Genomic DNA, 106,497 nt, shown 5'->3' on the forward strand with positions numbered 1-106,497 from the left:
ATACAAAAATCTCTATACGCATAATGCCTTTAAGATTTGAGGAGTTCCCTCGATTCTTCGTGGATCCCATCATCAGAACTCGAGCTTCACAAAAATGTGGCTTAAAAACTTAAGTTGCTTAACAAACATAACGAAGAGGACAAATCGCCAAACGTGAACTATGCTTCGTTGAAGAGTTCCGTTCTGATCATCATCAGCAGTTCCACTTCATCAAATGTCACTTTTTTGAATGTATATGCTTGATTTGTTGATAAAACACATAAATCACTATATGTATGCCTTTAAGATTTGAGGAGTTCCCTCGATTCCTCATGGATCCCATCATCAGAACTGGGTTTTGACAACTTTAAAAAAAAAAGAAAACCGACTTCAAAAAGGACAAAATAAAATATTATGCGTTTTTAAGTATATGCGTTACCAACTGATATGTTTGAAGTCGATGCCAAGACAAATTTGAAGGTTACCAATGATTTTCTTTGGCGTTGTTTAGCCGAAAAGGTGACAAAGACAAAGACAGACAGAATTACTTTCACCATTATAAATAATTTATAATATTAGTATAGTTGTAATATGATTTATAGACATAAAGCTGATTATTTTAGACCGGTATTATTAATATTTGTCTTGGCACCGACTTCAATCATATCAGTTGGTAACGCATATACTTAAAAACGGATAATATTTTATTTTATCCGTTTTGAAGTCGGTTTTCTTTTTTTTTTGTAAAAGTTTTTATTTTTCCATTTTTAGTTTTCAGGCATTGTTATAAGCTTATGAGTGACGCGTGCCGCATGAATGAAAATCATAATAATGCGTATCACTAAATTCGAAATCATTCCTGTCACTGCACAAACACAAAATCCATCCTCCGCCCCGTGAGTCTCCGTCACTGACTCAATCCCTCAACCCCCCGATCACTCAACCTCACAGCACATCAACCCCTGATCACGGAACCTCTTGACCCTGAAGTCTGAACCACCAACCCTTCAACCGCCATTTCCCGAGTCCTCAGTAGCCTTACCATAAGTCTAACACTGACATATTCGCTAGCGTGTACATAACTTACTTTCTATGCGTCGCGCTCGTACTGGCATCGTATTAGTGCGAGCGAGATGTATAGAAAGTAAGTTACGAAGACGTTAGCGAATATGTAGTGTCAAACTCGTGGTAAGGCTACAGTTGAACTTCATCAAATTGGTGATTTTCGGGAGGAAATGCTTGAGTTACTATAGAAAACAACGATGTCGCCATACTCGTGCCTTTAAAAATTGAGGAGTTCCTTCATTTCCTTATGAATTCCGTCATCAGATTAGAACCAACAATATTATGGGAACACCTTGGAGGTAACTTCGTTCAAACAAAAAAAGAATTACTAAAATCGGACCACGGGTTCTGGAGTAATCTACATTTATAAAATCATGTCCACTCCATCAAATTAGTGGTTTTCAGGAAATGCTTGATTTGCTTAAGACAATATCCAAATCACCATACATTTGCCTTTAAAAATTGAGGAGTTCCCTCAATTCTTCATGGATCCTATCATCAGAACAGCACCAGATTAATGTGGGACGTCCTTGGAGGCAGTTCCCTTCAAACAAATAAATTTGCTCAAATCGGACCACGGGTCTTGAAGCAATCGCTGAACGTCCTACATTTTAAGATATCGTCCTGATTATCATCAAAACAATCATCATCATCAGGTCAACTTCATCAAATTGGTGGTATTCGAGAGAAAATGCTCGAGTTGCTTAAGAAAACAGCCAAATTACCATACATGTGCATTTAAAAATTGAGGAGTTCCCTCAATTCCTCATGGATCCTATCATCAGAACAGCACCAGATTTATGTGGGACCACGTTGGAAGCACAAAAAAAGAATTAGTCAAATCGGCCCACGGGTCTCGGAGTAATCGGTGAACATACATAAAAAAAAACATAGCCACAACCGAATATAGAACCTCCTCCTTCTATGAAATTGAAGTCGGTTAAAAAGGAATCTATTGAGTATTGGTGTCCCCTTTTCTAGGTAGGTACTTAATACTTATTAAGTTTTAATAGATGTATGTTCGAGAGTGACGTATCTGTAGTGGAATACCATAATCTGTGCTTGAGGTGCATTTCCTGACGAAATAAAGGTTGATATTATTCTGCAATTTAATTAAGGTTTGTAACGAACCAGTGGAACATATTACGTAAGTAAATAAAAGTTACAATTACATTAATTCACAAATTTTCCCCTCTGTCAAAAATCACCAACTATCTCCGATAACCTAACGTGGAATTAGAGAATTTTAAGAAACCTTTAAGTACCTAATTACCTATGTAATGCTTGGTAATGCGATGGGGGCCAAGGTCCTCGTTCGAAGAAAAATCATGATAGCACGCGAGTCATGATGTTAGATATAACGTAATGTCAATTAAATACTACTCTTTGTGTCAATTACACGGCACAGAGTTACCTAGCACACCAAGTACCTATTATGTTTATGCTAAACATAAAATACGTATGTAGGTATGTGCTTACCTACAAAACAAAGCAAATAACCTTTTTGCCAGAAAAGTTGTATTTATTTGCGCAATTCAGAATTGGTACCTATTACACGAAACAGCACCATCTAGCGTGAAAATCCTAATTTAACAGAAAACGTTTATGCGTCTGGGGTCGTTATCCTAAGAAAAAAATCCTAGCGTGGTTATAGGTCTTTTAGTACGGTCAGCCAAGAAAGTGGTCTACCACTTTTCGACTCTATCAACCAGATGATAAAGTATAGACCACTTTCTTGGCTGACTGTACCTACACTTACACAGAACAGTGCCATCTACCTGATCTACCGGATAATCGGTAAATCAAATGTTTTTAAATCCCCCGAGGCCTATAAAAATTATGGAGGGTACGGAGAAAACTCTTTTATGGGAGAATATTTGCAAGTGTCCAGCTGTTAGCTATAAATAACAGTTCCAAATCTCTCCAGAGTAGCGCTAGAGTAGCTAAGAACGAGGCGTTATTGACGGACTGAAGTGCGCTGACAATGATTTGATTTTTTTTTTCATATATTCTAGCTATTGTAGCGCCACCTATTTAACCCTTAACATGGCAAGACATGAAATAATGTATCCACCTATCTCGTGGAATGTTTTTGGGGATAGTAATGAGTAAAAAATTACTATACTTACTTAAGAAAAAAAAAATTAAAAGCATTCTGAAAGTAGGGTTTTCAGGACGTCCGTTAAAACGGACATTGCCACGAACCTTATAGATTGATTGCTCCCAAGGTTGTCCTAACAAACGGACAACGCCGTTATACAGTTTAAGAATATAAAAATTATTAAAGAATTACAGGGCAAGAAATTTAAAATTATTTCAATAACACACTAGTAATTGTTTGGATTTTTTTTTTAATTAGAATATCAAGTAGAAAAAACTAATGAGAAACATAATAATACTATATTTACTTCTAGTTTCAATAACACACTAGTAATTGTTTGGAAAAAAAATTTAATTAGAATATCAAGAAGAAAAAACTTATGAGAAACATAATAATACTATATTTACTTCTAGTGTTGATGTGTAAATCGACCCACGTACAGATATATTAAACAAAAATATACATTTTAAAGCTACGTATACATGCAAAATAGGCTCATAAAGCTAGTTACACATTACAATTATTGTAAGTAATATTACTTTACTTAAATGACCACACCATTTAACACTATGGTCTCATAGTTCTATGTCTTACTTGTTTCCTTATTACCCGGACTATCTGGAACCTAAGCTGGTGGTAGAGAATAGCTGTAGTTCCTGTAAAAGTTTAGATATTTTTCAGTCTCAATGGCCTCTCGTAACATTCTGGAATATATGGCTCCTCCTTGGCGAGAACCAGAGTCTTATCCATGTCATGCTCCCAGACCGCAGACTTTAGTTGGCGGTGCTTGACATCAGCTACATGTTCTTGTACCCGAGTAGAAATGCTTTGCTTCGTCTGCCCCACATATGAAAGAGTAGATTCGAAATTAGCTATTTACTCTCCTGAATTTTGTAGAGATTACATTTTACAGGCCTCAGGAATTGTAACATCTTCTTCATCGACTTGAAATAGATTTTAACCGTAGGACATTTCAAGACGTGCCAATAATTTGGATACTGAAGCGAGTTATGCGTTTAATGGCGAGGTATTAAGTTTTGTAGATGGGGTACTAGAGGACAGGTCGTGTTTAGGTCATCAGGTCGAGTCATTATATTATTAACAACTTTTTGAAGTGAAAACTTCTTTAGCGGCGCTGAGCACTTTTTGAGGTGGGGAAAAAATTATAAATTCGATTCAGCGTAACGCGTAACGTAACGCTGTCGTCATGTGTCACGGACAATGTTATTCACCAAAGAACTTTAGTCATAACGTATCATAATCAGGTCAATTATTTAAAACTGGGCTTTTATATTAAGCAATAAAGCTCAATGTTCTAATCTTGTACGGGCTGAAATACGAGGATCTCACAGTTACATTCTAACTTTATATCACTCCAATATAATTAAATAAAGCTACATCTTGATGAAATCGCTAACAAAAGTGAACTCTAGTACTGGTGAATAAAACTCAAAATATCATTACCAAATATATTTAGATGCGAGGTCTGCAAGGTAACTTTACAATTTATATTCGAATTTTAAACAATTAACGCTACAAATTTAAGCTCACTGGCCAGCAATTTCGGAACTAAAGTTTTCCAATAGAAAGGAGGATGGGTCAATTATACATAGTGCTGCAGACATTTTGCACTAGTCATTGAGTTTTCACTTCTGCCGGCACTCCCGGAGTGCAACCCGTTGTTTTTTTCCCACAAGGACAACGTTAGACTTCGAAATTATATTTAAATACAGATAGTGCCATTCACGATGAGGCGCACTAAACTTTAATAGCATGACAATAAGAATAAAAGCACGCATGTTTGTAAATGAACCGATCTATATTTGTCCATCATATTTGACATCCTCGTAGAAAGTGACCTGGCTGAAAAAGAGTCAGATTGGGGCAAGACAGATGTACAATCTGTCTCTAGTAAAATGTCGTCATCGTCGTCTTTTTTGTTATCTCTCTCCTCTGAGTCAGATGGTGGAATCACCTGAAACTAAAATACAAAAAAATGTATACATATACTTATGTATAACATAACCCCAACGCAACAATAAAATGACGATAAATGAAAAAAAAGTATATACCCTAAGTATGGCAATGTCCGTTTTCTGTCACAATCTTGTCTCCGCACAATTCGGCACTGTCCGTTTTTAGGACGTAGGTACTATACCAGTACTATCGACAATGTCACAACAATGGGACAAGATTTATTTCGCAATTTTTGACTTAGAATTAATCTATGATTTAATGAGCTTTGTAGTATAAAATAACAATGTTTAACTCACCTAGTAATAATATCAACACAAAGAAAACACTTTGGCTATTTGCTTGACGTCAGGAACACACTCCGTCGCAAATTCAGCGAATTTCAAATTTCAACTGCCGCCTACGCATAAACCGAATTTTGTCTGATAATGCCTAGGAAAAAAAGTATAATTCTCGCACTTTCTTCAACGTACCTACTTCCTTTTCTAGCCCGCACTTAGTGTTTAAACTTGGCGCCACATTTAGTACCTGTACTAAAAAAGTGACAGAAACCTTTTAAGGGTTAAGGTTTTTTAAAGGACACTTTTTGATACAGGGAGATTTTTTTCCTTCCTTAATAAAAATATTAATAACTCTATGACATCGGTTACACGCTAATTCTGGCGTCAGTTCAGTCCATCAGTCCATTCGAGTTTTGACTGATGCCAGAATGATGGAAAATGGACACGGTTAGACGGCCAGTCCAGACTGACAACAGACTGATAAAATTACGACAATACAAATCGGTTACACGCTAAATCTGGCGTCAGTTCAGTCCATCATTCCATTGTTGCATGGACGGTGACTGACGCGAGAATGACACAAAGAGGTTACACGATCAGTCTCCTATCAGTTTTCTGTCATTCAAAACGGACTGATGAAATTTAACAAAAAAAAAAAAAATTCATCAGTCCAGACCATCAGTCCATCAGTCCGCGTGTTACACGATAATTCTCCCGTCAGTCTGACCAGACTGATGGACTGAACTGACGCCAGAATTAGCGTGTAACCGATGTCTATCAAGAAAAGAGCTAGTATAAAATGGGATTTTCATAGGGGCAGACGCAAAATAGCATTTAAATAGGCTTTTTTCGTTGAACGAAAAAAGCCTAAAGCATTTTGTATTTATTTAAATTATACCTACTCTGTCAAGCCATTTCCGTCAGTAGAAAAGAGCGTTAAAAGCGGCTAATTTAAAATATGTAGGCGTGAAGAGTTATCGTTCCACAGAAACAGAATTTGTATTACGCGCCTTTTTTCTACTGTCAAACTTGTTTGACCGGCTTATCATCATATATATAAAATTGAAAAACCAGAACGGGATAAAAAACAAGGGAAGAAGCGAGATGGCGCCTTACAAATTTCTAAAAAAGTTTTTGTCACGTTTCTCGAATACGACGCACGTATGATAAAAAAAAACTGTTCAAATCAATTATCTAAATATGGGAATAGAAGTAGAACGTAAAAACTACCGCTTTCGACGCGTATTTAATTTACAAAAAGGAAAAGAAATTTTCATAACAATCTTTATTGTCTGAACATCGGCTATTTCTCGGCAACTCTCGGTTCGTTTTGTTTCGGTGTAAAGTAATCTAAATTATGTTTGTCATGTTGGTATACAGTTATTCCTACGTGTTTTTATACGAAGTAATTTAAAAAGTGATGTCAACCTCAACCTTAGTGTACGCCCATACGAGTGACTTATGCCAAATATGACATCAATCAAATTAATATTATCATATTATTAATAATTTGTATTTTGTTTTAAATTTATTTTGAGTTATATTATTCGGAGTCAATTTGAATTCACAGTCAATCAAGTCAAAAAGAAATTCGACATCGGCAAACATTGCCATTCGTCCGGGGAACGGGCTGCCGAGATAGGCCAGAAATACAAAGTGGATACGTTAATATGAAGTCCATCAGTTCAAGGGATGACTTTAGAGATAGGTATACTTAATCAATTTGGAAACTGTTTTCTCGCGTAATACGACTCGACCAGGTAAGATTTTTCTTCTTGCTGAAAGTCACCATCAGATATATCGGAGTGGATGAGGTATTCACAAATATCTGAAGTCTGAACAATGTAAATTATAATGTAACTTTAAAGTGCATGTTCAGATATTTTTGAGCGACCTTGGTGGCTACGATATATATCTAATGGCAACTACACATTCATGAAGCCAATGTACAATCAGTATGAAATAGATCAGGCTAAAGTAGCCAAATATATCGTAATATAACTTTGTTGCCATAGAAATAAGGATGTGTTCCGATATATTTGGGTATTGGAGAGACCAAAGCGGCTTAGCTTCAGTGGCTCGGACACAGAGAGAATGGGAGAGGATCTTGCCGTGAAGAGAGCGTACTTGGGACAACGAAATGGGAGACACCCGATTGGACATCCTAGGTACCGCAGAAACGACGTCGTTGCTCAAGACCTGCTCAACCACGGCCATAGCGACTGACGAGAGCTATCGCAAGACCGAGAAACATGGCGTGATCTGGTATCGGAGCCCAGGCGGCTTAGCACGGTCGCGTTTTTATCCCTTGTCACCATGCCTGTCACGTTCTAACAAGTACGTAAGTGCGAAAGGGACGCGCATAGTGATAGACGGTAAAAATGGAACCGTGCTGCGCCCACAGGAGTCTTTTTGGATCGTTGCGTCACCGTAGTAAGTATTGTTATGTCCAGAAAGGAAAATGGGGACTACCTACGTTTGTATGAAAAGGCGATATATGGGCGGTGGTCGTCCGAATTCGTCTTAAGGCGGAAATTAATCTAATGAACATTTTTGCTGACTGGACTGGGCTTATAAAAATAAATAATAATTTTAAAAAATACAATCTTGCCATCATTTTATCTTATCAAATGACATCATTTATTGAGAAATTTGCGAATTAATTTATCCAAATAACGGTTACAAATAAGAAGTCCCTATCACAGAGTTATGAACACTGGCAGGGTACATAATAATGTCGGTAATTAACGAAACATAAGACAAACTCTTTATTTCATTTACGCGAGCGGAGCCGCGGGCCCGCCTAGTATAATATAATATTATATAATATTATTATTTATAGATGGTCAAGCAAATCTTGTCAGTAGAAAAAGGCGCGAAATTCAAATTTTCTATGAGAAGATATCCCTTTGCGCCTACTTTTTTCAAATTTGCCGCCTTTTTCTACTGACAAGATCTGCTTGACCAACTATATGTGTGTATTTATATGTCGTAGTATAGTCTGTAAGTTTTTATAAGATCAAGTACGCCCTGTACGCCATAGAAAATAAATCTACGATTATAAAAAAAATATGTTAAAACCTGACGTATGCTTAAAACGGAACGGTTTTTAGGCCTAGGTGTACAAATAGCCGCGGATAATTTCCAATCACAGCCAAGTATGTTACTGAATGAGCCATTCTGATTGGTTACTGGAGACCAAAGAAGAATACGGTAACCGATGACAGTACAGCGGCGTCGTCGTGACTTTGAAGAGAAGTGAGAGAACTCAATGTTTGACATTTGTAGTTTTGAGGAAAGTTGATTTGATTTGTTATCTTAACTATTTTATAATAATTTTATTAACATAATGTCTACTCCGACAGAGTTAAGTTTTGACGAAATATTAAAGTTCATGTTAGCACATAATGGAAAAGTGACAAATTATGAGTTGGTAAAACATTTTAAAGTGTTTCTTATGAATCCCGACATGAGAGGTACGTAAACAACTGAATACTATCCTGTATTGTCTTCATAGAACCAATAAAATATATGACTAATATTTGTAGATGAAGCGAGGAGCACTTTCAAGAAACACGTTAATGCGTTGGCTATTATAAAAAATCAGAACAATGAGAAATGGTTGATACTTAAAAAGAAGTACATGCCGAACAACAGTAAAAAAGAAGAGATGGCTGCTAATGACAGTGTATCAGAATCTGAAGGCAACACCCAGTCGGTGCCGTACCAGCCCCCGCCTCCATTACAACTTAATCAAGACTTTAGTATTTTAACAAATTTAATCCAGTCAAATAATGCTGTGCCAAGTACTGAAACTCCCTCCCCGCTGCATCAAAGTGAGTCTAGCATCAGCTTAACTCTGCCCAGTGACATTTCACCTGAGGATGTCCCACCCAAAGTACATCCAAGGCGAAAATCTGCTGACAAAGCAGCTGAAAAAAGAACCAGTATACCTGTAGCTGCCCTAGAACGGACATTGTCGACACCAAATGATGACAGCGAGGTGCCAAAAGCCGAGCCCTTGTCGTCTACTGCCATATCAAAAAGTGAAAGCACGCTGGTTGACAATGAACAGATGATCTCGGTGAAGGAGCGGAAGCAGATGTTTAATAGGATGGCATCAGAGGGAGACATGCTAAAACATCAAGTGAGCGGAAACTTGAGTGCACAGGTTAGTAATCAATATTCATTGTTAGTATAGAATGATTAAAATTATTTTTATTCGTAAGCCCACAGACAATAGACATACATAAAAAGAACTTAGTGAGAATAAAGTGTCACAAAATGGCCACATCTTAGCATGTTTCTGGCAACTTCCAGCGCTGATCTTCCAATGTATATAGGTGTACATATGGTGGACTGTTAGCAAACTTGAAATCAGATCTGGTTTGGCAGGGTACAGGGATCTCTAAGATAGGATATTCAAGTTTTTAAATATAGGCCAGTCGGTGAACTAAATTCTATGGAAGCCTTGCTACCGATACCCATGTTAAGGTTGGTTAACCATATGTGACACACTGCATTAAGTTCATTGATCATGAATTATATTTAGTATTAAAATTAAAATTGAGTCTTAACATAGACATGTGCTTAAAACAGATTTTTTTAAAGCAATTACTCTTCCTTTGAATACATTGCCCCTGAGCTATGCTATGTAAAGTATGCTAGCAATTTTGCTATTCCATACAAATTGTTGCCCTGCGCCGGGGTAGATTAGCGGACAATTTTAATTGCATATAGGTGCAAATTTATTTGACAGTATTGATTGCTTAAATAAAAAAATGTTTACACAGGGAGCAAGCTTTTGGGGAGTAGCACCCCCATGTACCTTAAGCGCTCCTGGGGTAATCTGTCACCTTAAGTTATTAGGTGGTACAGGGCCATCCAGAGTGAATTCGTTAGTGATGCATTCTGGTGGATGTGTAGATGATTTGTTCTATATAGAGGTAATCATTTAACACTACCTCTCATTGAGGATGTGCTCCCGGGACTGGCTTTCTTTTAAATTCAGTCCTAAAACCGGGAATTCACAGTTCTCACTGAAGAATTGGCTGAATCTTTTGACAGCAGTAACATCATATAGTTTTTCTTGGCCATGCCTTTTTATAATTATAAACACATTATTTATTTGCTGACACAGGGTTTATTAGCTATGATCAATGGTTCACAATATTCAGAAGTGTTATTTTTGTTTTAGATGACTTAATAGGGTTTGGCGGTTCACAAAACTATGTAGGTACATCATGTCGAGAATGTGGTGTTACGGGATGTAGGATGTTGTAATTTCATTAAAATATCTGTAAAACCTTTAAAAAACTTTGTTTAATAAGCAATTTAAAGTATTGTTTTCCTTCCAGGTGATATTTAACGAACATTTTTTTTTAATTATATCTATAATCTTGAAGTTTCAATGGGGAAACTAAGGATTTTTATGATATTCACACTAGTTAGTAAATATGTACTTATAATGCATTTCAAATCGTTTTACACGGCGTGTTCATAAAAGACGTACTTACCTAATTTCGGATTTAACTATAAGTATCTATAGGCCCCGTGCATGAACTATAGGGGGCAGCATAGGAGCCGTCAGATTTTTGCCGCGAGGCGTAAATGTGTCGTTTATGCTTCCGATGTAGCCCACAAGATGGCAGAACTTACTATGCACAAGGAAACTTACCGACGAGAACGGTAGATGGTAGCACTACCTTTGGCAATGTACATGTCCACATATGTTTCCGATTCAGGCCACAAGATGGCATACCCTCCAACGCGCACGGTCCCTATAAAACCTTCAACCTTATATTATACAATTTTACCAAGTGCACTATGGCATGTTCAAGACGTCGAGATAAATAAATAAGTGTTCGTCGGCGTAATCTCGTTTCGGTATAACCTTTTTGTTTCGTCTTCGTCGGGTAATAAAGCATTAGCACGTGCCAAACAGGCCAGTTAGGATACCCACTGGTTTTATTGTCCCGATCCTATTAACCTGTCTTAAAAGCAGCATTCCAACAGACTAGGTATTAATTAAATCTGGATTACTTATGGATGTGAACTGTCAGTGTCAAAGTGGACGTTTTTGGTTGAAGAAATGTCACTTTTCACACTGACAGATCATATCCATGACTAATCCAGTATCTAATTCATAACCTGTTATTAAAATCAGAATACGCCTGAGAGAATCAACTTAGGTAGGTACCTAGAGTTAGACCAAGAAAAGTCTGCAGCGATTTTGATAGCCCGCGCAGTGCAAGTGTTATTTTAAACGTCAAACGCCTATGAAATTATGACGTATAAATAACACCTGCACTGCGTGGGCTATCAAAACCGCTGCAGACTTTTCTTAGTCTAACCCTACCAACGCAGCTCTTTTTATATTTTTAAGAATGTTTTTGATATGTGCAACACTTTGATGTACCTAGATAGTGCAGCCCTTTAAATAAGGAAGCTAGTAAAAGTAATAGGGCTTTCTAATTAATGAAGCTGATCAAAAAACATTGATTAACAATTTCAAGTAAAAAAACAAACCTTCAATCATTTCTTTCTTGTTCTATCACTACTACAAAATCTAACTTAATTTTCACTGGTTGTCCTAATGTTTTTATCCACGTAACTGCATCGAACATAATCGTGTTTTAATTATGACCCTGGCTAGAGTATCATTTTGTCCTAAAAAGCCACCAATACTATTTACTTACATAATTATTGCTTTGAATGGGCTTAAATAATTACACAAATTTGAGGTCCGGCCGCCCGCGGCGACCATAGCACCTGTTTGGATGGACCCCATTATCCCCAATTTATTCCAAGAAAGCGTAAATGTGTTAAATTCTCATTCACTAACGACATTGTGGAATAAAAGCGTATTAACTAATATTTAGACCCCAACTACAGAGTACCTATTAAATGTCAACGATATATTAACATAAATTTTGTTATTTATCGTAGTTTAAGGGTCGGTTGCACCAAACCGTCTTTCACCGTTAAAGCGTTCGCAAAATTTTATTGTATGGAAAGTTTCATAGTGGACCGCCGCGGCGCGCCGGGTGATGTTGATCAGTCTGTCAAGTGCGGATGGTGCACTGGCACTAACTGATCCTACTCTAAAGAATGCAAAGCAAACCTAATAGCGAAGTGCACAAGTATACGGATTTTATGTTTTTACCAGGCATCAGTCAGTCTTTACAGATTTTATTTCTTCCGGACAACCTTAGTGAGTTGAAACTGGGAAAAAATAACATAGAGTAGGATAATGAGTAGGTTGTTGGCATTGTAGTCAAGCATTCAGGCGACCTACATTACTAAAACACGGAACGTCTCGAAGAGGGTTACTCTATTGATAATTATTATGATATGAATATAGAATGTTAATGCCGTCGACACCTGGCACTTCTAATTGAATTGTTTAGCCCTCGTCCGTCAAGCGGATGGTCAAATTGATTGTTATCTATAGTCTACTAACCAAGGGATAAAAGAGGTCGATTGTACCCGAGATATGCGGCCCTTCGAGCCCTTCCGTCAGAGTGTATTGGAGTTACAGAAAATTTGGAAATATAGTTAAAAGATCGTCATAAATTCTGGCACTGAAACCAAAACACTGGCCTAATAAAAAAAACCGACCAAGTGCGAGTCGGACTCGCGCACGATGGGTTCCGTACCATTACGCAAAAAACGGCAAAAATCACGTTTGTTGTATGGGCCCACTTAAATATTTATTTTATCCTGTTTTTAGTATTTGTTGTTATAGCGGCAACAGAAATACATCATCTGTGAACATTTCCTAGCTATCACGGTTCATGAGATACAGCCTGATGACAGACAGACGGACAGACAGACAGACAGCGGAGTCTTAGTAATAGGGTCCCGTTTTTACCCTTTGGGTACGAAACCCTAAAAACCTAAAATAGGCTATTCGCTAATTTGCTTTCAACGTAGAGTCAACTGCATAACTCTTGCATAATTTCTTTTAATTTAATAGGATGACAAATTGCAAAACACCATAATAAACATAATGCTAACCCATATCGGTATAATGCTACACTACACCCGAAGGACACATTTGAAATATAACCGGGGGGATGTTGTGAGTGAAATTTTTTAGAATAATAATTTCGAGTCATTCGGACTACCCCTACACGAGGGATGCGTAATTGAACGAAGTTTACAACGATGACACAGTTCAGTTTCGATCAGTACCTAGACTGAGCCATTAGGCATGGGAATATTTATTACAGACTTTACAGAGCAATCCGAATGGGTTAGAGTGGGAAATATAAAAAAGTTATGATGTATGAAGAAAAAAATGTTCCAATAGCCTACAATTTTGGATTTCAGATATAACCTGTAATTTTTTTGATGCTTGTATGATTAACCGACTGAACCAAGATATTTAAACCGTCATTCGGGTCATTCTATTCTATTCTATTCTCTCACTAGAATTGTAATTTCTTTAATGTAATGTCATTACTTGTGATAGTGTCTGGCCTGTATTAAACACACGTAAACTCGTCGCTGCTGCTTGTGTACAGCCAGCATCTATTAGTAGCGTATTATAACGCCCCAAAATCACTGCCAAATATGTATTGGAAATGTTTCCGAGTAGAGATTTTTCTCGACAGTTGGCGTTCAAAAGTATACCAATGCAACAGTTTAATTGATCTGTATATTTATAGAGACGTATCTCTTTTTGTTAAGCTATTAGATACGTTGCTTTTGATGCTGACTGTAGTTGTAGCGTAGTATTTCTAATGTCTGAAATCAAGTTACTGTCTTAATTTAGCTGTGATTCCGGAAACAAAAGCTTCTAACGACAATATTAGTCTACATAACGCCTCACGCCAAATGGACTTTACGATTGCTTTATACTGCCGTACACACCTCGTTGAGTGTTGTTAGGTCAACGGCGTGCTTTAAACCTTTCTTCTGTGTTTCTTTAAAATATATAGGTATGTATTATCGTTGTGAATTTGCCTTTTTACTTAAGCTACAGATGGTTTAAGTAGATACTTAGAGTTGTGTTTTAATTAAGGCGCAAAATGTGTATAACTCTATTTTCTATATTTGCATTGTTCAAATCTGTAGCACTAAAACAAATTTATCGTTTAATACTTACTTACTTACGAACAGATACATACTTCATCTTATGCGCGTTTATGTACTAGTAATAGACAATCTAGGACAAAACCATTTATGAAATCGTTTCTACCAAATATGTTCCGTAACCTATGTCGCTTGTACTACTTACGTCGACACTGAAATAGATGACGAGATACATCCGCTCGTCAGCGTAGTTTTTTAAAACTAAATTAAATTAAACCCAACCTATAAAAAGTGCGCCAGAATACGAGTGGAGCTTTACCATTTAGTTCCTATCCATAGATACATCATTAAATTTGATAGATGATTTCGATTAGAAATTAACGGTTTACATGTAAGTTTCCGTCGCGTGCCAGATTTGTCATCTCTGCATGTGTTCCGAATTCCTACATGCTAATCGCAACGGATGAGACACGTGTTTTTAGGGATCCTTACGTGAAGGATGTCAACAGGAGTCTATGCTATGCCATCTGTTAGCGCCATACTCAAATGAAAGTTAAATATTGAAAACATCTTTATTTTCACCTTCGAGTACGACCATCAAACAAAAAAAAATTCTAAATCAAAAATGGTCTTTGGAATGGAGACTACTACATACTTACTCGTTGTATAAAGTTTCGTAATAGTCTATTTAATATGCTGTTTAACAGCGTTAAACTTACGCTTAAAGCGTCGCGTTCAGTGGGTCCTCCTTGAATATCCTAACATCGATATTCACAGTGCATACGATTGAACATTGGCTCGTGACTCGCGGTCGATTGTCGTCCAATAATTACCGTCGTGTGTCCGAGCCGCACGTGCCTACGTATAAAGACCTAAAAAAAGGTAATTCGTGCCCCAAGCACCACGCTGCGGGTTCAGCTTTATAATGCAATATGACTTGCCTACTAATTTCGTTCAGTGTTACTTCCCAGAAAACTGCATATCGGGGAGGTCCGTAAGTGAGCTGCCTTAATCATTGCTTAAGTATGTGCTAAACTTGAAATCCAATTCGTTTTTAGTGGCTAAGCTCCCTGTTAAACCTTTTTATTACACTAGTCGCCCCTTACGCGTTTAATTTTAGATTTCACGTGGACCATTTAGAGCCAGATTCCTACATTGACGGCTTCGCGGGAATCGTAGGAAGCCCTGATGCGAACTCGCAAATTAAATTGTGTAATCTATGCGCCATAAATCCTTCAAGAAGGTAGCGAAAATAAGCTTTGTTTTGAGTATATGCCATCAACGTTCAGTTTAAACGTATTCTAGTTGTTATACGCGATGCGGAGATAAGTTATCACGGTCTGCTGCGAGTTGGCAGGAAAATATGACCGATTTCATTGTTCCCTCTGCCATTCGGCCTGAGAATCACTCACCGGCATCAACGCGGATGCCACACTTAACGAGCCTTGTCGAATTGATGGAAAATAAGGACGGATGAATTAACACAGGCCTATTGAAAGATAAAAGTGGGTATTATATGCGTCAATACGGTAAACGTGAAGACAATTGAATGTTTCTTGCGGTACAGCAACGGGGAATGAGTTAACATGGGGCGATCTCGCGTTAGATCTACTTCGCGCATCTTTGTCTGCTGGTTTTAGTGAATGGAACTCGCAACAGTTTTTGTCTTTGCAATTCAGTACGAAAATGTCCCTTATTTTATAGGCTATATAGATTTCGTTATTTGTAGTTGTAGGACTTGTAATAAAGTTGTGCCTGTACAGGTGGATATCTAAAACTAAAGTAGGTTATGTCCATTATATACCTACTTTATGTGCAAAAAATAATTAAATTCTAATAATTAGTTTAGCGATAATAAGTGAACATGTGTACATAGGTTCATAAATACGTAGGTAGATAAACAATAATTAATTTTATATTAAGCAGTAACTTAAATGAGGAGTTCTCTACTAACTTTTCGTACAACTATATTATTCTACCATATTTATTCTAGCTGTAATGAACTATACTACGAAAGTTTACTACTATTTGATACTTATTATGTTAGTAATAAACCCAAGTCCAATGCCCTGTTACGTCGCCAAATAAAAAAAAGCTTCAGCCTTTGTTTCTCCGAATCTCCAAGGTTCGTAATAAAGTCAGTGATTCAGCCCGCCGAAGAGGCACATGTCTCTTACGGAGACCTGTTAAGATATGTCGTTTTGGTAGGAGGTTGTCGTTGGTCAGTTGTTTTATATAGCTGCCCCGTCGCCACCACAATGTGCCCGCGGAACACCCTGATGCGTAAAGGCGTCCTGGGGCGTCGCAGCACGAACCCGGAGCCACACGGCGCCTTCCCTCAACTCCCTTATGCTAGAATATCAATATCTTTTCAAAAGATTACATCAAATACTTAAATAACTTATGATTCATTTCTGCAACGGTTCTGGGACAAAAGTGCGTGCATTTTATTGAATTGTTGCTTATTGCGATCACGATCTCTGTCGCACGATATTTAAATAGGATAGTGGGTTGCAAAGTGCCTGGTTAACCTAGTTTTAACTGCTAATTCTAAGTCAAAACGATAGTATCTCAAACTAACTCGTCCATCTATAGTGATATTTCGAGCCTCTTCACAAATGTATCTACCCGTACACTATACCTACCATATACGCTGTCTTACGTCTCCCGTCTATGCCTAGTTGTAACATGTTTTATTGTAAAATGCGTTTGCCGTTGAGTCAGGTAACTTACTTACGCATTAAACAAGTTTTTTAGATAATCTTGAGTATCCTAATATAGTAATTTGATGGTCCTCTTTGATGGTTGACGGACGGATGGACGTGCCCGAATGAACAAACAACAGCACAGGTAACTGGTCATTGTTGGACCCTATCTAGTTGCATCAAGGTTTAACTATGACCGAAACTGTGTCGGGGAGCGCGGATGATACAGTCAACTGTAAAAATATGGGTGTACAAATCATCTCACAAATATGTCCCATAACTCTTATGTCAGTGAATTAAGAACTATGGGACATATTTTTGAGTTAGTTGTCTACACCCATATTTTTACATTTAACTGTACAGCAGTTGAAAGTCGAATAGTGTCAGATGTAACAAATAGCATCCTGTATAAAGACCTTTTTTCATATTATGTAAATTTGAGTAACTTTAGCCGAAGTTTTAGTAACTTTAGCAAGATCAAGTTACCTTACTACATTTTATTAAATTAAGGAACCAATCAAATAAAATAAGAATTAATTCATGACAAACTCAACTGTTCGGCTAATGCAATGAATTTTCTAAAATCAATAATATTTTGGTTAATAGAGCATTTCCATAAAGGTTGATTGTGTTAAAAAAGTCGCGTGATTAACAGTTGTTTCCATAGTTAAATTGTCGTTATCGCGGAACAACCCGGCAACGTACAAACTTAATCTTGTTATTAAATCAAACACATCACATTAAGGATGTTATCTTGTCAATATCGAAGTCCCTAACAGTGAGGCCTATAGTGTAGACATAAATATATAACGACAGGTGGTAAAGTGGCCATGCTGCGAAGCGCACGCCCTGCGATCCGTCGATGTAAATCTTAAATCACTAACTAAAGTACTCGAAAATGAACTGTATTAAATACTACTTACGTTTTTTAATTACATACACGTATTTATACCACATGCGTTATTGTCATCAAGGAATCAATCGCAACGCAGGTTTGAAGACGGGAGAATTCGAATTTATTGACCATTAATTCAAAATATTATTTTCACAATATAAGTACTCATTTATTAATTTTGAAATATTAGGTTCCGATTAATTTATATGTGTCGTTAAGATATTTATTATGTATGTAAATATGGTCTTTATTTATAAGCCTAACCTTTTGTTTTCAGTTGTCGAGTGCGGTGATGTACCTACTTTATTTAATAAATTGACTGTTCTGCTATGAATAAGTTATAATATTTATTAAACACTTAATAACCGCTAACGTTTCAATCGTGGCGCACTCTAAAACGCTGATAAATTTTGTGTCTAATTATGTCACACTAAAAGTAGTAGAATGCATTATTTATTATACCCAGTGTCATAAATATTAACGGTGGGTAGTATCAATGTGGGTACTAATATAAATTCTCTTATTAGTAAATCTAGAACGTTTGTGGAAAATATAATTTCAATGGATGTTTTTACGAAACGAAAAATGAAGTAAAACCGCAGCTGACAAAAATGGGTTTTCATAGGATTCCTTTAATTTACTCAAAGGCGTATAGATATAGTGGAATGAAAAGTCATCATTCTCCGTTTCTTTAACTTTTTAAGTTCTTACATTTGGATACAAAATCGTAAGGCCTAATGAAAAATTACAACCCATCTAAAAATCCCCTATTTTTTTATTGTTTTTGGTAATAAATATTTAAATCACAGTGTATTTTTGCCATACTTCCAATAAATAATAATAATGCCACTAGAAGAAAAAAATATAATATAAAAAAGAGTTTACAAATTTGTGATAAAAAAAAATCGTTTCGGGTAAATTTATCCATATCCAATCGCCCCGCTTTTTAGTGGTTTTAATCCTCGTACTATTCTACAATACATGGCAATATGCGTGACTTTGGTATACACGTGGATAGGTTTTAAATGAGTGTTTTAGGTAGGTAGTAGGTACATACTCGTAGACATTCGTGCACATCCTACGTTGGTCACGCAAACCGCTGGCGTGACGTAATAGACAGAACATTGTAGTTGTAGGCTGTAGAGGTGGTACTCGTACAGATTTAACGAAATGGCTTCCCAATTTTTCTGGTACTACTGTTTAATTTTAATGAATGAAAAGAGACAGGAATACTGCCTATCTGATAAAACAATTTATACAAGATTATACAAACAATAGGGAAACTTTATTGCACAGACCAATTAAAGAAAAAAGTGTACCTCATAAAGCTTAATGCTGGGGCAAACAAGTGGATATCATCCTAAAAAATAACCTACACCTAACAATCAGTTTAACACTTTTCTTCTTTTTAGTGTTCCGTACAAAACTTTGTTCACGGAACACTTATGGGATCACTTCGGTCTTGCAAATCAGTTAAATGCGTTTTTTTTTTAACATTGAAGTTACTCAACATTTTACATAACATTAAATTTCGTTGGTCTCTACTCTTGATATCTCATAAAGATATAAAACTTAAAGAATTCCCATACAAACTAATCCGTTTTCACTGGTGTTGACTGTATAACTTTATACCTAGGTTTATATTTATTTTTGTATTTTTTTTTGTTTTATTTTCAGAACATTGATGAGGAAGACAGGGTGTCAGTAAGTATCTGTCCTACTTTTTTCGATTACTCGATTTTAATATTGTGATTAAATTGTTTCTGTGCACTTCTCCGGAATCATTTATCATACTGTTGACCAAAATTATTAGTCGGTTTCGAGAACTTAATTGTTATGAAAATTGATATACAAGTATAAAAGTGTAGTGAAAATTAATTCATACCTTTTTGTACAGCTGGATCCGAAAAGCGAGACCGATCCCCTGGACTCCAAGCAGAAACAGTGGATCCTTAACGCCGCTAGGGGTGACTACCATGCCCTGGCTAAGATGTGTAAGGAAAACTCTAAGCTCGTTAAAACGAAGGTAAGTACTTACCCCCTTATTCATTAAAATTTACGGGCCTGATTTAGTTCGAGGCAGAGGTGTAGGGTTGGAGCCGGTACAGCTTTATTTGACGTTCATAAGCGCATTCTAATATGCCTACTTGAATAAACTATTTTTTTATCTTTTATCTTTAAATTATGTTTTATCCCTTTCTTACAAATATATAAGTCAAAATGACAGATAAAGACAAACGATTCATAGCTAATTCAGGCTTGTAATGCGTTTATGAATAACGCCATTAGAATCTATGTGTCTGTTAGTGCCGAGCAGTAAGAATTTCTACTGGACTAAAGTTCACTACCTAATGTAATGGTAGTGATGGTGTGTAATGGTGGTATATTGTATTTCCAAGCATTTTTTTAGAAAAGCGCTATACATATCCCGGCCGGAATAGTATTTGCCGGCCTTCTTTTCATAAAATGGCCTCGCTTCGCTCGACCCTTTACCTATATGTATTACACTCGGGCGGTAAGTGCCTATGTCCCGGCCTTTGTAGTAATGTATAATTACTTAATATCTTCTATTGTAAATTATTCATGAATATCTCTCTCCAACTCTCAAATTATTACATTTAACTATGTGAACTTGTTAATTATTTCTTATAATGCTAGGTTTATTACCGTTATTACCTTCTTTATTAGTATGTTAATATCGCATTTTCTAATGGAATTCTATTTATAGTATTCGTGCATTAGGTATGGTATTTTTATTAAGCATTGCTATAAAAAGTTCACATCAAAACGTATTTCTTATTAATTGAGAATGCATTAGCTGATTTATACAAACCGTTATAATTGGGTCGGTGATTGCTGAGAACATTAAATTTATATGTGTTTGCTTATGTTAAACACGTTAAGGCGGGGTGATATCCTCCACTAACTTTTCAATACATTGACACGACGGCGTCGGCGAGCAGGAAAACTAGGATTTAAGTAGTCTGTTTTAATAATAAAATCTCTGTTTTATTAATAACTTTCCCTAAAAAAGTAAACGTTCTCCTTACAACCTTTTATGATAAAATAATAGTGTAGCTTGATGGCTCGAAGGACCAGAAAATGTGGCGTAAAGCCAGTAGACTGTATTGGTGGTTGTGCTATACTAGACTAGCCCAAATAAAACTAACTTACCGATAGCTGCGGGTGTCTTGTCTTCTCGTGTTGGCTGAGGCAGAGGACCCATAGAGGCTGGTGGGGGCTTCTTCTTTTAGATAAATAACTAGGGAACACTTAATAACTCACATTTATAGACGGGTCTATCGCAAATTTATTTTATTAGGTACCTTTATTATACCGACGTTTCGACACAGGTTTCACTGGTCGTGGTCATATGTGTTCAAAACGCGAAAGTTTTAAATATTATTATAACACTTATGTAGGTAATAAGTTTGGTTTTTACTGAATATATTGGAATTTTTTTTCGCGATTTGGATGACACTGACGTATTTAGTTATTTTTTTCTAAAGACTCTTTCGTGTCTCCGGCCAGTAGCCGCGCTAGTACAAATGAGTTAGCATAGCATCTAATGGAATACTAAAAAGAAACACACTTCTACTTTTTTTGTTTCATAGTTATAGTCGGTCCGAAATGTTCGAGTTCGACCACAATAATCGCCTTTAAGAACGTGTGTCTTGACTGTCTTGGCACTTCCGGGCACTTTGACTGTCCTCGTGCGTTTTTGTGGTTCCTATTCCAAGAGGTCTCGCTAATTTAAAGGAAACCATTTAAAAAATGGCCATAGATAGACAACATTATCTCAAAATGCTGTCGTCAATATGAAATCTAACATTCTGAGAATAGATTTAAAGGAAGCTCTATACATGCTTAAGATTTTACGAAATAATATTTTCTTCTTTATTTATTAAAATGTCGTGCAAAATAATACTTAAATGCTCCATTTCCGCGATTCAGGTTAACGTGTAGTAAGTAAGAAAGTACTGTATCCACAGCTCTCGGCCATTATCACGAATTACATATTTAAAGAATATATGCTATTCTGAAAAAAAAAGCAGACGCAACGTTAAATGAACGTAAACACGGAGTGTTAAATATCTTGTACCGTTTTAATATTTTGTTACTAGTTTTTGCTTTATCTTCAAACATCTCAGTTATGCATTAAATCGTTACTTAAACGACTAACAGCTGAACCACAAAAACAAACAAAAAAAACTTATGCTATTTTTTTTTTAAATCAGGGATATGCAGGAATTTCACGAGCAAAAAAAATATGACAAACGATAACGGATGTGGTTGGCCCGCGTCCTTGCGTTTTTAGTTAGTTAGTTAGCGCCGAGTGAGAGCACATGTCCAAAAGGTGTGCTTCTAATTGGGCCCGATGCTCCGGCGCCGCGCCGCCCCCCCGCCGCATGCTATCTTGACATATCTCCGGACGTCCCTTGTTTTATTTTTACGAGCCATCTCTCAAGCCTGACTTTTTTCTACGCCATTGTATTTGTTCTGTTACTTACGCACTTGAAATATAGACGTCATATAAATCGAGAGTTCGCTAATTCCGTGCATTCCGCTGATTTATACGGACACAATTACCAAATTACACTAGTCCGGTCTAAGGGAGGACTATCTTTCTTAATTATCTTTTACGAATGCCTATTATCAGACGCTAAATTGATCTGCAGTTGAATTAAAATTACTCACATTCGTCATCCGTTTGATCGAGTCAAGACTTGAGATGTCATTACCGCGTATAATACATTACTTTTATTGAATACGTAATAAAAGAGTTAATGATAGCCGTCTCTTTTATTGATTTGTTGTAAATCAAGCGTCGCCGTAGTCGGATTTAAATTTTATTGGCATCCTCTCGCAGGTATGTTAACTGAAACTAATTAAGCATTATTTAAGGTTGGTCTTTTAGGGCGCCAGTCGGTGCGTAGCGTACTGACCTTCTGTAACTCCAATAATACCATTTCGTGGCAGGATAACTTTGTATGCATACTAGAGTTTGCTAGAGTATTCCTCAAAAACTTTTTTGTTACTGATGTTTATACCGAATTTTTGTATTCCAATAACACTTTCGTGAGCCGATAACGGATTGGGAAATACTCAAGTACCTATACGTAACTAATTCGGTACAATTTTCAGTAATAATTTCTGACTTTCTAGTTATCTTTTCGACAAATATTAAAATGCCTAGTCGATGCAGCTTCAATTTGTTAAAATGAATAGGCCTCAGTTGTTATATGGCACATAACATGTGCTTTAGAATGTAGAACACTGGTTATTTTCATTTTCTTCCATCCGCTTCGCGAGCTAATAAAGCAACAGTAAATTTTGTCAGACAATATGTAACACGTGTTTGCCACTGTGACTTGCCGGTTGACATTTGTCGCCTTTCCTCTAAAAAACACTTTGATGCTTATTTTCGTATTCGCCGGGCCCGATGATAGAATCATCGATTTGTAGAAATATCTTAGTGTGTGGGGTACTTATTTTTTTATACGCCTTGCTGCTCTTTGAAACGGGCCACTTAAATATGTCATCGTGGTTTCCTATTTAGATGAGAGCCGCTTTAATATTCATACATTAATAATGCTCCCTTGATGATAACTTGAAATAAATTAATAAGATTTTTTTAACACTTCATGACGTTTCCGTTGTCGAGTTGTTGATCATTTTAGGTGATTATTTTGATGTCGAAATTAGGATCAATCTTTTCATTTATTTTATGATGATTTCTTGTTGGCGGCTAGAGTAAAATGATTCGACATCTTATTTTTAATTTCTATTAGGTAGGATGTAGCAGGACTTTAGTGTTAAATATGTACAATGATTAAGAATATTGTTGAAGTTTTAAGTTTTACTTTTACCTCGATGGTGGCAAATAATCATATGGACGCTTGACTATCTACCTGCCTACCCATATAATAATAAAATAATAATTCAATAAACATTTAGGGACAATCTTACAATGCACATATCGACCTAGCCCCAAACTAAGCATAGCTTGTAGGGGAAGTCCGGGTATAGTGAACACCTTTACCTTTGACTTGACATAACATAAAAGTTTAACACGGAAGAAATTATAAAAGTGTCTGTAATGAGTCTTTATTTAATAATCTTATAATTTAAAAACAACATTAGCCTCCCATGTTTAACAATTTCTGTAATTTTTAACAAAACGTAAAAAAAGATTTTATTTGCTTTGCCCAGGATGCCGGGCAAAGTGAAACAGGCCCCCGGGCAAAGCAAATATCAATCGTAAAATCTTAGTAAACTCAATAACTGTGGGAATTTTAATCAACATAAGATCATTTCAATAATATTAATTAGAAAAAGTTATCACATGTGACTTGTGGTAGATTTTTCACTGATTTCATAAACATAAGTCTTATTATTATTATTATACAGGGTGATTCATGAGACGTGAGCAGGACTAATCCTGCACACTCAGTAACTGATAATTGATCGATCACCGTCGTATTTAGGTGAAACAATCACACTTTTTCGTATTTTTTACTTTTTGGCGAGGGCAAATTTAATTCTCTACAATCATGGTCACCCTACAAGACCTAATTAATAAACATAAAACCTCTTTAATGACAGCATTTTGATTACGAAGAAAATAAACTGTCATACTTGAGTGAGATACGAGTTTTCAAAAGTAACCAGACCGTGATGACATTCAATTTGCCACAGAATATCGGTAGTTTAGTATTCTAATTTTAGGGTGACCATGCATGTCGTAAATAAATTAATAACTTTTTTTTTTTCAACACGACTAGAATATTAACTTTAACCTAACTAATACTGATACGAAACAGTTGCTTATAGTTTACGAAAAGCGCAGTGTTAGTCCTGCTCACGTCTCCTGAATCATCCTGTACATATATAATAATATTATTATTGTCCCACTGCTGGGCAAAGGACTCCCCCCAATTTTTCCACAGATCTCTTTCCGATGCTGTGTCTGGCCACTCCTTCAAAAAGGAGTCTAGTTCATTCCGCCATCGCCGGCGGGGTCTGCCAACTCCCCGATTTGAGTTGGCATGTCTAAGGAAATTTTTCACAGCGAATCCACGTTCTGATAGCCATTTCCATGACGTCTGTTAGCCAGGAACCCTCATCGGCCTTTTTTTGATATTTATATACCATCTGTAACACAATATTATCATAAAAAAATTGACGTCATAAATTCAAAGTGTACACGCTATCCGCTTTGCCCTATCCACTTTGCCCAATCAGTCAGCTAAAAAAATAACCGTCGCTTTGTTTTAAAAGAAATGCATTGTAAAAGGAAGATACTTTAATAAGCAATAGGAGCATCTTGAATTAAAATTCGAGATCATTACTATGACAAAATAACAGGTAATGTACAGTCGCCATCAGATATTTCGGCGCGGTCGAGGTGCTCAGAAATATCTGAACATGCACTTAACGCCCTGACAATAGAGGCGTATTCAGATATTTGTGAGCACCTTGGCCGCTCCGATATATCTGATGGCGACTGTACTTACCTTTCAAAATCGAATATTTTACACTAAAAACACGTTTTGAATCGTCACCGCAGACGCTCGCAGCGGCCGCTTCTTATGACGCTTGCCGCTCACAGAGTGAAGTATCCTGAACATCGTATAGGCGCGTGGTGCGACAAAGACGAATAGTTTACGATTGGGAGCCCGAATCCGCTTTGCCTGGGGTGTTCGCTTTACCCGACCTTCCTCTACTATGGGTATAGGCGATATACATATGTATTAGATACAACATAACAGACTAAATAAACTAAACTAAACATCTAAATTCTTACTTACCGTCTCTTGAGACTTGCTCTGCCAACATTGACTTCATTGTCTAAATTGATTGTCACGTTGTCCAAAAGATGATGGCTCCGAATACGAACGAAACTATTATTAGTTATTACCCATAGTTATATTATAAAATCTTGTGTACAATAGTATACTTTGCTGATTAAGTGTCGCTTTAATTGCTATTTAAATCTATTTATATTTGTTTCCACCTGTATTTTCTTTGGAATTTTGTTAAATATGTATTGACTGAGACTGACATGGCAAAGGGACCAGAGAGGATCGTAAGGCCGGGCTAATCTAGAAATGGGTCGCAAGACTCGCAAGTTTGATGGACGAGAGTATTGCGTATCTTATTACACTTTTTGTCTCTGAATAGGTACCTATTACTTAATATAACACTTATTTGTAGGTGTACTCAGGTACCTGAAATGTAACATTCGAAAAAGAGTCCAGGTACCAAAATGGTATGCAAAAATTAAGTTTTTGAAGTTAAGATGAGCTATTGTAGCAATAAAGTTGTGTAGGCTGCAGTTGGGAGTGCTATCGCGAAAATAGCGAGTCTCTTTGGTGTCTGTCTCGGCGTCGAATACAGACTTCTTATCTGCAATATTTTTTGCTGACGGTTCGAGATGTTTTTAACTAAGTCGTTTCGATGTATACCGATGTTCTTAGATAACGCTGAATGGGATAACAATCGTTTTTACATGCATACTTCGTGTTTATGAGTCAACGCTTACAAAAAAACTGTAAAATATAATTTTGATGTTATACACACTGTCCAGATGCTATCACTATTAATGTCATTACTATTGACAATGTAAGGACTGGAACGCAAAAATGATGGTAATTAATGGTACGTGAGAAGTTTGTTGTTGTATATTTTGTATTGTGGTAGGGGAGCCCAGGAGGGGATTTTTGTGTTTACTCGAGCGCGTCAGATTAAGATATGAGTGATATCTTGGTACCCCGTGTAGTCTACCTTTACCCCTTTTAGCCATCTATGTTGAGCCCTTGGTTGGTCCCGGTTCAACAAAGTTTTAAGCAGATTGTGGATTTGGTCATATTAGTCCAAATTAACGCTTTAATTATGCTATTACTAAATCTGATAATTATTTGCACGCATTTCCTTAATCTGACGGTTACAATGTAAAAATTAGGCGTCAAACTTGTGTTCGTCAGATTAAGAAAATGCCTACAAATAAGTGTTATATTAAGTTATAGAAAAAATATAGCATTAACGTGGACAAAAACGACCACACCCACAAACTGCTTAAACGATTTTTTAACCCTCCACCAACGACCCGAAAAAAAAAATTTATGCTTTCCGGCTCGCTGGAAAAGAAACTTTATATAACTTTTTTTTCTTCTTATCATTAATATTTCGATTCCAATAGGTCTGTACGACGCTCGAGTAAATCTCGATTTAGCATCGTGGGCTCCCCTACTATTGATAGACTAGTAGTTACCTACGCAAGTGTTTTGAAAAATTCAACATCTGTTAAAGATCTATTATTATAACCAGCGGACCTTCTGTACGTTAGTAATATTAAGTATGAGTCGTATTAGACAGTCTCTCGTGTGTGGTAGTCTAGAATGGAGTTTAATATTTTAATTCGTTCCTAACGATCGTGTAATAGCGTTGATAAAGATTTGTTTACCCAATAAAACGGCCGGCATTATTACTGCTGATTTACGATCAACCGATTTCATTCTGGGAGGAGCATTCTGAATACAATTAAATCCAATTCTACCGATGTTGATTTCCCACACTGGTATTTATTTAATCTTTTATGATTATTGACTTAGGTCTTAGGGCGTTTATTATGCGAGTGCTTTGATGATATAGGAGCACTATGAATTATAATATTAATGCTAACTTTATTTTATTTTATCGGACTGGAATATGCCGTAGTAGTCTAAGACTACTTAGATAATCCATATTTATGGGTGATTGAGTAATAAGCTAGTAAGAGTTTCAGGGTTAGAAGGCGTCAAACTATCGTCTGACATGAGCATCCGAACAGCTCCCTTAATTATTAATTATTTCTGGTGACTAACGCGGTATAGGCTAATGATAGTAACGCGAACCAATCAGTAGTACCATTGTTATTTTAAGTTTTTTTTCGATGGTATCGCATAGTTTTCCAGCCGCTTGGTTGCGAGTTCCCTCGGGAATCTGACGCAATACTCGCACGGATTGACTATTACTGTTGCTCGAGGGGGCTTGTTGCCGCTGCTGTAGAGACGATTGTTTGGGTTTTGGGTATGTGTCATATATGTACTTTCAGCCCGTGAGTGGTAAATGTGCGCGAGGAGTTAGGGCAGTCATGGGGGCGCTGCGAATGGGTCGTTGCCTGCATTGAAATAATCTAAGTAGCAATAAACTTAAGTAAAAAGTACGGTCTTAAACTAAATTGAAATTGAGTACTATAGTAAATTAACAAAGACGACTTACAAAAAGAAATATTAGAAAAGGATATAAAAGGATTAAGATAATTGGCCTCTAATCTTGCAGGAACCTAGCACTTAGCACATTCATTGTATCTTTATCACAGAAATTCGGTAGTTATGTTACAGACATGAAACTGGCGTAGATATTAATTTTAATAACCATTTTCTGAGACTGACTGAAATAGCATAACATCGTTCGTGCGTTTCCGTAAAAGATTACTTGGTAACGATTCACTACATCTGTACCATACGTCTGTTTCTGTCCTTTGTCCTCGCATATATATGCCCTTTTCTCGAACATAGGTACGTATCAAAAATATATGATATAAATTACCAATTACATTTTTGATGATTGAATGACATTACTTTTTTCTAGTAAAAAAAAATAACTAGTTTAATTGACATCAAAACAAAAATTTACAACATGACATTGTTATTTCAAAGCATGCCCATACATTTTAGATTTTAAGTCCAATTGCACATATTTATAATATTAGGAAAACTCCAATCAATTTTTGTTAAGGTCTTATTCCCCGACAGAAGACTTCCCTACGTAAATAAAATTGACTTAATTAGCTTTAAGTCATTCATCTTAATTGACCGTTGTTTGCATATGATAACTCTTTTTGTGTTAATGATCATTCCGTTTCACAATATATTGACAAGGGCCGCTCTAATTGGTTCTAACCTGGGCGCAATTACAACCTTTTTTTTACATGGCGCCGGGTTCCTATTTCATAGTAAAAAGCGCTCCGGATCCGTAAGGTCGGATGTTTCGTTTAGAGAAGTGTCAGGTTCGACCTAATGATTTCGAGGTGGGAAAATATTTTTAAACAGACGTATAATATTTCGGTTGCGCGCTATTAACGCCAAGTCGACGATGGGAGTGTCGTTGCGGAAAGCAATTTAAATCTGATTTATATGGCCGTCGCGCCGTTGACATCTTTCACTCTTAACTATGACAGGAGTTTTCTTAATGATTTATTCCGGGCGTGATTCACGCGCGCTCATATTGACCATATAGTTAGGTATAACTTATATCTCGAGATTATAACATTTACAGATCGAGTAAGTGTAAACTATTTATTTTATGGGTTAATTATAAAACTGCTTAAGTTAATTATAATATTCAGAAATCATAGACGCAGTATGAGTAACGTATTAAGAGCGCTATTACATTTCGGCGTTGAGCGAGTTTAGGTATTTTACGCGCTGCGGCAGGCCGTGCGAGCTCAGTACGCCGATCCCTTCTACCACACTCGCACTACAATGATGGATTAAACATTCTTGATCCTTCGCGAAGCATATTGAAATCAACCATAACAACACTAACTGTACTTAACTTTTAAAGTTCTAAAACTGTTATTTGGTAAGTACGAAAATACTAAATGCAGTGCAAATGTACATAGGGGCTGTTCATAAATTACGTCATCTATTTTTGACGATTTTTGACCCCCCCACCCCTCAAATCATCCAAAAATCAAGCTTCGGATGAATCTGTTTCCTCCTACGTCATGTTAGCATCATCCGATGTCCAGACCCCCCCCCCCCACTCCTCCCATTTGAAACGACGTAATTTATGAATAGCCCCATACTCGTACTTATGAAGGTATATTACTCGAAAGAAATTATAGGTACCTACTCGCTTATTTACATGTTTCGTCATTGCATTTGGTACCTATAGGTTGTAAAGTTTGTATCAACGAGGGTTTAAAAACGAACTGGTACTGAGGGTCTGATGATGATTAAGGTGGTCACGGATACCAATCAACCATGTAGTAACATGATTAGGCTCGTTTGATTCGTCTCAACAAGATCTTTGACACTGAAGATACACAGGGTCTGATGATGGAGCTGGAAGGTGGCCACGGGTACCAGTCTATCATGTAACTAAACAACTTCGTGTTTGGGCTCGTTTGATTCGTCTCAACAAGATCTTTGACACAAGACAGTACTCAGGGTCTGATGATGGAGCTGGAAGGTACCATTACCAATCAACCATGCAACTAAACCACATCGTGTTTAGGATCGTTTGATTCGTCTCAACAAGATCTTTGACACTAGGTGATACTCAGAGTCTGATGATGGAGCTGGAAGGTGGTCACCGGTACCAATCAACCATGCAACTAAACCACTTCGTGTTTAGGCTCGTTTTATTCGTTTCAACAAGTACTTTGACACAAGATAGTACTCAGGATCTGATGTTGGAGCCGGGAGGTGGTCACCGGTACCAATCAACCATGCAACTAAACCATTTCGTGTTTAGGCACGTTTTATTCATCTCAACAAGATCTTTGACACAAGGTAGTACTCAGGGTCTGATGATGGAGCGCGAAGGTGGCGACGGGTACCTGTCTATCATCATCAGCTCCATCATCAGACCCTGAGTAGTATCTTGTGTCAAACATCTTATTGCGACGAATCAAACGAGCCCAAACACGAAGTGGTTCAGTTACATGGTAGACTGGTATCCGTGGCCACAGTCCAGCTCCATCATCAGACCCTGAGTACTAACTTGTGTCAAAGATCTTGTTGCGACGAATCGAACGAAGCCAAACACGAAGTGGTTTAGTTGCATGGTTGATTGGTACCGGTGACCACCTTCCGGATCCATCATCAGACCCTCAGTACTACCTTGTGTCAAAGATCTTGTTGCGACAAATCAAACGAGCCCAAACACGAAGTGGTTCAGTTACATGGTAGACTGGTACCCGTGGGTGGAGTCCAGCTCCATCATCAGACCCTGAGTACTAACTTGTGTCAAAGATCTTGTTGCGACGAATCGAACGAAGCCAAACACGAAGTGGTTTAGTTGCATGGTTGATTGGTACCGGTCACCACCTTCCGGATCCATCATCAGACCCTCAGTACTACCTTGTGTCAAAGATCTTGTTGCGACAAATCAAACGAGCCCAAACACGAAGTGGTTTAGTTGCATGGTTGATTGGTACCGGTGACCACCTTCCGGCTCCAACATCAGACCCTGAGTACTATCTTGTGTCAAAGATCTTATAGAAACGAATAAAACGAGCCTAAACACGAAGTGGTTTAGTGGCATGGTTGATTGGTACCGGTGACCACCTGCCGGCTCCATCATCAGACCCTGAGTACTATCTTGTGTCAAAGATCTTGTTGAGACGAATCAAACGAGCCTAAACACGAAGTGGTTTAGTTGCATGGTTGATTGGTACCGGTGACCACCTTCCGGCTCCATCATCAGACCCTGAGTACTATCTTAAGTCAAAGATCTTGTTGAGACGAATAAAACGAGCCTAAACACGAAGTGGTTTAGTTGCATGGTTGATTGGTACCGGTGACCACCTTCCGGCTCCATCATCAGACCCTGAGTACTATCTTGAGTCAAATAAATACATATAGAATGTCAGGTCGTTTCAAATATTTTTAATCCTGTCCGGTAGTTTATTAAACTGTACCATTATAAATTATAATACTATAAAAACAGTGCTAGGATCAAAGTCTCTCGTTGCGGTTTACACGCACACAGTATAGCGTTTTACACGGCGCCCGCCGCACACAATGATAAAAAACCTCGTCGTCGCCGTTGAAAATGTGCGGAGCCGACCGACACACGTCCTGCCTCTACAAGCTCTGCCGCGGCACTGAGCTGGCGCAGCGCGCGTCATCGGTAATATAGAGTAGTTTTCAAAAAATTGCCAAAAAATTATAGTAGAATTTCATAAACACTAATGGTATACATTAGTATAAGCAAACGTTGCAGATTGCTTGAGTATGAAAATGACTTCGATATTAAGTAGATTTTCGTAGGAATTGACACTTGTTTCGGAGAGAAAATCGAGTTCGTTTTACTTTGATTTTCTCTTTCTCAAAGGTATGTAGGAAAAATATAGTTTGATATGCCTAAAGTACAGGGTATTAGTAATACAAAATAGCCAGGTTTAGCAGAGTAAAATTCTCAACATTTCCAAATAAGAGCTCGCCATTCAGTGCTTCACGGGGTTTTTCGGAAACGACCATCAGAAAAAAAATCATTACTAATTTAATAAGTCCTTTTTCTAATATTTACAACGATATTTATAAAGATAAGAAGACGCTTTTACTGGAACAAGTACTCATTGTTTCTAATAATGAGCGCAAAGTCCTGAATTTCGTCGACTAGTATCATCAATTTTGCATTATTTCGACTTTTCTTGTAAGAGCGCTCTTAACCTTAAACACACTTACCGCCTCTGTTACGCCGTGGCGTGGGTAAAAAGGCGCTGCTTAAAACGCTTATGTTACTTATATCTAATGCACACATCACGTTTGACATTAACAATATCAGATGATAATGAGGTAATACATTCCCTTGTTTTATTTATTAACGTACTAGTTTTAGTTTATTTCAAGTTTGCATGTTCAAGTCGGCGTTAGAACAAAAGCGGTAATATTTAAGTGCAAACTACTTAGTTGTGACACATAACACGTTCAGAAATCGATTCTCAGGCGGCTCGTCGTTCCGCTCGCTTGTTACTTTGTGAGGTGATGCATATCCGACTTTCGTATTATATTTGTAGTCTTTTGACGTTTATAAGTATTATATTTATTACAATTATATAAATATGTACTTATTATTCTTTAAGTACCTAGGCAAAGTCGTTGCGGTTTCAACGTTTTACTGATATCGTATTCTTAATTGTTACCTACCTTTCCGATTTACATTGTGCTTAATGAGCTAGCTTATTCGAAATATTTTATTTTTTAAGGGCCTATTGATTTTAATACTACAAAGAATTGGTCCATGAATTCCCTCAGGGCAATAACTTACCGTTTTTAAGCTTGCTGACTGTTGGTAGCTATTTTTCTATACATTTTTCACAATACACTTGTAGTTCTTTCGTATCAAAAAGTTGGATTATTTTTAAAGATGATGGTCTACCTACTGTTTGTACTTCTTATTGCAGTGTCCCCGCCATTTCGAAATGAGTTAGCATAGTATTAGTTTTAAACAAGTACCTACTTGTTGTTGACATCAAAAAATTATTTCCAAGGTTTCTTTGTCGCTTATACTACACGTTCATGTTGTTAAAAGCACCATAGTAACGGGCTTAAAAATTTATTTAAGTGCCAGTTGGGTAAACTCACGGTACCTACTTCTCTATATGAAAAAGGAAACAGCGTACGCGCATAGTCTATACTGTCAAAAGATAAACCGATAGTGAATATTCATCGTTACCTAGTTCTCGTTTTATGTCGTCTGGGACATTTCCGACGAAAGCCGCCGGGTAGAGCTGACCTCTAAAATTCTAGCACCATGTCGTGTTAGGCTCAGAACACACGGAGGAGCGGCGCCGAGCACAGAGGCGAAGCGCTATCGAAACTTCGTATGAACTATAATGTTAACATACTTATACTTATGTTAATCGTGTGACTTTTTACTCGGTCGTCTTTTTACTCGGTGGCTCAGTCGATATTGTTATCGAGACATGTTATGTTGTTGTTTGACACGAATCTTTACAACGTCCTGCCAGATTTTTATGTCTACTTGCTACAATGTCTGTCTTGTATTAGTTTTACTTTCTTACATTTGTTTGTCCTTTCTAGGCTGTATCATATACCTACTTTTTATAAATGGTTTATGGTTTAAGAATTTATTTCTCCAAAAGAATATTACAATTCACTTATATAGAGAAATACAAACAATCGTTCAATATATACATTATTTATTTGCATGTAATAAATATAATAAATACTGTCTGTTATAAATTTCACTAGTAATGCTGTGTAATTTTATGAATCAATAAAATAGAATAAAATACAATAAGGGTTCTTAAAATATACTCTAATTTTAAGGAATACTTTTTCTATGACAGCCATTCACAGCAGTAAACATATATGTAGTACAGTCGAGACTTACAGAGTCTGTTACTGGGGAAATGGGATGTGGTTATTTTGCACATTAAGCGACACGGCTGTTTTGGTACACACTTTGGAACTGGTGGACGTTTGTTTAGTGCATTGATATTTTGAAGAGCATCTATTGTTTGCAACTTTGGAGTTGGGAGGACAGGACATGCGTATATACCTATGTATTGCCCGTGGGGTTGTTGTGGGCGGTCCGTTAGGATTTTTGACCCTATAAATGATTTTGAGTCTTTCATTTCGGTCTGTATAGAAGAATATCCAACATATTTCTTAAAATCCGTGGTGTCCGCTCCACCAACAGTGAATTAAGTTACTGAACTTCTTCTAAAATTCCATATTTACAAGTCTACACACTTTTGCATGGAGTTGGTTGTAGTCTAGTATAATTCGTCCATAATGTCCAGTAATGGTAAATGCACGGTTCATCATGTTTTTCCTATTAAACTACTATACAAGATCATTTATTTGTTTAATGGTATATTTTATAGCATTACAGACAATGCGCTGTACAATTAAAGAGTAATATGAAATAGATTATAAATAAAAATACATCTAACAAGGGTTTCGCGGAACCGTAATAGTATGGTGTTCATTTGTTGGGTTTAACCGTAGGTAAACCAAGGTTGGATTTATCATATTTTATGTTATGCAGTTCTTGCTTTCGGCGTGCTCCCATTGCTCCAAATATCACAGCACAGTACTTTTCAGCACGAAAAAATACAATTATATTATTATTTTAGCACAAAAAATAATACATATTCTGAAACATTTAGTCCATAAGAAAATTACACTAAATATATCCAAATAATCAATATATATAATAAAAGAAAGTGTACAATGTGCGTGCCGCTAAAACTCAGAAATGAGTCCCGATACGATCAGGGAAGCTATATGGGGTGGTAGCCCTCTATCTCCCGTCCATGAAGAAGTTTTCCGTTTTTACCTGAAGGGTGTGCTTTTCGAAGATATAAGGGCTGAAAGTTTCGCCCTCTGAGACCCAGAAGCAGTTGTTTTTGTTTTTGAATTTTGAACCTTAACTTAATAAAAGAAAGTTCAGAATAGATCGTGAAATATATACCTACAAAAATTTGTAAGGTCACTGTGGCGAAGTCCGGCATACTTTATTTTTTTTTTAGTTTGGAGTGATCTAGTTCCGTTAATTATTCACCTATGTTACTGCTTGTAATCGCATACGATGAAGAATTTAATAATTAATAGTTTAGCCTTAGTGACAGATCATTTCAAGCACAAATTAAGCAAAAACAATGGCATTTTTTAAAATTCGGCGAGTAGACGGACTTCCCGTGCAGTTTAAGGGAAGTCCGTCTAGTTATGATATCAGCCAATCTATGGGTGTGTATATGTTCGTAGTCAAATTCCTAAAAAGAACGGATCAAGACAATGAGAAATGTATTTTAAACTTGTTAATATACGGTTCAGATTCGAAATAAACACCATTTTTCTAAAACAAAGGCAAGTCCGGCATATACTACCAAAATGGGGTGGTAAACCTTTTTTGGCAAATAATTAAACATAATTATTTTTTTGATTTCCGAAATAAAAGTTCAATAGTAATTTTAAAATGAATTTTAATCGTTTCTTTTAATTTACTGAGATCAAAATTTAATTAAGTAACATCATGCGCAAAGTCAGGAGGATTTTTTGATACCTTATCAAATCGTTATAATATTAAAGTCGCACAAACAGTTGGTAATCTCTGATTTAACGAAAGTCCGGCATATGACGGACTTGCCTTGAACATAATAGACGGACTTTCCAACTTAGTCAAATTTTAATATGATAAATTGTGGAACGTATAATTACAAAACTAAGCTAATTTCTGATATTTTACAAATAGAATAAAGACAACTGTTTCTTATGCTACCTACCTAGTTACTTTTTGATGCACAATCTATTCAAAAACAATTTTTTTTTTTTTTCGAACGGCTGTCGCACTATGACTTCGAGTTCAAAACACGAAATGACTTGTTGAGGCGGATTGCTCTGAAGTTGGTTGTCACAGCGCCATCTGTTTTACAGTGACGGAACTAGCGCGAAGAACTGGTTAATCGACTGGACTCCAAAGTCGCATACGCCTTCAAATTCAAAAGTTACAACGTGTTGACGGACTTGCCTTGTAGACGGACTTACCCACAGTGACCTTACCTGGTGAGGTGTCTCGGGTCTTGGAGGCTTGATATTTCTAGAACAGTCCAGAACATTCGAGAGTATTTGAGAGCATTTCACAGCATATCAGAACATTCTGGAATGTTGGCGAATATTCGAGAACATTCTAGATCAATGTGAACATTCCAGAACACTTTCAAATGTGGAATATTCTGGACCATTCAAAGCCTTTTTTACAGGGTTGGAGCTACCTATTGGTAGGGGTATATATTTAAAGCAAGACAGTTGTGAGGTTCGAATGTTCGAGAACATTCCGGAATATTCTGGAATGTTATCAAATATTCGTAAATACCCTAGAATCCAGGATCCCAGATCATTGTGGAGTGTTCCAGAACACATTCAAATGTTGTGGAATATTCTAGAACATTGTGGACTATTTGAAGCCTTCATACTCTCAGGAGATTTTCGACAAACACTTCCAGTTATTCCTATTCCCTATTATATGCTTCTCTCACCGTCATCTACACGTAGGTTGTTCTCGAGATGGAAATAAAAAAAATGCACATCGAAGTAGGTAGAAAAAAGAATACCTAAATATATTTTAAAGTTTGTCCTTTTATTACAACCACCACACAATTCTCATGTCAGCTCTCTGAGTGAAGCCGGGTACCTCAGCTAGTTTAGAATAATTTAGAAAACAACTGAGGAGAATCAGACGCTTTAGTTGTAAATTATTTAATTTCAACAGGGTGGAAGGTTAATTTACACTTTTTAGCTTTGAAGCCCTCTGCCGTCCTTTGTGTTTATGGAACATGTTCATAAAAATTGGGGTTTAAAGAATGACTGCTAAGTTATTTTTTAGTTTGACTCCAAATACTCAATTCTTATCGGTAATTCGCCATAGCCTAGTTTCCGCGGGCACTAAGGCTCAAAATCTAGCACCTTGTAGTATTAACAGCACGTGTGCAAGCAGAAGTGATTTTTGATTGAGATAAAGTCAACTCGGGCGACTCGGGCGTGCAACTCGAGCCTGGCGCCAAGGCGGTACAAGCGCAACCCGAGTTGACGCGCCTCATTTGACCCATCCTTCGAGCCATTGTTTATGCCGTGTCGTACAAGCGAAGGGTCGACAACATCCTCCATTATTTTTTGTGGAGCCCGAGATAAAAATCTAAAGATTTAACTAATATTGGTCTACGATTTCGATAATGAATAAGCGCTGTTATCACTAGTGGCTAGTGATTACTGATGACTAGTGATTGTTTGCACAATCTTTTGGGATAAACTAAGAATGTGTCGCTTGACTTCTACACTCGGTATTCAAGACTATAAAAAAATGCAATGTGAGAGTTATCAATAATATGATCATTCTGAATTGATAAGTCTACACTGTCGTACTGTAGTAAAAATACTGATTCTTAAAATTAACTACGAAACATTAGGAACCGTCAACCGGGGTGAATAAGGACGGCTGGGGTGAAGGAACAAAAGTTATAATGTGGTTCAATTTGTGACAAATATGTTACCGTTTCGTTACAAAACACCATCAAACACATCGCTAGGTAATAAATTTGTTCAGGTAATCTTAAATAGACATTGTCTGTTAAACAAGCATAAATGTTAAAAAATTTGATGAAGGCCCGTTCACTTAAGTTTATCTGATCGTATGCGTCAAAACTTGCAATTGTATTGACCAAATTCGACCTTTACGAACAATAAGTTGATGATCCGGGGCTGTAACGGGGGGTCCGAACAGCGCTAGCGCCTAGCGCGGGCCGCATACCCCACTCAACGGAACCCGAATTATTTACAAGCTTTTGTTTTACTTGCCGTGTTAGTTGGGAACCAGTAAAGTTGAACCAAGATAACTCGCATAGATTTTGCAATTTTAGTATGTGGAAGTTTCATCATAAACGTAAAATGTATATGAATATATGACGTTTATCATGACCTTTCCACGTGAAAGTCCGTCCGATTTTGGAAACCATTGAGTTGAGGTTTATCATCTCTAATGATGAATTTAATAAATGACCGTTGAACGAAAACAACAGTTTGGTGATAAAATGTTCAAAATCTTGTATCAAAACTGAAATTATTTGTATTGTTTTAACTTGATGGTGGTAATATACTTTATCGTCTTTAATTTAATAAAATACAATAGTCAGTTGCCGACAAGGATGCTTACAAATTGAATCTTCATGTCAGTAGCTCGTTATTGGCTATTGGTATGTACTTAATCAAAGTATAATTAATTTGGCCGTGTCAAAGTTTTTGCTAATACTTCTTAAGCGGCATTGGAAATTGTATACTATTTTGAATTTAATGTAATTTGTCATTATTTGCAGTGTAGGTAGTGTAGGTACCGAAATCGAACGCCGCCCCAGATAATTTATAGGTCGTATAGCACATAATGGGAAGACTCATGCCCTGGTCCAACTCCCTCGTCAATTGGACTATCAGCATAAGGCACTTGCGTTTGAGTGTAGTGCAAGTCACTCCCACAATAAGTGATTTCTAACACGATGAGTCAGCGTTATTGTAATAGTTGTTTGTTTAGTTCTACCTTACTCGTGTATCGAGCTAATCATGTATGCCCATAGTTTTGTTTTTATACGGCCATTTCATTATAGACTTCATGGGCGTGTGATGTTGAACGCAATCAAATTTGAAAGACAGGATGGCATTCGTGCCGGTTTGGTAATTTGGTTCTGGCGCCAGGAGTGCTTCCTATTGGTACATCTGTGTTTGATCTGGACTACAGACTGTTACGATTCATAGTTAATTTAGGCTTGTAATGCATCAATAACGCCATATCTGTATAATTCATTATTGTGAAGGTTTTAACAAATACATATTATAACGGCTAATAATGGTTTTATGAAGAGTCGACAAAAACATTTTTTTATATGTGGCGTTCCATGCCTGAGCCTGTAGCGGTGGTGGCCGAGTGAATATGACGCCCGACTTTCAATCCGGAGGTCGTGGGTACAAATCCTGGCTCGTACCAATGAGTTTTTCGGAACTTATGTACGAAATATCATTTGATATTTACCACTAGCTTTTCGGTGAAGGAAAACATCGTGAGGAAACCTACATACATCTGCGAAAAAATTCAAAGGTGTATGTGAAGTCCCCAATCCGCATTGGGCTAGCGTGGGGACTATAGCCCAAGCCCTCTCGCGCATGAGGGGAGGCCTGTGCCCAGCAGTGGGACGTACGTATATAGGCTGAGCCTATATTTTTTTCCATGCCTGAACGACACATATTTTAACTAATAGCAATAGCATAAAGCAATTTAAGATTTTAAAAGTGAATCATACATTTGTTCTCGTAAATCTCTGAGACTGAAACGGCTGTCTGGAATCTCGATTTTTGTTTAAGTGTTGTTTTAATTTTAAAGTGAAGGAAGCGAAAGAGGTATGTCAGGATCGTAGCAAGTGGAAATCCGTGGTCTCTGCCTACCCCTCCGGGAAAGAGGCGTGATTATCATGTATGTATGTATGTATGTTATTTTAATTTTCTCTGACAGGCCGAGGAAGAGAAGTTAGAGCATGCCATATTTCCAGTAGAAACTGTACCACTTATATCGCACTGATAATGACATAAGTTCTTAGTAATAAGTTTACCTCACTGCCTTGCCTCGTTATGTCTCGTAATCTATTACGAGATCTATTGTTATAAATAGCCTATCAAACCCTCGAAAGCATATAGTCGCGCGCATATATAGGGCACATATTCACATGTGCCTTTGTTCAACCAAGAGTGCGAAATACCGATTGGCCCTGTATGCCAACCCGTCGCACACTGGAACCCGCCCATACATTGCTGTGCTCAAAACTACAATAAGTAAAATTAAGCAAAAAAAATACTATTCTACATTCGTAATGTCAAGTAGTGCTTATAATAATTATTATTTACATTATATTTATATTAAAAAATAAAATATTCCTATGATGACGTTACATATTCACCGATAAACATGTTGACAGCTTCCGGGTGAAATATTTTTGAATTAATAATTGGCAGAGGTCGTGTGCAGGTGATGATGGGATCAGAAGAAACCAAGAGCCTATTAAAAACATCTGTCATGTTGTCGAATCTACAAGTTTTACGACTAAATCTCTCTCGATAGTTTTTAAAATCCTTATTCCTCGCTTCCTGGGCCTCTTCACTTAAATTGCCTATTGGGATCAGGTGCTCAGATATTATTGCGACTCCTTGAATAAGGATTTTATGAACAGTAGGTGTCATGCGACACCACCGGTACAGTTTTACATATAACTTTGCTGTCTCTAGACAGTATTTTTTGAATTTACACGTATCGATCTTGTAGCCACTGGAAATTGTTTGTAAAATTATGTAAAAGCGACGTATGAGTTCTTCATCTATTTTAGTAATTTCGGCTGATATTTCGTAGTTTTGGAAAAATTTTCGAGCCACATTACCGTTATTAATATTGCCAAAACCTGGTTTTGGTTGATCTATTATTAAGGAAGTTATTAAGTTATTATTAAGTAAAATTGTATCACTTTTTTCATCTGAAACAGTCGAAATGCATAGAAATAACCTTAAGGTAAAATATTACGCACTAAAACATTGTTTTAGTGAGAAAAAGTTATATTTTCGCTAAAGTAAAAACGCCTGATCAAATAGTCGGAGCAAAAAATTTGGCCCATTTCGAAAACTGGACAACATCTTTTACTTTCGAATAAAGAATCTTAATAACGACAACTTTTTTAGCTATCATGCCTAAAAATTATCAAAAGATGTTGTCCATTATCGGAAATATGACCATTTTTATTAAATTACAATATATGTTACTATTTGTCGGAATACCACAAACCCAAAATTGTTTTAGAACATAAAATACGTAAAACATAATCTACATACCTTGCTCAAGAAAAGTCATTGCGGATTTTGAGTTATTCATACCAACTACAATTACTTGAAATAACTATTTTGTTAATCAATACAAATTACCACTGAGATGTGACATATAAAATCCTAGACCTTTGACATAATGCAACTATGTAATGACAACTGATAATGAAGGTATTTTTCTGCAGTGAGGTGCAATATCTCCCTGTTTATGCATATATTTCAATTTGAGTACAAAATACCCACAATTGCAAAGTTGAGTTTTGAGCACTGCAATGTATGGGCGGGTTCCAGTGTGCGTCGGCATTGTACTCACCAAGCGGGGTTCGGTCTGTTATTGCAAAACACGAAAGCATGCTAATTGAAATTCAGCATGAAAGGGATAATGAGGGTGGGCCCGTCTGCGATCCGTCAGACTGAAGATCACATGACAAACTATTACCTATCCGAGACGAGTGTGAATTCGTATTAGGTATTTGGTCGGAGTACTTGGAGAGAGAACTTTGATCTGCGCATCGGATTTGCCGATTGAGTTCAATTTGATTTGTTTTATGTAGGTACTTAGTTTTGAATGAAAATCCGTGTTTATATTATTGGTATTGTACTGCTTGAATTTATTGAATACCTACTTATATGTTAGAAATTGTCTAGTGTTATCTTTTTTACTCGATGGTGTTTATTTTACTGCGGATGGCTCCTATTTAAAAGTTTGTGATGCATTTTGTGATCTCTTCTTAAGTCTAGGCTTTCTTGGCTGATTATGAGCTATTTTGTTGGTAAGTACTTTGCTATTTTGTTAGTTAATATTAGACACATGGCCTTTCTTAGGAAACAGTTGGGAGCCTCATTAAAATCTCTATGTATTTTGGCATTAAACAACAGCGTAAACATCTCGTTTGCCAACAATATCTTCAAGCGTCGAATTTTAATTTGCCAGAATTGGGAGATGTACGTAGATGGTTGCGCAATTTACGAAGCCCGGCCGGGGCGAGGGAGGCCTCGCTACCATGGCACATTAATTAACTGGGGAATCTACATACGGCGCCACAACTACGTACTGGTGGTAAGAGAGTAGATTTACGAGTGGTTCGACCACCGTCTATCGGATGAACTAATTGCACAGCGGAGCTATTGTTTCTAAACGGCGGGCTGGGCCGTTTGTTCGGCGCAGGAATTATTTGATTGCGTATCGATGCTGGTGCTAGGATTTGCGTTGGCTCATTCAAGGATATATGTGACGTCCCACGGTCAAAGGTACCTTATGGCGGGTATGGAGTTATGCATACCCCAGTAATCTACAATAAATAAGCTATCGATAAGACAAAAGATCAACCTTCTAGGTTGCGTAGTTACAGAGATATGATTTTTTGAAAATAATGTTGTGAAATGAGCAACTTTACGATAGAGAAGTTTTAAGTTTAGCCGCCTAAAAAACTATGTTCCTGAAGTAAGTTACATAGTTGACTACAAATAATAATGCCTTATATATCTGAGATTAAAAAAATATTGCGACTTGTTCTGTAATGCAAATAGAAACTTTTGATATCGACTGATTTATGTGTATACTAACCAATCTCTTGAAAATAAAGTTTTATTTCATTTTCACGATTGATTGCAATGAGCTCTCAAGATTTAAATTTTATCTATTAGAAAACGACACTGACAGACAGTTTAAGCAAAAAACAATACCGATTTAGAGGTGAAAATGTATTTTCTGACTTTTTCATATAAAATCACAAAATTAAATATTTTTACTTTTAATGTGACACACAATCAATTTTTCTGAGCACATATGAAAGAAATTCTGTCATTCAAATGAAATAAATCCTAAAACCCCAACTAAATACTATATTTAACCCCTTATGCCACTTTAAACTTACATAATAATAACAGTATTTGCTCCATACATTTACGAAAAGGTACCTTATGGAAATAAATCTAATAATACATCACTACAAAATATCAATCATATTATAGTTTATCTTTTATGAATAGAAAATATTAATTTACATTAAACTGCCCCCAATTTAATTAGTTCTTCGTCATAATAATCTTAAAAAAGACCAATAATTTGTATGTAATGAAAAGGTACCTTGTGGTCAAGTTACATGATGAGGCATGATGATGATGGAACAGTTAGGATAAACTAATAATATTTTGGGGTTAAGATGGTATAAATCGTCTATTTCTTATCAATAATATATTTCGGTTGCTATTGAAGATAAGCGGCATTGAGGTTCAATGACCTCAGATATTCCATAAGGTAATGCGTCGGGTATTGGCATTTTTCAGCAAACCAATGGCTGATTTACTGCATGCGACCAAACCAAATGAAGATTATTCTAGTTAAGAAAGACTTGACGAGAGTAACTTTGGTATAATAGCAGTCTACTTGGATTTGTGATGTCGGTCTATGTACGGTTATAATATTTGCGAGGCGCCCCAACCAGAACTGAAATTATCAAATTAGTTTTGCAGAATGCTAATACAGTTCCCTACCAAACTTCTTTTCCCGTATTGACTAGTTTTTTTGGGAATTTTCAATCTTTTTTCCATAAGGTACCTTTTCTACTAAACTCTGAGACGACATTACTAGGCTTATAACTAACTTATAACAAAAATAAAAACAGGTAAACAAACGTTAGGCATTAAGGTTTCAGATCACACAATAAAAAAAAATTGAGCATTTTTTCACCTCTTTACAAAACATTTAATATCTCCGAAACTAGAAACCCTCATAAGGTACCTTTTCCCGTGGAACGTCACATATGTCGGCACGATGACGGTAAATTGAAACGGGTGAAGCTGGGAAAGATGGCGGATTCGGATTAAAGTTTTGTATGAATAACAAAACAGTTAACGGCTATAAATCGAATTCTTCTGCGTATGGGAGATGTGCAACGTTTTTGATATTCTGTCAAAACAGATTTTTACAGCCCTAGAAATTACATGTAAATTAGGTTCATCCTTCATAGCGCTTTTGTGAAAATTTATCTAATTACTTACAACTTTTGACTGAGATTTGCTGAGAATGCTGAGACTGACGGTGATCGCCGGATGGTGTATGTGTGGTATTTTAGGATAGGCACAGAATATACACATACTTAGTTGAGTTCTCCATGAAATGACATCCACTTTACGAGTATGTATAAATTAATTAAACAATCCAAAATATTGTGTTCGACTTAATCTTATGCAGCGTTTGCTCTACCTACATAATTATTTTCCTAAGTTTTTATAAGTTCATCAAACTCTTTTCACGAAACGATCATTATTGAATGGATAAAGTTTCAAGAGCCAATTCAATTGCGTGGATTTAGTGGTTTATGTATATACTTGTGTGCGCGGTTTTTCGATAGAATTAGAGCGTGGGTCTGGTCGCATGTCGCCGCCGTGGCCGCGGGCCGACACGCCACGCGCGCCCGCTCGCGGCGGTACGCGAACAACTACCCTATCCGTAGTGCCCGTACTATATGTACGTATATGTATGTATCAATATTACACATTTTGGGTTTGGATGAAAATGCATTTAAATGTGAAGATTACTAAGTTAAACGGGGGAAAGAACTTTATTACATAGCAGATATAAATGTAACAGTTAAACCACAGAGTTAAACAGACAAATTACTTATACAATAAAATGAACCTAAGAATAAGTAAAACTAAATGAATGTTTAAACAAGCAGATACATCTGCGAGCGATATTCCAAATTTTTATATTAAAGGAAAAAATTGAAAATTTACGCTTCCGGCAGGCGTGTATACATAAGGAAGGAATGGAAAGATTCGCAAGGTTCTGGTAGGCTTCCGTAGCTCAATTGACTAGAGCAAACGCACGGATTGCAGAGGTTGCGGGTTTAAGTCCTGCCGGAAGCGTAATATTTTCCATTTTTTCCTTTAATATAAAAATTTTGAAGCTAAGCCCCACTTGCACCATCCCACTAATCCGGGGTTAACCGGTTAAACCGTTGTCAACCAGTATCAAATTGTACTGGTAACCATGGTAACTCCAGATTTAATCGGTTAAACCGGGTTAGTGGGATGGTGTTGTGGCCCTAAATGACTTAACAAACCCTACCCCCCACTCTGATTATCCCCCGGAAACTATAAGCGAAACAAACAAAAATCTTTATTATAAGTAAGTACCTAATTAATTTAAGAGCAAATGGTGAAACAGTACGTATATAGACTCTCTATTCTCCAATATAGGTAGTTGAGATAGGTCTGAGGTCTGAGTAATAAATAATTGTTGAAAATACTTTGAATACCTTTTACTCAAACCGCCGAAACACCTCCATGCAATCGACCTCCATGACGTCCAGCAATCGTCAAAAATTAAGGTGTTGATATGTTTGAAGATGAATCTCAAATATCTTTCCCGCAAATTGTGCAGGGACATAAAGTTGGCACTGTTTGATCAAGAAAGTATTTGAATTCAACTAATCCTAAAAAACGATGTATGCAATGAATGATATATGATTTTTTTACTACCATAGTTAGCATTTCCCTTTCGAAGAATAATTATTTCCATCTTCGCACTGAGTTCTCTCTTAAACTGTCGATAATCTTCAATATTATTAAACTTACTCACAAAATATAATATTGGAATCATTTTATGACAATTCAAACACCAATGTTATTTGAATATAAGTTATTGTTAATAAGATAAAGAAAATATATTTTTTTCTCAATTTTCGGGTTTCAAGCTATTTTTTTTATCGGAGTACCGTGGAATGGGGTTACTTTGATCAGTTTCAAAACTGGTTGAGCACCAGTTTTTTTTTTATATTTACCATGGTATTTGTTAAATAAAGTGTCATATGGTATTCCATAATGTTCTGATGCTAGGCGCATTGTCAGCCGGTCTTCCAACACCTATGTGACAGCCCGGTTCAACTTTTCACTGTAATTTCGATATGCTCGGGAACTTAACCGTTTCTTATACGTTCGAGGCATTATTCTTAAACAATAAAACAAAAATCAGTTACTTCAAGAAATCATTAATTATCTAAATAATTGAAAACACTATATTTCGCGGGGTGTCATTGATCATGTGATCAAAGTAAACCCTTATAAGTGATCAATGACACCCCATGGCACAAAAACCGAAAAATACAAATGGCTGCCATGATTATGATTTGCAACACAACAAATTTATGTATTCACTATATAGAACATTGTACCTACATTTGAAGTTATACAGGCTATTAAAAGTACACAAAACTAATACTTACTTACATTTTTTTTCTTTTCGATAGACGAGGTTTACCCCATAGTCACAAATCACAAACTGACAGACGTTCAATCTTGCCAACCTTAAAAAAAATCCAAAGGATGCGTTCAGAAAGCGTAATGAGGTAAAGTTTTTATCAAAGTAAACCCAGGATTCAAAGTAAACCCAGGATTCAAAGTAACCCCATTCCACGGTATACCCATTCATAAATTGAAAACGACCGTTCCAATACGTACACTATTACGACTCTATTGAATCTTGTTCCATTTCCGTACTACATTTCAGTGTTGGGCATTCAAGAATAAAATCATTATTTGAATAAGAATTCGTAGGAATAAAATCATCTCGATTTTATTCCCGTCAAAAATATTCAAATAATTTTGGTCGGGAATAATTCGTATGAGAAAAAATTGAATGAGAATAACTTATTCTTAATCAAATAAATATAATCATGATTTTTAATGGAAATAATATTCCACGAATAAAAATGTAGTTCGGGTGTATAGGTACTAATTACGTATAGTTAGGCAGATGTAATAGTAGTTAGTCTCTTGTCTAATTTATACCTATTTTATGGAATAAAATCTTACAAATTGACAGTCGCATAACGCATAGTTTCAGTAACCGTATTATTTTTAATTTACTAACCAAATCATTAGGTTCAATTTAGCTGATCTAGGGGCCTAGCCAAGATGCCAATCGTTTCCGCTCCGACAACGAAGCGCTTTGTCTCTATCACTCTTACATATTAGTGCGATAGAGAGACAGAGATAGCGTTTCGTTGTCGTAGCGCAAACGATTGGCATGTTGGCTACGCTCCCAATGTGCCTAACCAAGTTGCCAATTTTTGTTTTTATTTTAATAACTAAATCATTAGGTAAATTTAGCTTTTCTGGGGGCTAACCAACATGCCAATCGCTTGCGCTCTAACAACGAAGCGCTCTCTGTCTCTATCACTCTTACATATTAGTGCGATAGAGAGACAGAGATAGCGTTTCGTTGACGTACCGCAAACGATTGGCATGTTGGCTATGCACCCAAGTTGCCTAGCCAAGATGACAATTTTTGTTTTTAATTTAATAACCAAATCTTTGGATACAATTTAGCTGTTCTAGGGGCCTAGACATTATGCCAATCGTTTGCGCTCCGACAACGAAGCGCTCTCTCTGTCTCTCTATCGCACTAATATGTAAGAGTGATAGAGACAGAAAGCGCTTCGTTGTTGGAGCGCAAGTGATTGGCATGTTGGCTAGGCCCCCAGAACAGCTAAATTTACCTAATGATTTGGTTATTAAATTAAAAACAAAAATTGCCATCATGGCTAGGCACCTTGGAAGCGTAGCCAACATGCCAAACGTTTGCGCCACGACAACAAAACGCTATTTCTGTCTCTCTATCGCACTAATATGTAAGAGTGATAGAGACAGAAAGCGCTTCGTTGTCGGAGCGCAAGCGATTGGCATATTGGCTAGGCCCCCTGAACAGCTAAATTGTACACAAAGATTTGATGGTTATTAAATTAAAAACAAAAATTGAAATCTTGGCTAGGCACCTTGGGTGCGTAGCCAATATGCCAATCGTTTGCGCTACGAGAACGAAACGGCATCTCTGTCTCTCTATCGCACTAATATGTAAGAGTGATAGAGACAGAAAGTGCTTCGTTGTCGGAGCACAAGCGATTGGCATCTTGGCTAGGCCCCCAGAACAGCTAAATTTACTTAATGATTTGGTTATTAAATTAAAAACAAAAATTGTCATCTTGGCTAGGCACCATGGGTGCGTAGCCACCATGCCAATCGTTTGCGTTACGACAACGAAACGCTATCTCTGTCTCTCTATCGCACTAATATGTAAGAGTGATAGAGACAGAAAGCGCTAAAAACAGCTAAATTGTACCTAATGATTTGGTTACTAAATTAAAAACAAAAATTGGCATCTTAGCTAGGCACCCAATCGTTTGCGGCACGAGTGCTACGACAACGAAACGCTATCTGTCTCTCTATCGCACTAATATGTAAGAGTGATAGAGAGAGACTATGCGCAACTCTACGGAGCGTCAACGTTTGGCATGTTGGCTAAGCACCCTGATCGGATGATAGAACTAGATAGTGTATAGCGGAACTCTTCAATGTGTACTATACCTAAACTAAAGTAACAAATATCAAATCAATCCGAGTTATATAGAAGGGTGAAAATCAACTTACAAAATATAACCAATTGTACTACAAAAATTAACTTAATTCTAAATAACATTTTAATTGAATAAAACCTTAGTTAGAATAGCCTCACTTCTAGAATAATTATTCTGTTTTTTATTCCGCATTTAAAATAAAAGTCACATGAATTATTCACCTTAATTTTATTCTAAAATAACTAGTGCAAGAATTATTCTAATTCAAATCGATTTGAATAAGAATAAAATTTCTGTTTTTATTCTTATTCTTATTCCAGTTAATTTTTGCCCAACTCTGCTACATTTCAATGTAATAGAAATGAAAAGAAATTTACTTTAAGAAACCAGTGGAAGATCTTCAATGTAGCTGACAATTTCGACGTTCCTTCGAACAGCAGTGTTTCCGAGAATTTTTATTATTTTTATATGCAATGCAGCCTGTCTTGCTTCCATAACATGACTTCAAAATGTGATTCCTATTTTTTAATTTTGATGTCCAAGGATACCAGGGAGGTCCCATAGATTTAACTTTTCTACCATAAATGTGTTTTTTTTATCATTTCTCGCGGGTGACACAAGTTAATATGAAATTACTTTGTCTAATGGCTCACAAATAGTATTTGATTGATTTTGATGAAAAACTGATCACATAGCAGTACCTTATAAAATAAATAAATAAATAATAAATAAATATTATAGGACATTCTTACACAGATTGACTAAGTCCCACAGTAAGCTCACGAAGGCTTGTGTTGTGGGTACTCAGACGACGATATATATAATATATAAATACTTAAATACATAGAAAACAACCATGACTCAGGAACAAATATCTATGTCATCACACAAATAAATGCCCTTACTGGGATTCGAACCCAGGACCATCGGCTTCACAGGCAGGGTCACTACCCACTAGGCCAGACCGGTCGTCAAACCTTATGATAGTTATGAAGTTATTTCGGCCTGTTATTTAATAATTATTTATACATTGATAAGTACGTTGGTAGGTAGTTAGTGAAGGCTACTTACTTATGTATTTTAATAGCGATTCCTCATATTACACTACAAGTGGTGAAAGACACCAAGCTACAAATTAAAGTGGGTGGGCGTCTCATGTAGTTAACATTCTAAATTTATCGTTGGCATCTAAATCCGTGTTTGATGTACAAACTGCACATATCTGCTAATCCTTGGAAATGAATGGTGCAGCCGTTCATGTAATTCACTTTCGTCTGGTATACCTATATTGTACAGCAAAAATAATTTGCGCGTAGAGGCGGCAGTCAAAGCCCGAGGTGCTCCGTTAAGCCAGTACAATTCGTTTGCGGCGGCTCTGAGCGGCTTGTAAATCAAAGAGATTCTACACAATTAAGCTCATAATTAATGTAAATACTCCCTTATTTATAGACCCACTCATTCTTAAAATTGCTCTCGTTTTTGATAACGCTAACTCGACGCGGCGCGATGAACACATGTAACATGTTAATGTAATAGATAATAACGCTGTTTTCGATTTCAACTTTAAAAGCCTAGTCGATATTACAGCAGAACATATCTCTTATTTAATTACCCAATCAATTAATAAGAAACGGAACGGGAACGACTTGAGATGTTATTAAAAATGAAGTTCGAAAGGAACTTTTGAGAAATATGTTTCCTTCGTTATGATAATCAAAACTAGACAGGAAGCGCATATGTCATAAGAGTAAAGATTGTGTTATGCGACACTGATTTACAACTGTTGAGTGCCATATTTTTTTGTAAATGCATTTAATGACGCTTGGGAGTGATTCCTCACGAAAGCCCCTGCGTTCGCGGCGTCGCTCTCTAAATTATCGCCGCCGCACGCCTAGCTCCGTATTAATTTGTTTATATTAGAGTCTCACTTGCGCAGTCAATCACGATTGTCGTCAACCACCCGATACCCGATTAGTTTGAGAAAGATCTGAACCGCGTTTTGGTTATTTCTGTACAATTGATGCTTTTAAATGTAGTGTCACCGCGGTTCTCGGGAGACGTCCCGAGCATTTGTCTCGGATTATTTATCTCCGGCCCGGCGGAGTGTATCATCCGCCCGCTATTGTGGCAATCGATCAGCGCGCTGGCTAAATTGATTATTTATTCAGGCTCGGTTAAATATTCGAGCCGACCGCGTTATTTGTAGACCAAAGAGACAGGAAGCAGTTAAATACTTATTAAAATGTTAAGTGTTAAGTGTCCCCTCGTCGTGTTTGCTAAGATTTTTAATTTATAGCTGTCATATCAGACTTAGTATATTGGTACGGGTCGGTTGTTGGTATACATTCATTTGCGATTAGATACCAGCCAAAAATAAGTATCTCTTTTTTCTCTTTTGTTATTATTATTTCCCGAACTATTGTTGGACCTATAGCTATTTATGTGTGCTAACAATTCAACAAGTACTTAATGAGAACGAACAATGCCGAGCCCCCGCAGTATCTCTGGGATGATTTTACAAAACGCTAGAACCAAAATACAGGCAACGTGTCCCTTTATAATTATTATACTCGAAGATCCTCCCGTGTTTTACACAGGCCGGGAGAGGGCACGGCCGCATGACCCCCGGGCCAACGGGGATAAGTACACACCGCACTCGGGTGGAAATATAAAACATGTTCATTATTTTAAGGCTAATTGGGAGGCCGCTTGCAGCGAAGTAGGTGCGATACCGCCACAACCCGCCCACGGCGGTACCGAATTTGTGCGAATATAACGGCCTCATTACGCTATAAATGCGCGCGTATAGACACTGTTTCTGCATTAAGCTGAAGTACTACATGTGCTTTTTCAGTATATCTTCATATACGATGCGAGCGCCCCCAGCTTAATTCACTCGACAATGTGTACTGGTTTGAAATTCCACAAAAATATCTCAATTTATCAGACAAGGGTGAACATTGAGCAGTAGTGGATCGCTTTTAATTTGAACGAGTTGCGATCAGTTTTTATGTCGCTATCGTCCGTCGGTAAACCCTTATTTATAAATACTTTCTTTCAAATAATTAAGTTAGTAAATAGCCGGGCAAGTTTAGGCGGTATTTATTCTCGTCTTTGATGAACCCGCCCGAGGCGTATACGTTATTGCGAAACTTTTATATTTTGTTTGAGATTGGGAGTTGTTTTACTGAAAAGCATCTCTTTTTTGAATAAAATACAAAAGAACTTCACCAAGAACAACCCTTGCGTTAAGATTGGGCACTCTTTAAGCCAAAACTTTTAATTAATTAAAATTAAAAGGGATGAATTGCGAAATCTTTTGACGCCTTTCGCCTTTCGTATTTTATCAATAACTAAAGTGGGTTTTCAAACTTCATGAAAAACTTATACCGGCGGAATGAACTGACAGAATTTTCTTTCTTTTAATAAATGACGAAAAGAAGTACGTTTAGAGTCTGTTCGGAAAGAGAAGAGTCGTGAAATGTATTGGGCCTAGTGATGTGCCGTTATCAGTAAAATACCCAAGGTGGGAAAATTCCCAGTAATGTTACCGGTAAGATTCCCCAGAATCAGTAATTTACGGTAATATTCAAATTAAGTAAATGTCAACATAAGTTGTTTTACATTAAATCATTACTTGTCATCAAATGCATCATACGAAGTGCAAAAAATCAACATAGGTTTACTTTTCTAGTAAATTCCCAATACTACTGGTAATTTTCCCAATGTTACTCGGTATTTTACCAATATTACTAGGGAGTATTCCCCTTGTCTGGGCAAGTGGGCATAGTCAAAACCAGTTCCAGTCAAAACCACTCAATACTAGAATTTTAGTAAAACTAAAACGAAAATGTAAAAATCACATTGATTTAATAATGATCATCACATTTTTATGAGTAGGTAAGGTGTAGTACAATGACATTGTTTTTATACGTTAAGTGGTAATTTTTATAGCTTAATTGATTGAGCGTGTATATTTATTTGATTTTTTTGATTTATTTGGTTTATTTTATTTATTTTATTTCATCATCATCATCATCATCATCTCAGCCATAAGACGTCCACTGCTGAACATAGGCCTCCCCCTTGGACCTCCATACGTGCCGGTTGGAAGCGACCCGCATCCAGCGTCTTCTGGCGACCTTAACAAGATCGTCTGTCCATCTTGTGGGTGGACGTCCTACGCTGCGCTTGCTAGTCCGTGGTCTCCACTCGAGCACTTTCGACCCCATCGGCCATCTTCTCTGCGTGCAATGTGGCCTGCCGATTGCCACTTCAGCTTGCTAATCCGGTGGGCTATGTCGGTGACTTTAGTTCGTCTACGGATCTCCTCATTTCTGATTCGATCACGTAGAGAAACTCCGAGCATAGCCCTCTCCATAGCTCGTTGAGCGACTTTGAGTTTTGAGATGAGGCCGATAGTGAAAGACCACGTTTCGGAGCCGTAAGTCATCACTGGTAACACACATTGATTAAAGACTTTCGTCTTGAGGCACTGAGGTATGTCGGACGAAAAGACATTAGGTACGTAGTTTCCCGAACGCTGCCCAACCGAGTTGGATTCGGCGGTTGACCTCTTTCTCGAAGTTGGACCTACCTAATTGGACTACTTGTCCTAGGTAGATGTACGAGTCAACAACTTCGAGTACCGAGTTCCCAACAGAGACTGGGATGGGCACAACATTGGCATTTGACATAAGTTTCGTCTTGTCCATGTTCATTTTCAAGCCCACCCGTTGTGAAACTCGGTTGAGGTCATCGAGCATCATGCTGAGTTCCTCCATCGACTTTGCCATGACTACGATATCGTCGGCAAACCGAAGGTGAGTGATGTATTCGCCGTTGATGTTGATGCCAAGTCCTTCCCATTCCAGGAGCTTGAAGGCGTCTTCCATTACGGCAGTAAACAGTTTCGGAGAGATAACGTCTCCCTGCCTTACGCCTCTTCGCAATGGAATCGCCCTCGTGCTCTGCTCCTGTACTCGGACCGACATGGTGGCGTTACTATACAAACACTTCAACACTTCGATGTACCGATAGTCAATATGGCATCGCTGAAGAGACTCAAGCACCGCCCATGTTTCCACCGAATCGAAGGCTTTCTCATAGTCCACAAACGCTAAGCATAATGGCAAGTTATACTCTTCGGTCTTCTGTATAACTTGCCGCAGCGTATGGATGTGGTCTATGGTACTATAGCCTTTTCGGAAACCGGCTTGTTCGGGAGGCTGGAAGTCATCAAGTCTGTGTTCGAGACGGTTCGTGATGACCCTTGAAAACAGCTTATAGACATGGCTCAGAAGCGTGATGGGTCTGTAGTTCTTCAATAGGTTGTTATCACCTTTTTTGAAGAACAGCACCACCTCGCCTCTATTCCATGTTTCAGGCGTTATGCCCTCGGACAAGACGGAATTAAAGAGCTTCTGGAGGACTTTAAGTACCGGTGTTCCACCCGCTCTCAGAAGCTCTGAAGTGATTCCGTCTTTGCCCGGCGCCTTGTTGTTCTTAAGCTGCTTCAGGGTCATCCTAATCTCGTACAGACTGATGTCCGGGATATCTTCGGTATAATGTCGGGACAGCTTGGCTCTTGGATCTCCTACCAAGCTGTCAACGGGCTTTGCGATCGAAGTGTATAACTGTCCATAGAACCTCTCGATCCTATCACCTAAAACCTCCGCTTTGCTCGACGCTATGCTGCCATCTTCCCGTTTCAGCTTTGTCAGCTGGCTTTGCCCAATAGACTTGTCCTTTGCGAACACTTTGGAGCCTTGGTTTCGCTCAATAGTCTCTTTAATACGGTTAGTATTAAAGAGACGCAGATCATGTCGCAAGGACTTAGATATACGTCTATTGAGCTGCCTATATGACTCCGCGTCATCGGGAGACTGCAACTGTAACGAGCGTCGTTCAGCCATGAGGTTTGCTCGGTCAATTTCTGAGGTCTATCTTTACGGCGGGGTCTAAAAAACTTAGAAGTAGGGTCTAAGTGTGGACAGTTTCCACTAGCCCGTCGTTGATTTCGTCCACTGAAGCCAAGTTCTCTAGGCAAGCAAAGCTGTTAGAGAGCTCGAGTTGAAAGCTTTCGGGGTTTTGAACATGGGCTCGAGTAGGTCGGAGCGTAGACTTCATCAGGCTGGACCTTTCAAGTTTAATATTGATATTCAGTGTGCCTCTTACGATTCGGTGATCACTACCGGTCTTTACCCTGTTGATCACAGAGACATCACTGAATATCCGTTTCTTGTCGGTCATGATGAAGTCTATCTCGTTTCTCGTGGAACCGTCAGGACTCATCCAGGTCCATTTCCTGCGAGGCGGCTTCTGGAAGAGAGTTCATCATGAAGAGTTCCTCTCTCTCCAGAAAGTCGGCCAGCCTCTGACCCCTAGGGTTCCGTTGCCCATACCCAAATTGCCCCACTCTCAACTCATCCCCGCTTCTCTTGCCCAACTTTGCGTTGAAGTCCCCCATAACAACAGTAAAGTAGGTTTTAGAAGTATGTATGGCCCTACTTACGTCCTCATACATAGCTTCTACTTCATCATCGGAGTGTGACGAGGTCGGTGCGTATACCTGAATGACCTTCAGCGAATATCTTTTGGATATTCTGAGTATTAGGTATACCACCCTGCTCGACACACTGTCGATGGTTATTATGTTGTTTACAAGGGACTTGTGAACGAGAAACCCGACACCACCTTGGGACTGTTGGTCGCCCTCCCGGTGGTAGAGCAAGTTACCAGACTTCAGGGTTGTCGTGTCCTCCCCCTCTCTACGGACTTCGCATAACCCTACAATGTCCCAGTGTAACCTGCTCAGTTCCTCTTCCAGCTCGCAGATCTTTTCGTCAGTCCTCGTAGTGCGTATGTTGTGTGTTACCAGGGCCAGTCGTCGTCGGGGCGGGTAGCCGGATCTTTGCCGGAGATTCTTAGCACCCCTGACCCCGCTAATGCCCTGACCGCTACCATAGCCAGAGCACCGGGGGTCGCCGGAACCTCGGGGCCGTGGTTTTATTGTGCTCATCATGATGGGGGGTGAATGCCATAATCGCCACGCTTGGCAGGCGGGTTGGCGATCGCAGTCGAGTACACCGAATTTGAGGGACGCTGCTGCCCGTCCACCGGTGGTCTTGGACGTAGTTTAAGGACATACCCGGGTCCGGGTTATTTTATTTGTTTTATTTATTTTATTAATTTCATTTATTTCATTTATTACATTTATTTCATTTATTTCATTTATTTCATTTATTTCATTTATTTCATTTATTTCATTTATTTCATTTATTTCATTTATTTCATTTATTTCATTTATTTCATTTATTTCATTTATTTCATTTATTTCATTTATTTCATTTATTTCATTTATTTCATTTATTTCATTTATTTCATTTATTTCATTTATTTCATTTATTTCATTTATTTCATTTATTTCATTTATTTCATTTATTTCATTTATTTCATTTATTTCATTTATTTCATTTATTTCATTTATTTCATTTATTTTATTTATTTCATTTATTTCATTTATTTCATTTATTTCATTTATTTCATTTATTTCATTTATTTCATCTATTTCAACGATTTCATCTATTTCATCTATTTCAACGATTTCATCTATTTCAACTATTTCAACTATTTCATCTATTTCATCAAGTTCATCTATTTCATCTATTTATTATTTATTTATTACTATTCGGAGATCCAACAGCTGTTAACATGTTAATAGGTTTTATAAATGTGATACAAAAAGCCAATTACAGGTTCTCACCAGTAAATACAGATTAACAAAAACAATTGGTGGTTAGCACTATTGCACTACACATACATTTCAATGCCAAAGGCAGAGTAGCAAATTTTGAATTCGTATTACTAAAGAAGATTCAAAAGAAATAAAGAAAAAAAGAAAAAACACAGCACAATGAATTTTCACATTCCACTAAGCCATGCTCATCTAAAGAACTCCTCTGTCAGGATACGCCGCACAGTTTGGATGTTGCTGTTGAAAATATCGATGTAATGCTCCTTCGTGAGTTTATTTAGACATTTACTAGCACGTATCAAAAAACTGTTCTGTCTGTAGTTATGCGAAGCATTTGGAATCTATTTTATCTATTTTATTTATTTTATTTATTTAGTGACAGGAAAACCTCCGTAATTGACGAACTTTGATTTTTGCGGTTATAGCCCAGTATGGGATACAGCGTAATACTACATTGCTTCGCAACTCTGCTAATAATGAGTGAAAGAGATAGCTGAAGCTACGAGTGGAAGTTACGTAAAGATAATTAAGCCATTTCTACATGTTTTAAATCAAATTAATTCAATAACGTAAGCTTTCAAGCACGAGTATAGTACCCGCTTTTGGGAATATTACCGGGAAGAATGGTAATTTACTGGTAATATTCCCAAATGGTAAAATACCGGTAATGGTATTTTACTCTCGGCACATCACTAATTGGGCCCCATACATTCCACGACTGTTCTCTTTCCGCACAAACTATATCCCATTTGCTAAGGAACATTTTCCCCATTTGTTCTCATTATAACGTCTGTATATATTTACTAAGACACCGAGAGTTCCTGCCTATTTACCTACTTATTGGTTAAGAATTTAGAGGGCCAAGTCAAGTACAAGGGGGCAAAGTTGTAACTCCTCGTCCTTTGATACTCAAACTAGCGAAACATTACATACCTAATAGAACCACGAGCGTTGTGTTCGAAAAGTGGAATCTTGAGCGTTGCGTAGGTTTCAATGCACGAAGATTAAGCAAACTTAGCTAGTGTGAAAAATAAAATTTCACCACACCAACGCGAGGAAAAATTACATTTCTTCCAATATATGTTCACAAAGGTCATTGAAAATATGTACCTATAGTAGAAAAAAGTGCACAATGAATCATTAATATATTTAAATCACTAACGAGCAGATATTGTAAAATCAAGATTCATTACTTGTTGATCATAACTTTAATGACTATATTGAAATAGTCTAAGCGCCGGTTGCATCGAACAGTCTGTCAACTATATCGAATTTCGTTAAAATATGGTCGTATGAAAAGTTTGAAAGTTCTCCATGGTATGAGAGCAGTCGCTGCCATGTTTAACGTTGATCCGTTGATTGTGCGAGTTGCAACCCGGTGTAAGAAATCGACTCTTTCTTAAGGGGCCCACTGATTAACAGTCCGCCGGACGGTATCGGCCTGTCAGTTAGAACAAAATTTTGACAGTTCCGAACAACTGACAGGCCGATGCCGTCCGGCGGACTGTTAATCAGTGGGCCCCTTTACAGACGAGTTGCTAAGCAATACCTATTGACAAACAACTTTACCTACTAATTTCAGATTGACAACCAATCACATCACAGCTCACTTAAAAAAAAGATTAGACTTCAGTATTGCTTCATTTGCTAGTGAAATTAATTTATTATCTTTAAATAATTAGTGCTCATAGATAAATCGACCCTTTCCATCCTCAGTATACTAACTGGGTGGATTTCAGTAGGCGTTATCTTCAAGTGGAAGTAACAATTCTCGTCACAAATTGAAATCCTTAAACCCTTTGGGGACATGTAATCTAAGTCACTACCAGTAAAATATGCTCCCTTCCAATTTCGGTTCTAATTCAAAGCAAGGACTCTGTGTAGTCGCAGCATACATTTTATGAACCGTACTGTGAGTTCATACAAATTTCAGATCAACACAGTAGGTAAAGTGATTTATGATGGGTAGGTACGCTTGCATTTATTTATTTTTACTGGCGTATAGAAAAGCGTATGAGATAAAAGAAAATTTCATTTAAATGATGTGCGGTAATCGTTAATAATTCTAATAAATAATACAGCGTGGTCCAAACCTTTATGTTTAAAGAAAGAAATTAGATGCCTGATCAGGGCTTTTAGAATAAGTATACCATGTAAATACCTACCTATATTAGCCGATTTGTTGTAGTTTTCGAGTTAAGGATTTTTTATATAATAAAATAAATATTTTTTGTTCTCGGATATTCTTTGGTGGGCCGTTTACATTATTTTTGTTTTGAAATGAGGTTTTTGTATGTTTTTTTTGTCACATTATCCTTACGAATCGTACATTCATTTAAAAAATAATTAGTCTTCATCCAAACTTAGAAACATTTTGCAAGAAAAAAATAGTAAAGTAAAAGTTTTATAAGCATTATACCTACAATGCTCATGCAACGAAACAAAAAGGTGGGTTTTAATTTTATAATTAATTTTTCAACACACTTGCTCGTAACGTGGAAGATATTGAAAGAAAAAGAAAGAAAGAAAATACATTTATTTAAGCCTAAAAGCGGTTCAATATGTTATATGTTGTGGATATTACATATTGAACCGCTTTTAGGCTAATAATCCTAGATATTAAACACGCGTGCTTTTTCATTAGGTATATGTATTATAGCACTTGTGTGTAATGTATGATAATCTGACTGAGTTAAGAAGGTAACTGATTGCTAATTATAAGCATGGAAACGGAGCCTTCTTAAGTTGGTCAGGTAATAAATACATTTTTTTAAACCAACTGAGGTATTCAACATTTTCTCGTAAATTACATTAATGAATAAACATAACGTTTTATCGATTTGGTCTCCATCCATTGGTTATATATACGAAAATATAAGCTTTTTACATTGTTTAAATTGGCTGTGTCGATTTCGTTCGCGCTTTTGCCTTGCGCGCGCATTGGAATCCTGCGTAGAAAAAAAAACGCGCTAGCCATTCTCCATATTTTGTTACAAAATTGGAATAGGTTTGCATGTTTCTACTTTAAATATTGACGAAAATGAAATTTTCAAGCATTGACGCTGCCTACTGGATACTAACTAATAGAGGCAAGCTGAGAACGACAGCTTTTTACCATCAAAATCGGGTCAAAAATAATGGGCGGCATATGAAACTTTTTACAGTGGAAAATCTGCGAAAACGCCCAGTCTTTCTTGGAAAACATGTTTTAAGCTTATATAATGAACTGGCGAATAAGTGCCTACAAGCTCCACGGTTTGGTGCAATTATTATATATGCTCTTTTAAAACTGTAAGCCACCGTATTAAAAATTGTACTTACTTTTACTCTTTTGACAATTAAAATTTGATTAATATTTTTCCTCGCAAGTGTGTTGAAAAAAATCGGGCAAGTGCGAGTCGGACACGCGCACGAAGGGTTCCGTACCATATAAAAAAAAAAACAAAAAAAAAAGCAAAAAAAAACGGTCACCCATCCAAGTACTGACCACTCCCGACGTTGCTTAACTTTGGTCAAAAATCACGTTTGTTGTATGGGAGCCCCATTTAAATCTTTATTTTATTCTGTTTTTAGTATTTGTTGTTATAGCGGCAACAGAAATACATCATCTGTGAAAATTTCAACTGTCTAGCTATCACGGTTCGTGAGATACAGCCTGGTGACAGACGGACGGACGGAAGGACGGACGGACGGACGGACGGACGGACGGACAGCGAAGTCTTAGTAATAGGGTCCCGTTTTACCCTTTGGGTACGGAACCCTAAAAAAACGTCGTATGAAACGCGTGTGCATTCGTCATTACACACATCGGCTTTCTTATTGCGCGCTCGCTATATCGCCTCGTGTGTAATGACCTGTGATCGTTACATTTTCCAGCATTTTTGGTGCAGCTGAGTGGTGTTAACGGAATTGGTATAGATAATTTCAACTGAAATGGTAAATTAAGGTTAATATTAACGTAATTAACGGTAATTAATCATTAGGGATGAAATTATTTATACCAATTCCGTTAACACCACTCCGCTGCACCAAATCGATTCGCGTGGTGTTAACGGAATTGGTATAGATAATTTCAACTGAAATGGTAAATTAAGGTTAATATCAACGTAATAAACGCTAATTAATCATTAGGGTTGAAATTATTTGTACCTATTCCGTTAACAACACTTCGTGTACCAAAAACGCTGGACATTGTACGATCCCTGGTAATGACCAACGTAGCACACTTGTATCACAATGTACTATCACGTAACTGTGAATCCTAAAATGTAACAAACCAATAATATTTTAAATTATACTTTAATCATAAGTTTTGCCCTAATTTCTATATTATAGGTACAACCACAATATTTATAGGTACAATAACTGCCACAAAGTTTACGCAGCCAATTTACATATTATTTTTTGTATTGTCAAACACTATGTGCGAATAAATAGTGATTATATTGTCAATATAAGGTTTGCGCATTTAAGATACTGTACATTCTTACTTCGCGTCATAGTCGAGTATAGTCTGAGCTGTAGCAGCGCGGAACCAAGGGCGGCCGATAGTTAATCACTATTCGCATCTGTGATGAAGTGTGGCTCGATTGTAATTACTTCGTGTGTTGATTTAAGCTTTATCACGAGGCGAAGGGGTCTGCCGGCCCAGCAACGGAATATTGAATTTATTCCTCCAGAGATACTTTATACAATTACCGGTCAGTCAGGAGGTGCCGCCACGGGAACCTATTAAAATATGGGAGATAAGATCGAATTTTTAGTGCGGAGGAGGTGGGTTGGGCTCGCTGTAGACCGGGAGTGCACATCTTAAATCCTAAAATGGTTAAATTTACAGAAATCATTTCATATATACCTAGTGTCTGCGACTATGACTAATTGATTATATTGTATGATCATATTCTCGATATTTTTTTAGTGCGATTCTATTTACTGCTAGTCCTAAGTACTAGTAATTAGTAATACATACATATATCTAGATTTAGTCTTTAGAAATCGGAAATGCCAAGATTATAAAACAGTAGGAACACGACATGCTCCATCCAAATAATAATAATAATTTGATAAAAAAGGGAATTCAGGCCAATTCGCAAGCATCTGCGTACCAAGTGTTTAGATTTTAGTAATTTTATCAAGTATTTTCGTTTTTGTTTTTAATGATTATAAGTTGGCAGGAAGTTTCAAAAATTATACCTACGATTATTTATCACATCACAAAATACTTAATATTTTAAGAAAATAACACTTGTAGTGTTTTGCTAACATAACCAAGCCATTTGTAAGAATAGAGTAAGTCAGTAATGAACTAATAATAGTAATGAACTCGGCGGTAATGTTAACTCAGTCCACATAGTATAAAGTTAATTAAAAGCCATGTAATTTTTTTCAATGGCAGTGATTTTTCAGTTGCGTTGTTGTTAAGCAGCCAGCGAAAAGTGCTCTTTGTAAATATCTAAATATGTATTTTAAAAAAGCTGGGCTCTTGGTCTATTACAAACGAGGCTCGGATGCCAGCTTCCTTGCGCTCTCGCATATATTATTATATCTACAATTGTTTCTAATTATGAATTGATCAAACATTCAATTGGATTTTGTTTGTAATTAACTCGAAATGTTTGTTCTTATTTGTAATTTGTTATTTAATTGGCTTCTGATGATCGAAGTGTTTTAGGGGCACGTTCTTGTTAGCTTATCAACTTATAAGCTTTGTCGAAAATGAACCCTTTCACTGCGAAGGTGTACAACACTTGTACCTACCTGATGCTAATCAGGTATCACAGGTGATTTTTCCAGGACAAAAAACACAGCAAAATGTTTGAAACCCATCGTAATTATGAGATCATACACTTGACTACATATATCGATATTAATTGAATGTATTATATATCTCGGTACCGAGTCTGAATAAAGTAGCAAATACTTTAATTTTGCGGAAAACTATAGCAGCTGAATTTGTAAATGTTAGATTTACAAATTCAGCTGCTATAGTTTTCCTAAATGTTAGATTTACAAATTCAGCTGCTATAGTTTTCCTAAATGTTAGATTTACAAATTCAGCTGCTATAGTTTTCCTAAATGTTAGATTTACAAATTCAGCTGCTATAGTTTTCCTAAATGTTAGATTTACAACTTCAGCTGCTATAGTTTTCCTAAATGTTAGATTTACAAATTCAGCTGCTATAGTTTTCCTAAATGTTAGATTTACAAATTCAGCTGCTATAGTTTTCCGCAAAATTAAAGTATTTGATACTTTTTGACAAAATAAAACACGTAAACATCATATTTCCACAAATAACAACAAAACATGCTTTCGTTAATGAGAACATGCTACAAGTCCAACGCAAACCCAGGCAGTGAAACAAAATTCTTCTGTCGTCTCACAGCTATAAACACTAAACGACTGGGAGGCGGCCAGACGGAGTGACTAACTGCCTTAGGCCTCCATCTGCGTAATATACGGCGGAGGCTGACTATAGTTTTTAATTAGGATCGCCTACCGGCCCCGGGTTCTATTTGTTTAACAAAACGCAAGTTAAAACGAGATGCCCCGATAACCGCTATCACGAATGTTTGAGCTGTCGTCTTATTTGCGAATCAGCCGTTAGGGAGATTTACGCGCCTGCCAGCGGCCGGGTTAACTGCCACAATCAATTGACTAAATAGATAGAATTAACCGCATGGAAACAGGACCAGAATAATTTTCATTGCTGCTATCTACTTAAAATACTTGCACCATCCATGGGCTCGAGATATTTGTTACTAAATTTGCATTTTTGAGTATCGTACCGGGTCTGTTTAAATGGGGAAATTAGCTCCCTTGCTCTCTTGTCTATTTGTTGTAGCCGAGAAGTTGGGAAGTCATGTGCGTCATAATAAGATTAATGGTGTAGCCGTCATCGCAAATTAAAGTTCTCTTCAAGATTTTAATAAGGTCTTTGTCAAACAAAAGTTTTCAATTTATGTAAATTGCCAAGTTTGAAGCGAGTTGGCTAGAGATGGCCTGGAAGCGTCATCACCCGGTCGGTTATCGTGCCGCGCATCTTGTTATGCGATTGAATAATGGATTGTAATCAAAACACAAATCGATAACTGATGGGGGCTTAGAAAAAGAATGCGACCGCGGCTGCAGGCGCCGGGGCCGGTCGGCCGGCCTCAGCCCAATCTGTAAGTTTCAATTAAGCCTTTCCTATGTTCGCTACCGCCGTTGCATTGGCCCAATGAACAACTCGTTTTGCATAAATGCCCGCCAGCTGTTTACAATAATCGATGATATGTTTTTACGAGTTACATTTTCAATTTATTGATATTCATTCTTGGTCGGACAATTTATTTGTATCGATGTTTAAGACTTCTGTTTGTTTTTATAGCAGCGCGTTGACGGTTTTACGACGGGCGCGCTGTGCCAGCTGATATATCGGCGATTCGCTAATTATTTCATTAAGATTTTCTACAAATGCGCAAACGTCATCGTCGTCTACCTGTTTAAAAAAGTGCCGTTTCATTCATGACTCCTCGGTAATGTAAACAAACGTGGCGAAGGAAGAATACAATGGAATAAAAGGAATAAAAACCCGAGTTAAGAGGGACTTATTGTTTCCTCTGTTAGGCGCCCATTCTGATTTGTAAGTTGTTTTGTTGGGTCTCCAAATCCTGTTGAAACGTAACCTCTGGAGGCAATGACTCCGGATAGGCGCAACTAACCGACGACAGCGAGTTGGGAACAGTTTTTCACGGCCGGTAAGATAAGTGCATTTGCTTGTCGCGACAAGGCGCGCCGTGGCGATCGCATCGCACTCTGCCTCAATGGGCGTCCGTTCTTTATTTATATAACGCGTTGCTGTAGGTAATTAACTATAGTAAAAAGATGTAAAGCTTGTGATTTATTTCTTATTGTATTATTGCTGTTGCCGAATTTGGGCAATGCGTGGATGTAGGTATTGCAGGTAAATAAAAAAAATACATACATATTAAAAGTAGTTTTATAATATAATATTGACTAGAAAACTATCTGTCATAAATTCATACCTACCTACTTAATGCAAAACTATACTTAATAAAAATTGAAACAGGTAACCTTGCTTTTAAAACTAGAAGTCATTTCGCGTTTGTGAATATTTTGATAGTAGATTAATAGAATATTTAAAATGCTAGGTGGGGTTTGTGTTGAGCTGTGGAGCCCTCGTTTACGACCGAGGTGAGACGCCGCACTAGATTGTCAATCAAAAGGTTAAGAATCCCCGACGCCAAGAATAATTCGTCGGTGCTTTTAGCCATTAAGTCATATAAATCTTCGTCCGGTTTGTCTTCGTGCGGTTAATTTATGACCGTTCAAAAATCCCCGATCGCATTCCGCCTCTCCACCGCAATGTTCCGAATACCAATAAAATCGATTCACTTAATGATCCCTCTGCGCGGTAAACGCACTTTTTAGCATCTTAATGCTGCGCACATGATTCCGTTCATACAATTTGTCATCACAAATAAAATATATTGCTTCCTTTTCTTTTGATGGATGATACGTGTATATCATTTAATCAAGAGCTATTAAAAGTTGTCACTCTACAGGAAAAACTGCTAGGGAAACATCGATAAATTATACCGAGTTCATAAATAAGTTACCATGTACCGATATAGTTACACAATGTAACATCTCAAGCGGAACGGATAAGCACAGCTAACACGATAATGCCGAAACAAACAAATAGAATAGCGAGGGAACGGAACGAAAATTGAACGGAGCGTTGATAAAATAAGAGAATTTAGGAGTATAACGTGAGGAATGAGACATCGACGCAAGAGTGCAGAGGCGGTCGAGCAGCTGACACCTGTCATCACGCTATTTATTAGCCGCTCCGAAATAAAGTTACGCGCGGACAAAACGAACACACAACACTCTATTAACGACACCCCGAGGTGCCCGCGGCCAGGCCGCTTACTCGCCACAATTACCGACAACTATACACCAAATTCACTTAAAAATTGTTACCCCAATTGTCCAAATACTTGGTAATTACATGGCTTTAGAACACTATTAAAACCAATATCAGCTTTACGACGGACGATCAACGGTTCTTTTAAACGATTTTATATTTTTGTAATTGCCGTGTTGAGTGTCTTAATCTAGAAAGATTTGTGGCTTATCAGCTTTGTTGATTCATAAATATCAATTAACGTAAATATTATAAATATATTAAGGTGTGTTAGAAATCTTAAGAGTGCTCCTACCGACGGGCGATAAGAATTGTGCACTTTTGTCATACGTTTGACAATTGTCACTTTACAATGGCACTTAAGATTAACAAAAAAATAGACGGAAAATAATCTTAAATTTAAACATTAAGTGCACAGTCCCTTATTTTCCTAATTTGTCAGAATCGGATATTTGAAAATGGCCCGTTTTTTTGTAGAAACAATGTCACGACGGTTTCAAAATACGTAGATAATGTATTCGTCTTGTTGATTTATTATTCTAGTTTTGAATGTAAGTAATGCCACACGCAAAAGAGATTTCAATAACCCTGGTTATAGATAGAGGTGTCGTTGGGTAACGTCACCAAAGAACACTTCGCCCACCAGACTGTCAGTACGCTATCCTTATTTCAAAGTAATAGGGTTGTGTTCAGGTATTACTTACACTCGATCCGCTATAATGCTGACGCTGGCTGTACTTGCACTGTTCTAACGCTTAATAACTGTCGACGAATGTTTGCCTCACTGCCGCGGCTCTGCTTTCGATAATAAATTACCTCCTTATTTTAGAAATCCTCATTCAACACACTTCTAACCATATGAGCGTATCATTTGCACATATTTTTCCAAGTCTGACTAATTATATTGCGTCGAAACGTTTCTTGATTGAGATTAATTGAAGTATATTTTTCTGTTGAAAGAAAGGACTATTTTATTCGAATGACAAATTAAATGTTTCTGTAATATTTTACAAGTAGATTTATGTATGTATTTTATTTTGGCCGACCAAAAATTATACGTTTGAGGAAGGAATATAAAGACACATGTTTTCACTGCATTAAATAATGAAAAAGGTGATTTTTCTTGTATAGTTGATTACTAAGAAGGCGAGTACACAGCATTAGCGCGCTTCTGGAAAACACATATAAAAACATATTGCGAAAGGTCAAACATATTCGGTTCGCAAAATGAACACTAGGCTAAGTTGATTTATCGAATAGAGGTGAATTATCGGGCGAGAGGCCGCGCTCGGTCGCCATCATTACGCCCTCATCTTTGTACACGCATGGACCCACTGATGGGATATTAAGGCTATTACCCAGCGAAATTGGCCCAGCAACCGCTGAGGAAGCTACCCGAGACCTATTAGCGGTATTACATATTTCATATGATCCGCCATCGCCAGCGATTATGGGTGTATTAAAACGCCGTCCAACCGTCTCCCGATCATGGGAATATGCACGGCCGCGAGTTTTATCTACGTTTTTTACAGTTTAGTTGGTAATTCGGCCCTTACGAGAACGCTGTACATTATGGGTGCCTACTATTCGGAGTTTTTAATGGTTTATATTATGTTTTCTTTTACTTGGAGCGTGAGAGCGGCTGAGTTTAATTCAATAAATGTTATTAGTTACTAAATTCATACTTTTACATTTAAGGGAAACGTGCTATAATATGGCCAGCTTTCGCTAAACAATATATTTAAAACTAGCTCCTGCCCGCGATTTTGTCTGCGTGGGATGATGATTGTAATTGATAAAAACTATCCTATATAACCTCGGGCCTCAAACTGTCTCCATACCAAATTTCATCTAAATTGGTAGGTACAGCGGTTTAAGTGTGACGAGTAGGATGGACCGATTTTGTATGAAGTAAAATAAAAGTTTAAAATTCATAGCACAATAGGTATATATATAATAATCTCTCCTATAATTGAAAGTAATTCAAATACAGTGTGGCGTGTGAACAGTGATTTGAGAAATGTGAATATTGCTATGCTAATCCAGATTGAAATATGTAGTTATATATTACTGACCGTTATTGTATCAAGTTTCAGACTACGTATGTTCTTATAATTAATGATTTATTGATGTTTTATTATTGTTGTACCAATTTCTAAAGCTCCGGCGATCTTGTCCTTAAAACAATAATGCGGCTTCAAATTTTTATTATATATTTAACAATTTTATTAATCGATTCTCGAGATTATAGCTCAGCAGCGCAATTTTCACAAGAAGTGTAACCTTAATAACAATTCCAAGCGCTAATGCAAGCAACATAATTGGAGCACTGAAATTTGGACTAAAATGCACCACGGCCTTTAATCGAACACTCACTGCTAACATTTACAACCTCCCATCTCTTACATATCTGCTTTTGAAATTTAGACTTTATTCCTACAATGCGAGGTCGATAATTACGTTAAGTAAGTGATATTAATACGAGATCGGGAAATAGAGCGATGGATATTGATGCTAAGTAATAACGGAGCTGCAAACTAATCGATTTTGTTTTGTGAGCTATACTTAAATGTGTTTCTTGTTGTTTCAGGATCCTTTTACGGTAAGTTTGGAAGTTTTACAACGAGTCTGACACTGTTTTGTGAGTACTACCCATTTATCAGTATTTGAAAGATAAAGAGTTAATCCCATAATTTGTTTTTATAATATTACAAATGTTAAGTGAAATACAACGGGTCTAGCACAACGAACCGCACGACTAAAATCACGAGTGAGAGAGACTACCTTTCTGTTTCTTATTCATGGGTAAACCCTGCATCCCAGTGCACATAGGGGTGTTTGACTCAAAAAGCTGGGCGAAATTGTTTTTTTTTTACATTTTTAACATAATGTAATTTTGTAGGTATTGAAAAATATATCATATTATCATTTATTTTGGACAGGCTTTACACCTTTGTGGCTTGCTTAGGTTCATATAGGTACCTAAGTTTAAAAGCGAATTTAAAATAAGCTTTTGTTATAAGTTACCAATTAATAACGCAATATCACTCGCCTTAGGGCCACTTGCACCATCCGGAATTAACCAGCTAACTCTGAGTTAGCCGCTTACACAGGGTTAAACTAATAATTTGTGTTGCACCGTTAAAGGTTAAGGTTTAACTCTGAATTAAACTGTTCAGTATTTAACTCACCGACGGAGCTGGGTTAAATCGCTAACTCTGGGTTAGTACCGAATATTTTGAAAAACCAATAGCGGATCATTTGCAGTTTCTTGGCGCGAAGTAAAATTATTGTTTGTGTTTAGTTTTACGACAGAACTATGATAAATGAATTATTATTATATTCCGATGACGATGAAGAGATTATCGATTATATTGCCACGGATTTATATAACAGAAGAGTTGCAGAACGAACTGATTATTTTAACTCACAAAGAGATAAAGAGTTTCACAGAACGTTTCGACTTGAAAAACCCAGTGTAGTATACGCACATAGCAGCAAATTATCACTTTGAGTGAAATTTGGAGCACGCAATCGAGGTTTCTTAACCATTTCTTTTGATAATCGGATTAATGTCTGAAATTAATGTTAATAATTAGTGATTTTGACAGAGTTTTGACAGTAGGTACATAATAGCTTTGAATTAAAATCATTTTCACCACACCAGCTCGGAAAGGCTTACTTTGCACTTCAAAAATGGATAGCAAAGTTGCATTTTATTCACATTTGAGGCAAAGTAATCAAATGCAAATTTTGAGTTGTTTTCTTATGTTTGCTGGTAGAATTGACTTTTAAATGATGATTTCGGATGATAAATGTTTAATAACATTCATTTGGATTTGATTTTGTGTGATATTTTACATTTAATATTTGCTTCGGGTTGGTGTGGTGAAAAATTTTGTGTTTCACTTGGGGGCAAATTTTGTTTAACCCTCGTGCTTTGAAACCCTCGCAACGCTCAAGATTCCATTTTTCGAACCACTCGCTCCGCTCGTGGTTAAATTTTGGAATCTTTCGCTTGCTCGGGTATCAATATTAGCATGTGCGGTTAAACAACAACTTTGCCCCCTTTTAAAACATATAACTATTATTCACCCAAAATATATAATTGCAAATAGCATTGATATTCCTACCCAATTTTTTTAAACTATGTTTTTTACTCTCATGGAATTGCCCTAGAGGTGAAAAGCAGACGTAAGGCGTAATGAACTCACTGGGAAGTTTTTCATGTAACATCAACACATGCTTTTGTGAAAAAAGTACAGGATTTAGGACTTTCCAACTGAGTTCAAAGAATATTACAATTCACCAGAAATATTATGAAATCAAAATTGAATTCTTCTTTATTACCAGGCTTAGGCTAGGCTCAGGCTTTTTGGTACGATTTGATTCGCTTGACACACGTTATTCGACATGAAAATATTTGAACTGTTTTAAGCTTATATTACAAACAAAACTTATACAGTTCCAGGTACTTATACCTCCCGCCTTTTTTTTAAACAGTTGGTGTGGGTGTTTCCCTCTTCAGTGGGCCGCGGTCCTGGACTATTTGGCGGGGTGCATACTTTGGGTATCCACCACGATCGTGTCGTATTGTTTTTCGTTATATCAACAGCCTAAATTTAGTTATTCTCGTGGTGTAGATAAACGAGCGACTTCTTTTTCTACAGTCATATATTGCCTATCTAAGAAAATAGATTATTAAGAACATAGTTATTCATTTTAAAATGTTCAGGATTATCTGTTCATTTATATTTTATATTTTCATCCTTAATAACAAGTAATATAAACAACAATAAATCCTTAAAGTAAAAGTTACAAACTAAAATTATAAACTAAACTTAAAAATAAATTAAACATATAAAATTGGCCTCAAATCGCCATATATTGGTAGCGTGCATTCTGGGCTGGCAGCAATGCTGATCCGCTGTGCTAGATATGATATGACCCTCTGGTCACGCGTCAATTCCACTAACCTGCGGGTACATTCATTGAAGAACTTGTGGGTGCTTTCCCCTCATGGCCCCAGAGTCTTAACCCCAAATGGCTCAAATATGCAACCACTATTTATGGTTGCATACTTGTTCCGCTTGAGGAGCTCGGCCGAATTGGCAGCCGAGCCAGCCTTCACTGCGGTGCCATGGAGATGTGACAGCGCCAGGGTATCGGCACAGGTTGCGTCCCATACCACGGCCGTACCATCTTCCATGGCACGAGGGTCATACCGACGGGTCTCTTACCGTCATCGCGGGCGAGGCCGGTTGGTTCCAAAACGGCCGGTGGTCCTGCACTGGCTAAGTCTCGAAGGATGATATCATTAAGGACAGCATGGCCGGGGGCACGCCCAGCGCTTCTGCCGCAGGATAGTCCACGGTGACCCAACTTGTCAACGAGCTTTTCTCTGTTATTTTCATTTTAGGAACAAGACGACGGAATTTAGATAGCGAAATCTTTGTCTGAACATGTATCAGAAAAGAAAAGTTCACATTTAATAAAGTTCGGTGGTAGTCCGATACCGCGGAATTCTTCAATTAAAACGCGAAGATCCTCTAGAACTTCACTTACATCACGTAGATGCCGTCGTCTAAGTACCACACATTAAATTTCGAATTTAACTTTACAATGATTGGATGGATTGCTAAACTGAAAAGCGCTGGGCCAAGCGGGTTATTTATTATTCGTTGGTGTAAAACTCTTGTCCAGGAATTTGTTTAAAGTCTGCTTTTATGTATATTTCGTAGTTAAATCTGTGCTCGTAGTCCATCACCCTGCATTCTCGTGAAGAGAATGTTGTAAGGGTAAAAGTGGGATAGTTGCCACACATTTTGAAACGTGCAATTATCATGCAGAAGATAGGCTTTGAATAGACTTGGACATTGTAAAAAAAAAATATAATTATTATATAAGAAACTCATATCAATTGATTATGTGGATTTTCGTTTTTTAATGATCATCAACTAAAAACTGTGAGGATAGATGCGATGCCATCTGTATGGGTTAGATACCCCATACATTCTTTAACCCGGGGAATAGTTGCCCTAAAAATAAATTATGGAAAAAATACATACTTTATTTCTTAGGTATAGTTGTTATGTTTCCGAATTATTTTTCTCACTGCACCCACATTCGAGAATTTCTGTTTTGCCCTATGGTTGACTGGTAGAAAATGCCTTAAGGTATTAAGTCCGCCATTTGTACTTATTTTTACTGTGCAATAAAGTTTTATTTTTTTACTAGCCTACTGCTGGGCAAAGGCCTCCCCTCGTTTTCTCCACTCGACCCTATCAACGGCATTTTAAAATAAATAAATAAATAATACTTTATTCAACGTTACACCTGAATAGTAAAATCAATAAAATTAACCATGATGAACTTATCCCTACTTAATATACCTACCTAGGTAGGTACTATTTGATCGTTTCTTTTATTTTTTGCCATTTTATATACCTAGGTATTGTGACCTTTTTTGCCACTTTTGTGTTATTTCTAGTCAGGATCGCGAGCCCTTTTCATCCTTATAGGAGAAAAGAGTGTCCAAAATTTCCATACATTTTTCAAACTTTCCTTTTTGTTACCGCCATACAAAATGTACGGGGAAATGGTAACACAATAGGAAAAAATCTCTGGGACATTTTTTATCCCATTAGGATCGAAAGAGCTCGTGATTCTGAGTAGAAATAACACAAAAGTGGCAAAAAAGGTCACAATAAATAAAAGAAACGATCATTTAAGTTAGGATATTTATATTTTTGTTAACTGGAAACCAGTTGAGTTCAGGTATCTTTTTCTTATTATGTATTTAATACCAATATTGACCACTGCCAATGTCATTAATTCTAGGTGTTTGTAATAAGGTCTGCTGTCTTTTGGCAAAAAATCATTTTTTTTATCTTCCCTTAATATGTAAAGTAAACTGTTTAAAGCACTATAAAGTATTTGATACGTACTGCTGCTGTATCTTTTCCTTAAAATTTAAATTATTATTGTGACTTGTTTCCGTTTCTGAGTGTTCATCGATGGAATTTTCACTAGGACTCGTCATATCATCTAACTTTATATCTTTATTATTTATTAACATTGTCACTGATTTCTTTATGTTCAAACAATATAGTTTCCGATAAAATGACGTTAATGGTTTTGATTTTCGGTCCATTTTTACTATCAAATACTGATTCTCTACCAATAGTTTGAGAACTACTGACAGAATTAGATCTAGAAAGATCTTTTGGGTGATCCTGTAGTGTCAACACATTCAAACTGCCCGATTCGAACTTTATGATACGTCAAATATTACGTCTAGATACGATATGGATTAGATATGTCAGTATCAAAAGTGACGTTTCTTCAAACAAAAACGTCACTTTTGACACTGACATGTCTAATCCATATCGTATCTAGACGTAATATTTGACGTATCTTAAAGTTCGAATTGGGCCGTAGGAATAGTTACGTAAATTTGTGTGTGTGTGTGTGTGTTTGGGTGCTAATCAGTAACATTGTGTGCACTCTGTTCTGTAACCGTTACGTGTCAAGCTCCCGTAGTCGCAAACTAAACACAATATTCCCAAAAAAATACCTTTAATATTGAGTCGTAACATGTTGACACCGTTCCGTAACAAAATAACAATAAAATAGTTCAGTAAATAAAATAATTTGGTCACAAAGTGTTCACAATGTTACAGCACATTGTAACTAATTTATAACTATTTGTATGTGTAGTAAATGTTTCTATGTACACTGCTACTAGCCTTACCAATTCTGTCTATGTCTAAAAATGGTTGTCTGGGACTTCTTGTAACTTGCAACTGACCACTTTCTGGCTTTCTATCTAGGTATTGTCAAGCGTTCACGAGCCGTTTTTAATACAAGGCAAAGCGAAGATTGTGGCTATTTCAGTCTTCGCGATATTTCTGTAACTTAGCATTGGATTTTTTACATGTTTGTGCAAAGTACCTACGTGATAGAAGACAAAAATAACTTTTTGGTCATATTATGGGATAGGTATTTAGTTTCTTGTGATCAACTAGTTGTTTAACAAGTTTCTTGCGTGAAACAAAGACATATACAAAAGCCATTTAAACATGCCTTTGTGCTTTGCGTGTTCAAAGTTTACAATATTTTGCAACACTACGTCTATTTATTCCTTTGTCAGTATTAACTGACGGAAGATGACGCGACTTTCATCATGACGGTCAGTTGTGCTAGCCCTATATGTAAATATTCTTATGTTATTGTGATTTTAAATAATATTTGCATAATGTTTAATGTGAATTTCTTTTGTATCTTTCTCGGACACGCTGGCGCCGTTTCCTGCTGAACACGACAGGGTGTAAGTAAAAGTCGTCTATATTTTGAATACCTACGTACCTACTTCCATATATCACTTAAATCCTATTAGGCCATCAAAAACTCATGTAATTGAAACTATTAATTACGCATTAGAAAATAAATAGTTTTTTATAGCAAAGCTTTTATGTAATTTCGTAGGTAAATTATTGAATATGTCTGATAGTCGAAAATAAATGACGCCTCTCTGCCTTGTAACTTTAGAATTGTGGGTCAAATCCTTAGAAGTATTTTGAATATGATCGGTTTAAACCGTTTTTGCTTAGCATTTAAAACACTATCCGAAAGACTGCAAATTGCAACTGAGTGTGTTGATGCTACATTTTATGTATTATGCTTGATCTGACTCGTACTTGGCCGGTTTCCTTATAGATTAAGGAGTAATACATTTCGGTTAACGTATTATTCGCCAACATAAAGACTAGTTTGAAGAAGTAAGTTGACTTGAACTTTTACGTATAAGTATTCCATAAGGAAACCGGATAACCGTTTCGTACACGATACCATAGACTTTAATATTATTTACTTGTATAATGTTTCTATTATAGTAGTACAAATAATTATATAAAAAATGAGGCAAAAAAAAAAACATGTAGATAAAAATTCGTGGTGGTAACACCGGGATCAAGACACAGATATCTGAGATTCTGCCAAAAGTGATGTAGGTACTCTAATAGAAACGCGTGGAAACCCCAACCATCATTCGCCAATGCGAATACCTCGCGTTCCCTAACATCCATAACACATATAGACATCTTAAGTGTCTCTAATCTGATTGACACATATATCACTTCGCTGTCAGGCTATATACCCAGTAATCTACATACGTACTCAGGTCGACATGACAATAATTAGTCGTGTTGAAGACGCATCGCCCCGCGTACACTAATTGACGTACATGCAAACGCAATCAATATGACGCGCCGACGGATGTTGCTTCGAGGCACCGCGTCCTGCACTTTGCTTGGCGGGCTTTGTTCACAATTAATTCGGGGCAAGGTTAAATAGAAAAAAAAATCAATAAAATACAACTACATCAGGTGCAGCAGTCGCGGAGTGTCCACAGAACTGTATTCCATCGGCTTGTCTATTTACAATAATTAGGACTTTGTTCTACATTTCAGACATATATATTTCTTTATTGAAAGTTGGAAAAAAAAATGTTTTTATAATTCGGTTCAAGTTATTCATTTTCATATAAGACAATATAGACCAAAGCGTTATATTTCTATTTTCCCAGTGTTGGTAACTTAACACCGAAGATACTTATTTTATGGTCCGTCACTGAACACAAAATTGCTTTTTAAAGTCACGGAATAAAATGACCTTTTACAATTTACACGTTAAAGTGGACGGAAGTGGAATAAGTTTATTGACTCCTAAAAGTGATGTAGAAAAAGGTTCCGTTTAATTTATGTCAAGAACTTAAAAAAAGAGAATATACTTTAAAATGAACATTGTACCTACTTGAGTAAGACAAAATATACATGTAAAGTTATGAAATAATTGGGTATTCTACAGTAGTGGTGGAATGCAACGCTAATTGTAACCAAGTGTATACTGTGTATAACATTATTTTTGGTTTGACATACATATAATCGACTCGATTTTTTTTTTCTATTTACATACACCTTATGATACATAATAGTAATAAATGAAGACATATTCACCGAGACTGATTTCAAAAATTATAGGCTCCTGAAGACTCTCGTTGATTTAGCTGTTTAGTTGAGCAAGTAAATACCTCGAATCCGTCTTTAATGATAAAGTCAGCCGTTTGAAGGAAACAGCAAGATTTATATCGGGCAAATTATAAAGCTTTGCTTTGTGCGCGGACCACGTAATCCCCTTTTAAATTTATTAGCCTAACCGACAATAAATTAGTAATTCGCTCGCCGGGTCACCCGGAAACGTGGACTTAATAAGCTTTTTAAGGACTCAGAGGACCTTAATCTTGTAGGAGATCCCTTGTTCGAAGGACAGTATTAATATTTATAAGATTATATTAAATTTATTCAAATTTTTGTTGTTCTTTCCCTCATGTCCCGCGCTGTCTGATGGTGTCGACGCATGTGACCGCAGTATGTAAGTATATTCGGCTATTTATTACACCAAGGTTACCGTTGTAGTTATTAATAAACATAATCATAATGATTCAAACTCAGTCCACTATCTTAATTATGCAAATGACTTTGAGCTTACATGTCGTGAATCAAGTTTTCGTGTTATACAATTTTGATTGTGATACTCTTTGCTCTTTAGTCAAGCAGATATTGAAGAGTATGATAAATATTGTTATTGGGCATTTAGTGAATTTCAAAACATCTGCTAACGTATATTCATGACACAAACAGTTTGTTACGGGAAACACGGTCCGAAAATGCCTCCATCAATATTGGAGTTGTCCGCGCGGAGGCGTAGGTAGATACGTGGAAAATCGTGCTGCACCAGTTCTGTGTGAGCGGCAAATTAACAGCGCTTCCCTCGGGGCCAATATTTCTCTGGGCGACGTCGAACCCGGGACCGCCCGCCACTAACTACCCCACTGAATCAGCTACGATCACGCCTACATCTTGTACATACGCCGATTGGTACGTACCCCCAGATAAAGTAATATATATCCCGACGCTTAACTGCTGACTGAAACTGTGGACGACGAGCCATTCGACGAGAAATTTCGTTGTAAGGGATTTAATGCCCGATTCCAAGTCGGAACTATAATCCCATCCCTTGCAAAGGGTGGCCTGATTTTATACTCCGTGAATCGTTTTTCCCGCGAACTCTAAATTACTTAAGCGATGTCAACATAAATAACTTGTCAGTCTCCTGCTAACTACGGGCCCCGCCTGAACAGTTGTTATACTTAATCCTAAGCTATCAAAACACCACCGGTTCCATGAAATCATGCTTTACTTATACAAAAACGTTTCAAAAATTAAAATGACCAATGATGATAGCAAGGTAATTCCTATAACTATGCTAATAACACCTACCTTCCCCAAAATATAATCTTTAATCTGGATGCAAATCATCCTAATACGTTCCGATTATAAAGAGCTATAATTTCGGCATTATATTGTCCATCAAAGTGTTTTACATATATAAAATAAAAGCCTGGCAATCAAGTAATTTGTTTCTCGACCTACTAAACTCGTTCGTGATTAGTGATGGGCACGGGCAGGTTGTAAGTAAGTTACTAAGGTTACATTTTCACTTATATTTCATGTAAGTTTCTACTGGTTTCGAATTAAAATTTGGCTTATATTTCTATATTTTTTGTGATTTTACTGGTACTATTGTTAGGTACATGTAAATTTGTTATTCGTGATAAATAATGAATACTTTTGGAACATTTATTACACCGTAACAAATTACTTAATTGTGATTAAATACATATTTGTGACCAGAGATTTTAACTACAATTTAAACAAAGCAACGCACTCCTACTAACTATCATCGATTTTTACGATCAGAATCTGCTGTATCGATAGTATAAGTAGCAGAAATATTACATATAATTTAAGTATAAGTATTTTTTGTTTTGTTTTAATAAGTTGTTACACAAACATTTCCACCTAATAAGTAACCTACCCATATAATTAAATAATTATAGGTATAAAACTTATACTTTACAGAGTTTACAGTAAACCAAACATGATATGTTTAAAAATTGCCCATCGCTATTCGAGATACAAGTTTTGTTTTGGCTTAGTTTGTTTTTTAATATTTTGCATCGTTAAAAAAATTACAATATTCGACTGCCTAATTACGTGGAAGGTACAAGTTAGGATGTATTTGAATAAAAACTTGGTGTTAGGAACAATTAAATAATTTTGTGTTGCGTATAGTATTGGTATGACTCTATAACGTTTGATTGTGTTTCAGACGGCGATGCACTGGGCCTGTAAGCGCGGAGATGAAAATTTAGTGAAACTGCTAGCTGGGGCCGCGCGGCAGGTGGTCTACGAGCGCTCGGTCAGTATACTCATTATACCTAAACATAATCGATAGATGAAGTTGACATTTTCCATTTTACTTAATTAGACACTATACTGGAGTTCGGTCATACTCCGCCGCCAGGATACCGGTGAAGCTAGAGGGCCTTGTGTACAAGAGCATCATCCGACCAGTCCTACTATATGGTAGCGAGACCTGGCCTGTCCTCGGAAGGCATGTCCAGTAGCTTCACGTCACGGAGATGAAGATGTTGCGATGGATGTGTGGCGTTACGCGAACAAGATGCTGTTCGGAAATCGCATTTTGTTAAGATAAACTTTTTTTAAAGAATCAGAGCATCTTTGCCTGCATCTAACAACAAAAGTCAGTACTTCTGCAGTGTTTATATGGATTGCGTCCATAATATTAGGTCCTTCAATTGTAAGCGTATGTGGATGGCATTAAAATAGGGTTTATCTCTACGCACTGTAAAATATTAAATCATGATTTTTAGCGGGTCTCCGCGAATATAGTCTGTTTTAATTTTTCATATACTTTCGTCGAGTAGTTACACTAATGTACCTATATCTCTGTTTTCACATTTTGCTGGTGCATGAGTCATCCGCGAACAAGACGTGTGTGATCTACACATCGGCTTGTTAGGGTTCCGCACCCAAAGTGTAAAAAGTGAAAAACGGGACCCTATTACTAAGACTTCGCTGTCCGTCTGTCTGTCTATCTGTCCTTCTGTGTGTCACCAGGCTGTATCTCATCAACCGTGATAGCTAGACAGTTGAAATTTTCACAGATGATGTACTTCTGTAGCCGCTATAACAACAAATCGACGCTTAATAATCAATACTGTCTAACTAACATTTTTGCCGTTTTTTACCTTTTCATGCAGTTAGGTGCAGAGAAAATAACGAATAGCATGCCATAATTGTCTAAATTTTAAATTATTTGTTACTTAGACAGTATTGATTCTTAAGCGTCGAAATACTAATAGAAACATAATATAATAAATATTGAAGTGGGGCTCCCATACAACAAACGTAATTATTTTTCTTTTATAGACGGAACGCGAGCATATAACCCCTTAAGAGTGTTGTATGCCTGTCAGTAGTTAGAACCACCGGTTCAACTATACCTATAAAGTGTACGAGTAATGTCCAATCAAATGAAACAGCTAGTGGGTTATTTTGCCTGGTTTACGGTATACTTAAATTGTCGTTACACTCTTTTTCATGTGGTGCTCGGCTGACGACGGAAGCAGAATGGGGTAAGTTCGCGCTTTATTACCACTACTTAAATACTTGTAGATTCGTGGGAAGTACCTTAGTCATGTCAATGATTTCGATTTATGTTTAAACCTGTGGCTGTGGTTTATACTTTTTATTTCTGTAGGTAAGTACTTTAAGTAACGTGAATGCTGAAAACGGTCTAAAGTAGGTAGAAACTTCTAGTTGCAGGATTTAGCAGGTAGTTCAAATGGAATTTTAAGTGGTACGGTTAAGCACACACTTAAACTAAGCTGTGACATATTTTTGAGTGTGTTTTAGTATCAACTGACGAAATAGAATATTGTATCTGAGTTTTCTTTCTATCTCTAGCTGCTTGTTTTAACACTTTCCATCTCTTTATGTTAAAATATTCTTACACTATTGAAACCTTCCCCCTTACACCTGTCGCTGTTATATACCGACTTCAGGTAGATCTAAGTTTAATATCAACTTCAATATAAAGGTAATATGAAGGAGGCAGATGGTCTACATTCTACATGGCTTGTCGCAAACGTAAAGTCGATATGATAAAATTGTTTGATGGAAATATATTAATTGTAATTTGTGACGGGAATGTTTAACTTGTACAAACATTAATATTTTTAGCCTGCGACTGATAAGGTCTACTTCTTTGCTTCTTCTTACTTTAAACGTATTGTATTAAACTTATACAAATATACACCTACGGAAAACATACAGGATGACATTGAAAAAGCGATCCGGGATCACCTTTTCGGACTTTACAAATTTACAAATTGTGAGACCGGAGTGAATACGGATGGCGGGGTGAATATAGGGATAGAAAATAGAAATGACATTTACCCGATAATTTCTCAAAAATTACCCACACAAGTTGTATCATGCAAAATCTACTAATATTTTCAATCGTATGATGGTGTGTCAGTATTTTTTAGGAAATTATCAGGTAAATACTATTCCCGGTTTTGATACCTTTTCAGCCCGCCATCCCTATTCATCCCGGTTGACGGTACCTAATTATTTACACGAAACAAAGTGTATCCATCCTTTAAGTTTAAGTTAAGATTACTAAGTAACGTAATAAACTAATAAAACACCCTGAGATTTAGAGTATTGTATACACAGTGACATAAACCTGCAAGACAGTAATAATACCTCGTTGTTACTAATAACGGTTCATATTTTATTTGACTCCTAGGCCGATGCATTTTCCGAGGAGTAATATCAGTTCACGGGATCGAAATCTCCTCAAGCAAATGCACTCTGTATATACCAAATACTTCTCGTCTTTTTCTTAGCTACTTCGAGTCCCCAGCAAGCTCGGTTCCCCATACAAACGGAGTTACGCTCTCATTTTAAAACGACTAGCTAAATGGCTCTAAAACTGTGTACTTAAATTAAAATAGGATAGAATAGAATATATCTAGTCCTGTAATTAGTCTATTTCAGATACCATAGCTAAAAAAATACACAGAATTTAAGTTTTTCATGCAAAACTTGTTTTTGCTCTATTTTGTATGTTTTATAAACTAAAGCTATATCAACTAAATTACAAGACTAGATATACCTCATGTCATTGTATGTGCTAAGTTTCAATAAAATTTATAATTCAACACGTAGTTTTAAAATGAGAACGAAACTCCATTTGTATGGGAAGGTGAAATTCGGCCGAGCTTGCTGCGGACTCTTAAGATAACTGTATGTTTGACAGGGATACACTCCTCTACACATCGCCATGCAGTTTCGTCATGAAAATCTCTTCAGACTGTTAGTCGAAGCTTACGGTAAGTTTTAATTTACTCTAACCTCTAAGGCTAGGGTCCTACGGTTCTAAAACTAGTATAAAATAACATCCAATTAAATTTTATTCATTATTAAATGGAACAGAGTTACTTTATTTTGTTTCTGTTTTTCAAACGAATTCAATATTTTCGTAAACCATTGATTCATTTTTGCATGGTCGACCGCTACACGACACCAGTAGGCCAAGCACATGATTGGCGCGACAGTATCTCGCGGCGAGATAGACTACCCGTCCTTTTCTAACTATGTTAACAAAAGAGGGACGGGTAGTCTATCTCGCCGCGAGATACTGTCGTGCCAATCATGTGCTAGCCCGGCTGGGGGCCTACCGCGAACCACGTTCGACGTGTTGCCTGTCTGTCGCACTTGTAAATTCGTACATAAGTGTGCCTGGGAGGCAACACGTCGAACATGGTTCGCGGTAGGCCCTCAGTACCACTGTTCGACTTCGACCGCCGGTAAGGAAGAGACAAGCCATTGACAAATTTCTCTCGAAAAAAAAAACGTTACATTAAAGTCAGGCTGATTATTTTTAAGTCATGAATGGCAGAAGCAATACAGTTGTGTGACTACCCAACATAGGCCCAGCCATATCAATGAAACATCCAAAATCTTCTATTGATACCTATGCAATAGAGTTGAAATAAAACAAATTCTATTCCTATTGAATATTATTTAAATTTCTAAAAGTAGTTCATCTGTTCGGAACCTGAGGTTAATTAGGGATATAAAAAAGGATTTCATGGGGGTATAGATTTGGTATCAAAAATTATGTTTCTAAGCAATCAGTCACTTAAAGAGAGCACGAAATAAAGGTAAATTATAGAATAGCATAGAATAGAATATTATTAAAATATCTTTCAACCTCACATGTACAGCAAGCTGCAAAAATTGTTCACGTCACTAACGTCATCTATAAACAAAGCCTCGAACTGCATCAATTACGTTAGTACTGAGAGCGTTAGCTTTCTTTTGTGGATGTACGTCGTTCGGTTTGAGTTTCCGATGTTTGATACTAGATGGCGATGGCGTATTGTGAAACCGAAACTGCTTTTGCTTCGTGTCCTTCCAGCGATACGAGTTCCAATGTTTTAAACCAGATGGCGTGCGTGCAACCGGGACGCTTACATAGGAAGTCCCTATGGACGACCGGAGTAGTAGAGTCGTGTATATTTCCATTGTTGAGCGACCGCAGGGGAAGTATCAACTTGGACGAGCCAGTCCCCGTTAAAATCTCCGGCCCACACATTCTTTTAAATAATGGCTCCCCAGAGTAGAATGCTCGCTTGTGATCTAAAATTACTCGTATACAAACTGTTGATTTGTTATTTTTCACATAGTGCTTCCCTTTTCTTTTATATTGTGTGGAAGGGGATAACAACACAACAACGAAAAGTGTCAGTGATGTGCGTATAGAAAAATATCGAATGAATCAATACTTGACTTTTACAGTTTTTAGACGTTTTACCAACACTTTAATTTAAATGGTTCGGGTGAGATTTGTACAGGGTTGGGCAGATTAAGTGTCCTAGTTTTGTCCTGCCATTTTACTTAAATATGACGGTACTTTTTATAACTTTATTATTTTTTGTTAGTCGAGAATTTATCCATCTTTATGATTTCTAGACTTCAGCTTGATATCTATTGTTTTTATATTGTTTTCAACATGGACGCGAAACGCCAGCTCGTTGTAAAGGGTCTAGCAGGCTAAGCGAACAAGAAGTGCCCCCAACGACGATTTGGTCATTTTTTCAGGTAGTGTACTGGCAGGTCCTAAGGACACTATGCTTAATATCAGTCCTCGATCTTCTTTTGTTTTCGAGTTAAGTATTCAGGATAATGTAAAATCATCAGTGTATCAGGATCTCGGAAACGGCTCTAACGATTTCGATGAAATTTGCTATATGGGTGTTTTCAGGGGCGATAAATTGATTTAGCTAGGTCTTATCTCTGGGAAAACGCGCATTTTATGAGTTTTTTATGTTTAGAGCCGTTTCCGAGATCCTTGTTCGATAATGTTTTTTTTTTTTGACATGACGCACGAAGATTTATGCAAATATTTTTATATGTGTATGTAGTGGGTATTAGTGACCACTCATGCATATTTTTTTTGTATGTGTAAAAAATAATGGCGAATAGTATAAAAAATAATGAGAAGAAAAATAGAATGTTTTTTTTTATAATGAAGTATAAGGACATGATGCAGGTTAAACATATGTGACGTTCCACGGGAAAAGGTACCTTATGAGGGTTTCTAGTTTCGGAGATATTAAATGTTTTGTAAAGAGGTGAAAAAATGCTCAATTTTTTTTATTGTGTGATCTGAAACCTTAATGCCTAACGTTTGTTTACCTGTTTTTATTTTTGTTATAAGTTAGTTATAAGCCTAGTAATGTCGTCTCAGAGTTTAGTAGAAAAGGTACCTTATGGAAAAAAGATTGAAAATTCCCAAAAAAACTAGTCAATACGGGAAAAGAAGTTTGGTAGAGAACTGTATTAGCATTCTGCAAAACTAATTTGATAATTTCAGTTCTGGTTGGGGCGCCTCGCAAATATTATAACCGTACATAGACCGACATCACAAATCCAAGTAGACTGCTATTATACCAAAGTTACTCTCGTCAAGTCTTTCTTAACTAGAATAATCTTCATTTGGTTTGGTCGCATGCAGTAAATCAGCCATTGGTTTGCTGAAAAATGCCAATACCCGACGCATTACCTTATGGAATATCTGAGGTCATTGAACCTCAATGCCGCTTATCTTCAATAGCAACCGAAATATATTATTGATAAGAAATAGACGATTTATACCATCTTAACCCCAAAATATTATTAGTTTATCCTAACTGTTCCATCATCATCATGCCTCATCATGTAACTTGACCACAAGGTACCTTTTCATTACATACAAATTATTGGTCTTTTTTAAGATTATTTTGACGAAGAACTAATTAAATTGGGGGCAGTTTAATGTAAATTAATATTTTCTATTCATAAAAGATAAACTATAATATGATTGATATTTTGTAGTGATGTATTATTAGATTTATTTCCATAAGGTACCTTTTCGTAAATGTATGGAGCAAATACTGTTATTGTTATGTAAGTTTAAAGTGGCATAAGGGGTTAAATATAGTATTTAGTTGGGGTTTTAGGATTTATTTCATTTGAATGACAGAATTTCTTTCATATGTGCTCAGAAAAATTGATTGTGTCACATTAAAAGTAAAAATATTCAATTTTGTGATTTTATATGAAAAAGTCAGAAAATACATTTTCACCTCTAAATCGGTATTGTTTTTTGCTTAAACTGTCTGTCAGTGTCGTTTTCTAATAGATAAAATTTAAATCTTGAGAGCTCATTGCAATCAATCGTGAAAATGAAATAAAACTTTATTTTCAAGAGATTGGTTAGTATACACATAAATCAGCCGATATCAAAAGTTTCTATTTGCATTACAGAACAAGTCGCAATATTTTTTTAATCTCAGATATATAAGGCATTATTATTTGTAGTCAACTATGTAACTTACTTCAGGAACATAGTTTTTTAGGCGGCTAAACTTAAAACTTCTCTATCGTAAAGTTGCTCATTTCACAACATTATTTTCAAAAAATCATATCTCTGTAACTACGCAACCTAGAAGGTTGATCTTTTGTGTTATCGATAGCTTATTTATTGTAGATTACTGGGGTATGCATAACTCCATACCCGCCATAAGGTACCTTTGACCGTGGGACGTCACATATTCATTTTGTAGTCTATTTTATTGTTGTCAAATATAATTTTGTTTGGTTAATCTAACTTGAACAGTTTACAAAATATGACACTTTCAATGATACACTGATGATTTTACATTATCCTGAATAACTCGAAAACAAAAGAAGATCGAGGACTGATATTAAGCATAGAGAGTTCTTAGGACCTGCCAGTACACCACCTGCCAAATCCGTCGTTGGGGGCACTTATTGTTCGCTTAGCCTGTTAGACCCTTTATACGAGCAAAAATTGAGAACGTAAAGATACTTAAGAACGTGTGAGATATTTAAGAAGCTAAAACATTTAGATATTAATATAAGCTTCATATCTCGGACCATTAAGCGATTTACAAAGACAGGATCTTCAAGATTCAGACCCAAACCTGGTCGAAAACCATCTCTTCGTGTCAAAAATATAATTAAAAGCATTCGTGAGCGTATTCGGCGAAATCCAGCCCCAAGTGCAAGTAAACTCGCTAAAGATATGAAAATATCTCGACGATCAATGAGTCGTATATTACGACCTGATCTTGGATTGAAGGCCTACAAAAAACAATAAATTCATGGATTAACAGATGCCCAGAAAAAAACTAGCGTGAAAAAATACAGGGCCTTGCTAGCTTGGCATGAGGGCGATGGAATTTATTTTTTTCGACTAAATGATGTTTCAATTGCAAGATAGCCAAAATCAACAAAATGATCGTGTTTACCGTGCTTCATTGAGGGATATTCCAGTAGACAAATTAGCCATACAGCGATTTCAAAGTGCGTCGGCTGTCATGATATGGGGTGCAATATCACCTAGGGGCAAACTACTACTGCTGTTCATTGATCGGGGAGTAAAAATTAACCAAGACTATTATATTCAGAACGTGTTACAGGATCATATGCTAGAAAATATCCGAAAGTTGTATGGGGATAACTATTATTGCTTTCAACAAGACGGTGCCCGTCTCACAAAGCTAAACGTACACAAGACCGGTGTCGAACAAATTTGACAGATTTTATACCGTGGCAAGAATGGCCTGCATCTTCACCAGACTTGAATCCGTTGGACTTTTCTATATGGGGATACATGCTCAGCAGGATTGGGAGCACACAGGGAATGAATTTAAATTAATTCAAGCATCGGTTGGTAAGATATGGGACGATATACCAGATGAGGTAGTGCGTGCCGCGTGCAACTCATTCTATGGTTGAATGCGTAAAGTTATACAGGTTAAAGGAGAGCGATTTGAGCTAATGAATAAATTTTGTAAATATAGAGTATGCTTAAAATAAAAACAAGTTTTATATTGCAATTTGAAGTTTTGTATAATTTTATGGTTATTTTAAAGTAGGACACTTAATCTGTCCAACATACAGGGCTCATTAATTGTATATCGTCGCCTAGTATCCAAAGTACAATTTTGTTTATTTTGGGAGTCGGCCGAACTGCGTTAGATTGTCTCCAAATATGTGTTTATTTATTGTTGTCGTCATATCATCGTCAATGGACAAGGCAGTGTTTTGCGTCGCATCCCTTCGTTAGTGCATGCGTCGTAAATAATAACAGATTGGTCGATACCAATCGGCCGCCCGGCAAAACGCACCCTGACACTGATTAGTGTGACGCTGCAAGCCTCGTGCAACTCCATACCTGCGACCACAACACCTGTAAGTACCGTTGGACGTTATTATTAATAACTTATTAACGACTTCAAATGAGAACTAATAAAAATGAACATTTTTAATAATAAAATTCGCTCATTAGTCATTACAATATAAGACACAATTTGGTGAATTGCCTTTGTTTTTGTTGTCTACTTTCTAAGCTAATGCACAACGAACTACAATCCGTCTCTTTTTTTTAACTCAAATATGCTACATTATTGGCTAATATATTATTAATATTATTATGTGCCTTAAAATTTTAGATATTAAAAAATGTATCCCTTTTTCCATTTTGTCTGCTATTTTTAGAACTGCCATATTTTTGTTTTTGTGTACTGCGCAAACGAATTTTTAATTTTTTTTTCACGATTTTATTTCATTCCAGTTTTATGTAAATAACATATTTAACTAAATTAGTAACATATTTTAGCATCAGCTATTAATATTGAGTACACAAACTTTTTTTTAATATTTATTTTTCTACTAGCTTCTGCCCTCGTCTTCGTCTGTGTGGAATGATAATAGTTGATAAATCCTATCAAATCCCTTCCCGGGCATGAAACTCCATATAAAATTTCATCTAAATTGGTTTAGCAGTTTAAGCGTGAAGAGGTACGTATGTTACTTTCGCATTTATAGTATTTATAGTATTAGTTCATACTATTAGTAGGGATTCGTTTAGACCTTACACACCATGTCTGCGCAAATCTCCCTTTAAAATAGTTCATGCAATTTTAGTCATCAATTAAATCGCTGTTTACACCAGATTTTTTTATTGCAGAACATGGCCAACAGGTGGGAAAATTACGGTGATTTTAATGACTTGCCAGACATGCGCGCCTACGTCGAGGACATAGTCACCGCGGCGCTGTTTACTTGACTACCTATCCCGCGCACGGTGGAAGCGTTCTGTCGCGTTGTAGAAAATATCTGCTTTCGGTTCATCGGCCTCCCTCCAATGCTGAAAGTGAATCTTCTCTTTCTGTGCCAAGAACGATTCGCCGAACTAGATGCAACCAACTTAGATATAGTGTTCATAAGATCTATCCAACATCCTTGGTGTCCCTCGGCCCGTCCCTGTTTTATCGAGGGAGTGCACGTATTGTGGTATATTCCGAAGATTGCGCAGTGGGTGTGCTACAATTGCTACCAGCCGATGTTTGAACTGGACCCTGGTTACTATGTAAAGTTTGAGTATGGCGTGCAAGTGACTCTGTGAGGACTTCCGTCGACATTCAAACTCAATGAATATTTATTTAATTGCGTTGTTAATTGTTTAAGAATACTTAATCGTTGAAAATTCATAATTGTAAGTACTTAACTCAATTTAAATATTGTATCTTACGGATTAAAACACTATGTCTGTTAACAAAAGAGCCATTATTATGGTTTTACAGGTTTAAGTATTAGGGTTTCAAAATTACTGAATTGAATTCGTATAGGTATATTTGGCGCCGGACTTGTTGAAGCCATCACAGAAAAAAAATTGGTAGGGTAAGGTGCACTAACATACTTAGTTAATTTTTTCTCGGGGCAAGACAAACAGTATAAGGAATCTATACAAGTGATAGTCTTACCCCGGTGACAGTCTAGTACTAATCTATCGTATATAAATTATGTAAAGTAATTAAACTAATTGTTCCGTTTTGAAATATATTCAACGCAGCTTACTACACCTTCTTACATGTTTCTCGGTATCCATTCTTATACCTAATTATACAAAAGCTGCAGTGTCACTAATGGAATCGCTATCTTGTATACGAATGGCCCTACATTTATATTATCTCGATTTAATGTAGAAGTAGTTGTTGTACCAAGTAAAGTTTAAAAAGCCAAATGCTTCTTATTTTCTACAACCTGTTGTTTTCAGTTTTTTCTAGCGCAAAGCGCAAACAGCCCAACGGCAGTTCGTGCTCGGCCTTACAGTTGGTCAAAGACGCCTAGTCTTTCTAAGATGGCACATAGTCGAGAAATTGGGACCGGTTCCGCCGTGGCGAGGTAGCCTACTCTCCTGAGACCCTGAGGCCTTTATAAAGGATTTAATCCAAAAATTGAATTTTGAATTAAAATGGAATACAAGAAGGTTCAAAACCGCAATAGTGACTTGGGGCACTCATTAGGCTAGAGCAGTGGTTCCTAACCTGGGGGTAATTACCCCCGTGGGGGTAAAACTGGTATTTTACGGGGGTAATAAGCTAACCTAATATAACAATACAACAAACGTACACGTTTTATTTTTTATTACCATTGGGAGGGGGGAAATGAAAATCAGGTTCCCTAGTTAGTCATAGGGGTGACCGGACTGAAAAGCTTAGGAACCACTGGGCTAGAGGTTCATGGCTTGAGGACTTTTTCTTTAACACATTCATTGCCACCCAGCCAAACAAGACGTCCGCGCCAGGTCACAAGAATTTCTTCATATAAAACAGTAGTAGGTACCACTATCCGGTCGTCCGTCCTGGGAACGAAATCATAAAATACCCGATAGCCGAGTTTTCGGCACTGAGTGTGAATGACATCCTATTACATTTTATAATGATACTAATGGATGAAATGAACACAGCACGTTTGATGAAGTGAAACGATAGATGGGGAAAGGTATAGGTCATATGTAGGTACGGTCGCTCTGTCCCTTCGGCCGCCTACAAAACCAGATTGACCTGAATTTTATTTTAATTTTTTTATGTGCCTAAATTATAACCTACAGCTAGAGATGCAATAGCACTCACTTTTTTATTTATTTGATAGAATACACAAATACAAGCGTGACAGAGTGGCCAGATTTTTTTAAATAATAACTTCATTTAAATCGTTTATTTTTCCAGATGCGGATCCAAACGCTAGAGACTGGTCTGGCCGGAAGCCAAGGCAATATCTAGTCAACATTGACACCTCCATGTCCCCAGGCTCTTACAGAAGTGAGTGCACTTTACTACTGGTACAATTTTTAATATTTTTATTTACCTGTATGTAAATTGGCTACTTTCCTACTAGCCAAATCAGCTTCTTTTTTAGAACTGTCAAAACGATTTGCTAATATGCTAATATGGAATTTATATGAAAACGTGTGTAAGTAGTGACGTCACAGTCAACTCACCTACTTTTTATACTTCCATCCGATTTATTAAATAGAAATTATGTTTAAAAATAACTGCTATCTATGTTTTTCTAATAATGATCTGGTGCTTTATTTAGTGCACGGTGTAAAATAATTTATTTTAAGTAGAGGACAGTACCCAATTATTTATTTGTATGTAAATTTTAAAAGGCATACAATGCTTAAGCAAGTTTAGCATAACGTGTTAAAAATCATATGTAATATGTTCTTGAAAAAAATAGTACTTATTATGAGAGAATATTTTTGCATTAGTCTGAAATTAGCGACGTAACTTTTTACCTCAGTTAGACTAATCATTAATTGATGAATTCACGGAGTATACTTTACAGAGGCGAATACGTTCGATTTGAAACAGACTGTCACCTCTCCACCGGTTATAAGAATAACCCCTCATCCAACAGTTCATGCGATGTCAAGTAAGAAAGGAAGAATACACTGGTGGATTATAATTTCACTTTGTTTGTCTCTTACACCTCTAATACTCGACTCGGCTGTGTTTGTGGTTAAATCTAAAAATCTGGGAAAACATATAAAAACTCAAAATTGCGCGTTTTCCCATAGACAAGACCTAGATAGATCGATTTATCGCCCCCGAAAACCCCCATATAGCAAATTTTATCGAAATCGTTAGAGCCGTTTCCGAGATTCCCGAAATATATAGGTATATATAAATAAACAAGAATTGCTCGTTCAAGGTATTAATACAGTAAAATTATACATTTTGCGTTTGCGTCAAATCCGGTAGTTCTGATTTTTTGCAGACTTGTTTATGATGTTGGCCCAATGAATAATCCAAGTTTGTGACCTCGCGCGCCGAACGCAACTTTGTCAAAAATCGAATAAACCGCCATTTTTTTTTTAGATTTGGGCGATTATAACCCTAAAGTACTAGTTTTTGATAGTAATTTCCTAGGGCGTTTTTAAAGTAGACTAAATTTGCTACAATAAGACACTAGAATTGTCTCTGTACATCTAATATTTTCCGAGATAAAGCCTTTCAAAATGTATAATTTTTTCGAACTTGTATTCGTAGGCTAAGTTAGTGCAGTGAGTATACACTTTTTTCTCAGGCGGTGCCGGTTGGCACAATTGTTTCTAAGGTCAATCAAAGCTGATTTGGCCCGGTAGCCACAAGATCGTTCCGCCCCCCGCCATAAATGTCCCATACAATTTGGTTTTGACAAGCACAGCCTAATCTTCCTTTCTTGTGGTATGTCGGGTCTTTGGTTCGTATCGTCACGAGTGTTCTGAAAATTACAGTTAGGTATAGGTAACATTTTGAAACGAGATAACTCTTTGATTCTTTGCTGCAAGTAAATGAAAAAAACAATTGACTTTGTCCCGTATTAGTGGTTGTACGTACTGCCCTCCTAAGCTAAAAGGCAGTTTTTAGACATTTTGCCAAAATTGACTTTTTGTGATATTCGTAATGTAGAGATCGAGATGCATCAACCACTTTGGCCCGTTTTCCGATAAGTGGCTTAGTTTTCGAGAAAAATATCGTAAAAAGACCGTATTTGCACTAATTGTCTAAACGTTCCTAGTCTAAAAAGCGACTATTTGACAAAGCCAGGCTAAAACAACGTATATGCAGCTATACGTTTTTTTACGCTCTGGTTTGCGTAAAATCTTATCCACCATGTCTAGCCTAAAATAACGTATAAGCCAAAAACTAGGCTAAAAATACGTAAAAGACGCTATACGCGCTTTAAGATTAGGATCTTTAGCAAAATTTTAGATCTGATACTAGTCTAAAAAATCGTATAGTATTTTTTTTTGTTTCAATGTCTCATACGTCATTTAAGCCTAGTATCACTTAACTTTTTTACGTCACCATAATAGTCTTTAGAAACGTATAAATGTTATACGTTCTTCTTATTTTGTATGGACGTCGTATTAAACGCAAACAAACTTTTATAATGGTTGAAAGTGCGTCTAACTAGTCTATAACGCAGTATATGCTCCAACCTTCGTCATGCTCCCCGCGCGCCGAAAGACACCCTTATGCTAAGTAAAAGCCGTCAGCCGCAAGCGCAGGCTTGTGGCTGCCGGTATGCGAGCGGAGGTGGCATTTTGCGCGCGAAATATTGACCGAACGCCAAAGTAAGATAAATACTTTATTATTGCATTACCATCATATGTTATCAATAATATGTAGTGTTTACAATCAGTACCTTCGAGTATTATCATTTTTATCAAGGTATATACTTTAAAATTGCCTCGCAAATACTTACGCTCGACAGCAAATACGTCTTTCTAGCGTAGTTTGTGATGATGAAATTGTTCATACGTACTTTTCTACAACAAACGTTGTTTATGTTTTATTTTTTCATTCGACGGTTTGACTGCTTTTATTTAAATAAAATCAAATTTATATTAGAGCTAATTGTATCGGGTTTAATCCCCTATAAGCCAAGTAGGTATTTGACATTACGAAGAGTTTAAATCTTATTGAAAAATGTTTTAAAGGGAAATTTAATGAGAATTCTTATGGACAAAATAACATTTTCCGCCTAAGTATTTAGATAACCAGGACAAAGGACCATGGGCATCTTTGTATGGAACCTGGGTCCATCCAAAAACCAACTGAGAGTTATAAATATATTAGGCCATTAAATACCTAAGTGGGTTTTATAAAAAAACAATATGTATCTTAAAATAAGTTGGTATGTTTGTGTATTAGGTAATAGTTGTATGTTAAAATAGTAAAAGCTATGAGTTTGTAATCTAATAGAAAAATAATTTTATTAAAAATTGAATCTGATTTTTAATTAGGTACAACCGCTAAAATGTGTTTTAGAATTAAATAAATGACAGAGTATGTGCAAGAATTAATACGAGTTTAATTTTATTGCTAATGTAGACTACACAACTCGCTAACGTCTTACCGTGCGATGAAACTCTCGATGATTCGATGCCTATTGATAACAAACTAAAATAACTATTAGAGATGCCACGAATTCGGTAAAACATTATGTATTATTGTGAGTTACGTGTATGCGAAAACTGGTCACATACAAAGATAGATGGTTGCTAAGATTTAAGTCAGCAGCAAGCTGGGATCTCCATACAAACGTAGTTACGCTCTCATTTTAAAACGATTAGGTAGATTGCTCTAAAACTTTGTACTCACTAAAGGATAAGGTATATATATCTATGCCTGTAATTAATGTGTAGCTTCAGATACTATAATAAAAAAAATACAGCGAATATAAGTTTTTCATACAAAACTTATTTTTCCTCTACGAGGGGCGTTCAAAATATTCTCGGTATTGATATCTTACAACCTCTTCTAAAATTTCTTTCGTTACTGGCCGCTAAGGTTTATTCGTTGACATTAAAAAAAAGTATAATTCGAACCGAGATGTTCTTTTGTTTTTCTGCAATTGCTGAACAAACACGGACATCATGTGCGAATTGACAATGTTAACAAAATTAGAACATCGATGCGTCATAAAATTCTTGACAAAACAGGGTAAAAATCAAAAAAACATAAAAGAGGAAATGGATTGTGTTTACCGCGAGTCTGCTCCTTCTTTATCTACCATTCAAAAGTGGTCAAGCGAGTTTAAACGTGGAAGGGAGAGTATTGAAGATGACCCTAGACCTGGCCGGCCTGTAGTAGCTACTTCACAAGAAAATATAGATAAAGTGGAAAAACTTATATTAGAAGATGGTCGAGTGAAAGTAAAATCTATAGCTCAAGTAACCAATCTCTCTATTGGTACCGTACATGATATTATCCATGACCATCTTAATATGTCAAAAGTAAGTGCAAGATGGGTTCCGCGAATGCTGACTCGGCTTCAAAAAGACATGCGTGTTGCTTGTTGTTCCGATTTTATTGACCTGTGCGGTGAAAATCCTGATGAGGTGCTGCAAAGAATAGTTACTGGAGATGAAACCTGGGTTCATCATTATGACCCAGAGAGTAAACAAGAGTCCATGCAGTGGCACATTAAGGGTTCAGCTCATCCCAAGAAATTCAAGGTCATGCCTTCAGCTGGCAAGGTCATGGCCACGATATTTTGGGATTGTGAAGGAGTATTACTAATCGACTATAAAGAAAAAGGTGTCAGTATCACAGGACAGTACTACGCTAATATTCTACGTCAGTTAAAGGATGCAATCAAAGAAAAGAGGCGAGGAAAGTTAACCAAAGGTGTTCTGCTTCTGCATGATAACGCCCCCGTCCATACTGCTCATATTGCCAAGGCAGCTATTGTTGAATGTGGGTTTGAAACTGTTACTCACCCACCGTATAGCCCGGACTTAGCCCCCAGCGACTTCTTTTTGTTCCCCAATCTTAAAAAGGATCTGCGTGGAAATAAATTTTCTGACGATGAAGCATTGAAGGCGGCAGTGGAGGAGCATTTTTACACCAAAGATAAAAAATATTTTTATGAGGGATTAAAAAAAATAATTGATCGATCTCTTAAGTGTATGAACATAGGGGGGGAGTATATTGAAAAATAAAAATATCAAACTTTTCGTACTTGTTTGTTTTCATTCTCATACCGAGAATATTTTGAACACCCCTCGTATTTCATTAGTTTTGTTGGAATATAAACTAATTAGGAACTGGTATAGATATACCTTATGTTATTGTATGTGCAATTTATTACAATCCAACACGTTGTTTTAAAATGAGTACGAATCTCCGTTTTTATGGGAAGTAATAATTCGGCTGAGCTTATTGCGGACTCTTTTAAGTTTCTTTGCTCATGCTCATTAGAAGTACGTATAATGTCATTAGTAGAGTCGAGTAAATCTAGCCTGTGATACAAATAAAATCAGAAAGACTGTACACATTAAAAATTTGTACATATTATGGGGTTATTCCCACCAGTTAGGTATCTACCACCAAGTTGTTACCAGTGGTAACTACTGGGAATTTATTTCCCACCTTTCTTCCCAGTAGCTACCACCAACTCAGTTTTGTAGTAATTACTGGGAAGTTTTTTTCCAGTAGTTACCACTGGTAAATGGTGGGATTTTTTCCCTAGTAGTTACCACCAACATTTTTTTACAGTACAATTTAAATGTCTTTTATTATATGAACAAAAAACACTATACTACTAAGCTTTTATTAAAAAAACGAGGTCCAGCGATTACTTTTTGGATTATAATCTTAATTACCATACAAAATTAACATATAAATCGGGTTATTCCCACTAGTTACCATCAAGTTGTTATAGTTAAATAGTAATAAAAACAGTATAAGTAGAATACTATAAAAATAGAGGGTTTATTGAACTCTAAAAAAATTGTAGTAACTACTGGGGAAAAAATCCCACCTTTTACCAGTGGTAACTACTGGGAAACAAATCCCATTAGTTACCACTGGTAACAACTTCATGGTAACTAGTGGGAATAACCCAATTTATGTGTTAATTTTGTATGGTAATTAAGATTATAATCCAAAAAGTAATCGCTGGATCTCGTTTTTTTAATAATAGCCTAGTAGTATGGCGTTTTTTGTTCGTATATAAATAAACATTTAAACTACGTGTCTATTTTTTATTCCCATTTCTTCCATAAATACTAATCTATAAAACCGTATATTCGGTGTTTTTGGTGGTATACGTTTTTTTACACTAGCACGCTAGTCGAAAATCTGGACAAAATCTTAATTTTTCCTAGTATACTAACCAAAAAGGCCGAATAGCTGCTATAAGGTCTTTTAACTTAGGATTTCAATTGGGAATTATTCATTGTTACTAAGCAAAAAGGCAGCATGTGACATATACGGCGTTTTTACCTAGTTTCTACTTCGTAACTAAGTTAGAACGCCGCATAACGCATGTTTACCGCCTTCTTGACTAGTACGACCTACACATTTTTAAGCTTAATACTAATCTAAAGTGTTTTTTATAAAATTAAAAAAAACTGAGCTGTTTAGAAACATACTATAAATACCTAAAATAAGTACATATATATACCTACCACATACAAAAAGAAAAAATGGAAAAAGTTTTTCCGTTTCGTAGAAATTCAAGAAAGATGTTTGGGTTGGTTTTTTGCGATTATCTCGAAACTAGCTTTTGTCGAAAAACTGCCTTTTAGACTAGGACGGCAGCGTAGTTGCTATAATTGTTCCAAATTTAAGCCATATGCGTTAAACGGTCTCAGAGCAAAACGAATTCAACCGATTTACAAAACCGAAGTGATCCCATAAGAGCACTTATTTGATCACTTCGGTCGTGAACAATTTTTTTGTAGGGAGCACTAAAAAGTAACTATCAATTGGAAATCCTAGAACTGTTAAAACTAAAAGAAAATATTATGTATACGTAATATTTAATAGGCAAGTATTGATAGTGCCGTTGTGGGATTATACTTATACTTAGGGGTAAAAGGTATGGCGGAGGGTACTTTTTATAATCTCTACGACACTTTTTGTCAACATGTATGTACCGTGTTAACTGTTTAAATATTCGGTTTTCTGATGTACCTAACCCAACGTACCTTTTTGTCACTTTGCACTTTTCTGTGTGTGATGTCCACATATACTACCACATATAGGTACTTGTGTGTTTGTATACTCTATGTCTACCTGTATTTGTTCTACGGCCTTATTAGTTAACTTGTAGTCGGTCCTTGTAAATAGTGATGTTATTAACATACTTTACTACACTTATATGTCTAGATTAAGCTATCTTTCAAGTCGAACTGACATACACTGTCTTATTGACATGCCGCTCCTTGATCAAGGGACCTTGGTAATGTTTGCCGCAAAAACAGGCTGACCTTACTTTACAATGTTGCCGATTTATTCCCCCAGAAAAAGAGGGTTTCCTCCGGATCGGGTCGTTAAACGTCCGCGTGAAGAAGACGACGGAGGCTTTCAGCAACTTCCTGGGCGTGGGCGCGACGCGCTCGTCCGCGTACATGCCCAAGTCGGCCAGGGACAGGCCGCTGGAGCGCAACTCTGACGACGCCACGCATAAGAGCTGGGGCTCGGCGGACAACCTGCAGGTTTGGTTCTATTTGTAACTACCTAGTTGGTTACTAAGTTCCGTTACCAGAGTTTTCACGGAATAAAAGGAAATAGGTAGCGATTTTTAATTATTCGTGTATACAATTGTAAAGCTTATTTATTAATGATAAGCTTACAATACAACCTAATAAACATAGTTGTTCTGGTTTTGCAGAATTCCTTATAGAACTCGGAAAAATGGCGTAAAAAAACCGTCAAAAGTACGCTCCCTGTTCGTGTCGTTTTTACATGCTATTTATTTCTAATCATATTAAGAATGTATCTTAGCTTAGCTTAATGTAGCTTTGCACATTTCGATAGCTTGATTATTCATCTTTAATTTAACATATAGTTTACGTGGGTTTCTTTGATTAAACACATAGTCTACAGAGTTTTCCAAGCCTGCCTCCTGCACAATTGTCTAAATCTATACGTTTTCGTGCGAAACTGAAAAATATACAATGTTTGGAGCGGAATATCTTAGGGTATAAATAAACTAGTAAAAAAATAAACGGTCATCACAAAATTTACGGTAACTTAGAGGTCTCATTAAAATAAGCAATTGAATCTTCTGGCAAAGTTGCAAGATTGCATTAGACACACTTCTGTAAAGTATAATTTTCATAAATTGACCGTGTGTTTACGCCTTCACGTAATCTGGAGCTTTCCAAGGATTCCCATTAATTCTCCAACTGAATTATATATTATTATATCATGTTTTGATCGTTACAAAATAAGCTATCAAACTGTGCCTATTTTGTTTTATTTTAAGCTTTATTTTATATTTAATGAGTTGGAAACCTTGTAACATTACTTAGTAACCGACTAGGTAGATGAATTGTAAAGTTGGGGCAAGCTTTAAATATAGTAGTAAACACGTGTAAGGAGCGTGCATAAACTAGGGGCAACAGGAGACCCCTACTTTTTGGCGGGAAGTACCTATACCTATAAAAACATAAACTTAAGTTTTCCCTTTAAGCCACAAGGTGGCAGATTTCTGCGGAAGACACAGCATAAGAAATCTTCAAACAAGTCGGACTGACGATTTGATCTAGGATCCTGGTAGTTTGTGATTATATTTGTAAGCAGGCTGAAATTCGTCAATAATTATTTACTGGCAACGGCGTCGGGGCAGGCTTTTGTGAGTGAAGAGTGCCAAGGTCTTACGCGAGTGCCGAAATAAGGTTATCAGCTGATCGTTTTATCGATGTAGCTAAGTTGGTCAATTCCTAAGAAAATTCTCCTCTTGTTTTTACTCATTACAATTGTTTATTTTCAGAAGGATGACAAGCTGATGCCTCCTCCTACGAACAGTGGCAAGGTGAGACGGCGAGGTGCCACGGGGCGTCGAGGCCTGGGCTCCCACAGCCGGAGCACGCCCACTACTCCTGACCAGGTACATACTGCTTTGGGGCTATTCATAAATTACGTCATTTCAAATTAGGGGGGGGGGGTCTGGACATCGGATGACGGTAGCATGAAGTAGGAGGAAATGGGGTCATTTGAAGCATGATTTTTGGATGATTATAGGGGGGGGGGGGGTCCAAAATCGTCAAAAATCGATGACGTAATTTATGGACAGCCCCTTTAGCACTAGCCTAAAAGATATGAATACTTTCGCTACCAATAATTTGCTAGGCTGTTTCATTTTGTATTGATTTGCGGAGGGCAATCAAAAGGCCCCTTAGACTCTGATTTGACATCCTGATATTTTAACACGCTTTTATTAGGTCGACCTGTATGTAACTATGTAATGGAATCTAAGGTAACTAATTTAACCATCTTCCAAGGATCGTAGCGTCATGAAAATTGGCAGCTGTATGTAGTTCTGATGACAATACAATAATATGATACTGTCGAACTGATCTGATGATGGAGCCGGAAGATATGAACTGGAACTTCATGATGGAACATCGTATCATAGCTGTGTTTGGATTTGTTAGAAAAGTCTTGTAATTAACTTTGACCACGATTAGGTTTCAAGGTCTGATGATGAAGCCGGAAGATAGGCACTATAAAAGCGTGTTTTTCTAGTGTTTTTTAAACAACTATTAATTATTCTAGTGGCGTTTACATCAATCGTCAATGATTGTCATCTTGGCTACGGGCCCTCAAACCCCCCAGCAAACCGTCACTATCGCTTAGGCTAACAGCTAAGCGTTACGTTTTGAGTAGTTATTAAATGTTTCTTGTTTAACCAATTATTTCAAAGGAATGCTTTTTTAATTTAACGATGCGATTTCAATCACCTAACTAGATGATACAAAGAGATTTGTTATTTAATACATAATCGTGGCTAGTAATTGAGATTATTATCTGTTCATAACGATGAACGGAAAAAAATACTATTATTTATAGTTCGTTTTTTAGAATTACAAATAAAGTAAACAATCATGATGTGTCTTTTAATTGAAAAACACAGTTTAAAAATAAGTTACGACAAATATGTAACAATTATGAATCTAATACGATCAAAATTCTTCTGCTTTCATAAATAATAGTTACTGATTTTTAAAAAGCGTTTCTCAATTAAAAGACATGTCAAGATCGCTAAACTCTTTCAAGTCCTGAAAGTTACTCGAGTTTCTGAAAGTTACTTTCTCAAAGACACCGGTATTCTATCACTTCGTTTGGGAGATACTTAATCAATAATTTATTTTTATCTGATAAGGCATCTAGGAGCGTGTACACTTGCCTTAGGGCCTGTTTACAGATTCGTTAGTATTTAACTCACATGTTTAAACATTTGCTACTTTGTTTTACAGCCGCGAGCACGCATCGGCAGCAGCGAGACCGGCGACTCGGACTCCGACTCGGCCGCCGGTTTCCACTCTGCCTGGCGTCAACAGCGCGCCTCCAACTGCACGTAGCATATCGGCATATCGGAACCCAAGCGATCATTACTTTAAGTAACGAAATCCTTAAGCTACGGTCTGGTTAGCTTTTTAAGACGAAAGCGGAGGACCCGCGCGAAAGCGCCTTTTCATACAAACGTAGTCCGCATTTTCCTCTCTGGTTATTAACATGATTGAAAATATTTTGACACATTTTGTTGTATACATGTTGTAAAAATATTTTCCATAAGGTCAATATCCAGAGAGGAAAATGGAGTAACAGTCGTCCCCTTTCCTCTTAACATACACGGTGAACAGTCTCGTGTAAACTTTTTGCAAGAATTTACTAGGTAGTTATATCTGTTACTTGATCACAATATCTGATTGAAATGAAATTACATGTACGAGTACCTACTATATGTTGGTGGTCTACGAATGTAGGTAATGTTACTTTCAAGCTAGTAGGATGTGACTGACTGAATGTGGCAAAAGAAAGGTTGCAGTGAAGCAAACAAAAGGTTCCGTCACACAGGCGCGATTTCCGGGCGGGGCGTGAGCGTTTTATAACTATGTAAAAGCGGCGCGCCCCGCTCACGCGCCGCCAGCAAAACGCACCTGTGTGACGGAGCCTAAAGGACTTAACTAAAGTCTATTTTTTTTCCGTAGACTAAAATGACAACAACAAATGACAAACGTACAAATAATGTGACCAGCTTAAAACAAACATTGCTGATCTTTGATTTCCGTTTGTGAATAACTGATAAATATAAAATTAAAAATTAATTAACTTACAAACTAAAAAAGATTCAAAATAAAGAATAAATGAAATCTATTCGCAACATGATAGGAAATAAACAATAAAAAAAAATGGCTACAAATATAATGACCACCAAAAAATACTTTGGTACCCTAAATAAAAAAAATCATGCTTACCAAAAAATATTACTGAACACCAAAAAAATAAGGCCTATAATTACAAAAGTACCACCGTTTTAATTATGACTGCACTTCAAATTGTATTCGAATACCAAATATATTGAATGATCACCAAAAATCATTAATGATCACCAAATCTTGAAGACCAAATTAATGCGATATTTTCACCTAAATAAACCACTATGATTACCAAAAAATTTATACATATTACCAAATAAAGTAAAATGATGCCAAAATTACTAGCCCCTCCCGCTCAACCCCCCGTACCCCGCACAGCATACCTACCAAACCTAACCTCTACTTTTCTAGTAGCATACTGAAATGCTACTAGATACACACATACATACAGAAACGAAATGCTACTAGAAAAGTGGGTTAGGTTAGGTTTGAACTGCGACCCTTACAGAAACGAAATGCTACTAGAAAAGTGGGTTAGGTTAGGTTTGAACTGCGACCCTTAGAGAAAAGAAATGCTACTAGAAAAGTGGGTTAGGTTAGGTTTGAACTGCAACCCATACAGAAAAGAAATGCTACTAGAAAAGTGGGTTAGATTAGGTTTGAACTGCGACCCTTGCAGAAACGAAATGCTACTAGAAAAGTGGGTTAGGTTAGGTTTGAACTGCGACCCATACAGAAACGAAATGCTACTAGAAAATTGGGTTAGGTTAGGTTAGAAAAAGGTGACGAAGTGGATTAATTAATTTAATAGGATAACGATATATTAAATATTTGCACATTTTTAATTAAAATGTGGTTACAATTTTGGTGGTCATTTACTATTTTTGGGTTTACAATGGTTATTTTGGAGTCATTTGCTTTAATAGGATAGCAAGATTTAAAAATTTGGTTATAATTTTACATTAAAATGGAGTTCTAATTTAGGTGGTCGTTTACTATTTTTGGATTTACAATGATTATTTTGGTGTAATTTTCTTTAATAGGATAGCAAGATGTAATAATTTGGTTATCATTTCACATTAAAATGGGGTTTGAAATTTGGTAATCATTTACTATTTTTGGGTTAATAATGATTAGTTTGGTGTCATTTCCTTTAATAGGATAGTAAAATGTAATAAAAATTGGTAATCATTTTACATTAAAATGGTGTTATAATTTTGGTGATCGTTTATTATTTTAGGGTGGTAAAGTAGATTTTTTTGGTATTAAATTTTACTAAATCTGGTGATCAGTTAAATAGCAGCCAAAAAAACTCTACTCGCTACTAATCTACTCAAACATTAAAAAAATGACATTGACGTATCGCCGACCTGACGCAATGCCAACTCGCTTTAAAATATTAGAAATATTGTGTATAAACCTGGATACAAAATTTCTAAATATCTCAAATGGCATTTTTACCTACACTATTTCACCCTTTTTAATACCTCTCCTAGTGTCCCCTTTTAGCACGTCACGGTTTATCCATTAATTGTGTAACATACACTTCATCAACAAATACAAATACAAATACCTCCCAATAGTTTATTTTCGGTTAGTACCGGTATCACTAGTATCACTATTTATAAGACGAAAAAAACTAGCAACACATGAAATGTCATTTTAGTATACGGAAAGAAAAAATATACTTTAAGAGCCCTTCAACGTGCACACTAGCGCCCCAGCTTATTTCGTGGTTATTTAAATTTAACGAAAGATATTGAAAAAAGGGGGCCGCTACGTACTGTATTGTGTATTTAAGTATCTTTTGAATACATCATACTAGTTTTTATGTTGCTGGTTTCTTCAATCTAGGAACTCAAAATAAAAACGGCCGTTTTAACTTTGGACGCATAGATTGACGAATCCAGCAACATACTAGTCTGATGTATTCAAAAGACACTTAAATACACAATACAGTACGTAGCGGCCCCCTTTTTTCTGTATATTTCGTTAAATTTAAATAATCACGATTATTTAGCAGTGGCGCTAGTGTGCACGTTGAAGGGCTCTTAATGTAGGTATAGGTACGGGACACGATGCTTGAGTTCATTGAAGTTCTTTGAAACAAAGTATCTTCAATGAATTAACACTCATTTCATTTTTGATATTGTTTCATATTCAATTTCAATATTGAATTACTTTATAACAATTTGAAGAATATTTGATTGAATTTTATTTTTCTATAACGCTACTCACCGATGCGCCAAACCGTGGCTTAGTGATTTCACTTACAAAATACATTGTTTCAGTGTGGTATTGGTTCCAATCGCTTAGTCGTACATCACAGTTAGTGTCTTATTAATTATACATGCTTATATTACTAGACTTATCATAGTTTAGGTAAAAATTACTGTGTAGTTACTATTAGAGATTACAATACAAAATATAAGATACCTATGGTTCAAGATAACTGAAATTAATAATTTCAGTATTGACGATACTGTCAATTTAAGAGAACAAATTAAGAATGTTAATCAATCACTTAGGGTCGATTGCACCAACGGTCACCGTTAAAGCGTTCGCTAAACTTTGTTGTATGGCAAGTTTCATAGTTCATGGCCGAAAGCCGTTGATCAGTCTGTCAAGTGTGGATGGTGCAACTGGCCCTTAGATGGATGTACCTACCTGTAAATTGGAAATATTTAGGATACATCAACATTGTAAAGTTTCTTCCAAATTAAATAAATAATTAGATAGTAAGGGATTAGTGCATCACATTTATCGAGCAAATTGATATGTTTGAAAATTTTCCGAGTTTCCAAACTAATCCCTTATTACTAACTAATCCCTTACTATCTAATTATTTATTTAATTTGGAAGAAACTTTACAATGTTGATGTATCTTTTTTGACTAAATTACTTTTAAGTTAGTTAATACAAGTAAAATTTCAGTGAGATAGCGACTTAGGGCCCCCTATCTGCCAATTCGTGCAATTAATATTACAATAATCACTTGATGGTAGACTGGATTTTAATTAGGCTCTAAATAGGCCATAAAGTATATACGGATTTTATATAACAAGGTATCTTAGACATTCTTACGGATCATGACTTTGAAGTCTACTTTGCCTGTGACTTTATTATTGTAAATTATATATTAAAAAGTGCACAAAACGTTCTGTATATCCATGTGAAACTTATACCTAAGTTGTAAGTGTATTCTACAATTTGATTTAATTTTTACTTGTTAATGTAGTTATTTAAAGATTCCTTAGATAGCTTAATGAAATCTAAACATACATACCCACATACATACCGGTCAAAATCATAACCCTCCTTTTACGTTGCCGTAGTCAGGTAAAAACTATTGTAAAACAAATGAACTGGGGGCCGATTTTTGAAATTCGACCGCTCGATTTCGTGTATTTCGTTCAATAATACTAGGCATTTAAATTCTAATAATAGAATTGAAAACGAGTGGTCAATACCACTCGATTCCCAATTTCTATCGCTCGTATTTCAAAAATTAGCATTTCGCCGTTTTCCACCGATTTTCGAGGGACGAAATCGAAATATCGAAATTCAAAAATCGGCCCCCTGTTAACATTATAGACTCCGACGATAGAATGTAAACTCCCGAAATAGAACAAACTTGGTGATAAGATGTCATTGATGTAGGATATATGAGCAGATTTTTTATTGAGGGCTGGCGATTAGGGAATGCAAATCGGTTATTTTTTGTATGGAAATAACCGCGGTTTCGTTTAATAACCGATAATTTCCATACAAAAAATAACCGAAAATAACCGATTTGCATTCCCTACTGGCGATACAGCAAACGTTTAACCTCTTTTTGTGTGAGGTTTAGCTTTTTGTGAAGGAAGAAGAAGTGAAGTTGAAAGTGTCTCAATATTAAATTTTGCTATTAGGAATGGCATTTTAAGTATACACGGGTGTTAAATTGAGTAACTTATTTGATTTAATGTGTTTTATTGAATTATTATAATACCTATTTTTGTTTTCTAACAGCAACGATTCTTTCATCGTTATATGTATAGTCACCGAAGAGGGGGCTGGGGTGAGTCATGTTTATAAATAAAATATTTTTTAAACTTTAGAGCTACTAATATACACATAAATTTTATTGTTTCTCGGGCCATTCGTGATATTTTCTTATTTGTGGTCATGTCTAATAGGCCTGTATAAATTTGATTATGAATTTAATGCTCTTATGATATTTATTACAATGAGTTAAATTTGGTAATTAATTAATAATTATGTATATTCAGCAAAACTAGCAGCAAAACCTGCGTACAAATATGTATGCAGGGGTGCCAAGCTAACTGCTTAGCTGACTGTTTATAGATATTAACGCGTCTCAAAGATATCCCTTAAGACACTATGAATATAAGGTAAAGCACCGCACCAACACTCATAACACCCCTATGTAACATTTCAAATCAAAACCAGTAGATTTTTCGAATGTAACACAGGTACGGTTGTGTATGGGTGGTATTCCATCTGTCTTATATGTATTGAGTCGCACAATTTTACTTAATGAGAGAGTGAGACGCAATGACATTGGACAAAGAAATTGGACAGGTGGCATACCACCCTATGATGTGTTTTAGTAGTTGGACAGGGCAGTCAAATTATGAACTCGCTTTCCGGTATTCTAGAGATTATTAATGAAATCAGTTTCACGTGCCTCCGCTGTCTTAGGGTGGTATTACACCTGTCCAATGTCATTGCGTCTCACTCTCTCATAAAGCAAAATGTGAAACAGATGGAATACCACCCTTTCGCGGGGTCACGTAGCGGGTGAACGCTTATTGAAACTGGCGCAGACGCGTGCTGCGAATTTTACCCGCGGTGGTACCCGCGCAAGTCAGCAGAGGCACTAAAAATACATGAATTTAGTAGAAATTTTGTATGATGAAAATATTCTAAGTCAGCATTAATCTAAAAAATTCACATGAAATTAATTATAAGTACCTAGTAAGTAACATTGCAACGATCAAATCGTTAAGTATTATTTTATTCTTTTTGTTTTGTAACTACCTTGACATTCCAATGTGACGCTTAATTCTGTAAAAATAAATATAAATTTTTATTTCCAAATTTACAAAGTATGTGTGTTTTATTTTGTATTTTAGCTATTTGCAAACCAAGCCAAACGTTTAAAATTTTTACCCGTCTACGGCTTTTTGGTAAAAATTGTCGCCGGCGACGACGAATCGAATCAGTCATTAAAATTGGACTCGGATAAAATAAGAATAGGCCTAAAATGCTTTAATGTGACAGCGGCTAGGATAGCCAGATTTTACGTTAGAATGTTTATAATTTCACGACAACAATTAACCGGGTTAACACTGCCAGCGCGTGAACTATTGGCGTAGCCAAATACATGGAAAAATGCGTATGTAGCGAAAGGCAACTACGGACAGAGCGCGGTCTGACGGGTTGCTGGCAGTGAATGCGTTAAGGGTTTTTTTTTTTTTTTTTTTTATTATTTATTCAGAAACAAACAGTCATACATGGATTATGAACATATTTTAAAGACAATAAGAATAGACCTATAGTTTCATAACAGGAAAACATATAAATAGGTCCGTGGCTATTAACTATATAAGAGAAAGACTTAATTTGTATTATTGCAATTACTATATACTAGAAATTTGTAAATCTATGATTTGATACTTTGTCAAAAATACATTTTAAGTGCGTTAAGCAAGTTATAAATTTAGTTAAATTCAATATTTAAATGCATTCTTAAGTTGTGTTAGTGTACAGTGAAAGAAGTCTACATCATTAAGTTTAAGGTTTTCATTAAATAGTTTACATGCGCGTTTAATGAATACGTTTCTACCGTAGCCAGTCCTGCAGAATGGTATAGAAAATAAGTTTCTTTTACGACAACGGCGCTCTCGTCTTCGCGGAACTCTAAAACAGATTTTATGTAAAAGAATAGGGGCATCTAATTGTGAACGGAAAATTTTGAAGAGCAAAACGGAATCATTAGCATCACGACGGTCACTAAGAGTTTGTATATTTAGACGTTTACAAGTATCAGTATAGTCAGCGGTATAGGTTAGTCCAGTCCTGAAGGCCAGTGATTTAATAAATCTTTTCTGGAGTCGCTCAATTCTGTCAATGTGTACTTTGTAAAAAGGTTTCCATACTGAGCTACAAAATTCAAGGTGACTTCGAACAAAACTATTGTAAAGAATTTTATATGTTAGGCGGCTTTTAAATGGTTTGCCAACACGCATAATGAATCCTAACTGTTTGTATGATTTTGCTAGCATTTTGTCAATGTGTGGGATAAAAGTGAGTTTGCTATCCATAATCACACCGAGATCTCTGATTTCGGTTACTCTGTTTAAGGTTTTACCGGATAGAGTGTAGGAATAATTAATTACATTTTTCTTTTTTGAGAAAGTGATGACATTGCATTTATCTAAGTTAAGAAACAGGTTATTTATTTCACAGTAGCTAACTAAGTTGTTTAAATCATCTTGCAATTTTTCGCAATCGCTAATATTTTTAACTATCCTAAAAATCTTTGTGTCATCTGCGTAAAGTAATACTTTAGAGTTCTGGATGTGATTAGTCATGTCATTCACGTAAAGAGTAAAAAGCAAAGGACCTAAGTGAGAGCCCTGAGGCACTCCAGAACTGACAGACATCCATTGAGATTGATAGCCCAACAAGACAACCGCCTGACTCCTGTTTTCAACGTAGGATTTGATCCAGCG

The 106,497-nt window shown here is 36.6% G+C and overlaps 2 protein-coding genes across 2 annotated transcripts; both read left to right on the forward strand.

The window, feature by feature from the left end:
• Positions 1 to 8,681: 8,681 nt before the first annotated feature.
• On the forward strand, positions 8,682 to 67,884 carry LOC134804334 (uncharacterized). Its single transcript, XM_063777343.1, has 5 exons — positions 8,682 to 8,876; positions 8,949 to 9,571; positions 19,717 to 19,743; positions 19,937 to 20,065; positions 67,827 to 67,884. Exons 1-5 carry the CDS (start codon positions 8,750 to 8,752, stop codon positions 67,866 to 67,868), a joined length of 948 nt encoding a protein of 315 aa, XP_063633413.1. The 5' UTR covers positions 8,682 to 8,749; the 3' UTR covers positions 67,869 to 67,884.
• Positions 67,885 to 80,486: 12,602 nt separating this feature from the next.
• Positions 80,487 to 99,292, forward strand: LOC134804335 (uncharacterized). Its single transcript, XM_063777344.1, has 6 exons — positions 80,487 to 80,561; positions 88,818 to 88,910; positions 89,440 to 89,526; positions 95,895 to 96,088; positions 97,369 to 97,485; positions 98,855 to 99,292. The coding sequence occupies exons 1-6, from the start codon at positions 80,513 to 80,515 to the stop codon at positions 98,957 to 98,959; spliced, it is 645 nt and encodes a 214-aa protein (XP_063633414.1). The 5' UTR covers positions 80,487 to 80,512; the 3' UTR covers positions 98,960 to 99,292.
• Positions 99,293 to 106,497: the final 7,205 nt, after the last annotated feature.

The sequence above is a fragment of the Cydia splendana genome, chromosome Z, assembly GCF_910591565.1.
Source record: "Cydia splendana chromosome Z, ilCydSple1.2, whole genome shotgun sequence".
Taxonomy (NCBI): domain Eukaryota; kingdom Metazoa; phylum Arthropoda; class Insecta; order Lepidoptera; family Tortricidae; genus Cydia; species Cydia splendana.

Bases quoted from the DNA above. Each gene is read 5' to 3' on its own strand.
- LOC134804334 (XM_063777343.1), top strand. From the start codon at position 8,750: ATGTCTACTCCGACAGAGTTAAGTTTTGACGAAATATTAAAGTTCATG. The intron at 19,744-19,936 runs GTAAGTATCTGT...CTTTTTGTACAG, and splicing joins ATGAGGAAGACAGGGTGTCA to CTGGATCCGAAAAGCGAGAC. The intron at 20,066-67,826 runs GTAAGTACTTAC...TTGTTGTTTCAG, and splicing joins CTAAGCTCGTTAAAACGAAG to GATCCTTTTACGGTAAGTTT.
- LOC134804335 (XM_063777344.1), top strand. From the start codon at position 80,513: ATGCAGTTTCGTCATGAAAATCTCTTCAGACTGTTAGTCGAAGCTTAC. The intron at 80,562-88,817 runs GTAAGTTTTAAT...TTATTTTTCCAG, and splicing joins ACTGTTAGTCGAAGCTTACG to ATGCGGATCCAAACGCTAGA. The intron at 97,486-98,854 runs GTACATACTGCT...TTTGTTTTACAG, and splicing joins CGCCCACTACTCCTGACCAG to CCGCGAGCACGCATCGGCAG.